Source organism: Schistocerca americana, chromosome 8 (genome assembly GCF_021461395.2).
Source record: "Schistocerca americana isolate TAMUIC-IGC-003095 chromosome 8, iqSchAmer2.1, whole genome shotgun sequence".
In the NCBI taxonomy this organism is placed as follows: domain Eukaryota; kingdom Metazoa; phylum Arthropoda; class Insecta; order Orthoptera; family Acrididae; genus Schistocerca; species Schistocerca americana.
The window spans coordinates 227,899,759-228,043,937 of record NC_060126.1 but is presented as its reverse complement, the minus strand read 5'-3'; the positions used below and the strand labels follow the sequence as shown (position 1 = coordinate 228,043,937).

Here is a 144,179-nt window from a genome sequence, read left to right as displayed (position 1 = left end):
CATTTTGGTCACAAGAGTGTCTGGACATTTTGTTTTATTCCACCGACTGCTTAAGTTCAAGGAACAAATAGGGTCTGATTTTTCTCAGAGGAGAAATAACATAGCTCAACTAGCCAAGCACATGAACAAAGAGTTAATAAATGTCCAGGTGCAGGGGAGGGGAGGGGAGGAGGGTAGTGCAGGGTTGACAAGCGCGGACACTGAGACAAGCAGGCACGGCTTGGACGTAGAGTTCTAACTGAAATTCCACCAAGACATAGACTCTTCAGTTTAAAAAAATCCACTTTACCCACTCCGAAACGGGGATGTTGTTGTCCATGCACCTCGAATTTCTCACACAGAACGTAGATTCCTTCCTTTTATATGAATTATTTTCGAAGAGAGAGGAAATTAGGGCACACACTTGCTTTGTCACATCACTAATCGTCACTTGTGATAATCCTCTACAACAGTATACTCTCAACCTCGCTGCCACCTGCCCAACAACACATCATTGATATCAAAATGATTGACGAATTAATTAAACTAACCACGAGAGTTCCTTTGCATGCTGAGTAACTTTTTCCTGCAGTCAGATTACACTCAACAGATAGCTCAAATGAGAATCCCTAGGTGATGTTCTTTTCGAGGAACGCCATTGAGAAAATTTAGAGAACATCAGAAGCATATTGCAGAACATTTCCACTGCCGCCAACATATATTTCGCATAAGGATCACGAGGAATTAGCGCTCATGTGGAGGCATATAGACAGTCTTTTCCCTCGGTCAGTTTGTCAGTGGAATAGCGAAGGAAGTGGCTAGTAGTGGTACAGTGTACCCTTCGCCACTAACAGTACTATGGCTTGCGAAGTGAGCATGTACATGTAAATGTTAATTTAGTTTACTTATTATGTCACTCCATCCATTTATAGGTACTCAAAACTCATGGAAGAATATTGTCTCTTATTTCTCGAGGAAACAAAAGATGAAACTTCTGCTGATGAGAGTGTGTCGGTAAAAATCTTCATATTAGCCCCTAATTTTCTCAATCTGCCTAGACTGTTGTTAAGAGCTCAACTACTGTAATGTCAGCTCATTTATTTTTTTTAAAAAAGTGACTGAATAAACACGAATACTCATTTGCTGCCTTAAGTATTACGACTTTGTATTCTTCAGGTGTGATTCTTACGCTTGCTACAACGAATATTGTAACGACAGACCTCACCTCACATCGTGTAAAGGATGAAGTCTCCCTCTTTTAAAATGAATACTGCGACGGCAACAGCGCAAAGAGCGGACTTACCAAAAATGTGCGACCCAAATTACAGAACATATTCCTCACATGTAGAAAAATCAATTATGTTATATGAGTGGGGATCTGCAAGCGCTTTGTTTCCACGCCTCAACTTATTTTCTCCAACTCAATCATGCGAAACGCACAAGAACAGAACGTTAGAATCATGGGCAACATGCACTCTTGCTGATGTCTGGTTACGTTGTGTGCAGCCGGTGTTTTGTTTTACATGTCCATGTTGCCATGCGACGTACGTCATTGCTTGTTAACAGATAACGTCAACCGTCCAGCGATTAGTACAGCCGTTGCAAGCGCACGGGTTCCTACATGGAGGTAAAAAACCCCCATGGGTTCCGATGTAGAGATAATCGCAGACTTGGCTCGCGCCTTGGCGGTGTATGCAAATGCAAAGATGGCAGATGTCCATGTGATGTACATATTACCTGACGGCAACGGCGCTCGCGCTCAACGTTTGCACTGGGAGAGATTTTCAGGACGAAGATGCCTCGCTAGGAAAACGTTTGAAGCAATTGATCGTCGTCTTAGGGAATATGGGGCTTTAGCCTGATACTCGCGACCAAATGGCTCGATGCACTATGAGACTTAACATCAGAGGTCAGCGGTCCCCTAGACGTAGAACTACTTAAACCTAACTAACCTATGACCGTAGCAGCAGCGTGGTTCCAGACTGAAGCGCCTAGGACTGCTCGGTCACAGCGGCCGACTACTCGCGACCAATGGAGGCCTAGAAGGATGAGGACACCGCAACGGGAGGTGGCAATTCTTCATGCTGTTGAGAACGACCCTATAAGTACATGAATTCAGTAAGAATGTTGTAATCACCAGTGTCAAAAGATGAATGTCAGCTGAGTGGATCGTCTGTAATTTTGCTCATTATCTATGATCTTTGTTTCGATAGGGTACAGGAGAAACTATTTGGATGACTGTGGGTATCCCTGTGTTTGGTCTGTGTTTGATGAGATGTATTAGTTTTAATGAAAATAAGAGGTTGGCATCGTTGAAAGCACCCCACCTTTTCCTTTGATTTACTCTAATTTTTGACGCCATACTTACATACTAGACTGTTCAGATTTTTCTCTGTGTTAATGACACATTAACACAATCTAAGTGAGTCATTCTGTGTGAGCAAACCTATCGTGAATGGGGGTATTTTCATATAGTGCCCTTTTGGGGGATGACGACAGGAAGGGATTTGATTACTCTTTTCTTGATGAGTCTTATTCCATTTGGTATATTTCCCAACATGTATTGGTCGACTCTGTGTGGGAGAGGCGCATTGGGAAGGGGAGCTGTGTGTCGCTATGTCCGCCAGGCTCCAGGAAGGTCGGGCCCAGGTTGCAATAACTGTGGTTTGCGGTGCTCTCTTCCAAAGCTGCGCTCAGCTTTCTTTCGGCCAGAGGGCAGGCAACGAGGATTCCCGGCAGCCTGCCAGTGTGACGCTGTGACACCCGTGCCAGGGCGCTCAGGCTACGTGTCATTGCTTTCTTAGAATCGCAGCTCGGTGACAGCAGGGTGTCAGCCAAGCCGGCACAGTATTTTGCCACATCGGTTACTCTTCCCACATCTCCATCTTCCCACGTGCGCATCAAAAGAGCAAGTTGATTCGCAGACAGCTGGTGACGCTTGCTGACGTAACAAGACACTGCTAGTTTTTGACGTCATCCTCTCAACTGGAGTAAGATTTTTCATGGTGTTTAGGAAGGGCTGTGTGCGGCGATTTGTACACTTGTGATTGGCACTAAGAATCGCGACCAACCACTTCTGGTAGCCATGTGGCTTGGCGGTGACGGAGCAGCATATTAATTACTTCAGGGTTGGCGTAAAGAAGCGTAGGGAGGGGGGGAATGACTGTTACCGAACCGCTGGAGAGAGAAGACGTGAATTAGAGACCCGAGATCAGTCGCGTTAAGAGTACTCAGGGTCTCGGTACTCGGGACAGAATTTTTGTAAGCACTGATCTGGACCGCCGGTAAGCATAACTCGGGTTCGAAATCGCAAATTATCGGAATATCGTTCACGGCTGCAGCCTGTCAGTGGGGTCTGAAGTCCTGATTGCAGCCTGCAGTGTAGCCCACCGCCAGTAGCTGACTCCACGCGAATCGAGCTGGGCGTTTCGTAAAGTATTCTGAAGCTGCGGCAAAGCAGGGACTCAGTCAGTTATTTTGACGCCTCCAGTAGCGTGCCTGCCCACTCAGTGCCCACAGCAAATTTGATTTACATGAGCGATTCTATAGACGAGTTGTGTTACTCGATCACTATACCAAAATTTATCTAACTGTCAATCTTTTAGGATAAACAGCCCACTCACCGCAGAGGAAAGGGAACTATGGTCAATTGATAGCTTCCTCCCCCCCCCCCCCCCACAGTTCTACTTTATTAATGGAAACTTGTTGTACTTATCATGTGTTGGAATAGCCACGTATTGTCATAATATTTGAAGATTGGACTCATCCGTGATTTAAATCAATAAATCTCATTGTGGTACTACACTGAAAAGCCAAAGAAACTGGTACACCTGCCTAATATCATGCAGGGACCCCGCAAGCAGGAAGAAGTGCCGCAACACGACGTGGCTCGACTAATATCTGAAGTAGTGCTGGAGGGAACTGATATCATGAATCCTGCAGGGCTGTCCATAAATCCGTAAGAGTACGACGGGGTGGAGATCTCTTCTGAACAGCACGTTGCAAGGCACCCCAGATATACTCAATAATGTTCATGTCTTGGGAGTTTGGTGGTTAGCGGAAGTGTTTAAACTCATAAAGAGTGTACCTGAAGCCACTCTGCAGCAATTGTGAACGGGGGGGTGTCGCATTGTCCTGATAGAATTACCCAAGTCCGTCAGAATGCACAATGTACATGATTGGGTGCTGGTGATCAGACAGGATGCTTACATACGTGTCATCTGTCAGAGTCGTGTCTGGACATATCAGGAGTCCCATATCAATCCAACTGCTCACGCCTCACACTATTACAGAGCCTCCACCAACTCGAACAGTCTCCTGCTGACATGCAGGGTCCATGGACTCATGAGGTTGTCTCCATACCCGTACACGTCCATCCGCTAGATACAATTTGAAACGAGACTCGTCCGATGAGGCAACATGCCTTCGACTTCGAAAGCCGATATCGATGATGTTTCGTTGAATGGTTCGTACACTGACACTTGTTAATGGCCCAGCATTTTGCGGAGGAGTTGAATTTCTTTCACGTTGAACGGTTCTCTTCAGTCGTCGTTGGTACTGTTCTTGCAAGATCTTTTTCCGGCCGCAGCGATGTCGGATATTTGATGTTTTACCGGATTCCTGATATTCACGGTACACTCGTGAATTGGTCGTACGGGAAAATCTCCACTTCATCGCTACCTCGAAGATCTGTGTCCCATCGCTCGTGCGCCGACTATAACACCACGTACAAATTCACTTAAATCTTAATAACCTGCCACTGTAGCAGCAGTAACCGATCTAACAACTGCGCCAGATACGATATATGCGTAGGCATTGCCGACCGCAGCGCCATATTCTTCCTGTTTACATATCATTGTATTTGAATACGTATGCGCATACCAGTTTCTTTGGCGCTTCAGTGCAAATCGATCCACCACTTCAGTAATTATAGATCCTAATTAAAATATTCTGCACTTGCGGGGGGAGATTATTCAGTATACTGTAAATTGTGTAAAGTGGTTCACCCACGAATCGTCACTAAAACAGGTCCAAATAGACTCTTTCGCATTCAGACATTCGTGTGCAGGATAGGGAGAATAACGGTTCCTGGGGGACGTGTGTACCCTCACTACATTGAGATACTGTTCTTACTCAAACCAAGACACTAGTTTTACCTCGCCAGCAGACACCCTTTGAAAATCATCCAATATTTCTAAAATTGTAATCATTTGTCTGTCTGTAGATGTATATCACCTACCGGTTTCCGTCCCATTCGGATAATTCCTTCGTGGAGCGTGGTATTTTTTTGCCCTTAGCGTGTACATTCCCTGTGTTTTCCACAGCGTTGTTATGCGTCACTGCTTATGTCTCAGCTTTCTTAAAAATCATTCAAAAGCCAAGGTCGCATAAAAATTGTTGTATTTAAGACGACCGGTTTCAACAGTCGTTGCTGTCATCTTCAGGTCTTGAACATCTTTTTGCTGTAAAGCATGTTCATTTTTCGCTGAACCTCAAGCACAAGATGTCAGGTGGATAAAAACTCAACATACTATAAACGTTTGTTATCGCTAAAATATTTAAAAAACGTAGTGATGACAAATGTTTATAACATGCTGAGTTCTATCCACTTGACATCTTATGTGTGAGGTTCAGCGTAAAATGAACATGTTTACAAGAAAGAGATGTTAAAGACCTGAAGATGACAGCAGTCACAATTGAAACCGGTCGTCTTACTTAAAGAAATTTTTATGCGATATTGGCTTTTGAATGGTTTGTAACAATTAAAACCGACCGCCCTTCAATACGCTGAAAATGAGAAAATTCAATTATATCCCAGCATTTTGGAATTAGTTACCTATCTAAAAATTATTGGTCTAACGTCGTAGTGATGCTGAATTTTTAAAAATTTAGTTTCGTGAGTAGTCTGTATTCGAAACCATCCTCTTTCTACCTCCCCAGAAAAATATATTTTATTCCTTAAGAGGTAATCGCCCAAGGTTTAGAACCACTGGCGCAGAATGTTCTAGTGAGATTTGTATTACGTGCAGGGATCATGGTCTTTAAGGAAATTAATAACTGTCACAATGGATATCTTGTGGAAAAGGAGACTGAAATACGAGTTTGTCGGCTCCTCCTCCTCTTATTTTCCTCTCTCTGCGTAAACTTCTAATCATTTTCCTAACTTTCGGGCCCCATAGGTAGCTAATCGACGAACCATAGATGTATGGTAGGACTCTAGTTTGCCAAGTTCAAGGTAGGTCTGTGGTGCCGCAGGTTCGGAAGAAGTCGTCAGATATGAAACAGAGACTACATTTTTCTCAACGGTTCCCTCTTATTTATTCAAAGCACGCACTGTGACAGGCATTAGTATCTTTAAACATATGCCATTAAGTACCAAACAACAACTCTCTCTCACCAACATTCCAAACCAACACTCGCTACACTTTGTTGCGCACCAAACAAGACCTATTGTTGAAGGCAGAGTATACTAGTAATGTATTCTTGAAATTACAGGGCGTGGACAAAAATTATGGAAACACCAAAAAAACGCAACACGTTATCATGCCTTATATGGTGTTGGAAAACCGCTGGAATTCAAAACAACTTCCAGCCGTCTGAAAATGGATAAATAGAGGTCCTGTGTGGTTTTCCTGTACCTTTTTACTCGGCAAATAACGGAAAATACAGGTAATGATGATTGAGATAGGTAGCGATCACGAAACGTTCTCTCCCAAGTACACCAAAAGGCTCAATAATATTGCGATCTGGTGACTGTGGTGGCCAGGGCTATGCAACAATTCGCCCTCGTGCTCATACGAGGGTCACACAACTTTTTTAAAATCCATCTTTTATTCTACATGTTTGAAAGTTTTACAGTGTGTAGATACACCCTTTAGGAACAATAATCTCATTTCTCCACATAATTTCCATCCCTCTCAACTTCCTTGCGCCACCTTGGAACCGGCGCCTGCATACCCGCACGGTAAAATTCTGGACCAACCTGTTGGAGCCACTGTTTGGCACTGTAAGGCAGGTGTTTCAGTGTTGGCCATCCGAGTTTTGTGATCGCTTCCATGGTTTTTTGACTGACATGTGGCCGTGCATTGTCGTGCAACAGCAAAACAACCTGCTTTTGCCGATGTGGTCGAACACGACTCAGTCGAGCTTGAAGTTTCTTCAGTGTCGTCACATATGCATCAATTACTTTTCCAGCAGAAGGTGGTGTTTTGAATTTTTTTTCTTCGGTGAACTTGCATGATGCCACTCCATTGATTGCCTCTTCGTCTCTGGTGAAACATGATGGAGCCATGTTTCATCACCTGTCACAATTCTTCCAAGAGATTCATCCCCACCATTCTCGTACTCTTCCAAGAGTTCGCTGCATATCGTTTTTCTTGTTTGTTTGTGAGCCACTGTCAACATCCCGGGAACCCACCTGGCACAAACCTTTTTTAACGCCAACACTTTCAGTATTCTGCAAACACTTCCTTCCCATATCCCAACATAGCGTGACAATTCGTTCACTGTGATGCGTCTGTCAGCAGTCACCAATTAGTTAGCTCTCTCCACAGTGTCTGGAGTGTGTGCAGCACGAGGCCTGCCGCTGCGAGGACAATCCTCAATATTGCCTGCTTGCCCACCGACTAACTGTACTGCGATCGACAGCAGCATCTCCATACACCTTTTTCAACCTTTTGTGGATGTTTTCCACTGTCTCGTTTTCACAGCACAGGAATTCTATGACAGCACGTTGCTTCTGACGAACGTCAAGTGTAGCAGCTATCTTGAAGACATGCTGTGACGGCGCCACTCACGGAAAGGTTGAACTAAGTCTGAAAACAAGCGAGAAGGATGATAGGGTTTGCGAGTGCAACAATCAGTTCTGCAGTGACTTGTGACTTTTGCAACTGTCGTCCTCTTATTTTTCGTCAGAATCCTGTACAATGACCATCCGTCACGATTACTCAACTCTCTTGAAACACCAAACACTTCTGCTTCCTTAGTTATGCAAGTACTCACCATTATTTACGGGCATTATCAATGTACACACGTTCAAATTCACTTAGCTACAGCATAATTCGCTCACAATTACACGGAATGCTGTTGTGACCAAGACTGGAACTTGCAATTTGCTGACATCATTGCAGAGGTGCCGTTTGTGGTTGAATACATCAGTACCATCTGCAGCCAGCTAGCATCTGATATTTTTGATGAAGCATACATTCCTCTCGGTGTTTCCATACTCTTGTCCAGCCCTGTACGTAACAATACATAAACAGGAAACTAATATAAATTTTATATTAAGTTTTCTAATTTTGCGAGAATTGAAGGGCAATAAGTTTAATTGTTAAAAGCCATTCAACAGGCAAGATCGCATAAAATATTTTTTAAATTTAAGACAACCGGTTTCAACAGACTGCTGTCATTTTCAGGTCTTAAAATCCTTTGTTGCAAAAATGTTCATTTTAAGATGACCTCAGACGCTAGATGTCAAGTGGATAAAAATAGAAGCTTATAAAAGGCTTGTCATCGCTAAAATATTTAAAATCATAAAGCTCCTTGTGCAACATCTGAACTGCCTGGGCTAGCAGGACAGAGCTGATTAGGTTGTGGAGAGGGGCCAAAATACGTTGCTGTCAGTTGACTCAGCATACAAACTTTATTTATCAACACACAATATTACAAGCATGCAAAACACCCAAAACTCTAACCAGTCTCCTTTGATTAACTTTAGATCGGCTGAAGGCCACACTCAAAATCCAAGACACAAGGCCTAAGCAAGAAATTTAAATACAAGGTTCTTCTGGAGGTTTCACCCAAGAATATTTTCTAAATCTTCAATGTAAACAGGCTGAATGCCTTAGCAATTTTATTTAAATGGAACTTGGCTGGAGGCCGCATATTAAGCAATAAGAAGAGTTTCAATCAAAAGGCAGAAGACCTTATCTTAAAATATTTCATGCAAAATTCGGCTGAAGGTCCCATACAAAAGCATAACAATCCCATGCCTTAAGGGCAAGACAAGAACATTAATTTAAGAGGTATTAAAACTCGGCTGAAGGTCGCACATCAGCCAATAATTTAACGTCTTTAGCCCTAGAAAAAGAGTTACAATTTTAAAAGGGAGAAAGCCATATCTTAAAACATTTCATATAAAATTCGGCTGAAGGCACCTACGAAGAATAACATTCTCATGCCTTAAGAGCAAGACAAGAACATTACTTTAAGAAATGTTGATACTCGGCTGAAGGCCACACGTCAACCAAATAACTAAAACCCAAACAAGGAAATTACTATGTAACACACAGGGAACGGCACTCAGAATTTTTCCAATGGTCGGCCTGGGATTATAACAGTAATGCCTGGTTAGGTGAAATAGGGAGCTGGGCCAACGACTTCTTAATCTGAAGGCAACCCAACCGACAGACTGCTGACCAATCAACAAATCAGTTCTGCTCCATGCAACCAGCTAAACGACAACAAGATTTCAATACGACACACAGAATATTGGCGCTCACAACGACCATCACCACCTTAGGTGTCTAACTACACGCCGCGATGGACAACAACAACATAATGAGGAAAATACACTCCCGAAAATTACGTCAACGACCAGGGCAGGTAACTGGAACGTCAACGGCTATAGGGCAGAAGATACCGCTGGTCAACTCAATAACAGGGATTAAAGTAAGTAAGTTAAACTCCACAGGAAGACGGCTGGAATCTTAGCCAACTTGAATACATACACGTTGTTGCTTGCGGTCGTGTCTCAAAAGCGACAACCAGGATCAAACGAAGAAATGTAATCAGTTGAGGCTCGACAGTAGGTTAAGTGTGGACTCAATTTTCATGTCCAAAATCGGTGGGCGACAAACTTCATAGCACTCGCAAGCAGCACCTCACCTCCTACCTCGCGTGCACACCACCAGCGGCCCCGGCCAGAGTACGCGCGACGGAGACTTCCTCGCTGCTCCACGCCAAACGACCGACTAGTCAGACACCGCCAAGCATGAAACTATATCCCCCCCCCCCCACCAAAGATAGTACGCAGTACTAGTATCGATACACGCTGCTGCTGTCACTCACAGAGAGGGGAGCAACATTATCGCGATAACCGCAGGAGAAATAAAACCAGAGGACTGCAACGAAGGTTTAACCCAAGACAAGCATGACTCGAGCCAGCCACAGCTGAACCTCCCCCCGTCACACTGAATGCCGGGGGGGGGGGGGGGGGCGACTCAACCCCCGGACTACGTGAACTTAACTTGGCTAAGGTGAACCTGGTACTGCTTACCATAGCAGTTATCCTTCACCAACAGATTTACTGGGCCTAAAATACGCACGATGGTGCAAGGCCACAGAAAACGAGGAGTAAATTTACTCAGATTCTCAACACGCAACTGCCTACCGTTGAAATTACGGACATAGACCTGATCTCCTGTCCTCCTCCTAAAGGTTCCCCGATTACGATTGTAACGCTCAACTTGTTTATTATGGGCCCTGAGTATTTACCTCTGGCCCGGTTCCAGTTTTCCTTGATGACTTGAGTACTAATATCTGCCGGAATTATATCTTGAATTCTCCACAAGTTCGAAAGAGGGGAATTAACCGGGTAGGAAACGATCAAGGAGGCGGGCGTAGTTCTCAAAACTTCATGACTGGCGGTATTAAAGGCGAACTTAAGCCAAGGAAGACTAGAGTCCGATTTACTAGACGTTTTCTGTTAATAAATAATCAACGCTAATTTAATATTTCGGTTAATTCCCTCCGCAAAGGATCCTTGCAGGTAATACGGCGTAATCGTGATATGCTTGACACCGTTCTGAAAACAGAACTCTTTGAAAGGAGCCGAAAGAAAGGCTGGAGCATTATCACTAACAAGTTGCTTAGGTGGGCCAAAAACACTGAACACATTAGTTATATGAGAAACAGTGGTGGTAGCGGCGATATTATGGCTCGGAAGGAGCCAAGTAAATCTGGAGAACGCATCGATAATGACGGCACATATGATGACCTTTCTTAGTACGAGGCAATACAGAGTTTGTGCATAGGACAGGACTCACGCTCATAACTCAACAAACACTGTTTAAGAGCATTCTTGTGTTTGGCTATATTACACAAGCGACATTGGGATACCATATCTCTCACATCCCGGTCCTTGGAGGGCCAAGTTAAATGCTCCTTGATTTTTTGGAGAGTCTTATAAGTTCCTACATGGCCACCCACCAACGAATCATGAAAGTAACGAAAGACTGGGCGCACCAAAGCTACTGGCAAACGGATTTTGCACTCCTTAGCATCCCCACCTTCTTACAGAGAATTCCTCTCTTAACGACATACTCGTCCTGTAAGGTGTCAGGCAAATCCAACACCTTCCATGAAAACCCTGACATGATAAGCAAATCCAGTAGTATGTCACATAGCTCCGAATAAATCGTGACATTCAATTAACCAAAGTAATACGAGTAACGAGTGAGCAAATGGAATACCACAGCCTAACACAAGAATGCCTAAATGCATGTCATACCTTCAAATCGTGAGACAGACGCAGTTCCGAGGGGAGAAACGAGAACAGAACCCGAGAGCAGAACCGTGTTAAGCTGGAAGGCCCTACGATAAGGGACGGACACCCACGTCGCCAGCTAACCGCTAGGACCACGCCCCAGCCGCAGGTTTTAGCGTGAGACTTTTTCGCGTCTCTGTTACGTTGCAAACTTTAAAAACATTGCCCCACCACGAAAAGTATAACGTGTCTCATTGGTAGACAGAATTTTTGTAGGTGGAGCTTAAGGTTAACATTGAGACCCTGATTGGTCAGATGAAAACACAGCCAGATAGTTTTTTAAACCAACTTCAGTAAATTGTAGTAAGGAGAAGTTAGGGGAGAGTTGCTTCCGAGACGGCGAGGTGAGCGGAGCTGTGCTGTCCGCTGCCCCCTGACGAACACCGACAAGGTAATGAACGCACGCGATGCCGCATAACAGCGCATAAAGCTTCACTCAGAACTGCAGAAGTCTCATCTGTTACACCCCCTTTTTGCGTAATACTAGTGTCGATCGTCAATTAAAGCTCATGGTGTTCACATTTGCCACTTGGAGTAAAAATCTGAAACGCGATGATTTTTCTGTTACGTAATTATTGAGAAGCCACATCAGCCACTGTAATTTACGACAAGTTAGGTAAGTAATTAAAGATAATGGGGGTCACTGTAGACCATTTTGATAGTTTTCTCTTTTGTGAAACTTAATTTAAACCTAGATTATAGATGTGATATGGCATAGGTCATCCTTCGATCCATTGTAGAACTTGGAAACCCATTCAGGGAATATTCGTTCACATTTTTGTTGAACGCAGTTGGTTTTTACCATCCTGTATTAAAAAATTTCCTTTTATCAATAGTGCAATTTATAAACAATGTTTTGTGAGTAGAATAAAATTTCCAATGGTAAACTTAACTGCTTTTTCGACGTTGTTTTACCAGCTAACTAAAAGGAAAGCCTTGAACCCCTTCCACTAAATTTAGTTAGTATTAAGATTCTTTTACAGGGAGTGCAGTGGAGCTGACGCTGAAATCATTAAGTATTTGGTTATATCATCGCTAGTCTCACTGAACTCTTCTGAACTGTACATGTCATGTGTGGTCTGGCGTCTCCTTACTAGCAACAGGTCCCAGGTTCAAACTAGTCAATTCCCTAAAAAACACGCTCTGAGCGTCGTTGCGCGAAAGTGGTAGGGAGACACGACTTAGAACAAACAGACACCACGCAGAATGTTAGAATCCGACAGCTCTTCCGCCAACGGGTGTTGCTTAATCGGGCTCCAAATAGGGTCGTGATACTGATGCTGAGCGAAATCATCGAACAAGAGGGGAATTTCACCCAACTCCATACAATTAACACTGTCTCCCGGGTTCCCTCACTTCTCACGTGTTTGACTTCAAATTGAAATACCGAAACGCGTACCGCTCACCTGGCAATACGGCCAGTTTTACGCGGCCTAGCCAACACCCAGCTCAAAGCCTGACTGTCGGTTTCTAGCTGGAAAAGCTGATGTTCAGAGTAGAAGCTGTACTTCGCCATTGCGAACAAAACGGTCAACGCCTCGCACTCGTGCTTAAGTTCGGTACCAGTTAACCGACGAGACGCGTAAGCTAATGGCTGCCTCTGCCCTTCGACCTCCGTGAGGAGAACAGCTGAAATACCAGCATTAGATGAGTCAGTTTGGATAATAAAGCTTTTATTAAAGTCTGGTACTCCGAGAACCGGTGGACTGGTTATGGCTGCCTTAATGTTCTCGAACGCAGCCTTCTGGGCGGGTCCCCATTCGAAACGCATGCTCTTCCGGCGCAGTTCGTTCAAGGGTGCTGCCAGCTGAGTAAAATTTGGGACAAAACGCCTAAAATAGTTCGCCATGCCTATGAACCAAGCAATTCCGCGCTTTTTAGTAGGTAGGCGCAAAGCCTGTAAGACCGTAATTCGCTCTTGGTTGATGCGAATACTCTGATCCGACACTGTGTGACCTAAGAAGGACACCTGCTGCTTGGCTAACGTCATCTTACTGGGTTTAACAGTCAACCCGGTTCAAAAGAACTTGCTGGATATGTTTTGCAAAAACAGACATAATGTCTTATAACAGCAATCAGTGATTTTATAATGTTACTTTAAAATCCGTCTTGATTGCAATTTTTTTTATTATTATTCATATGACCGGTTTCGGTTCATTCAGAACCATCTTCAGATGTGAAAGTTGCTGGATTTGGACGGGTTACTCCTGTAACTGAAATATCAGATCTGAAGATGGTTCTGAATGAACCGAAACCGGTCATATGAATAATAAAAAAAAAATTGCAATCAAGACGGATTTTAAAGTAACATTGCTGGATATGATCCAAATGGCCCTGAAATGAACGTCTATAGATAGCTAAGATGTCCAAATAATTATACACTCAGACTAACTTCAATTCGCCAAGGGTATTATCCTGCAAACGAGTGAGAACAGCCGCACCGGTCGCTAGACCAAAGGGAACTCTATTAAACTCAGACAAATCCCAATCAGTACAAAATGCGGTAACATGTTTACACTCTTCAGCTAATAGAATCTGATAATAGGCCTGGTTCAAATTAAGAACAGTAAACCAATTAGCGCCGACAAACCAAGTAAAAGAATTATGCAGATCAGGCAGGGGTACCGATTCGAGGACAACCTTAGCGTTAAAACGGCGGTAGTCAACCAAAGGTCAGAAATCGCGCCTGTTCCTTAGGAACAATGTATATAGGGGAAGCATAAGCAGATGTAGAAGGCCTAATCACTCCTTGTTGGAGCATTTGAGATATTTTAGCCTTGAGTATCTTCACCGGCTTATGGGGTGAGAGGCGATATGGGGACTGCCTGACCGGAATACCGTCGGATAGGCGGATATGATAATTAAGAACATTAGTAACTCCCAAGTTATTACTAAGAAGCTGAGGAAAACTGAGTAACAAATCCGGTAATTGAGAAGCCTGATACGGCGAGAAATGGGTAAGATCAAACTCATTAGGCACCGCCTCAACGGCCAACGCGCCGACATTTCGTTGCACAATTCGTTTAGCGTACTCACATAAATCAAACTTCTCTACACGAGCGACCTTAAAGAAACAGGTGCGCCCAGAATAATCCAAGACTAGCCCAGTCTTACTGATGAAATTAGATCAGCCAGCAATTCCTTAACCAAAGTTAATGACATAGGCCACGAAAAATCCCCCACCGATATACTCCCTCGGACCCAACCGTGCAGAGGCAACACTTGGCCATTGGCCACCCGACATCTCTGCACTGGAGAAGGGACCGACCGAAGTTTCGTAAGATGCCCAAATTCCAAAAACCACTCGAAGCTCAATAATGCAAAGGAGCTACCAGAATCCAAATGAGCACAACTCGGTTCGCTACCCACTCGGGAACAATCGTAAGGCAAGGGCGGTGATGAGGGAGCGACATCACGGGTACGCCAGGGTCTAAAGGTTCGTTCCCGAGGTCGCTGCCCAGCCCGGTGTCATTTATTGGCTCTGGGTGCACGAGACCGATCGCAAGAGCGCACCAAATGAGCCGTTCTGCCGCACCTGAAACAACGCCGGGGTTCCCTTCTAATGACTTGAGCGGATGTAGAGACTTGGGAACCAGCACCAACGGCCTGCCCCTTAACCTCGTGGCATACATCGTTCCCAAGTGGCAATGCCAATACTGCTACAACCGCGTCACGGAGCTCTTCCCAGGTTGAAGGCTGCTTATGAAAGACAAAATGCGACTTATCCGCCACGCACACTCCCCTAAGAACAGTATACATCAATTCTTGTTCAGGCAAATCAGTTAAAAAATCAAACGGTTCAAATGGCTCTAAGCACTAAGGGACTTAACATCAGAGGTCATCAGCCCCCTGGACTTAGAACTACTTAAACCTAACTAACCTAAGGACATCACACACATCCATGCCCGAGGCAGGATTCGAATCTGTGACCGTAGCACCCGCGTGGTTCCGGACTGAAGCCCGCATCTCGTGGTCGTGCGGTAGCGTTCTCGCTTCCCACGCCCGGGTTCCCGGGTTCGATTCCCGGCGGGGTCAGGGATTTTCTCTGCCTCGTGATGGCTGGGTGTTGTGTGCTGTCCTTAGGTTAGTTAGGTTTAATTAGTTCTTAGTTCTAGGGGACTGATGACCATAGATGTTAAGTCCCATAGTGCTCAGAGCCATTTCATTTTTCCGGACTGAAGCTCCTAGCACCGCTGGGCGACAGCGCCCGACCCAAATCAATTAACAAGGCCAAGGAGGCCGTCTGAACTCTATCAACATACTGATGTAACTGCTCCTTATCGCGCTGCACTTCCCAAATGTGGCGACACTCTAGCTGTTTTCGAACTCCGTTGGTCAACCTCTGCCTAATCAAGAGCTCCCTCAATAGCTGTAAGGAGATCCCTTCTGCCAACTCACCTCTAGCCAGTGGGTGCAACAGTGACAAAATTACTTGGGGCGGAACGTGAAAGGCAGTCGCGTGTTGTTCAAGGCCAACCAACAACCATGATAATTTCTCGACCTGTTCAAGTCGCTCCACAACTAATTCAGTAATATCCCAGAAGAAATACGACAGAGTATTTGGCAACGTGGCAAATATTGCGTCTCGCTTGACAGAGGATGTAGCAGTACTAACCCCAGGCAGGGTCTCGCCCTCTCCGCGAAACAGCAAGTCTCGCTCTTCAATCCTCTTCCCATCCAACTCTAAACACGTAAGCTTAAACTGTAATGCGCTAACCAAAGCTCCCAATTCAACTGTTAGTTTTTTATGAAGATCTTCCAAGGCTAACATGCCCAAATCCACTATCCGATTAATTAAATGCATTAACTGCACCCACAACCTATCCAGCTGACTGTCACTAGGTTGGGTTCCTTCCAGAACGCAAACAGGCCTCTAACAGACTTAAACAAAAATTCGGTGGCCGCTCCCGGCAGTCGGCCGCTGTGGCCGAGGTCCTAGGCGCTTCAGTCTGGAAAAGCGCTGCTGCTAAGGTCGCAGGTTCGAATCCTGCCTCGGGCATGGAAGTGTGTGATGTCCTTAGGTTACTTAGGTTCAAGTAGTTCTCAGTCTAGGGAACTAATGACCTCAGATGTTAAGTCCCATAATGTTTAGAGCCATTTGAACCATATGAACCGCTCCTGTCTCACCCACCACCGCCGGCGTGACGTAAACCGGATGAAAAACGGCAGCGCGCAAACGTGCCACTAAATCAGGAACACTGCCCTCAATATGTTGGCGCCTTATTGCCAACTCGTCAACGAGATGGTCCTTCCTGAGCAGGCGATCCCTGGACACAGTCTGACAACCGTTAGAATACACCCAAACAATCAACAACCAAAACAATATGGTGCCACAGAACAGAAACAAGGGTGAAACTGACAGTAACGGGAATGGCAAGCACAAACGTATCCACGCTCTGCTTCCAGTGAAATGCCTAGGCTAGCAGGACAGAGCTGATGAGGTTGTGGAAAGCGGCCAAAATAAGTTGCTCTCAGTTGCACCCAACATACAAATTTTATTTATCAACACAATTTAAAAGAATACAAAACACCAAAAACTTTAATCGGACTCCTTTGATTAACGTTAGATCGGCTGAGGGCCACACTCAAAATTCAAGACACAAGGCCTAAGCAAGAAATTTAAATACAAGGTTTTTCTGCAGGTTTCACCCAAGAATATTTTGTGAATCTTCAACGTAAACAGGCTGAATTCCTTAGCAATTTCATTTAAATGGAACTTGGCTGGAGGCCGCATATTAAGCAATAAGAAGAGTTTCAATCAAAAGGCAGAAGGCCTTATCTTAAAATATTTCATGCAAAATTCGGCTGAAGCCCCCATACGAAAGCATAACAATCCCATGCCTTAAGGGCAAGACAAGAACATTAATTCAAGAGATATTAATACTCGGCTGAAGGCCACATATCAACAAAATATATTTAACGGCTTAGGGCCTAGAAAAAGAGTTTCAATTTAAAAGGCAGAAGACCTTATCTTAAACATCTCATCTAAAATTCGGCCGAAGGCCCCATATAAAAGAATAACAATCCCATGCCTTAAGGGCAAGACAAGAACATTACTTTAAGAAATGTTGATACTCGGCTGAAGGCCACACATCAACCAAATAACTAAAACACAAACAAGGAAATTACTATGTAACACACAGGGAACGGCACTCAGAATTTTTCCAATGGTCGGCCTGGGATTGTAACAGTAATGCTTGTTCAGGTGAAATAGGAAGCTGGTCCAACGACTTCTTAATCTGAAGGCAACCCAACCGACAGACAGCTGACCAATCAACAAATCAATTCTGCTCCATGCAACCAGCTAAACGACCACAAGATTTCAATACAACGACACACATAATATTGGCGCCCACAACGACCAACACCACCTTAGGTGTCTAACTACACGCCGCGATGGACAGCAACAACATAATGAGGAAAATACACTCCCGAAAATTACGTCACGGCAGGTAACCGGAAAGTCAACGGCCACAGGGCAGAAGATACCGATGGTCAACTCAATAACAGGGGATAAATTAAGTTAAACTCCACAGGAAGACGGCTGGAATCTTAGCTGACTTGAATACACACACTTCGTTCCTTGCTGGAATGTCCCAAAAGCGACAACCAGGATCAAACAAAGAAAAGTAATCAGTTGAAACTCGATAGTAGGTTAAATGTGGACTCAACTTTCATGTCCAAAATCGGTGGGCGACGAACTTCATAGCACCCGCAAACAGCACCTCACCTCCAACCTCGCGTGCACACCGTCAGCGGCCCCGGCCAGAGTACGCGCGACGGAGACTTCCTCGCTGCTCCACGTCAAACGACCGACTGGTCAGACACCGCCAAGCATGAAACTATATCCGCCCCACCAAAGATAGTACAGCAGTACTAGTATCGATACACGTTGCTGCTGTCGCTCACAGAGAGGACAGCAACATTCTCGGGATAACCGCAGGAGAAATAAAACCACAGAACTGCAACGAAAGTTTAACCCAAGACAAGCATGACTCGAGCCAGCCACGGCTCAACATCAACAGAAAATCTGTTTCCCACGACATTCTAAAAACGTTGTTTGTTTGCACCTGTAGTCTAGCGGTGGTGTCTTAGATTAGTAATCAAAAGTCTTCAGTCCTGCTTTGGAACCACACTACCGCTTAAATTTTGAATAATAATCAGTATTGGCAGCCGAAGACTTCCGGTATAAAAAGTCTCTCTCATTATGCCAACGTCCTTATAAAAGAGGGTAGAGGAAAGGACACAGGTTCAGGAGACTCTCTTGCCCTTTGTATGGGAAACTGTCCCTAAAGGCCGAAGAATCAGCAGTGATCAACGGCTTCAGGATGCAGAAGGCAATGGAAACCACTGCATTAAAGACACATAATGTATATCCACAGGACATGTGGCCTGTAACTGAAAGAGTGTCATGATGATCTTTCCATTTGCGAAAGATTCCGGAATTGCCTCGCATCCGGATCTCCGGGAGGGGGCTGATAAGAGGGAGGTGACCATAAGGAAAAGCTTGAATGACCAACCAGAGGATAACGTTCTACGAGTCGTGGCGATGAATGTCAGAAACTTGAACTTGGCAGGGAAGCTAGAAAATCTGAAAAGGGAAATTCGAAGGCTCAATCTAGATATAGTGGGGGTTAGTGAAGTGAAATGAAAAAAAGGCATGGATTTCTGGTCAGATGAGTATAGGGTAAAATGAACGGAAGAAGAAAATGATATAATGGAAACAGGATTCGTTATGAATAGGAAGGTAGAGCAGAGAATGTGTTACTGTGAACAATTCAGTGATCGGATTATTCTTATTAGAATGGACAGCAAACCAACGCAGATAATGATAATTCAGATATACATGCCTACGGCGCTAGCTGAAAATGAAGAGATAGAGAAAGTGTTTGAGGATATTGAACGAATAAAGTAGCACATAAAGGGAGATGAAAATCTAATAGTCATGGGCGACTGGAATGCGGCTGTAGGAGAAGGAGTAGCAGAAAATTTACGGGAGAATAGGGACTTGGTACCAGAAATGAGAGAGGAGGAAGAACACTTAAGTTCTCCAATAAATTTCAGCTAGTAATGGGGAAACCTCTGTCCAAGAATCACAAGAGGAGGAGGTATACTTGCAAAACGCCAGGAGGTATGAGAAGATTTCAGATAGATTACATCATGGTCAGACAGAGATACCGAACTCAGATACTGGATTGTAAGCAGATATAGACTCAGATCACAATTTGGTGGCAATGAAGAGTAGGCTAAACTTCGTGAGACTAGTCAGGAAGAGTCAATATGCTAAGAAGTGGGATACAGAAGTAGTAAGGAATGAAGAGACATGCTTGAAGTTCTCTAAAGCTACTCAATTAAGGAATGACTCAGTAGGCAGTGTAGTTGAAGAGGAATGGACAACTCTAAAAAGGGCAATCACTGAAGTTTGAAAGAAAAACGTAGGTATAAAAAAGGTATTTGCGAAGAAACCATCGCCAACAGAAGAAATACTTTAGTTGATCGACGTAGTACAAAAATATTCAGGGAAATTCAGTAATATAGAAATACAAATAGCTTAGGAATGAAATAAATAGGAAGTGCAGAGAAGCTAAGACGGAGTGATTGTATGAAAAATCTGTAGAAATCGAAAAAGAAATGATTGCCAGAAGGACTGACTCACTATGCAGGAAAGTCAAAACAACCTTTGCTGACATTAAAAGCAAGGGTGGTAACAATAAGAGTGGAACGGGAATTCCACAGTCAAATGCAGAGGAGAGAATCAGGATTTAAAGAGCTTTGGAAACCTTAAGATCAAATAAGGCCGAAGGGGTAGATAACATCCCATTCGAATTTCTAAAATCAAGGGGGAACTGGCAACAAAACGGCTATTTACGTTGTTGTGTAAAATGTATAAGTCTGGTGATACACCATCTGACTTTCGGAATACATCATCCACATAGTTCCGAAGACTGCAAAAGATGACGAATGCGGATGCACAGGAATGGAAAATAAAACTGAGGAAGTGTTAGATGACGATCAGTTTGGCTTTAGGAAAGATGAAGACACCAGAGAGCCAATTCTGAGGCTGAGGTTGGTAACGGAAGCAAGACTAAAGAAAAATCATAACACGTTCATAGGATCTGTCGACATGGAAGAAGCGTTCGACAATGACAAATGGTGCAAGTTCTTCGAAATGAGGAAAATAGGGGATAACCCATACGGAGAAATGGATAATATACAACATGAACAAGAGCCAAGAGGGAATGATAAGAATGGAAGACCAAGAACGAAGCGTTCTGATTAAAAAGAGTGTAAGACAGGGATGTAGTCTTTCGCGTCTACGGTTTAATCTGTTCATCGAAGAAGCCGTGATGGAAATAAGAGAAAGGGTCAGGAGTCGAAATAAAATTCAAGGTTAAAGAATATCAGTGATAAGATTCGCTGATGGCATTGCTATCCTCAGTGAAAGTGTAGAAGAAATACATGATGTGCTGAATGGAATGAACAATCTAGTGAGTCCAGAACATGGACTGAGAATAAATCGAAGAAAGACGAAAGTAATGAGAAGTAGTAGCAGAAATGATAACAACGAGAAACTTTATATCAGATTTGGCGTAGATAAAGTTAAGGAATTCTACTACCTAAGCAGCAAAATAATCAATGACGGATAGAGCAAGGAGGATATCAAAAGCAGACTAGCACTGGAAAAAGGCCATTCTTGACCAAGAGAAACCTACTAGTATCAAACATAGGCCTTATTTTGAAGAAATAATTTCTGATAATTTACGTTTGGAGCACAGTATCGTATGGTACTGAAACATGAACTGTGGTAAAAGTGGAACAGCAGAGAATCGAAGCATTTGAGATGTAGTGCTACAGACGAATGTTGAAAATTTGGTGGACTGATGAGATAAGGAAAGAGGAGGTTCCGTGCAGAATCAGAGACATATATGGAAAAATGGGATATGTGAAAAATACTGGCAAGAAGAAGGAATAGGATGACAGGAGATCTGTTAAGACATCATGGAATGATTTCCATGGTACTAGAGGGATCTGTAGAGAGTAAAAACTGTAGAGGAAGACAGAGATTGGAATACACCCAGCAAATAATTGAGGACGTACGTTGAAAGTGCTACTTTGAGATGAAGAGGTAGTCACAGGAGAGGAACAACTTGTTCTTCTAAAGTATCAGTAAACCACAAAAATTTAACCAACTCCTGCTGAGTACCGACAGCAAGGCCCCTATCCCGGTAATTTAGCAAAACTGGATTGCTGGTTCTCTATATCGTCACTTCTGAGCCCCAGAGAAACGATTCCATTTTCGGTAACAGCGAGATTTTGTAATTTAATAAGCGCCTGATCACTCTCCCACTCTAAGGCACTCTAATTCGCAAATTTACCCCTATTATGTAGTTGATCAACCTCAGGTCTGAACTGGAAATTCATGACCAACGAAGCCAAATCTTCTGCTCTCTGTAATCAAATTATTTGCGCTTGCATACAGTACAGCTTGGTGTGCGATGGGGCATTAAACTCAAGAAACTTTAAGGTCTATGTCTGAGAGGGAAGCGACACAGTGCTCGATGGCCAAGCTCACCTGACCAACACGTTCTGCCGTCGCCTGCACAGGAGGTCCCGTAACTGCGCGAAGACGCGCCGAAAGCTCTGTGACGTCCCCATCCTCTGCCAATCCTCGATTTTATTCTCATGTCTCAGCTGGTTCTTGCGTAGACAGCCCATTCCCCGCCATGACTCGAGGCTCCCTAACAGACGAATCAAACCCAAAGCCAAAAAAAACAACAGGTTGTACCTAGCCACACGTAATAGAAGTATGAAGATTATATACATACGGATTATGTTCAGTATTAATCAGTCCTTCAACTTATAGAAACTACCACGTTTAAAGGTTGCCTGGGAGTGGAAGGACCGGGTAAAATAGGGACTGAACATCATTCGTATCCAAATTTTTATTAACACTCCTCAGTGAAAGTAACTTTACTAATTAGATCAACAGGACCTTAAAATATTAAGACAAAACCATCCAATCAGATAAGACAATTTAAGAACAGTTACCGGTAATCGATGAAACAATCTCTTCAAAGGTTCTTCTCCTTTGTTAAAAGGATAAACGATGTAACACCCAAAATATGGAACGCCTAATGAAAGCCCTTTGGTAGCAAAAGAAATAACAACATTAGTTATCCTGACATTGACGGTAGCTACTGACAACAAAATTAACACTACTGAAAGTTTGACTAACAGGAATACTATGTAACTGATAACGTTTGTTATAAGGAAGGGACTGAATGAAAGACTATCAGATGATAGCCTGAACTCAAAATAAATAATTCGGAACCTATTCTTTACGAAGGTTAAAGCCCTGACCATAAATAGATCAGAGATAATATTTATCCAAGAAGAGAGTTGTAGCCGCATCGAGCTGTAAGTTCGCTGCGACTACCATGTAATACTGCAATGGAGATGAGAATTCAGTCTCTCTTGTAGACGTCGCGATAGTAGTAAGGCTATTGAACGATACTAGATTGTTTCGAGCCGATCTGAAATATTAAAAGTTTTCCAGTATCGACTTGACGTAATAGTCAGATTTTCTAACTGAAGTAAAATAACATTTAAGGTTTAGCCAGACAACGGAGCAGTTATTATATGTGAAAGAAAAGTAAATCACGTGATACCTGATTAATGCTGGAACTTAGGCTTCGTGATCAGTGATTGTCACGAACACCAAAGGACACAGCAATATACCAACCGCCATCATGAACTCTATTGTTAGCCTTCAGTTGGAAACAGCTACACGCGATCACGAAGAACTTACAGTTACGCCGTGTTGTCGGAAGCTGTAGTCAATGTCAGAATCGCTGATGCAAATAGATTCAAGACAGATCGGCATGTTTTCAGTGCAGGTTTAAATAATTACGAAGTTCAATAAACTCCAATATAACCTTAATGCTTCGCGTCGGCTACGTCATTTAATGGACACTTACTGTGTAATTGTGAAATTAACTATTTCTTGAAAGAACGCAGAACTCAAAGGTGATTTAGTGATTTTATTAACAGTGAACAGCAAGTTTACGCAGAAATACGGCGCTTTTTGTACGTCGTCAGAGGAGTATTTTATCTCTGGAATTACGTCGTGCCCGCATCTCGTGGTTGTGCGGTAGCGTTCTCGCTTCCCACGCCCGGGTTCCCGGGTTCGATTCCCGGCGGGGTAAGGGATTTTCCCTGCCTCGTGATGGCTGGGTGTTGTGTGATGTCCTTAGGTTAGTTAGGTTTAAGTAGTTCTAAGTTGTAGGGGACTGATGACCATAGATGTTAAGTCCCATAGTGCTCAGAGCCATTTGAATTACGTCGTATTAGTTGTTGAATTAACACCGTAGCGACGCCTTGACGACGCTATATTAATTAATAAATCAACATCCTCGCAAAACTATGATGTGGCATCGGCTTGAGTGGTGGACTTTACAATTCAAGATATCCTATTATCTGCGTTTGAACATTGCATTCGCAATCCGAGCATAAGAACTACAGTTATCAAGTTCGCGTAAGCTTATCAGCCTGTCGCGAACACGCGAGGCATATTTAGTTAATTGTTTCAGATCAAGGGAGTTGTTGCGGTACCGAGTGGTGCAGTCCATGTGGGTTCGAAGTAAAGAAGACCGACAGACTTCGAACACCAGTGCTTCAGTTTTAAACAAGGGCTGCTTGCACATTCCGGCGTGCTGCTACACCGATACGCTGATATCAGTCTAAGGGAGATAGTGTCTGAAACTAATCAGCCAAGCGAGGAGTTTGTTTTTAACAGTTACAGATCGGAGTCATCGCAATCGACGGACGCTATTCCATGTCAACCAGACTGAGACAACGATCATTATCGAGCCGACACAAATAAAACGCCACAACGAGTAAGTACAAAACTCAAGAATGTTCGAAATAACAGTCTTTTACAAGAAGTATAACATGTTAGGAAGACAGTCTTCAAAACATGTGGACCACAAACTTTCTTTTACTTTGTGAAAAGAATAAACGGTTAATTACGAAACTCAAGTATGCTCCAAATAACAGTGTTTTATAACAAGTATAACATGACAGGAAAACAGTACTCACAAGAGGCAGGCAATAAACGTCTTTAGAAGAAGTTTGACCAAAATGCAACAAATAATTCAGGTTTACCCAAAAAGGAGTTCATTAAAAGGAAAAAGAAGCTGCTTGATATGAAACCACCAGGCTTCAGGCAATGTGGTCCTGATGAACGGCCCCGAAATGAGTTAGGGCAAGCCTATTGCTCTGCTCCCCACATTTCTCCTTTTCTAAGCAGCCAGTGGGTACACGTCCCAACGCACAACATACAATTATAGCCTGATGAACAGAGAAGTAACTTTTAAGTAAGATGAGTAAATCTTTAGTCATCAGATTACGCGCTGGCAGCGTAGAACAAAACTGATATAGGAAGTCTCTAAAAGATAATAAGGTAAATGGCCAAGGCAACCACTCCCACTTACAGCTGAATGTAAAGAATGTCAGCGGCCAACAGAGATTTAGCTTCAAATCACGCCACGAGGCGAAAACGATAAATACTTAACCGTCGCGCGGGACGGAAAACATAGTTGGAAGGAGACACGAACGGTTGGCTGGTGGACCTCACCTATGTTAAACACAAGATTGGCCTGCAAGTATAACTCACCAAAATACATGCACGAGATTTGCTTCCGTAATATGTTCAAGGTTGCGGGTTCCAAATAACTTAACAAAGCAACTTGGCCATTTAGTGTACAACTTACGAGGCAAAAAAAGGATTCTGAACGTCACAAATTATGCCACATTAAACGCAAGAAATGTAAACACAAGCAGTCAAAAACCAAATAATTTAAAACACACAACCAAATCACAGCTCTATGATAAATCTATCACTAACGTCGATTTGCAGTGGGGCTTTGGAACATATACTGTGTTCGAACATCTCGAATTATCTCGAAGAAAACGATTCATTGACACATAGTCAGCACGGATTCAGAACATATCGTTCTCGTCATACACAGCTAGCTCTTTATACTCATGAAGTAATGAGTGCTATCGACAGGGAATGTCAAATTGATTCCATGTTTTTAGATTTCCAGAAGGCTTTTGACACCGTTCCTCACAAGCGTCTTCTAACCAAATTCCAGTATGGAATGTCGCCTCAGTTGTGCGACTGGATTCGTGATATCCTGTCAGAAAGGTCCCAGTTCGTATTAATAGACGGAAAGTCATCGAGTAAAACAGAAGTAATATCCGGCGTTCCCCAAGGAAGTGTTATAGGCCCTTTATTGTTCCTGATCTATATTAACGATATAGGAGACAATCTTAGTAGCCGTCTTAGATTGTTTGCAGATGTTGCTGTCATTTACCGTCTTGTAAAGTCACCAGATGACCAAAACGAATTGCAAAATGATTTAGGTAAGCTACCTGTATGGTGCGAAAACTGGCAGTTGACTTTGAATAAAGAAAAGTGTGCAGTTATTCTCATGAGTAGTAAAAGAAATCCGCTAAATTTCGATTACGCGATAAGTCACACAAATCTGAAGGCTGTAAATTCAACTAAATACTTAGGGATTACAATTGCAAATAACCTAAATTGGAACGATCAGATAGATAATATTGTGGGTGGAGCAAATAAAAGACTGCGATTCATTCCGTAAGAAACCTGGACCTCTTTTCTAGAGTCTCTCAATGCAAGCAGATAAGTTGGAATGACGTTTTCTTCTGTTTTCTATCGCGGCTACTATTTAGTATTCACGTCATTGCGGTTAATGTGGCATACACGTAATACGCAACGCTAATAATTCATCTTGATAGTTCATTATTAATAATTTCTCAACAGTAGTTCTGGCTTTATACGGTACATATATTCCACTGTCAGAGGTGTCAGAGAGATTTTCGACTCTGTTGTTTGCGGACTAAGGTCTCTTACAACGAGTTCACACATTTCCAATTCCCCATCATTCCTGAAATTTTGCAAGATTGTCACGGAATCATCCTGTATAATATCTCACAGGGTACCGGGAAGGTAGGGAACAACTGGCCCAGCCACAATGCACGTGGTGTTGACCCAATGAACTGTTCGCCTTTGAGAAGAGAAGCTGACTCACACAGAGGCACGTGACAAGTTATCTCACAGCCGGGGAACAGCGGGGAGTACCCTGAAGCGTTACATGGACCCTCACATGTTACTTTTATGTAAATTTAACGTCGCTAAAAAGACTGAAAGCGCAAAAATGTAAGCTTACCTGTTTATTTACTGATAAATTCAAATCTACACGAAGAGCCAAAGAAACTGGTACACCTGCCTAATATCGTATGAGGCCCCCACCAGCATGCAGAAGTGCTGCAACACGATGTGACATGGACTCGACTAATGTCTGAAGTAATGCTGGAGGGAATTGACACCACGAATCCTACAGGGCTGTCCATAAATCCGTAAGAGTACGAGAGGGTGGAGATCTCTTGTGAACAGCACGTTGTAAGGCATCCCAGATACGCCCAGTAATGTTCATGTCTGTTTCAGTAGAGTGTTCCTGGAGCCACCCTGAAACATTTATGTTTAGGGTGTGGAATTGTCCTGCTGGAATTGTCCAAGTCCGTCGGAATGCGGGGACATAAATGGATGCAGCTGATCAGACAGTATGCTTACGTACGTGTCACCTATCGGAGTCGTATCTAGAGCTGTCAGGGCTCCCATATCACTCCAACTGCACACGCCCCACACCATTACAGAGCCTCCACCAGCTTGAACAGTCCGCTGCTGACACGCGGGGTCCATGGATTCATGTGATTATCTCCATACCCGTACACGTCCATCCGCTCGATACAATTTGAAACGACACTCGTCCGACCAGACAACATGTTTCCAGTCATCAATAGTCCAATGTCGGTGTTGACGGGCCCAGGAGAGGCGTAAAGCTTTGTGTCATGCAGTCATCAAGGATACACGAATCGGCCTTCGGTTCCGAAAGCCCATTTCGATGATGTTTCATTGAATGGTTCGCAAAATGACACTTGTGGATTGCCCAGAATTGAAATCTACAGCAATTTTCGGAAGGGTTGCACTTCTGTCACGCTGAACGATTCTCTTCAGTCGTCGTTGATCCCGTTCTTGCAGGATCATTTTGCGACCGCAGCGATGTCGGAGATTTGATGTTTTACCGGATTCCTGATATTCACGTTACACTTGTGAAATGGTCGTACGGGAAGATCCCCCTTCATCGCTCTCTCTGTGTCTCACTGCTCCCGCCTCGAGTATAACACCTGGCTCAGACTCACTTAAATCTTGTTAACCTGCCATTGTAGCAGCAGTAACGGATCTAACAACTGCGCCAGACACTTGTTATCTTATATACGTAGGCGTTGCCGACCGCTGCGCCGTATTCTGCCTGTTTACATAACTCTGTATTTCAATATGCATGCCTGTATCAGTTTCTTTGGCGCTTCAGTGTAAATAACTATGTAAATTAGTTTTGCGAAATGTAACGAAATGCGATTATTATTCGATAAATAAAATTTAAAAGTTATATCAGCAGTACGTGAAGAGCTTCGATCTCTCTAAACTGTCTAGCCTGATAGGACACACTGCAGTTGCGTTCCTTGCGGATCATTAATTGAACTTACTTTTGTCATGTATCAGCTTTGGAACAATTTACAATTAAACTAATGTAAATTTAGCAGTTCCCCCAATAGATTTACGATAAATAAAATGTTTTAATGCTTTATTGTTAAGGCCAACGACCAACAGAAGCTTAACGGATCGTGGCGTGGAGACGCAATGGCCAGAAACAATTAGTATTCTGCCATTTATTCATTCGCAACTTGCTACAGCGTCCCTGAGAATAATTCCCGATCGTCACGAAGCGTTTGAAAACTTGAATGGAAGCACGGAACCATAAATGATCTGGCCACAGTCTCCAAGTTATAATTCCGTTTTGCCCTTAAATAAGAGATATCGGCCACGGTATTGTTAAAAGATGTAATCTATCCTAAATTTTGCAGTGAACACATGGTGTCTCATGGGGCGATCACTCTGTTTTTAAAATAATTGAAAAGACACGATCGCTTCAATATCGTTTACTAGATGACCGGTTTCAGCACTCTGAAGGTGCCATCATCGGATCTGTGAAGGTATAACATAACAGGTTTGAGGGAGGGCTTACATGAGTTTATATACAATTATTACAGAACCACATACAGGGTGTTTCAAAAATGACCGGTATATTTGAAACGGCAATAAAAACTAAACGAGCAGCGACAGAAATACACCGTTTGTTGCAATATGCTTGGGACAACAGTACATTTTCAGGCGGACAAACTTTCGAAATTACAGTAGTTACAATTTTCAACAACAGATGGCGCTGCAAGTGATGTGAAAGATATAGAAGACAACGCAGTCTGTGGGTGCGCCATTCTGTACGTCGTCTTTCTGCTTTAAGCTGTGCTGTTCACAACGTGCAAGTGTGCTGTAGACAACATGGTTTATTCCTTAGAACAGAGGATTTTTCTGGTGTTGGAATTCCACCGCCTAGAACACAGTGTTGTTGCAACAAGACGAAGTTTTCAACGGAGGTTTAATGTAACCAAAGGACCGAAAAGCGATACAATAAAGGATCTGTTTGAAAAATTTCAACGGACTGGGAACGTGACGGATGAACGTGCTGGAAAGGTCGGGCGACCGCGTACGGCAACCACAGAGGGCAACGCGCACCTAGTGCAGCAGGTGATCCAACAGCGGCCTCGGGTTTCCGTTCGCCGTGTTGCAGCTGCGGTCCAAATGACGCCAACGTCCACGTATCGTCTCATGTGCCAGAGTTTACACCTCTATCCATACAAAATTCAAACGTGGCAACCCCTCAGCGCCGCTACCATTGCTGCACGAGAGACATTCGCTAACGATATAGTGCACAGGATTGATGACGGCGATATGCATGTGGGCAGCATTTGGTTTACTGACGAAGCTTATTTTTTAACTGGACGGCTTCGTCAATAAACAGAACTGGCGCATATGGGGAACCGAAAAGCCCCATGTTGCAGTCCCATCGTCCCTGCGTCCTCAAAAAGTACTGGTCTGGGCCGCCATTTCTTCCAAAGGAATCATTGGCCCATTTTTCAGATCCGAAACGATTACTGCATCACGCTATCTGGACATTCTTCGTGAATTTGTGGCGGTACAAACTGCCTTAGACGACACTGCGAATACCTCGTGGTTTGTGCAAGATGGTGTCCGGCCACATCGCACGGCCGACGTCTTTAATTTCCTGAATGAATATTTCGATGATCGTGTGATTGCTTTGGGCTATCCGAAACATACAGGAGGCGGCGTGGATTGGCCTCCCTATTCGCCAGACATGAACCCCTGTGACTTCTTTCTGTGGGGACACTTGAAAGACCAGGTGTACCGCCAGAATCCAGAAACAATTGAACAGCTGAAGCAGTACATCTCATCTGCATGTGAAGCCATTCCGCCAGACACGTTGTCAAAGGTTTCGGGTAATTTCATTCAGAGACTACGCCATATTATTGCTACGCATGGTGGATATATGGAAAATATCGTACTATAGAGTTTCCCAGACCGCAGCGCCATCTGTTGTTGAAAATTGTAACTACTGTAATTTCGAAAGTTTGTCTGCCTGAAAATGTACTGTTGTCCCAAGCATATTGCAACAAACGGTGTATTTCTATCGCTGCTCGTTTAGTTTTTATTGCCGTTTCAAATATACCGGTCATTTTTGAAACACCCTGTACTTGGAACGTGGATTAACATTTATAAAACCATATGGACATCGTGGCACATGAGGCAGACCATTTGATAAACATCATTGTCACAACCAATAAAAAATAATAAAAAATTGCTCTCATGGCCGTTCTTTCCATAAAATATAAAACTGAAGTCACCATATGAAACTACCACTGCTCGCCTAACACCGGTCGGCATCGTCACTGCCCTATTCCGCGCAGGCCTACCTGCTGTGATTCTAGCGGTTCACAACCGGCCACCAGATAGCGCTGTCCAAGCAGCGCATACACGGTCCCACGGCATAACCACTCATTACTACTAAAACACAACTTTACTAAAACTGTTTGTCGCATACCCATGCAAAGCCCACATTTGCGCATACATCTCCTGTACATACTATAATCACTATAAAGTACGTCAATTACAAAGTAAAAGCATCTGAGGAGCAGACATTATTCATTAGCGCTTTACGAAACTACATATTATAATTTACTTTATTCATATAAGGGCGTCAGGAATATGCACACAGAAAGCTGTTCATAACACGACTTAGGTAGAATGTGACGAGCGATTAAAACCTGTATGCTGGGCTTTACCTGTCTTAGATATTGTAAGAGCTAAAAAAATGTATTAACTTGCTATAAAGTCTTTCACCATCTACAGATTCGTTATGAGCAAGATACGAATCAACTACGAAAACCTGCGTAGGCACATGGAATTAAGGAATGCCAGGTCAGAAGCAAACCGAAGGGCACAGGAACAGGGGGGAAAATGACATGCGGACCAAGATGCACAGTGACTCCACGTACGCTCCCATCGGCATGGCACTCGTTTCGTCCATGGGCCTCACCGAATGGGGAATAATGAAAAACCATATTACTATGATACCAAAATCACAAGCGTTCTGGCTTCATACACAAAATATATGTTTGTAACATATAAAAATGATTGGCGTCTCCATGGAGTGTTCTGTGCATCACGACCAGATAATGGATATAACTGGAAGGAGAAACAGCATTGGTGGTATTTTTTTGTTTTATTATCCGCAAAATCGATTTACGGTCACTTAGTGACCATCCTCAGTGCTGTAATATACAATTTAAATTGGTAGGCACTGGTATCAGAGTTTATGTGATCGCTCTAAGCTTGTGGTTATAGTTTGATACCAGTGCCTACCAATTTAAATTGTATATTACAGCACTGAGGATGGTCACTAAGTGACCGTAAATCGATTTTGCGGATAATAAAACCTAAAAAATACGACCAATGCTGATTCTCCTTCCAATTATATAAAAATGAATAAAATAAGAACGTTACGAAGCCACGCTTGGCGGGCAATGGTATTGATCGAGTAAAGTTTTACTAGCGGAGCTGGCCAACTACACTTCAAGCCTTATAACAAGTATTTACTTTACCAAGGTAGGCCCTCCTAAAAAGCGTATAAATAACATTAGCAGTATTCTAAAGGTGGCTTTCCGAGCATAATAGATACACAGCACCCATCACAATGTGTGAATAGGTCGCACAGTGTCTCTAGAGCATCGCATCAAATATGTCAAAGAAATTATGATCCGCCGATTCTAACTGGTCGTTCAAGAATTTTCTTGGAAACCTCTTTCTGTTTTTGTAAATTTCGATGTTTTCCAAAACGTCGAGTTTGCTTCCTTTCGGTGCTAACTGGTCGTTCAAGAATTTTCTTGGAAACCTCTTTCTGTTTTTGTAAATTTCGATGTTTTCCAAAACGTCGAGTTTGCTTCCTTTCGGTGCTTTATGCAAGATTTTCATACCCTGATGCATATCAGTAATTTTATGGTTCGAATCCCGCAGATGATTACCCAAAGCGAATTTATTGTGGGCACTCGTGTGCTCACGAAAACGCGTAAAAAACGATCTCCCTGTCTGCCTTTTCTAAATTTTATAGCATTTTTCTGGAAGTCAATTTGGCCACTAACAAAGATGCATCCACCGTCAACAATAGCTGTTTTTTTTCAATTAATTTTAAGTTTTTTCCCAATAATTGACTTCAATTTCTGTTTAAAGTCAAATTCTCATTCATTTTAGTAGTCTTGCGAGAGCAGTCGCGTCGGCTCGCGTCGACCTCGGCTTCACCTTGCCCTCCCAGCCAGCTGGCCGCTAGCTGTGAGATAGGGCGACCCGCGAGAGGTGATAAGTGCCGCACGGCGTGCCCCCAGATGGCGCTCGCCAGTCCGCCATGGCGCCGCAGCTGGGCTTAGCGCTCGTTACCGTGGCGGCAGCCTCCGCAGCCCTGGGGCTCAGCCTGCAGCGCGCAGACTCGTCCGAGGCGGCGGCCCTCGCCCTCCACAGACCACCGCCGGTCGGCAACGCCGTCCACCTGCGCTTCCGCGAGACGCCCGTCTGGCTCGCCTGCCAGATGCGGGACTCCCCCGCCGACAGGTTCGTCCACCACGCGGCCGCTGCCGACGACGACAACGACACCTCCTCGGACGTCGTTTTCAGAGCCTTCGATACTGGCACCAGGTACGTAGGCACAGGCGCGAGTCCAGGTTGCGGCTCTGATGGAGGGGAGTGGGAGGGGAAGGTGGAGACCGTTTGCTATTGTCTGTCTCTCCTACCCCCCCCCCCCCCTTCCCCGCTCTCCCTTCAACTACTTGGCGTCAACCCCTCTTTTAATCACAGATCTGCGTGAATTTAATGATTAATAAATTATACAAACAATCCGAAACACTTGGCAAAACGAAAAAACCGCGTGGTTGGAAGACGCGTCTTTCCTGCGTGACTCGCAGTCTTCTTCAGGTGCTGTCCGATACTGATTCCAGTGTGGAACGAGTCCGGTATTTGTGCCCACGTTGTGCCAGGCGTTCCCTCTGCGGTCCGCGCCGCGTCTGGGCGCTCTGTCAGTGGAGTGCGCCCCCCAATAGCAACTATTGATTGACAACGGATAACGACGAGAAAGTACTCGCACAGCCACAGAATTCGGAACAGACGCGGCTAGAAGAAAATGCTACAGCCGTTGCTATTGGTCGGCGCACACCACGGACAGAGCTCCAGACGCGGCGCGGACCGCGGAGGGAACGTCTGGTGCAACGTGGTCATAAATACCGGACTGATTCCACACTGGAATCAGTATCGGACGGCACCTGAAGAAGACTGCGAGTCACGCAGTTGAAATATCGTGCAGGAAAGACGCGAATAACCGGCAGAAACCCGATTAATCAACATGACAACGCCTCGCCGGGACAGCCTGAAGAAATAACTATGACTCATACCGGCCACCTACAAAATCAAATCAGCTTGTCACTTGATTAGAGCACAAAAGCTATTATAACCCAAATTAACAGCTTATCAAGTAGGATTTAGACCGTATGGATCATCTCCAGAACAATTTCTTAATCTCAAAACCACACTCAAAATACGAGCCCTCAGAGATAAAACTTCTCATATACGCCTCCGCAAATTTGAGAAAGGCTCACGACTCGATAGCAGATGCTCACTATTCCAAATTTTAGAAGAGAGGGGACTAGATCACAAAACACGAGATCTCATAAAACAAACACTAGTTGGCACGAAATCTAAATTAAAATTTATGGGAGAAATCTCACAACCCTCTGACATTCAGAAAGGTGTGAGACAAGGAGATCTCTCCTGTTCTGTTCAATGTCGTCCTAGGCAAGGTTACGGAATACTGGGAGAAAGAATTGAAGAAAAGTGGATTTTGGAAGCCAATCCCACTGGGCATTCCCAAAGACAACCTCTACGTACCATACCTCGCGTTTGCGGGCGGACGACCTGATGATACTTACCGAGGGCGAATAAACTGCCGTCAAATACCTCGAGATACTTAAAGAATGTCCTGGAAAAGTAGGGTTACAGCTCCATTCGAGAAAACTGAATTATCGTATTCAGACAGAAATAGCGAGCCTGCAATGGAAATACGGTAAATTCAACAGCGTCCCGTACTTTAAAGACCTCGGCGATTTCATCCAATCGACACGCCTTGAAAAACTCTCTCAACAAAATCGGCTCCGAAAAGTCAGAAAAGCATTATAGTTAGTCCAAAACCCAAAATCCATGCCAAGACAGACAAAAATTCGGCCCTGCAACACAGTCATGAAACCAAGTGAAACACTAACACCTAACGGAAGAAACGAACATGAAAATTTTAGGACCAAGACGTACCTGAGACGGTTACAGGTTACAATATATCAAAACAACAGAAAAGCCGGCCGGAGTGGCCGAGCGGTTCTGGGCGTTACAGTCTGGAACCGCGCGACCGCTACGGTCCTGCCTCGGGCATGGATGTGTGTGATTGTCCTTAGGTTAGTTAGGTTTAAGTACTCTAAGTTCTGGGGGACTGATGACCTGAGAAGTTAAGTCCCATAGTGCTCAGAGCCATTTGAACCATTTGAACCAACAGAAAAGTTTTCAAATATCGAAAGCGACGTTAAGAAAACGTGAATGAAATTCTTTATTCATCTCAACAGGCCACCAGAAAAGCGATTGACAGAAAGGATAGATACGCTATGTAACACCACTTAAGAACTCAATACCTTGGCTGAACGGAATTCGAAATGACCTCAAAAACCGCAGATGTTTAACCAACCGACATTTTAGAAAGAGACACCTTTAGCCCAAAGTAGACAAATGAGAAATCACATCAGAGCAACCAAAACAAAAAAATCCAACATCGACAAAATGACATTAAAAAACAATACAGACTAAAGTGTTCAGGAGAATGTAAACAACTCTTCTCAGAGGGAATAAAAGCCTACTGGGGGAACAAGAAGAACCCAGAGAAAAGTTCATTGAGTTGTTTCTTTAAGGACTTCCATTTATTGGGAGAATTCGCTAATAATAATAATAATAATAATAATCACAAACTGATTATTCATCATTTGTCGATTTAGTCACTGCTAACTGTCGTGACCTCATTTCTCCATTAATTTCTTAAGTAACTGAATCTTCGACTGCATGTCACCATCCACAGCGATCACCGTGAAGAGGCAGGTCGGTAATTTTCTTCGCTTCATCGAACCATCTACACCCATCAACGAAAGTTTTTTATAACTTCCGAAAACAAAACTTGGCTCTGAGGCATGCGTTTATGCTCACTTGCAATGTGTCCCGATCACCAAAAGAAAAAACCAAACATTTGTGTAACTACAAAACCGTCTGTTTAGCATGGGGAGTTTCTCCAGCTCTTCTGAGTAACATCAGCAAGTGGTGGAACGTCCCCTCCCTCGGATGCAGGCTTGGATGCGTCATGGTGTAACATCGATGAGAACATCAGGTCAGCCCTGGTCCAAACTGCCCCCTCTCTTCATTGGCGATTGTGTAAGTCGCGCGCAGGTTGTCGTCGACGTCCAAAAACAGCTCTATTCAATCGATCCCACTCATGTTCGATTGGAGTAATATCCAGGGAATATGCGGGTTATTCCAATCTGGTGGTCCAAGCACACTGAAGGAACGTGTTCACGAGAAGAGGACGATCAGCACGCGAGTTATTATCCATCGAGGTGACATTGCCACCAAAATGTTGACGGTACGGTCCCATTATCGGCTGCAGAACCTCAGCCCTGTACCACAGAGCAATGAGAATCCCCTCAACAATCGTGAGGAGTCTACGGTGGCCCCATGCCACCCCAAAACTTCAGTCCACCACCACTTTGTTACTCATGTGCGATATAGCGTTAGAGGCGTTCGACACTATCGGGTTATCTGCAGATGCATTCGCTGGGTTTATCAGGGCGCAAATAGATCCGTTTCGTTCATAAATGCTAGTACTGGGGACGTCCATTCTGCATGACCTCTTGCCCATCTGCAACGGAGTCCACGATGTTGTGGTGTTCAACGTAGTGTCTCTATTGCCGTCGGAAAGGGAATAAGTGCGGCGTCAGTTGTTTAAGTTGTGATTTTAACAGCCGACACTACCATTTTCTGTTAGTACTCTATCATTTCTGTGCACGCTCACTCCTCAAAGAATTATGGATTTTAGAACTACACTCGCCACAATCAAATGCTTATGACGCTACCAGTCCACTCGCGACGGGGTTGGTGGCAGATTTACACGCTGCAATGCGACGCCCCTCCACATTAGTCGATTTAGACCAGAAATTCGCTTGTTTAAAACAGGTATTACGGTACGAATCTCTCACTCTGTAGTGGAGTATGTGCCGTTCTGAAACTTTCTGGAAAATTAAAACTGTGTGCCAGACCACAGACCAAGACACGAACCAGGAACAGAGCTCTTACCAACTGAGTTATTTATTTCTTTTTTGAACTCCTTATATCATCAGATATAGACATAAGAGATTTATTTTAAAGCAGCTGAAAAAGGTACGTTTCGCTTGGTCTTAAATTTATTGCACTTTCTATCACTTCCACTTCTTCTTCATCTGCTCCAGCCGATTCCCGACAGTGTACTGATGCATGCCTCTCATCATCGCGTATACCCTTTTGAGCTGGAACGTATCCTCACTGCCACCGGACTATAGAACATTCGAGGAAGTTATCGAACATCCTGGAACCTTCTAGAACGTTCTCGAATATTTACGAGAATTGTAGAACATTCTGGAATATTCTGGAACGTTATCAAGCCTAGTGGAAGATTGTATAACGTTCTACAGCATACTACAACGTTCTAGAAGGCACATTCTAGAAGGGAGATTCTAGCCCGTGTCGGTCACATCGGCACTTGATTTCCAGGTGATTCACTGACTCCTTGTAAGAATTGCAAGTCTTGACACTCATTCATCCGATAAACCGTGAGTCATGTTTCTATAGGCATTACAACTTTGAAATAAAATGGATAGATCAGCAAATTGGAAATATTGTCAAAGCTGTACCACTACGTAAAGTAAGTTATTGCCAATGAGAAGATACACACATGTGTGACATGTCTGTAAAAGCGTATAAATAGTAAGGTTTACTAAATAAATATAAATTACAGATTTAAGAAGTAGATGTGGCTGTAAACATACAGACCGCATATACTCCAGTACATTCAGATTCTCAGAATAAGATTTGGTTAACTTCCAAAGCACTATCTTAAAGATGCGATACGACTTACAATATCATTTAGTGTAAGGTTAACGTAAAAAGTACACCACGAATTACTTCACATTATGTCGCATTCTTTTTGAATTGACCAGTCAGGGCCGCGTGGAGTAGCCGCGCGGTTTGAGGCTTCATGTCACGGACTGCGCGGCCACTCCCGTTCGAGTCCTCCCTCGGGCATGGGTGTTCGTGTGATTCTTAGCATAAGTTCTTTTAAGTTAGTTTAAGTAGTGTGTAAGTCAGGGGACTGATGACCTACGCAGTTTGGTGAATGATGAATTTTTCGAGCGAGTCCATTCGACCTCTCCCGCAAGGGGTGTTGTACAGGCAACATGAGCATCATAATCATGAGGACATGAGACAGGAATCGTCAACGCTGCCTCAACGTCGTCATTGGGCCCCTTGATGCCACAGTACTTGAAATCTGTCTGTATACTGTCCGACGAATTTGAATGTCTTTGTCATCTTCGAATTTGAAACGAAAAATTAAAAAAATATGGTCAAGCGCGAGTAATATTCGCGCAATGAGGGTACAAACTTAAATACGTATGTACACAGTTTATCGAACCCGGGAATTGAGGATATTGACAATATCTGCCAGTTATCGACAGTGATACTGGCAAGATATTGGTCCCAGGGATTCCCGGGCTTTCGACAATGTTTTAATTTCAGTTTGAATTCCGATAACAAGTGGCCGGCGATGACATGGTATGTGGGACATGGTGTTCCTCATCGTCCTGTTCTAAGAAATGTCATGGACTCTCTATTGAAGATTGGGAACTGATATCTCAGGGTGGACCCTTCCATGTAGCTGTCAGGCAGTGATAAACGCTCACGGAGGGCATACACGTTATTGAAGCTGTGAAAGTCCAATGAAAAACGCCCAGGATGGTGGGGAGAATGATGGTTTCCTCTTTGTTTTCGTCACCTGTCGGACATTTCAGTTCTTTTTATGGTTGAAATGGCTCTGAGCACTATGGTCCCCTAGAAGTTAGAACTACTTGAACCTAACTAACCTAAGGACATCACACACATTCATGCCCGAGGCAGGATTTGAACCTGCGACCGTAGCGGTCGCGCGGTTCCAGACTGAAGCGCCTAGAACCGCTCGGCCACACCGGCCTGCGTTCTTTTTATGCAAACAATGTAGGATGTAATGATGTTTCGTTGTATACTTCATTTGCGAAAGATAAAGGTATAATTTCGTAATAACTGCCATCAGCAGTGTATAACATTAGAAATTTAATCTCTTATCTCATCCTCAAATTGGACTCGCATTCGGGAGGACAACGGTGCAAACACGCGTCCGATCATCCTGGTTTAGGTTTTCCGTGTTTTCCCTAAATCGCTTCAGGAAAATGCCGGCTGTTTCCTTTGAAAGGGCACGGACGACTTTCTTTCCCCATCCTTCCCTAAGCCGATAGGACCGATGACCTCGCTGTTTGGTCCCCTCCCTCCAGATCAACCAACCAACCATCCTCTCATTTGCATCGTTTAACATAAAAACGACAATAAAGATGCCCATATAAAGTTATTATTTACATTTTGAACAAATTTCCTCAATATCCCATAGATGTGTGTCGGTTGAGAAAAGCCCCTTTAAAAATATATGATTCAGTTTTAATCTGCCAGGACGTTTCGGGCGTCGCAGTGACGCAGCGGATGTGTGCTCGCAACAGGTACGAGTGCCGGTTCGAGGCGAGCGAGGCGCAGCGGGCGGAGCTGCGGCAGCGTGAGATGCTGCGCATCGGCGTGGGCATCGTGATGATGAAGTACGAGGACCAGAAGTGGTTCTCGGGCGACCTGCCGCCGTTCGACTGCACGACGCGGCGCAGCGCGCTGCCGCGCTGGCTGTTCGACCTCGAGGTGCGCCGGCCGCCCGCCGCCGAGGCGGAGGCGGCGCTCTGCGCCTGGAAGCGCCACTACCCGCGCGGCTGGCGCGGCCTCGACGCGCTCGCGCCGCTCGCCTTCGACTTCCCGGACCTGCCGACCGTCGCCTGCGCCATGGCTCCGCCCGGCGACTTCTCGGCCGGCACCGTCGCCTTCACTCTGCCCGGCTTCGCAGACCCGCCCTTCGTCTGCGTCTTCCGGACCTACCGGGACTTCCCCGGGCTCGTCGAGACGCAGCTGCAGCGACAACTGGACGACCTGCAGCGGCGGCTGCGCGTCTCTCAGGTAGGGCCTTCCAATACTAGATTCTACACAATATTCGGCGTCGATACCTATACCTAAGAACGTACCAAGACCTTCATAATATCGAAACAAAAATATCGATACTGGGCACATCGCAACGTTTCGATTGGCTTTTTTACACAACTGGCCATTAAAATTGCTACACCACGAAGATGACGTGCTACAGACGTGAAATTTAGCCGACAGGAAGAAGATCCTGTGATATGCAAATGATTAGCTTTTCAGAGCATTCACACAAGGTTGGCGCCGGTGGCGACACCTACGACGTGCTGACATGACGAAAGTTTCCAACAGATTTCTCATACACAAACAGCAGTTGACCGGCGTTTCCTGGTGAAACGTTGTTGTGATGCCTCGTGTAAGGAGGAGAAATGCGTACCATCACATTTCTGACTTTGAAAAGGTCGGATTATAGCTGTTGTGTACATAGTTCCGCGTAGTCAGCGCGTACACAACTTTCCCACTAGAGCGCGCCCCGCTAAGCACAACAGCGCAGGCGCAGCGCTCGTCCGTCTCCGCACTACGAGATGGCGCTGCCTTAGAGACGGACCGAATTCTGCTTCCGCCGATCCGCGTGTTAATATGTAACGCAGCCAATGAGATTGTTGCTAACGTAGAACCTTTTCTCCTCACGGATCACACACGCGCAGAGATACCTGAACGTGTGAGGTATTATAACGAGTGTACAGACCTCCGATTAGTCAGTCTGCACCAGTCTGTACCAGTCTGCATTAGTCTGCATTTGTCTGCATTTGTCTGCATCAGTCTGCATTAGTCTGTAGTCAAGTTTCAGTCTGTACCTAATAAGATTATCATATTCCTGTACATAGCCATGAAGAGAAGTGTATAGACACTTTGTCAAGTATCAGAGATATGTGAGAATAAGATTAACGTACCAAGACCAAAGGAATTTCTGCTTGTCAATTGTAAATAGCATCGAGAATCAAGTTAAGTAAGGTTTATGATTTTTATTATTTTAATAAATGTGTGTGAAAATTAATCAAGTTCTGTTTAAAGTTGGTCACTGTCAAACTGCTACTCTAAGCGTGCAAATGGCATTTCTATCGTCTGACCTAACGGCAGAAGATAAACACGCCACGACAAGACCACGAAACATATTGCTGACACTCGCCTACTTCATTATAGCGACAAGTCAAATAATCTGATGGTGTGTGTACCGAAGGTCTTACAGTACGCACACCACAGTAGCCTATCGCGTTTGCTGTTTATCGTATCGCAACATTGCTGCTCGCGTTGGTCGAGATCCAATATGGAATCGGTGGGTTCAGGAGGGTAATACGGAACGCCGTGCTGGATCCCAACGACCTCCTATCATTAGCAGTCGAGATGACAGGCATCTTATCCGCATGGCTGTAACAGATCGCCCAGCCACATCTCGATCCTTGAGTCAACAGATGGGGACATTTGCAAGACAACAACCAGTTTGACGACATTTGCAGCGGCATGGACTATCAGCTTGGAGACAATGGCTGCGGTTACCCTTAACGCTGCATCACAGACAGGAGTGCCTGTGATAGTGTACGTCATTTTTCGGATGAATCCAGGTTCTGTTTGCAGCATCACGATGGTCGCATCCGTGTTTGGCGACATCGCGGTGAACGCACATTGGAAGCGTGTATTCGTCATCGCCATATTGGCGTATCACCCGGCGTGATGGTATGGGGTGCCATTGGTTACACGTCTCGGTCACCTCTTGTTCGCATTGACGGCACTTTGAACAGTGGACGTTACATTTCAGATGTATTACGACCCGTGGCTCTACCCTTCATTCGATCCCTGCAAAACCCAACATTTCAGCAGGATAATGCACGACCGCATGTTGCAGGTCCTGTACGGGCCTATCTGGATACAGAAAATGTTCGACTGCTGTCCTGGCCAGCACATTCTCCAGATCTCTCACCAGTTGATGAACTGTGGTATCGTGTTGAAGCTGCATGGGCAGCTGTACCTGTACTCGCCACCAAGCTCTGTTTGACTCAATGCCCAGGCGTATCAAGGCCGTTATTTCGGCCATAGGTGATTGTTCTGGGTACTGATTTCTCAGGATCTGTGCACCCAAATTGCTAGAAAATGTAATCACATGTCAGTTCGAGTATAATATATTTGTCCAATGAATACCCGTTTATCACCTGCATTTTTTCTTGGTGTAGCAATTTTAATGGCTAGTAGTGTATGTCAAAACTGAAGACAAGTTTTTGCCAGTCCAGCTTCTATGAACGGTTTTTTTTTTTGGTGTCCATTCCTATTCCTTGACATGCCTTTGCCTGTCCAACTTTAATGATTGTTCGGTTTAGGACTGTCCGCTCCCGTCCAAGTGAACAGCCTTCTTTGGAATTCATTATCGTATTACCTACAACCTTAAATAAATTAAAATACGTCTTATAATTCTATAGTAACATCCCGCTTTTTCCCGCTAGTTTCTTCAGGACAATTCTCTTCATCTACAGCTATTACTAAATTCTGATCCGAGAGTATGTCTGCTCCTGGGTACGTCTTACAATCTAGTACTTGATTTTGAAATCTCCTTCTAACCATGACGTAATTAAGCTGAAATCTTCGTGTGTTTACGAACAGCAAACTTTAATTTTAAGACAGTGGAAGGCCCATGACTTAAAACACCACTAAAAACAATTCAACTTTAATTCAAGACCATCGACTATGAGCCATACAAATACACTCAACAGAACATAAGAAAGGCAGTGCAGCTAACGGGGCTCAGAAGTTTCGGGGGGCGGCCAACACTTGAAATACTAACGATCACTTGGGTGAGATAGGCAGTCGGCCCAACCATTCTCCATCCGACGACAACCCAACCAATAGTCAATGGACCCACCGACAAGGTAACTTGCGCTCCACTCGACCAGCACACAGCCGGGAGTTCAAAGCAAAACGTAAATGGCATGGACACCCACACCCATGCATGCATTAAGCTGTCAAACTACACACCATGCTGGACAGCGACAACACGGTGAGGAAAGAACACTGCCTGAATTTAGGTCAACGGCCAGGGCAGGTAACTGGAATGTTAACGGCCACAAGGTTTAAAATTTCACTGGTGCACTTCAATTGCAAACAACCAAATACAGTTAGACTCCACCGGACGGTGGCTAAACCTTCGCCAACTCTCACACACACGTTGTTGCTCACGGGAATGCCCTGACAGCCAAAAACGAGAACCAGTCGGCACAGTGTGAACAGTCTTGACTTGCTGCAAAATAAATCCAAACTCAACTTTCGTGTCCAGGGTCGGTGAGCCACAGACCTCGAAGCAATGGGAACAGCCCCACAGACTCCACCACTGCGTAGAGACCGCCAGCGGGCCCGGCCAAACTACGACCCGTGGAGATTTCTTCGCTGCTCCACGCCAATCTACCGACTGCCACACATCATTATGGAGACAGCACTAAAATAACTGAGCAGTCGACATCACAAGCTACACACAGTTTCACGAACACTTGCATGAAGGACTAGACAATACTAATGGCAGCAACTGTGCAATAACAAGGAGGAATCACGAGTCGGCAACCTATAAGCGATCACCGGCCAACATATACGTCCGACAAGACGACCGACCTACGATGAACCAAGGTGGTCCGCACTCAAGTGATATGTATCGGCAACCGTCGGCCGAGTCATGGCTGTCCAGACCTCACTGCAGCCGCGCCCCGACTGCACTTCTGTCGCGTCCTAAGTCAAACACTGCCAGGTCCGAACTGCACTGCTAGCGCCTCCCAACTCACTGGCAGTTCCGAACTAACTCCGAACACAAGGCAATTGAGAAGTAATAGCAGTCAGCAAAGATAATACGCCAGATAAGCGCCGCTGCTTTCGCTCACGGGCAGGCAAGGCGGCAACTCAGTGACACCAGTAATTGAAATTAACATAACGAGGTGGTAGTACAGTAAAAACAGGTTGTCAAATGAGGTATGGCACGAACACGAGCCACGCACGGCTCACTTTTCCTCCTATTATGATTTTTGGCTTGTATATTCGCTATTTGGACCCGTCGTCTAGAGGTAGCCACTTTGATTAGTGACTAAAATGTCATTTGTCCAGGATTCGCTCCCGCCACCACATAAATTTCGAAAAAAGACATTAGCATTGGCGGCCGAAGACTTCTGGCACAATAAGTCACATCATTCTGCCAACGGCCTTGTTAAAGAGAGCGGAGGATCAGACAGAGGTTCAGGGCATTGTGTTGCCCTTGCAGTGGGACACTGCCCATAAAGGCGAAAGAATCACCAATGAACAACGGTATGAGTATGCAGAGGGCACTGGAAACCACTGCCATTAAAGGCACCAATATGTATCCACACATGTGGCCTGTAATTGAAAAAGTGCCATGATGATCTCACCAATGGCAAAAGGTTCCGGAATAGCCCCCCTTTGGATCTCCGTTAGGACCTGCCAAGGGACAGGTGACCGTGAGAGAAAGACTGAATAACCAACGAAAGGATAAAGTTCTAGGAGCCTGGAAGGTCAAAAGTTTTAACGCGTTAGGGAACACAGAAAATCTGAAAAGGGAAATGAAAAAGCTCAATTTAGATACAGTTGGGGGGCAGTGAAGTGAAATGGAAAGAAGACAAGGATTTATGGTCATATGAATATCGGAAGTAGTAGAAACTGGTATAACGGCTGTAGAATTCGTTGTGAATAGGACGGTAGGGTAGAGAGTGATTTACTGTGATAGCGTTGTTCTCATCAAAGTCGACAGCGAACCAACACCGACAACGATAGTTCAAGTATACATCTCAACGTCGGAAACTGGACCTGAAGAGACGCAGAAAGAATATGAGGATACTGAACGGGTACTTCAGTACGAAAAGGGAGACGAAAATCTGATGGTCATGGGGGACTGGAATGCGGTTGTAGGAGAAGGAGTAGAAGAAAGGGTTACGGGAGACTATGGGCTTTATGCTATGAATGGGAGAGGAGAAAGATTAATCGAGTTTGTACTGTGGCGGTCTGTAAAAAAGTGCTTTCTACTGCCAACAGCGTGCGCCAATGTACGAAACGTCACTCCATTCTTGTAAGACCAACTGTTGCGCTGTTGCTCCAGTACAGGTACCGCATAGCACATTGGAAGTTATACAGCAATTTCTAGTTATTTCTTCCTAGAAACAACATCTGCATTCACAAAACATTCTAGTGGAATGGAAAAAAGTCAGTGTGAAAGTAGAAGGATAAGTTGGACGCGAGACGTCAGTTAAATATTTTGTGCATAATCACTTAAGACACAGTGTTTGCACAAATAAGCAAAGTGGTTACGTATGGTGTGCGTAAGTATTTCAGTCAACGTCAGCGCAAGTACATGTAGGTTATCCGCATCTCATACAAGCTCTTATATTGGCCTGTATTGTAATCCCTTTAACAATAGGCAGAAGAGGGATAAGCGTTCAGGTTAGCGATAAGAAACCAACGTTAAACATCCAACTTGTAAAAGAATTCCGTAAATGATATAGACAAGTCGTTCAACTGTTTAACTTCCTAAGTTTGTCGACTGTTAACGGAATCTCTGTAGCTGTGTCACCGATCATAAGCGTATGCTGTATTGAAAGTATAATTACTTCTTTCGTATAGTTCTCTTAAGGTAAACTTAATTCTCTACAAATATATATATCACAAATTCTCTTTTCAAGGAGAAACACAGTAATATCGTTTAACCAGATTGACTACCCTCAGTTAATTATCAAACGAAATCATCTTTGTCTTCAAAATATAAACTCTTTCTTTAAATTTTCCTACTTATCCGTAAAAAAAGAGTTATATTATTTCATGCCAAACTGAATAATACATATCACTATCACATAATACTGCACGCTTATAAGGCAGGTTTAATTATCTTTCGGTCAGCGTATCAGCCCTTTTATTCTGTTAACTCAAACTACTACAGATTTTCGTAGATTGTAAACTGCGAGTGCTGTGATCAAAGCTAAACATCCTTTCCCGCTGTACGGCAAGAGCATAACCACAAAAACAAAATAAAAATCCGAAATGTCACAGCCGCTTTGGTCGATAACCTTTCATTGACATCAATTCAAAAATTACGAAACTAAACCTCTTCAGGCGTCGGCGATACACGTCTTGGGCGAAACATTTAAACAGCAACTCGACTTGTATTATCTTCCATGTCTCAGTATTGCTACGCGCCTAATATTGATGGTTGCTTGAGTTCTATCAACTTTCAAACAATCAAAACTGGCTAAAGTGAGATTTCAATTACTTTTGGGCAACAGCTTGAACACAAGCCAAGAAAAATCTGTGAATATTTCTGTTTGTGTCACATACATGCATCAGTCTACCACACTATTCAATAACATGAACTTGAAACCATCCAATTACCTCTGGGAGTGCGAAACAGCGAAGTAACAATTCATCATAGAAAATCGGATGATTCTGATACCATAAAATACCACTCCAATGTCAAACACTAACGATTGCACTTCCTATTTCATACGCGTGACCCTTCGTATCTATAAAAATTATGTCCCCTCTTACAAATCGCCCTTGTCACAACCAAGATATTTCGTAGGAGCGGTACTCTATTTCTCGAACCTAATGATACAAAAATTTTCGCAGGTCTTCATGGAATATCATTCGAAGTCAGTGAGATCTGTTGTAGCCATCTGTATTCCGACTGACCACACAGTAAATTTGCACCATAACTTGTCTGTCCCAACAGACGTCAACTCCAGATCTCTGCTGAACTCTCTCCTGTGATCAGGGATACAAGCAATTCTTCTACGAAATTACGCTAAGTACTTCTCTCTTGTAGCTCTAGCGGACAACTGCCTAGCCTCCATGCAAAATACAATAGGGGACCATCAAAGTTGACAAATGCGTAGCGCAACTTCGACTTCTGACAATTCATTTAGAATCGCCCGTCGGTGATGTCGTGTAGTGGCCAGCTGCAACGCAGCGTCGTATCATCTCTGGGAGTCTGCACTGTCCACTGCCTGATTTCTTCTATCTCCTGCTTTCTCACAATGAACATTATCCATGTATGGTGGATCTAGAACATGTTCACATACATATGATTAACAACCTACACACATGATTACAATCATACCGCAGCGACCTTTCGCACGCTAGTGACGGCAAGTGTCTCAGACATGTTTGACATAGCACAGAGCCTTCTCACCGTAACTCACCAGCGAATAACCGGTGCCCTGTTAACTTGATTTATTATTATATTGCGATTATTTCTGGTTCTGACACCATTCATTACTTGCACCTGAAAGCTTGAAAATGAGGCGAGAGAGAAAGATAGGTCTAATTTGCCTCCTTATCATTCTTAGGCTTAGCTAAATTGCTCGATTAAACATTTTTTATATGTCATTATACAGAAAACTCTAACTTCATTATATGGCTCAGCCTGCCAACATGTATCTTCCATTTCTATCATTGTGAGGCTAATTAGATCTTCTTCTTCTTTCTTTTTTTTTAAAGGTATCACTTAAAATCTTTATCTACAGCTCATGCTATCCCGCTATTAACGGCTTTATCCCAAAACTCTCTACTCAAAAGTAACAGACACTCCAATAACGCTCGTAAGGATCTCTCTACACAATGACATCAGTAACCCTATCTAATAACATCTGTTTATCAGTCACATTATTGAAATACCCAGAGATAAAAAGAAAAACTAAGTTCTAGAACTACCTATCCCTGCTGCCTTCTCCAAAGCCCAGCCATCCCTTTATTACCAAAGATACATGAGTAACACACTAACCTAATATACTTCAAACTAGAGCTATGAAACGTCCCCTTAGAAAAATTAATTAATTACTGTGCTGATAAACCTCTTACATTATTTGATTTTCAAACAGCTGAGCAGAACTGAACGCACTCAGACATTCCGCTCTTTACCTATTCTGATCAACACTAAACTGACACACAATATTTTTAGCGCAACACAATCTGACTTTCAAAAATCCCTACAAAAGAATGGCCCTGACTAACATTAACCCATACCTTTCACAAATCACTTACCTCACCAAAATTCTTCGTTACTCGAACTACAGCAATACAGCGAGCGCCACTACTGCCAGCTAAATAAAAGATTCAAACTACTGAAGGCACTAACTACTGATAGGCATAGTTAGCAAATGAAAGATTTTGATAGAGAACAAACAATGTATTTACCTTAATAGTGTTGAAAAGTCATAATATATATAGCAGTTCATGACATCCAGTCTTACAAATTTCAAAACTCCGCCATTTCTCTCCCCACATCCACCACTGCTGGCGGCTCACCTCCAACTGCCCTACGCTACGCGCTGTTAATAGCCAACTGCCCAACGCTACAATAGAGAGTATTACAACAAAGCCAACCAGCCACAGACTGCACACAGCACAGCCAGTGATTTTCATACAGAGCTCTATGTGGTGTTACAAATAAGAAAACCTAAACAGCCTACTTACATAGCCCCCATGTTCCCCACAAAAAATTTTACAAAATGTTTTGGGCACTGGCCAGTACAAATTTGTTAAAAGTTTTTCATAATTACAATAACAAAGAAATCAAATGCACACACTTTATGATACAATGTTGGTCAAAAGCTAAAATTTTCTCACAGTCCATAAAGACATTCCTGATTATTCATCACAGTAAAATTGCAGTGTTTTTCTCAAAGTCTGAGCAGTAAAAGAAAATGGACATGGTAGTAGTGGATTTCCATGCAGCCTTGAAGAAGTAGTGTTGTCCTTCCAACGGAAAGACAGTGCTGACTCTTGACATGCAGACAGGTAATGGGCCACAACAGAGCAAACCCACCGCAGAGTCAGTCGAAGTTTTGAAGAATATTGGTAGGTAGGTCATCACAGAGCAGACCCACTGTAGTCCTGGTAGAGAGTATGGTATTGGGGGGCCACCAGAGATGTAGACCCACTGCAGTCCTTGTAAAATAATGGCACTGGTGGGTCATCAAAGGTGCAGACCCACTGTAGTCCTTGTAGAGGCGGCCAGCAGTCATCTGTTTCGACTGTGGAGGTGCACATTCACCAGCGAAGAGTCTTGTGGAGAATATAGCAAGTCCATAAACCACCACTTGTGCACTCACAAAGTTTTTGGAATTGTCCTTAGAAACAGCCCCTTGCTGAATTATTAACACACATCCAACCACTAACAGTCCCAACTTCTCACATATTGTGCATTACTATGACCAACAGAAACGTGTGCAGTGTAATGTAACTTAATTTGAAGAACTGGTGTCTATACAATTATAAATTTACAACATAAGAATACAATTACAGAGGCACAAAATACATCATTAAAGAACATAATAGTACAGACAACTTTTGTAGCAATACAGGCTTTACAAAAGAATAGAAATACACATATACATCAGTGTTACAGGAATTACGACACAAGTAAATATATAAAATAATGAGAATAGTTTTCGAAACATTAATTTCACACCTGAGAATTGAAACAGAACATAATTAATAATGTGTAAACAGCTTTACAAAGAAAACGACGTATTATTAATTCCAATTTATATTTGAGGGTAACAGTGTTCCTCATCATAGTGAATGAAGCTTAGCACTAGAAAAATTCTAAAACATAAATCGTATTAGCTAAACACATAAAGACAGGAAAAACACAAATACACAAGAGTACACAAACACATAGCAGAATAACACAGGAGGAAAGGACAGGGTATGTTTTCAGTGTAACATTTGGTACTGCAGTCCAACCCAAAACTTCATTCCACAGATCTTTCGTCTTATTTCAGCATTTGTTTCCACCAAAAAAATCCTATCCAAGCATGCTTTCTGTATTTATATGTTCACATATTTCTTACCTCATTATTTACTATCCATTATCTTACCTCATCATTTATTTCCGAGAAAATCCTACCTAAACCTGTTGTCCCTAAACCCTAATTTTTGTTCATATCCTCTTTCAAAATACTTTTTCTTTTTGGGCAAACCATTTTCTTATAGCTTCTCAATGCATTTCTTCCAATTCATCACAACTCGTCCTCTCATATAGCCTACCCCATCTTAAAATAACTTAAATCTACTGAGCTCAGATATATATACTAAGGGACAAGGCAATGCAGCAGTACAAAACAATTAACACAAACAGCAATGACAAAAAAACTGCAAATTGGCAAAGCTAGCAGCAGTAAATGTAATAACTTATATCTAAACATGACAAACCCACAAGCAGAAAAAATAGTACACTAAAGACAACAATGCAGATAAGGGAAATGTATATTCACATCTTAATGTCTATGTAATTAAATTCGTGCACCACAAAAACTTATTCTATGAAATAAATTACCAAGTACTTGAAAAGAAAATTATGTATGCAGTTCCTGTGAAGGGAAATGTCTTTTTGTGCTCCTTCATTTTTTTTTTAAGTAGATCATACAGTTATTATTAACTGGATCTGTAGCCATAAAATATCTACATTAGTACATCTGTAAAATTTTATTTTAACCAATGCTGCAGTAAGCTAGAAACTAGATATTAAACAAAATGAGCAAACTCTCAACTAGAAACACAATAGATGTAAAATGTTTCTCATCATTTCATTAGGCATTTTAGTAAATATCATAAATTACGAGCTCCACAGTGTAAATCGTATGTTTTCAAGTTAGAGCGTGTTGTAGCGATGCTGTATACAAAGCAATGTCAATAGCGAGGATAATGGCCTCTTTCTTCTCCACCTAATGGCTCTTTCTCAAGGCAGCTGGCACAACTGGCCGCTCACAACGCATTATGTCACGGTCACTTACCTTTCTTACCGAAATACTTACGACAGCAGTTTCCGCTGCAGTGACAGTCTCATATAAAAATTTCACAGGTCGAAAAATTGCGTTACAAATGTGTAGAAACACAATCCTGTAAATATAACAGTGTCCAAAAAATTTTCGGCGGCATTGTGATACATTCACGCATATGCACACATTTCATAACTCTTAAAGCACGATTCTTGGATTCCAACATCCTTTTCATAAATAAGAGTCCCTAACCACTACTCCTTATTCCTTACTTTATTACACATGTACATATTCGTCTACACGTCAATCTTGCGGCGACACTTCAATATTTCATCATAATAAATACATAGCATAATCAAATTCCTCATATAGCATCAGCTTATTGATCATAAACATACCTCAAAAGCATAATACACATCGTCGTCGTAATAATAACACCATAACACCTCAGCCAAATCTCAAAAACGTCGTAGCTTTCTGCAATAATTTCAAAACCTAAAAAAATTCTCTGCTCATTTCAGTAGTGTCATCTACCTCAATCGTACTTTAAAAATCGTGAACCTATACCAAATATATCATTCAAAGCTCTCATAGTATCACAATGGTTCCGAAAAAATATGAATAGTTCACAAAGTACAGACAAAATACAGTTTCATAAGTGTGAAGTTATCCAACTGTGTAATTGTGTAAACATGTGTCACTGATGTAGTAAAAAAAATGTTTGTTTCTCTGTTAAATAATCAGATAGCTGTGTAATTCTGTGTTAGAGAAATATGGTACCGATGTGTAAAGTTGTATAAGCAAATACCATATTAGCTAGGGCTCCTTGTGCTTGCCAAACACATGGTACACAAAGTAGGCGTGTACCCCCTGAGGATTACCGTAATTATACCCTCAGGTGTTAGAGACTACAGAAATGGAATGAAATGTATCACGGAAAACTTTCTTTGTAATTCAAAAATCTTAAAAAATAAATGTTTTAAGTACAAAATTAATAACTCAAATACGTGTACTGCGGCGCTAAATTGTGCATCTTGTTGTAACATAATCTCTGTCATTACTTGGGGGTAAAAAATGTGCCACGTGTCGCAATTATCGTCGTCCGTAAGCAAAGTTCTGTAGAAGTCAATGTACTTACCTCCTAATAAACGAAGTAAATTGCTATGCGTATAGATATCGTAGTTGTTACGCTTGTTGCCGTGATGAAGTAAGTACTGTACTGTAACGTATTGTTGTGCTACAAAAAAGGCTGTCTCATTGTAGCTATACCACAAAAGTTACTACTAAAATATGTTTTGCTTTCCAGAAGAATTCAGAAAAACTGTGCAGATACAAAACAGATACAGCGCAAAAGCAATAATATTAATTGTGTCACTCATTAGTAGTGTCGTGATATAATCGTGTAGCTGTCAAATAAACTAACCACTGTGTCATCTGATATATCTCAGAAAGTACTTTAAATCCAGAATGTATTTTCAAGTGAACCAAAATGTTGCATTAAAATCTCATTAGCAGTACCGGTACATGTTCTGAGTATGTGAGCCTTATGGTCGTTACGTAATCGTGAAACTAACAAGCAAGAATGTACACACATAATAACACTGTGTCGTCTGTTCACTATAACAATGCATTCATAATTTCTGTTTAAATACGTTCTCTTGGTTCTTGACTGGATGTTTAACTTCAAACATTGTTGCATGTTAACAGTTTCTAAGTCTGACAAAGCATACTAGTAACGTGAAGTGATAAGTTGTATGGCAAGGACAAAGTTAAAAAGCAGATTATCTCTCAATAAACGGTTTTACATGCGAAATGTGGTGCAATGCTTTACTCTTCCTAGTACGCAGAGTTTCAACTTCAACGCAATTATCATGTGGTATACGTCGGATTCTGTAAGGTCCATTGTAAATCAGAAAGAATTTGTGACTCAAGTGTTTCTTCTTATGTGACAATGAATGAGCTTTAAAGAGAACTTTCTGACCGATATATAATTTCTTTGCATTTGCTTTACCGTGTAGTTTTCTCCTTTTGTCTGCTGCAGAATTTATATTTTTAATAGCCAAATCAATTATGTCTCTGTGTCGAAGTTTACGTGTATTCGGAAAAGGTACAAGCTCTCTGATTCTGTTCAGTGGTTCTTCATTCTTCAGTACAAGAATAGGTGGTAAAGCAGTGGAGTCATGAGGCTTTTCATTCAGTACGTTTTGAAATAAGTGTAAATATCTGTCCCAATGCTGATGCTTTCTGTGACAATAAAGTCTGCAAAGCTTATTGATTTCTTTAATAATATGTTCAGACGGGTTACAATGTGGTGAGTACAATGAAATAAAAACAGGTTTGATTTTATGATTAACGAAGCATGCGTGACCAAACGGCAGATCTGAATTGCGGCCCGTTATCTGAAATGACTTTAGCAAAGTGGCCAACTTCACTAAGAAATTTTTAACAAAGGCGTTGGATACAGACCGTCCAGTGGCTTTACGCAACGGAGTGAAAGAAACAAATGTTGAAGTAAGTTCAACAGCGACTAGAACATACGAAAATCCATTCGATGTTCTGACAAGGGGTCCCAAGAGATCAACAGCAGCAAATTCTTTTAATTTAGAAGGAATGATAGGAAACAACGGAGCACGATGTGAGATAGTAGATGGTTTCGCCTTTTGACAAAGTTTACAAATAGACAAGACTCTTCGAATTCTCTTTTCCATATTGTTAAAATAACAAGTCGTCCGAAGATTATGATAACATTTTCGTGGGCAAAAATGTGCATAGCTGAAATGAATGTACCAAATGAGCTTATTAACAAAATCGCCAGGAATGCAAAGTATCCATAGCTTGTCATCAACAGTGCAGCGTTTGAACAGTACGTTGTTTCTAACCAGATAATAATGCCGAATCTGTGTGTGTGTCTTTTCATGCCATTTGCTTTTGATGTCTTTCCAAATCGGATCTTTATCTTGTTCATGAGCAATGTCCTTTAAAGATGTGGAGATGAAGTTTTCAAAGGCGACTTTCTGAATGTAAAGAATACTGAAATTTTTCTCAGGTTGCCTTCTGTGTTACTTTTCTCAAGCCCAGCCGGTGCGCGTGACAGTGCGTCCGCAACAACGTTCTCCTTGCCCGGAATGTAGACTGTTGTGAAGTGGAATTCTTGCAGAAACAATGCCCAACGTTTTAACCTGTCATGATTTAATTTTGAAGACATAAGAAATTGTAATGCACGATGATCACTGTATACTTATAGATGCTTACCAGAAAGAAAGAAATGGAATTTGTTAAATGCCCAAACGATAGCTAAAGCTTCTAATTCAGTAACAGAATAATTTTTTTCAGATTTTGTTAGCACTCGACTAGCGAAAGCAATGGTTTTCTGAACAGTAGTGTCATTTTCTGTGGCTTCTTGAAATAAATGGGCACCAAGACCGACTTTAGAAGAATCCGTGCTAAGGCAGAAATCTTGTGACAGATCTGGATGAGCTAGTATTGGCGCGTTAAGTAGCGATTCTTTCAAAGAATTGAATTCCAACTGTGCTTCGTCCCAGTTCCAAATAGTATTTTTTCCAGTGAGAGAACATAGTTTTGGTGTAACTAGAATTTGCATATTCAGAAAACGAAGGTAAAAATTTACGGGACCTAGAAAACTGCGGACTTGTTTTTTTGTGGATGGAACTGGAATGGCTCTGATTGCTTCTAACTTTTCAGGATCCGGCTGAATGCCTTCAGAAGAAATAATATGTCCCAAAAACTTCACCTTTGTCCTACCGAATTCAGACTTTTCCAAGTTAACTGTAATTCCAGATTCTGCAAAAATATGTAACACGCTGTTGAGGATGCGATTGTGTTGTTCCCATGAGGCTTCTGCTATCAGAATATCGTCCACATATAATGTGATGTGACGTTTTAAGAACTCAGGTAATATGGAATTTAGCCCGCGAATGAATGCTGCCGAAGAAATGTTCAAACCAAAAGGAAGTTTCCGAAACTGATAACAAACGCCGAAACAAAGGAAAGCTGTGTATTTTCTACATTCTGGATGAAGTTCGATCTGATAAAAGCTGGATCTGAGATCTTTAGAAGACAACACTTTTACACCATTAAAATTTTGAAGAAGTTTCTTCTAACGTTTGCGGCCTGTCTGTTTCGGGAATGATGATAGTATTGATTTGTCTCGAATCTAAGACAAGCCTGATCGATCCATTTTTCTTCTCAACAACATGTAATGGATTGTTGTATGAGCTTACTGCAGACCCAATAATGCCCTCGTCAAGCATAGATTGTATTTCTGTTCTAACACGGTCTCTATAATGCGCCGGAATTACGTATCGTCTAACACAAAATTTAATATGCTGACGAACACGAAATTGGTATTGAAATCCCTTGATTGTTCCTGTTTTGTGAGTAAAAACTGTGGAATGTGCTTGTAAAATCTCAAAAAGGTCTTGCCCATCACTGTCATTACAATTCTCAATTGTTTGAATTTTATTCTGAATTAACTCAGTATCAAATGCGCCGTCGATATCATCCCTGTCAGTACTTGGAGAGTGATTGTTAGTGTCAAGTTCCGTCGAAAATTCCGAACTGTTGTCTAACAGGAGGTATTGTTGATGTTGTTGTGGTCTTCAGTCCTGAGACTGGTTTGATGCAGCTCTCCATGCTACTCTATCCTGTGCAAGCTTCTTCATCTCCCAGTACCTACTGCAATCTACATCCTTCTGAATCTGCTTAGTGTATTCATCTCTTGGTCTCCCTCTACGATTTTTACCCTCCACGCTGCCCTCCAATGCTAAATTTGTGACCCCTTGATGCCTCAAAACATGTCCTACCAACCGATCCTTTCTTCTAGTCAAGTTGTGCCACAAACTTCTCTTCTCCCCAATCCTATTCAATACCTCCTCATTAGTTACATGATCTACCCACCTTATCTTCAGCATTCTTCTGAAGCACCACATTTCGAAAGCTTCTATTCTCTTCTTGTCCAAACTGGTTATCGTCCATGTTTCACTTCCATACATGGCTACACTCCATACAAATACTTTCAGAAACGACTTCCTGACACTTAAATCTATACTCGATGTTAACAAATTTCTCTTCTTCAGAAACGATTTCCTTGCCATTGCCAGTCTACATTTTATATCCTCTCTACTTCGACCATCATCAGTTATTTTACTCCCTAAATAGCAAAACTCCTTTACTACTTTAAGTGTCTCATTTCCTAATCTAATCCCCTCAGCATCAGCCGATTTAATTTGACTACATTCCATTATCCTCGTTTTGCTTCTGTTGATGTTCATCTTATATCCTCCTTTCAAGACACTGTCCATTCCGTTCAACTGCTCTTCCAAGTCCTTTGCTGTCTCTGACAGAATTACAATGTCATCGGCGAACCTCCAAGTTTTTACTTCTTCTCCATGAATTTTAATACCTACTCCGAATTTTTCTTTTGTTTCCTTTACTGCTTGCTCAATATACAGATTGAATAACATCTGGGAGAGGCTACAACCCTGTCTCACTCCTTTCCCAACCACTGCTTCCCTTCATGCCCCTCGACTCTTATAACTGCCATCTGGTTTCTGTACAAATTGTAAATAGCCTTTCGCTCCCTGTATTTTACCCCTGCCACCTTCAGAATTTGAAAGAGAGTATTCCAGTTAACGTTGTCAAAAGCTTTCTCCAAGTCTACAAATGCTAGAAACGTAGGTTTGCCTTTTTTTAATCTTTCTTCTAAGATAAGTCGTAAGGTTAATATTGCCTCACGTGTTCCAACATTTCTACGGAATCCAAACTGATCTTCCCCGAGGTCCGCTTCTACCAGTTTTTCCATTCGTCTGTAAAGAATTCGCGTTAGTATTTTGCAGCTGTGACTTATTAAACTGATAGTTCGGTAATTTTCACATCTGTCAACACCTGCTTTCTTTGGGATTGGAATTATTATATTCTTCTTGAAGTCTGTGGGTATTTCGCCTGTCTCATACATCTTGCTCACCAGATGGTAGAGTTTTGTCATGACTGGCTCTCCCAAGGCCATCAGTAGTTCTAATGGAATGTTGTCTACTTCCGGGGCCTTGTTTCGACTCAGGTCTTTCAGTGCTCTGTCAAACTCTTCACGCAGTATCTTATCTCCCATTTCATCTTCATCTACATCCTCTTCCATTTCCATAATATTGTCCTCAAGTACATCGCCCTTGTATAAACCCTCTATATACTCCTTCCATCTTTCTGCCTTCCCTTCTTTGCTTAGAACTGGGTTGCCATCTGAGCTCTTGATATTCATACAAGTGTTTCTCTTCTCTCCAAAGGTCTCTTTAATTTCCCTGTAGGCAGTATCTATCTTACCCCTAGTGAGATAAGCCTCTACATCCTTACATTTGTCCTCTAGCCATCCCTGCTTAGCCATTTTGCATTTCCTGTCGATCTCATTTTTGAGACGTTTGTATTCCTTTTTGCCTGCTTCATTTAATGCATTTTTATGTTTTCTCCTTTCATCAATTAAATTCAATATTTCTTCTGTTACCCAAGGATTTCTATTAGCCCTCGTCTTTTTACCTACTTCATCCTCTGCTGCCTTCACTACTTCATCCCTCAGAGCTACCCATTCTTCTTCTACTGTATTTCTTTCCCCCATTCCTGTCAATTGTTCCCTTATGCTCTCCCTGAAACTCTGTACAACCTCTGGTTCTTTCAGTTTATCCAGGTCCCATCTCCTTAAATTCCTGCCTTTTTGCAGTTTCTTTAGTTTCAATCTGCAGTTCATAACCAATAGATTGTGGTCAGAATCCACATCTGCCCCTGGAAATGTCTTACAATTTAAAACCTGGTTCCTAAATCTCTGTCTTACCATTATGTAATCTATCTGATACCTTTTAGTATCTCCAGGATTCTTCCAGGTATACAACCTTCTTTCATGATTCTTGAACCAAGTGTTAGCTATGATTAAGTTATGCTCTGTGCAAAATTCTACAAGGCGGCTTCCTCTTTAATTTCTCCCCCCCCCCCCCGCCCCCCCCAATCCATATTCACCTACTATGTTTCCTTCTCTCCCTTTTCCTACTGACGAATTCCAGTCACCCATGACTATTAAATTTTCGTCTTCCTTCACTACCTGAATAATTTCTTGTATCTCGTCATACATTTCATCAATTTCTTCATCATGTGCAGAGCTAGTTGGCATATAAACTTGTACTACTGTAGTAGGCATGGGCTTTGTGTCTATCTTGGCCACAATAATGCGTTCACTATGCTGTTTGTAGTAGCTAACCCGCACTCCTATTTTTTTATTCATTATTAAACATACTCCTGCATTACCCCTATTTGATTTTGTATTTATAACCCAGTAATCACCTGACCAAAAGTCATGTTCCTCCTGCCACCGAACTTCACTAATTCCCACTATATCTAACTTTAACCTATCCATTTCCCTTTTTAAATTTTCTAACCTACCTGCCCGATTAAGGGATCTGACATTCCACGCTCCAATCCGTAGAATGCCGGTTTTCTTTCTCCTGACGTCCTCTTGAGTAGTCCTCCCCGCCCGGAGATCCGAATGGGGGACTATTTTACCTCCGGAATATTTTACCCAAGAGGACGCCATCATCATTTAATCATACAGTAAAGCTGTATGTCCTCGGGAGAAATTACGGCTGTAGTTTCCCCTTGCTTTCAGCCGTTCGCAGTACCAGCACAGCAAGGCCGTTTTGGTTAATGTTACAAGGCCAGATCAGTCAATCATCCAGACTGTTGCCCCTGCAACTACTGAAAAGGCTGCTGCCCCTCTTCAGGAACCACATGTTTGTCTGGCCTCTCAACAGATAACCCTCCGTTGTGGTTGCACCTACGGTGCGGCCATCTGTATCGCTGAGGCATGCAAGCTTCCCCACCAACGGCAAGGTCCATGGTTCATGGGGGGAACAGGAGGTAAAGCCGATTAATTTCTTCGTCATGGTTTGAGAGCCAATCTTCAAATTTCAGAGCTATTGACTTACCTTCTTTCTCTAAACTTATTTCAGCATCATGAAAGTTTAAGATTGCTTTGCATTCATTCAAAAAGTCTACTCCCAATATAATTTCCATCGACAATAATGGAACAATAAGAAAGTTCATAGAGAAGCTGTGGCTTTCACAGAAGAATTCTAAGTTGGTTTGTTGGCGTACATCTACACTTTTTCCAACGATTGCACCTTGTAATTTAATCTTACGTAACGGAAGTGTGGGGCAATCGTTTGATTTGTTGCATTTGCTAAAGGCTGTTTCACTAATTACTGAAATGGGATTGCCAGAGTCAAGTACTGCCATAAATTTTACGTCATTTACTGTAATGTGAATCACAGGATATGCAATGTTGTTATGTTTTACGTCGTGTTCCTGGAGTAAGATCTCCCTAATGTCTTCCATTTTTACGTAATTACTAGCTACGGCAGCTGCGTCGTCAGTTTCAGAAGTACGTTTTGTGGCTGCCAGCGGTATGAGTCATTGCCTATTGTCTCTTTGTTGGCGCGCATCGTTATTGGGATTAGGAGACCTAATTTCTACAAATTCACCTTGTCGAGAGGGCCCCGCCCTGTTTGAATTCCGCCAGTTCTGATGCAATTCAGGTCTGTCGTTACGATCATATCGTCTGTCGTCATGTCGGTAGATTCCATAGCTTCTTTCTCGTCGGTCACGTGGTGGAGAATTTCTCCCTGAATCGTAACTGCGCGCTGGACCGTTGCGTCTGAAGTTATTCTGTCTCCCTTGATAATAATAATTTTGGTTCCCATATTGTCTGTTTCTCTGATGGTCTATGTGATAGTCACTACCGCGGAGAGGTGATCTTTCCCTGTAATTATTACTACTCTGCCAACGGTTGTCATACAGGTGGTGTCTGTTTTGGTCACGATTTGTGTTGTGAGAATAGCCTTGTCGTGTCCAGTTATTATTTCTTTCATCGCGCAATTGTGACGGATGTGACCTGTAATTGTTGTGTTCCTGTTTTCGCGTTCCGCGATTGTTAGTGTCAATTTCCAATACTTGTAACAGTCCCTGAAAAGCTTCAATGTCGTCTTTGCAACGTCCTGCCAAAATAATATGTCGTAAATGTTCAGGTAGTTTGATTAAGAAAATGATGAGTTCTGAGGGGCTGTATGGGTTTGACAGGTAGTGATTCTTGTGCAACATGTCTTCAAAATATTTCACAAGACCGGAAAATTCAGATTGTTCGAAATGTTTCATCATTATGATGCTATGTTTTACTCGGTCTTGTGTAGCTTGAGACCAACATGCTGAGAGGAAGGCATGATAAAATTCTCCTTCACTGTGACAATCGTGAATGACCGATCGCATTCTTTCAGCTGGTTCATTCTCTAAGTAGCCATACATAAATTCTAATCTGTGCTCTAATGACCAGTTGGGAGGAAAACAATGAGAGAATTGATGGAGCCACGCTTGTGGATGAATGTCGTTGCCAGAATTCTTAAATGTTTTGAATTTACGTGTAGTAATGAACAGCTTCTAGTCAAAATCATCGTGTCGGCGAGTAGCATATCGGTCATTGTTACGTCGTGTCGGCGGTTCCATCGCAAAATTCGGTGCACCTTGCCAATTTCTTTCATAATTTCCGAAATACCCTGTGTTATTATTTTGTGGCTTTTCCGTACTTCTAAGTACGGTATGCTTCTGTGTGGGCTCTAATCTCTCTGATTTTATCCTCGCAGCATGTCATTCTCAATGGAGAGAAGTTTTCCGAAGTAAGAGTGATTTCAGGTGTGCCGCAGGGGAGTGTCATAGGACCTTTGCTATTCACGATATACATAAATGACCTGGTGGATGACTCAGAAGTTCACTGAGGCTTTTTGCAGATGATGTTGTGGTGTATCGAGAGGTTGTAACAATGGAAAATTGTACTGAAATGCAGGAGGATCCGCAGCGAATTGACGCATGGTGCAGGGAATGGCAATTGAGTCTCAATGTAGACAAGTGTAATGTGCTGCGAATACATAGAAATATAGATCCCTTATCATTTAGCTACAAAATAGCAGGTCAGCAACTGGAAGCAGTTAATTCCATAAATTATCTGGGAGTACGCATTAGGAGTAATTTAAAATGGAATGATCATATAAAGTTGATTGTCGGTAAAGCAGATGCCAGACAGAGATTCATTGGAAGAATCCTAAGGAAATACAATCCGAAAGCAAAGGAAGTAGGTTACAGTACGCTTGTTCGCCCACTGCTTCAATACTGCTCAGCAGTGTGGGATCCGTACCAGGTAGGGTTGATAGAAGAGTTAGAGAGGATCCAATGGAGAGCAGCGCGCTTCGTTACAGGATCATTTAGTAATCGCGAAAGCGTTACGGACATGATAGATAAACTCCAGTGGAAGACTGCAGGAGAGACGCTCAGTAGCTCGGTACGGGCTTTTGTTAAAGTTTCGAGAACATACCTTCACCAAAGAGTCAAGCAGTACATTGCTCCCTCCTACGTATATCTCGCGAAGACACCATGAGGATAAAATCAGAGAGATTAGAGCCCACACAGAAGCATACCGACAATCCTTCTTTCCACGAACAATACGAGACTGGAATAGAAGGGAGAACCGATAAAGGTACTCAGGGTACCCTCCGCCACACACCGTCAGGTGCTTGCGGAGTATGGATGTAGATGTAGATGTAAGTTCCTCTTCCCGTGTTGGAGCGCGAGTGTCCTCTGAAATATGTAATTTTTGTATTACTTGTGCCAACTGATCTTGTACTTCCCGGATTTCTCTTTTGTGTTGCGTATTAATTAGATTCTGATTTTGTTTGAATTTCTTAATTTGTTCATACTCTTCTGTGTCTGTGATGGCTACAGGTCTTGTGGCATTCAGATCATCATCTACCTTTGCAGATAAGTTAGTGAACTGATTCGAAAGTTCGGCTACTTTCTCCGATAGTGTACTTATTTCCTCAGTGTGTTTTTCTGAACCAAGTTTCAGAGTGTCCATTTGTGTTGAAATCGTATCTACTGTGTTCTTTAAGTTTTCCTGAGTTTTTGCAAGTAGCATAACCGAATCGGTAGATGCAACTGAGTCAATTTTAGCACACAAGGTCTCATGATTTTCATGAACAATGATTTGCGGTTCTTTTGTGGCTGCTTCGTGATTCTGTAATGCATTTTCATGCCGCGAAAAAATAGGTTGAAAATGCTCACAAATTTGTGTTTTTACGTCATTACAGACTTTTTGACATTTCCATTCAACGTTATGTAACTCAGTAGTTAAATCTTCACGTGTTTGTTCAAGTGTGGTGTCTAACTTTTGAAGCTTTTGCTGTGTTTGTCTCTGATTTTGTTCCATTGTGTCTAACTGTTGCTGTGTTTGTCTCTGGTGTTGTTCCATTGTGTCTAACTTTTAAAGATTTTGTTCCATTGTGTCTAACTTTTGAAGCTTTTGTCCTATTTGTTGCATTAATTATAATAAAAATGCACTGGTGTCTGAAACATGTTCCTCAGAGCTATTCGGCAATGCATTTGAACCGGCAATATTCGCATTTTGAAAAGCAGAAAATGTGTCTTGACTTATTTGAGAAAACGACGAGGACGCAAAACCTGAATCTGCAGTATTTGTAAGATTGTGTCCTGTCATTTCGGATTCCTGAGGCAAGCTGCTGCCGACCGATCGATCGATAATGCTTCCCTATTCACTAATTGTTTCACTTATTTGCAGCCCGCTCCATTTCCCTATGCACAATTACGAAATTACTACTTTGAGCATTAGTTAATTCATTACACGGTGGCGCTAATGCACTGCTTTCGTCTTCACTGTCATTTCTCAGTTTACTTTGGAGCCTAGTATTACGTTTTTCACACGCCATTATTGTCACAATATTTCACACGACAACACAGAAAAGCACAATTTGAAGAGCAAAATAAGAAAACACATTAACATAGCACTGAAAATAATATCTACTTAATTGCAAGCGCAGCTGCGAAATAATTGGTGCAAATCTACATGCATGCCACAACTGTTTTACTGTACAACAATGAAAGACTGCAACTACAAAGGAAATTCTCTCTACAATTACGCGCTAGCAATAAACAAAGGCTGCAGTAATTGCACAAACTACAAGAAAAAATCAGAAGATTCCAGTGAGGTATCCTCAACTAAGGGTCGACATATGAAACGTCCCCTTAGAAGAATTAATTAATTACTGTGCTGATAAACCTCTTACATTATTTGATTTTCAAACAGCTGAGCAGAACTGAACGCACTCAGACATTTCGCTCTTTACCTATTCTGATCAACACTAAACTGACACATAATATTTTTAGCGCAACGCAATCTGACTTACAAAAATCCCTACAAAAGAATGGCCCTGATTAACATTAACGTACACCTTTCACAAATCACTTACCTCACCAAAATTCTTCGTTACTCGAACTACTGCAATACAGCGAGCGCCACTACTGCCAGCTAAATAAAAGATTCAAACTACTGAAGGCACTAACTACTGATAGGCATAGTTAGCAAATGAAAGATTTTGATAGAGAACAAACAATGTATTTACCTTAATAGTGTTCAAAAGTCATAATATATATAGCAGTTCATGACATCCAGTCTTATAAATTTCAAAACTCCACCATTTCTCTCCCCACATCCACCGCTGCTGGCGGCTCACCTCCAACTGCCCTACGCTACGCGCTGTTAACAGCCAACTGCCCAACGCTACAATAGCGAGTATTACAACAATGCCAACCAGCCACAGACTGCACACAGCACAGCCAGTGATTTTCATACAGAGCGCTATGTGGCGTTACCAATAAGAAAACCTAAACAGCCTACTTACAGCAGGACACTAACTAAAAGAAATGTGCAGTACTCAGCTACTCGCGAACTTGGCATCATTAAATACGAAACATGTTTAACGACCCACTAAAACTGTTTCCCTTTGATAATCTCGAGGCCTAGCTCCTACTTCAAAAATCATCAAACTTACATTTCTGTGCCCTACACCCATAAACTTTTCGTTGACAGTTCTTGTACAATTGTCTCCTCCCAACTTAAAGCTTCTTAAATTTATATGTCTTAAGATTTGGCATGCCCCTTCACGTTTCTTGGAGGTGCAGCAATACATCTTTGGTCTTAATCGCGTCGGGTTTATTGCCTTTATAAAAAATACCTGACAATCTGCTTTCACTCTTACAATCGGCCTCTTAACTCCCGAAACTTTCTCATCTCTGTCAGTCTCGTCTCCTCGCCAGAAGTCTTAAACATATCGCTAATTCTCAGCTCCTTTGTTTCCTTTATATAATACCCACTTTTCACGCCATCTCTTAAACATGCTGCAATAAATTCCAGCTACTAACAGCGAATACTCTGTTCAAGAATCACAAGAGAAGGAGGTATGCTTGGAAATGGCCGGGATGTACGGGAAGATTTCAGTTAGTTTACATCATGATCAGGCAGAAATTCCGAAATCAGGTACTGGATTGTAAGGCGTACTCAAGAGCAGATTTAGACACAGATTACTATGTAGTAGTGACGAAGAACAGGCTGAAGTTTAAGAGACTAGTCTGCAAAAATCAATACGCAAGTAATGAAGTTGTCTAAGGCTATCGATATTGAGATAAGGAATAGTTCATTACGAAGTTCATCTGGAGAGGAATGGACATCTCTAAAAAGGGCAGTCACAGATGTCAGTCATGGGTTAGAGAAAGCGTACTTTAGTTGATTGGTGAGAGAAGGAACAGAAATGTTCAAGGAAATGCAGGAATAGAGAAATATGAGCAGCTTAAGAATGAAATAAATGTGATGTGCAGAGAAGGTCAGGCGAAATGGCTGAACGAAAAATGTGAAGAAATAGAACAGGAACTGATTGTCCGAAGACTGACTCACCACGTAGAGAAACGAAAACAGTTTTCGGTGAAATTAAATGCAGGGGTGGTAACATTCGGAGCGCAATGGGTTCAAAAATGGAAATTAGTAACTTAGTAACAGAGAGAAACTTAACGTCAGCATTGATAGTCACGAAGTAGGTTAAGGAATTCTGCTACGAGGTATCAAAATAATCGATGTCGGACAGAGTAAAGAGGACATCAAAAGCAGCCTAGCACTGGCAAAAAGGGCATTCCTGGCGAAGCGAATTCTGCTAGTATTAAACATAGACCTTATTTAGAGTAGAATGTAGTTTGGAGCGCAACGTTGTGTGGTAGTGAAATATGGACTGTGAGAAAACCAGAACAGTAGATGTGCTCCTTTGAACGAATGTTGCTAATTAGGTAGACTGATAAGGCGAGGAATGAGGACGTTCTGCGCAGAATCGGAAAGGAATATGTCAAAAACACTGACAAGAAGAAAGGACAGGTTGATAGGAAAGCTGTGAAGATACCAGGGGATAACTTCCATGGTACTAGAGGGGGCCGTAGAGGGTAAAAAATGTAGGGAAAGAGAGAGATTGGAATACATCCAGCAACAAACTGAAGATGCAAGTGCTACTCTGAGATGAAGAGGTTGACACAGGAGAGAAATTCGTGGCGGGCCGCATCAAACCAGTCAGAAGACTGATGACACACACACAAAAAAGAAACCCTCTCGTACTCCTAATACCAAACTCATATTTTCCTCTGAGAAAGCTTTTGACAACGTTAACTGGAATACTCTCTTTCAAATTCTGAAGGTGGCAGGGGTGAAATACAGGGAGCGAAAGGCTATTTACAATTTGTACAGAAACCAGATGGCAGTTATAAGAGTCGAGGGGCATGAAAGGGAAGCAGTGGTTGGGAAAGGAGTGAGACAGGGTTGTAGCCTCCCCCCGATGTTATTCAATCTGTATATTGAGCAAGCAGTAAAGGAAACAAAAGAAAAATTCGGAGTAGGTATTAAAATTCATGGAGAAGAAGTAAAAACTTTGAGGTTCGCCGATGATATTGTAATTCTGTCAGAGACACCAAAGGACTTGGAAGAGCAGTTGAATGGAATGGATAGTGTCTTGAAAGGAGGGTATAAGATGAACATCAACAAAAGCAAAACGAGGATAATGGAATGTAGTCAAATTAAATCGGCTGATGCTGAGGGAATTAGATTAGGAAATGAGACACTTAAAGTAGTAAAGGAGTTTTGCTATTTAGGTAGTAAAATAACTGATGATGGTCGAAGTAGAGAGGATATAAAATGTAGACTGGCAATGACAAGGATATCGTTTCTGAAGAAGAGAAATTTGTTAACATCGAGTATAGATTTAAGTGTCAGGAAGTCGTTTCTGAAAGTATTTGTATGGAGTGTAGCCATGTATGGAAGTGAAACGTGGACGATAACCAGTTTGGGCAGGAAGAGAATAGAAGCTTTCGAAATGTGGTGCTACAGAAGAATGCTGAAGATAAGGTGGGTAGATCACGTAACTAATGAGGAGGTATTGAATAGGATTGGGGAGAAGAGAAGTTTGTGGCACAACTTGACTAGAAGAAGGGATCGGTTGGTAGGACATGTTTTGAGGCATCAAGGGATCACAAATTTAGCATTGGAGGGCAGCGTGGAGGGTAAAAATCGTAGAGGGAGACCAAGAGATGAATACACTAAGCAGATTCAGAAGGATGTAGATTGCAGTAGGTACTGGGAGATGAAGAAGCTTGCACAGGATAGAGTAGCATGGAGAGCTGCATCAAACCAGTCTCAGGACTGAAGACCACAACACCAACAACATTTTCCTCTGAAACCCTGTCTTCTATTCCTACCCCTACAACAGGTTATTAGTTTTCCGTCTCCCTTTACATACTGAATTACACGTTTAATGTCTTCAAACAACTCTCTCTCTCTCTTCATAGTTGTAAACATGAGCTAATATTGTTGGCGTTGGTTTACTGTCGACTAAGGTGAGAAAGATCCTATCATTGACCTTTTCACGTAACTCAAGATCGGTCCTACGTTCCTATTCAAAACGAATCCAACTCCCATTGTACATAATTTTTTCTGATTTTGAGATTGCTCTATATCCGTGTGATCAGAAATCCGCTTCAATTCAGTGTTTTCCCCCTCCCCGTTGTATCTAGATTGAGCCTTTGGATTCCCGTTTTCAGGCTTTTTCTTAGACACTTTCAAACTTCTGACGTTACACGCTCAGACTCACTTTTTTTTCTCGTGGTCACCTCGCCCTTGGCAGTCATCTCCTCGAGAACCGAATGAGGGTCTAATCCGGCATATTTCACGAATGGGAAGATTAACATGACAGTATTTGAATTGGTGGCTACATGTCATGTGGATACACATTATATGTCTCTAATCTAGTGGTTTCTATTGCCCTCTGCATCCTCACGACGCTGATCATTGCTGATTCTTCGGTCTTTTAGAGGCAGTTTTGCAACGCAAGGGCAAAAGGGTGCCCTGAACCTTTGTCAGCTCCTCCGCCCTCTTTGAGAAGGCTGTTGGCTGAACGAGGATGACTGTTCATGCCGGAATCTTCGGGCGCCATGCTGATGAACTTTAGTCAAAATTTAAGCAGGGGCTGCGAGATTTTGATTAGTACCCAAAGATAATACCCTGAGACCACGGATACAGGCGTTAACATATGTTAAAACACAATCCTTTTGCTAATATTGGAAGCTCGTGTATGCCTTTTCCATTGTTAGCTAACTAAATTTGATTTTTAAATCTCCATCGTTTGCAGCACGCTATTTTATCCATTTTTTTTTTTTACTTCTTTAACCAAATGTGTTTTGACACATCCCTGTTTCATTTGTCTGAAATGGTACCCAAAACCAATAAATCGTTCAGTAAAGGAACATACCTTGCCGACTACTTTGCAGCTGTAAAACGCATTAAAGCACTTGCAATTTCATTTTGAGACCAATGAAGTTTGGGTGAGCAAGCTCAACAAAAATAAAATGCACGTGTGTTAGACATCCATACACATTAGAAACTGATGAATCAAGACATTATGACCACTGCCCACCGCGAGGCTGAATATCTCCTGGTGATGCCGAGAGCACGTGAGGCCGTGAGGAAAGAATGTAAGCGGAAGAGGGACGAATGGCAGTTATTATAGCGAAAATACGGACAGTAAATTCGGAAATCCACAGATGTAAACGGTTTTGCCAAAGGACACATTTTTAGTTCAAAATGGTTCAAATGGCTCTAAGCACTATGGGACTTAACGTCTGAGGTCATCAGTCCCTTAGACTTCGAACTACTTAAACCTAACCAACCCAACGACATCACACACATCCATGCCCGAGGCAGGATTCGAACCTGCGACCGTAGCAGCAGCGCGGTTCCGGACTGAAGCGCCTAGAACCGCTCGGCCACAACGACCGGCTCACATTTCTGGGACGCTGCGGCTGGAAACGACAATCTCTGAAACGGCGAAGTTGGTAGCCTGTTGGCGTAACCTGTCGTGAGCCCTTGCGGAAAGTGGTTGAAGGATGGCGAAACAACGAGTAGGCCGTATGGTATTGGACGACCACGTCTCATCACAAAACGTAGTCGACGGGTCTCCTATGTGTAATCCAGGATAGGCAGCGATCTGAAGTAGATCTGATGACAGGGTACTATGCTGGTGCAGACACAAATGTTTCGGAGCACAGCGTTCAATGGTCATTGTGGAGCATGGAACTCCACATCACATGACCCCTATGTATTGCTGTGTTGATCCAAAGACATCGTCAGTGATGACTGGAGTGGGCACAGCATCACTGAGTTTTCGCCGAGGATAGATGGAAACGTGTCGCCTGTCGAATGAATCGCCTTTCTTGTTACACCAGATCGATGGTTGGGTCCTTACATGCCGTCATCCAGACGAATCACTGCACGAAACATGAACGGCGCCACAAAATGATTCAAATGTCTCTGAGCACTATGGGACTTAACATCTGAGGTCATCAGTCCCCTAGACTTAGAACTTCTTAAACCTAACTAACCTAAGGACATCACACACATCGATGCCCTATGCGGGATTCGAGCCTGCGACCGTAGCAGTCGCGCGGTTCCGGATTGAAGCGCCTAGAACCGATCGGTCACCGCGGCCGGCAACCGTGCCACAGATGCAGGCTGGGGAGGTAAGGACTATGCTACGGAATACAATGAATTGGGTTTCCAAGGGATCTCTGGTGGTAATCCGTGAACATTGCTGCGGATCACCTGCATCGTTTCATGTTTGAAGTCTCCCCCTAGGGCGATGACATCTTCCAGCACGATAACTGTCCGTCCTGCAATGTCAGAATCGCGCTACGGTGGTTTGAAGGGCATTAAAGGGAACTCATATTGAAATCTTGGCCAAAAAATGTGTCTGATCTGTTTCCTCTGGAGCACGTGTCGGGTGCCAGCTGCGTGTCCATAAAACACCATCCTGTGATTTGCGGGAATTGCTTGACCTGTTCGCAGACGTCTGATGCCACATACTTCTGGAATCTTGTCAAGGGCTTGTAGAACCCATGCAAAGTAGAATCTTTGCTGAACTGTGTTTGAAAAGTGGAACAACATACTATTAAGCAGGTGGACATAATGTTTCGGCTCATACTTTGTATGTATGTATGTATGTTCCACATCTTCTAAACCACTGGACCGTTTTCAACCAAACTTTGTACACATATCACTTATTGTCTGCAGAGAATCGCTGTGGCGGTAAGAAGTACCTGCATATCAAAGAGACGGAGTCTGGGGATGAAAAAGGTAGTGTAACCCACGACGCGCAGTTTTCCAGACTTTATTCATACAGTATTTGAAAATGAGAGCACTTAATGACTAGCAACAAGCTTTACACATAATCTCAATCCTTTTCAAGCTTTTTCTCGCTGACAGCCCCAAAAAATGATGAGAGGAAAACAGTTTATCGCGTGCTACATTTTCTCTGTTCATACAATAACATTGCCGCATCAGGCATGGCGTTTTAATTTATTACTTCTTTATTACTAACTGAATTAGTGACATATTTTTCAGACAGTATTCACATACAGCAGTGATTGTACCTGCAGAATTATATCATTATACGACCCATAGTTCAGGAGATATGACGTCATAAACACTGAGATGCGTGAAAAATTTCCGCATCATGCGTTACGTTTAAATTTGTTACTTCTCTGCCACTAATCCTATTCACAACCAAATTCGAAGGTGGTACCCACATATGCCGCTGAATAATATACCTACAGAATTAAATCATTGTACAATTGCTTAAGACGGTATGACGTCATAAACACTTCTGAGTCGGACTGAAAGTTTTTGTAGAGGGATGCAACCGTTATGAATATAATTATTGGAAAGCGTCTAAAAAGGCTGTGTGATTGCTTAAAAATAGTCGGTAGTTTTCTCTGAATTTGTTTGTTAACTGTTATCACGCGTTTCGGGTTTAAGCCACCATCTGATGACCTATTATAAATAGACAAAAGTAATAGATGCTATGTTATAAATTTTACCGAACCTCATTTCTAATAAAAGTCAGTACTAAAACAACAATAGTCAAGGACAAAACAAAAATGCATATCATTTTAGATACAAATACATGAGACTGCGCAGACTTCAAATACTGTCATTACAAATATGTAGAAGAACAGGTAGCACTATTAGTTGCACAGTTCGGCCCGAACTGTTGAACTACGTTGGTGCTGGCCTTTCTAGTATGGCACTTCAACAGTTATGGTCGCACTGTGTAAAGAGAGGAATGTATGGCGAGCTGCTGCTAATCAACCTTATCGCTAAGGATCTAAGAAGAAGATGGATGAAATTCTGATCAGCATCTCGCACAGGCATGAAAACACTGAAGTACCAATTTGGTGGTATGCGGCCAAGTTGTTGTTGGTGTGACACTTTTTCCGTCAGTGAACTTAATATTGCAGGCACATGTTGCTGAAATCTGATATGTTCATCGCCTGCTGCACATGTTACGCACATGGCATATAATTTTCACTATTGCACTTCTGTTTCCTGTTTGCTGCACAGATACTGCACAAAATTTAATTTTCATTAAACTAAGGTGGAAGACTATTTTCACAAGCACTATTTCATACTTTGGATACCAGTAGTGATATTTCTTAAAATACCATGAAATTGCTGAATAGTCAGTTACACTGCTTGACAACAGATAAGGAACGGAGTCATTGTTGGACAAAACTAATCAAAGGCAATGATGGCAACATGAATCACAGTACACACATAACAGAGGTAAAGTGTTGTATTTGTAACGAAAAATAGTACAGATTTCACCACCTAGGAAATCAGGATAATTGACATAAATAACGTTTATGTGTGACACAGTTCACACTCCCAATATTGCACTCTTAGTGAGGAATATGTCCTCCTCCGGCACTAATTCAAATTTTGCATCCGTTATTAATGCTGGCTACCGAACTGTTGATGAGTTCTTGGGCATTGTCCCTCACTTCTCTCAAGACGGTTTTCAGTTCTTGCGCGGTTCGGGGAGAGGGTGTTAGTTGAGAAACACATCTGAAAGGAACATCCCAGGCAAGCTGTATAGGGTTTAGACCCGGACAATAGGCAGGCACTTACTTACGTTCAATATCTTCACTTTCCTATGTGTTCTTCACTTTTCTATGTGTCCGACACCTCACCAGACGGCCATTTTCGTCTATAAACAGAAAGTCGGGATCTACCGCTCCCATAAATAGATGGAGATGAGCCAGAATAATCTCCCAGCAATATCGCTTTGCTGTAACGGTACCTTGCACAAAGATATGCAGCGGTGTTCGGACATTGTGCGTAATATCTACCCAGACAATAACGCCTAGGCCATACCGATGAATATCGTGCTCATTCTGTGGTGTATAGCGTGATCCCCTCTCTCCACGATAACTGGTGGCCAGGTGCATACAGAGCGTTCGTGCAGAGGCATGGCTACATTTAATACGTCCTTCCCTCTGTATTGTCTTCCGATGTCATCGGTCGGGTTTTCCATTGCAATTGTCCGTTGTTCCGTAGCAATTGGCAGTTGTTTCTTAGCAAATGTCAGTTACTCCATAGTCATTGTCAAGCAGAGTGGGTATCCGTACTGATACCGTAGGAGGTAAACAAAAGTACCGACAGCTACTCATGTAATTGATATGAGAACGCCCTTACTTCCAGGAGCCTCAGGGAAACCACGCGGTCCGCTGCGAGCGGGCAGGCAATGGCGAGCCGTCCTCTCTCTCCAGCAAGGCCAAGAGGGTGACTTTTGTGGTACGGGCCGCCGGTGGCTACACCGCTCGATGCAGGTTCCGGGTGTCAAAGGTGAGCTCTCGCATCTCCAGTACAGTGTGCTACAATGTGGTGGCCTATAGCCTTTTGACTTACAATGGTAGTAATCGTTATTAAACTGAATGAATTAATTTTACATATAGAAATCTAGCTATTTAAATTTTAAAATTTTATGTAGGGCTGTGTTTGAACACGACTCGAACTGTTCGAACAGCTTACGTTACAGTTCGGGAAATCTCGCATTCTGTTCGACCTTTTCATCGGCCTGCAATCTAGCGATTTTTGTTGGAACTATCACAACGACATGCCTTATATTTTAATAATAAATTGATTTTAATAACAAAAATAACTGTGAAACACGGACTGAAATATCTTCTAGGGTGCGGTTCATGCGTAACTACGAGAAATAATAAATAAATAAAATTCAGTCATAGCTTTCGCTCGTCCCGCGGTCTAGTGAGATCTGATGGTACTATCTCCAATATGGGTGTTGATCCAATAATTCATTCTCGCGATAAAAATTACAGTCACTTTATTACGATACATTTCATTTGTTTGCCATTTAATTCTTGATTTTTTTGTCTGTACGTTGCCGTCTTGTCTTCGAACTGATTAAAATCTGGTAAAGTTTTTATCCGCTATTCTAACAACCCGTTTACATGGGTCTCACAAAAGCGGATTTCGTAAATCGATTTCCCAATACCGCTTCTGGGCGGTCATGTAAGTTAAAATCGGTTCATGCTGGGGGTATGAATATTGATCGACATTGCCTCTTATTTTAGTGTTTATTTTATTTTTTAAAAGTAATTCTTTCATTAACGTAAAAATTTGAAGAATAGTTGGATAGTGATCGAGTTTGTATCAGCTTTTGTATAAAATTGTAATTCATTGTGTTTTAATACAATAAAAGGTTTTTGGAAAAAATGGGCGACTGGCAATTTGTGGACCCTTGTTCTTGAAGAACATATTCACTATGAAGATGTGTTTATGACTACGGTGCTTTAAAAATTCCTCATGCTCTACTCTTGTGTAACATTCTACACACAATTTTTAACACAATAATCTCTGCCAAATGATTGACTTCAGATGAAATATTGGTTCAGAACATGATATGTCTTTCCTAAAACAACCTAGATATTCACCTAAATTACTCTCCAGCGCTGTTTCCGTTTAACATAGACTTGGAAAATACGTTACAAGGAAGTGATTGTAAAGAAATTCCTCTGTTGTTAACATCTTGTTTATTGCCTCCCTTTACCGGTAGATATGTCAAGGTCACCTTCCACTCTCCTGGGAGCTTTTGTCGTGTCTAAGATTTCCCAAAGATTAATTTTACCTCATTTTTCTTATTTTTGGTACAGACCATTTCAAAGGTTCTGCTGTAATAGAGTCTCCGCCAAGTACCTTTATAAGGTTTAAATAACTTCTTCAGCTTCTTCGCTAGTTGGGGCTAAATCTTCTTCTAGATTTTCATGAATGTCTGAGTATTAGAGCTTATCGATAGGAACAGAAATCCACTGCTGTATAGCTACGCTATTGGTGACAAACCGCTGTAAAAAGGAGTAACTATCTCAAGCGACCTTAAGCGGAATGACCACATAAAACAATTATTGGGAAAAGCAGATGCCAGATTCGGATTCATAGGAAGAATCTTAAGGAAATGTAACTCACCCACGAAGGAAGTGGCTTATACGGAGCTTGTTCGACCCATTTTTGAGTATTGTTCATCTATTTGGTGTCCCTACCAGACAAGTCTGATAGAAGAGATAGAGCAGATGCAACGAAGAGCGAGACGTTTCGTCATGGGATCGTTTAGTTAGCACCACAGCGTTACGGAGAGGCTCAACAAACTCCATTGGCTGATGTTACAAGTTAGGCGTTGTACATCACGGAGAGATTTACTACCGAAATTTCGAGAGAGCACTTTCCTGGAAGAGTCGGACAATATACTACTTACCCCTACATACCTCTCGCGTAATGGCCATGAAGAGAAAATTAGAGAAATTAAGCCAATACAGGGGCTTACCGACAACCATTCTTCCCGCGCGACATTCGCAAGTGAAACAGGGTTGGAAGTCTCAGTTACTGGTACAAAAGTACTCTCCGTCACACACCATTACGTCGCAAGCAGAGTATGATGTAGATGGATTGCTTCTGGACAGTTAAGCAGCCGATAAAAATATTTTACGAGTATTTCGATATTTTCAGTGTGAGATAGGCCAAAGGAGAGCCTCGTCCAGTGTTTCTCTGCTGTTAGACTTACATTTGTAGTACATCCACCTAACTCTTTAAATCGCACTTTCTCCTCCAAAGATCTGCTGGAAAAGAGGCCGATTAGTAGGTCGTCTCCAGAAAACACTTCCCTACTAGATTTCCTTGTGTAATCGCTTGTTTTACCACCATCTAACCTATGGCCTTTTTACTGCAAGGGTAGTAATCGCAAGTAAATTGAAAATATAAATTTTACGTAGATAAACTGAACTGTTATTTTTAAATTTTATGATTAATAATCTAAGATTAAGAGAAATAAAATAAAACACAGATCTGAAAATTAGTAGTCTGCGCTTTACACCACTCATTCACAGTGCCGTCAAGTCAACTAATCTTTAAAAAAAGTACTCATACATTATATCTGCACAGGACGCTACAAGCAATCTCAAAGAAAAATGCTGACCTTGGACTGTGAGCAACGTAGCGCTCTTAGCTCCGAAAGGGGCGTCAGATCGTAACATGCGCAGTAGGAAAGAGACGGCTACGTCTTTTCTCTGGGATTACAATTACAAATAACCTAAACTGGAACTATCACATAGATAATATTGTGGGTAGAGCAAACCAAAGACTGCGATTCATTGGCAGAACACTTAAAAGGTGCAACAGGTCTACTAAAGAGACTGCTTACACTACGCTTCTCCGCCCTATTCTGGAGTATTGCTTTGCGGTGTGGGATCCGCATTAGGTGGGACTGACAGATGACATCGAAAAAGAACAAAGAAGGGCAGCTCGTTTTGTATTATCGCGAAATAGGGGAGATAGTGTCACAGACATGATACGTGAATTGGAGTGGGAACCATTTAAACAATGGCGTTTTTCGTAGCGACGGGATCTTCTCATGAAATTTCAATCACCAATTTTCTTCTCCGATTGCGAAAACATTCTGTTGGCTCCTACCTACATAGGGAGAAATAATCACTACAAAATAAGAGAAATCAGGGCTCGTACAGAAAAATTTAAGTGCTCGTTTTTCCCGCGTGCCGTTAGAGAGTGGAAGGGTAGAGGGACAGCTTGAAGGTGGTTCATTGAACCTTCTGCCAGGCACTTTATTGTGAGTAGCAGAGTAATGACGTAGAATGGATCGTAGCGTTTCTAGTTATCGCGTAGAGAGCGCTACAACAAATGTTTTGGTCCGTTTTATTTGCGAACTATCATTCATTCGAAGAAAATGGTGTAATTTTATTGTGAGTTACAGCTCACATTCAAAGAGAAATGGTGTAATTTTAGTGCCATTCCCAACTTGAATTCGAAGGTAAATAATTTTTGTGTGATATTTACAGTGGTCCATACCACATGATAACTGGCCGCCACTGCAGTGATACATGATCTGATATTTTGCGGGGTAGCGGCGCCGTCTTTCTACGAGAGCCTGAAAACTATTTTTGTGGTCAGCCAGAAAGCGATGGAGAACATACTGACCATAGTTTCCAATCTGCAACTACACATTCTTCCTCTGTTCACTGACAGAAATGTTTCTACTCTCTGTTTACTCTGCGGGATCAGGAACTATAATTATAAATATTTAAGAAAAGTACACACGCAAAAAAAAAAAATTTCCTGATAATCATGGGAGGTGGCAAGGGGGAGGGGGGCTAAGGGGCTATAGCCCCCCCCCCCCCCACTCCGAAATGGAGTATCATATTACACTGTATAAAATGACTTCAGAAACCAGCGCATATATTTCTCCAACAGATTCAATCAGTTTTTAAAAATAATTATGTAGCAATATAGGTTGCAATGTATTTCAGACACATTTTAAGGACGGAAAATAGCTTACTATCTAAACCAATAAACATCATTTAACTTAAAATGGACGTCTTATTATTTATTAATACAGATTTTTCACCCTGAACTCCAAAACAGTTGTTAAAAACTACTTTAAGCAACACCAAATTTTACCAATTTGTCGGTGGAGGACGCCAACTCTCCTTTTGTTAAGCGATATTCCATTCCCCCAAATTCCCCGCCCCCTCCCATTAGCCCCCCCCCTCTTGACCGACTTCTAGAATCCCCCCTGCTGATAATAATAACAATGATGTCTCTATCATAAGATGAGCAGTTCAGAGGCGACTTTTACGGAAAGTACCCATTAAATGCTCTTTCGCCCTGACCTTTAATAATCATAGTTAACAGCTCGCCACAAAAGTGGAAAATAATCTCACCACTTACCACCCGATTCTGTTAACATTACGGGCGGCACACCTCAGCGTAATCTAAGCGATCCAGGTCGGTGTAAAGTCCTCGCAAGTGCACTTCCTATTTGTGCCAAAAACGTGCGTCTAGCAGCACCATACTGTGACGTCATTCGAGGTAGGGCGTAAGCCGGCGTCTGACTGACGCGGACCGCGTGGTAGGTGGATGCGAAGTAAAGATTCATTACCTTTCACGCCGTATTTATATACGGACGCAGCGGACGGCCGAAGGGAACACCTGCAGTCATCCACTCCATGCCCCGGTAGCAACCTCTAAATGGGTGCTTTCTCGGATACGTATTATTTAGTAACTCGGTCATGAATCAATTAACAATCCTCGTAATTTTTGTATGAATGGAATTAAGTTGGCTTTAATCACAGAAAAAAGTTTTAGCTCCCATGGATTTAAACTTTTCCGGCTAGAATTTTTAGAACGGAACTAACAGTAGAATATGACCTCTGAACTACATCTTTAGGAGACCTTGTATTGATTTGTATTTGCATCAAAGTCTTGAAACTTATTATATCTTAATTAACCAAGTTCTGTAGTCAGAACTATCATTAATACGAGGGTGAGTCAAATGAAAACCTTAAATATGTTTTAAATATTATTTATTGTGCAGAAGTGGTACAAAGCTGTATCACTTTACAACATTATCTCCCCCACGCTCAATGCAAGTCCTCCAGAGGTTACAAAGTGCATAAATTCCTTTAGAAAAAAATTCTTTTGGTAGTCCGCTCAACCATTCATGCACCGCCTGGCGTACCTCTTCATCAGAACGGAACTTCTTTCCTCCCATTGCGTCCAGTGGTCCAAAAATATGGAAATCACTTGGGGCAAGGTCTGGTGAGTATGGTGAATGAGGAAGCCACTCAAAATGCAGATCTGTGATTGTTGCAACTGTTGTACGGTCAGTGTGGGGTCTTGCATTGTCAATTTGCAAAACGACACCTGCTGACAGCAATCCACGTCGCTCTGATTTGATTGCAGGCCACAGATTTTTTAGGAGATCTGTATATGATGCACTGGTGACAGTGGTCCCTCTAGGCATGTAATGCTCCAAAATAACCTTCCCTGCTGATGGTTCTGTTCGATACTTCTTTTGTTTCGGTGATGAGAAATGGCGCCATTCCTTGCTCGCTCTCTTCGTTTCCAGTTGGTTTAAGTGAACCCAGTTTTCGTCCCCAGTAACGATTCTTGCAAGGAAGCCATCACTTTCTCGTTCAAAGCGCCGGAGAAATTCTTCACAAGCATCAACACGTCGTTCTCTCATTTCAGGAGTCAGGTGCTGTGGCACCCATCTTGCAGGCACTTTGTGAAACTGGAGCACATCATGCACAATGTGGTGTGCTGACCCATGACTAATCTGTAAACATGCTGCAGTGTCATTCATTGTCACTCGGCGGTTTTCCTTCACTATCGCTTCAACTGCTGCAATGTTCTGTGGAGTCACAACTCGTTGTGCCTGACCTGAACGAGGAGCATCTTCCACTGAAGTCACACCATTTGCGAACTCCCTACTCCATTCGTAGACTTGCTGCTGTGACAAACATGCACCACCGTACTGAACCTTCTTTCGTGGATGAATTTCAATAGGTTTCACACCTTCACTACGCGAAAACCGAAAAACAGAACGCTGTTGTTCCCTGGTGCAAGTCGCAAGTGGGGCGGTCATCTTTATACTGATATTGCGACGGTATGTGTGCATCTGCACTATGCTGCCACCTACAGGCCATTCTACACGATGTTTGTAGCACGCTTACCAACTTACAGGATAACGGCGCGAAATTTCGATTTGTTATTACAAATTTACGGTTTTCATTTGACTCAACCTCATATAACTGATACTTAATCTACTACAAATGAAGACGTTTTTGTTCCAAATTTAGTTCTCAGTGAATTACTCGAAAACTATTAGAGGTAGCTTACTGGGGCTCTGTAGTTAATGTTTTCATATTAAACTGACGCTTCATATCAATTTTCTTTTTTCTAAGTCTAATATTTAGCGCCTTCAATTTTTCGTAAAAACTTGGATTTCGACCAAAACACTGCTCCAATCACGTTGAGGCTGGTAACACTTGATTTTGACGTACATTTGCACATTCTGAACAATTTTTGTCTTTTTAGCTTCGTTATTTAGCGCCGCTTATTTTTTATTTAAAACGATGTATGTAGGGAAACATATTTATCTGATCAGTCTGAGATTTAACAATTTGAACATTAATATACTGGAGCATATGTTGACAAATTTCGGAAAAGCAACTTTAATTTTTAAATTTATCCTTAGATTATGGCGCAATACTTTGTATGCTACGCACAGGCACGTTATGATGACGTGGCCGTAGTAGCAGTGAACTGGGATAAGTCCCGGCGCACTCTCTTGCCTCTGTACCTCTCAAACCAAACAGCGCTTGTTTCGTCACAATATGAATTTTAATTCCAGTTTTTTTTATTGTGTTTATTCCACCAAAATGGTCTGATTTGGAAATGCGTATCATTATTTTATACTTGTTTTGTTGTTTTTTGCCGAATGTGCATCGTTCCGGCTGTCTGAATTCACGCGCCCGCCCGCCCGATGGCGGACTCTGGTGGCGCTGGCCTGCAACTGGCCTGCACGTTATCGGCGGAGCGCCCTGTGTGAGGAGCGTGGGGTGCTTCCGGAAAGCTCTGCCTGACACATCCTGTTAGTGAGACGCCGATGTGGTGTACCGTAATACAGCGTCGTAGCATGGAGTGTTAAATGTTTATGTTTTGGGAACACAGCGTTGGCCGCCAATAGTGAATTGGGCATTACGCTTACTTTTTTGAATTATCCGTCTAAAGGTATCGTTTTATTTTGCCCGTTGTACTAGTAATGCAAAAGCGGACATTATGTATTAAAAGATTCTTGTCCATGGGGCCAAAGTAATTAAACCCAGATTTTACTTGTGGTCACTTTCTTTAATGTTTTATCGAGTAAAACTTTTATTAATGAATGGATATACTTTAAAGATAGCAATTTCAGTCAGTCTGTCAGGATATACGTCTAAATTTTTTTTGTCTGAGTTACTGAGAGCTTAAATGAAATGAAATTGCTTTGATTATTTGAATTCAAGTTAAAATATCCGCAGTATTTTCATTGTCTGTATCGCTGTTGTGCTTAAAGGCTCTGGTAACATTGTAAGTGAACCGCTTACCTGTTTTAGACGAAGGTTGAGATCGGTGCCTATGACTGGAGAAACGGTGGCGCTCAGGATGTCCCACAGAGCTGATGGCCCTGCAACCGCGAGGGCGGGAGCCCTGTAGCCAGCCAAGAGTACTAGCTTCATCTGAGGGATATTTTTGTTAATAAATGGTATTCAGCTCGGTCCCATCAGTTAATTACCCCAGCCCCCCATTCCCAACGGCACAGGTGCCTATACAGTCTCCATTGAGGCAGTTGCCTGAAATCTTTTCATTTTATATTTATTGTCATGCGAGGAGAACTTATAAGTCAGTAATAAAAAACCAAATTCATGCAGCTGTTTTGATGGCGACTTTAATTCATCGCCGGCCGCTGTGGTCGAGCGGTTCTAGCCGCTTCAGTCCGGCGCCGGGTGGCTGCTACGGTCGCAGGTTCGAATCCTGCCTCGGGCATAGATGTGTGTGATGTCCTTAGGTTAGTTAGGTTTAAGCAGTTCTAAGTCTAGGGGACTGACGACCTCAGATATTAAGTCCCATAGGGCTTAGAGCCATTTGATTTATAATTCATCCTGACATTCATTCCCTCAGACCTGTTATTTATTTGGTAGTGGTAAGTTCCTATGGGATCAAACTGCTGAGGTCATCAGTCCCTAGGCTTACACACTACTTAATTTAACTTACACTAACTTACGCTAAGAACGACACACACAACCGTGCCCGAGGGAGGACTCGGAAACTCCGACGAGGCGGCCGCACAGTCCGTCGCAAGGCGCCTGTTATTTATTCCAAGAAAAGAACAAAAAGGTGCAAAATAATTATATGCATCACCAAATAATACCATTACTGTGGAACAAACAGGGATTAAAATCCAAATTTCGTATACACGTCAATCAACAAAAAAGAGAGAATTACTATGTGAGCCGGTGAGTAAAAAGCTGAGAAGAAGATTGGCCAAATGCTACATATGGGGAAATTTTTCGTAAACTGCGGAAACTCGAATTTTCTCTGAAAAGATGAGGAAAGAAGGCTGCAAGTGCTGGAAATATACGGAGGAAACTAGAGGACGTGAGTGGGAGGGAAAGGGCGAGGAATGAGGAGGTGCTGAGTTTATAAGAACAGAAACTTATTGGACACCATAAGGGGAAGAATGAAATTGGCTAGGCCACATCTTGAGGTGCCAGGTTCGAAGATGATACCAACCAGCAGTCTCAGGGAGGAAGCGATAGCCACGTGGAACTAGAGAGGGAGGCGTAAGACGGAGAAAGATGGTCAAGTACGACGCGTGTACTTGCCAGAGGGCAGAACAATTACTGATGATCACGGTGGTGCTGGTGACTGACTTGTAACTGATACACTGGAGTTATACGAAAAACCTAAGAGTTATTTTTAATGATCTTTCAGAAAACAATCGTTTTATAGTATGCACAGGTCAACTCTGCATTTTAAACACATTGTGCATTTCTTCGCATTCTCTGCTTCAATCTACTAGGATATATGACTCACATTATCATATGTAACGCCATCAGCAGGCTTAGATACCACTTTCCTAGTGTTTCTTCATTTCAGGCTATCCCTTATTCCTCGATTTTGATAAATGTTATTTTTCTCGAAAACTAATGTCAGTAACTAGATCCAAAAAGTGATTAAAATTTGCCACTTTCCGCTTTATCATACGTACATTGCACGTATAAAATGGCATTTACTAGTCACAAAAATATCTTCTTCCTGTTACCTCAGCCAGGCGTTTTATATTCATTTTCCCCGTTCTTCTTGCAGCCACACAGCCTGTGAACCACTACAGTCATAAGAGAGCAAAGATAAAATATATTTCTAGTCTTTCCACTTATCAACTGAAACTTGATAGCCTTCTCCAACTTTCTCATTCCACTCAGATGCCGCGCGGGGTAGCGGCGCCGTCTTACCTAGCCTTGCCACAGTTCGCGCGGCTCCCCCAGTCGGAAGTTCGAGTCCTCCCTCGGGCATGTGTGTGTGTATGTGTGTGTGTGTGTGTGTGTTGTTCTTAGCGTAAGTTAATTTAAGTGGTTGTGTGTAAGCCTAGGGACCGATGACCCCCGCAGTTTGGGCCCATAGAAGCTTACCACAAATTTCCAAAGTTCCACTCAGCTCTTCCATCTACTTGTCAGTTTTCACTAGAGTTTTGATAATGCGGAAACTCAGAGCTGAGGACCAGACACAAAGGCCTACACAGTGTCTACATGTCTTTACAAATTCTAAGTTGATGCGGATACCTTGTTTGAAGCTACAGTAACATATATAAATACTTCCAGCTGCTGGACAGCTAAGTTAACATGCACAAATACACTTACGTTTCGAGGTGTAACGAGCAACCGCCGCGTCTCACGGCATCTGAGAAATGTGTGCCGAATACCGCACAGGTGGCGCCATTGCACTGCAACTAACGTCTAAAGACACGAAACAGCACTAGAAGACGTGGGCTATACGTCCCTACTGCAATATTATGGCTAGGAGGCAGTGTCGTCAGCTCGTAATCACAGCTGTTATCCTCACTTTCTCTGTCTTATGAATGCCAATGTAAAAAAGAGAATACTATTCAGGTCTTTGACGAAAAGTGCGTATCACGTAACGCATACAAGAGAGAGCATTTTAGCCTGTCGACATTGACGTACAATACAACGTGACAAGCGGTCGTAAACTGGACTGTCGCAGGAAGATAATAGAGATCTCTAAAATTCGAGAATTATCGTAAAATTGACCATAGACAAATTAATTTGTAATTTTTTTTGGAAGTCTGTAATGTCAGGTATTTTGTTTCATAGAATTTCGTTTGTAAGCATAACTCTTCCCAATGCAATAAAAAAGCAACATAAACCTGCAAATGATGTCTCCATTTGTCCTGACCAAATGCAACAGTTTCTTTTTAGAATAAGCTAACACAAAAATACTCTTGTAATTAGATGTAGCAATCTAGCTCTGAATAGAAGCAAAACCCTTATATCATTTCTTAAAATTTTAAGTGAGTTGCTTGAGTGTATGGGTTGTATTGTTTAATTATTCTGGTGCAAGTGCGTTGGGCAATCTTATTACAATTTGAATTTTTGAACAGCGCTGGCAATTCGTGTGTCGAGGTTCATTTCGCAGTCTTTTTCTGAGATATTTGTTGTGTTTGCAAAGAAATCGTAATGAAATAAAATATGTTTCTGATAAGCGCATGACCCGATTCGGCCTCTACACAGATAAGTGGCGCTCTTTGTCCATGTCGAGCTCTAAAGAATCTTTCGATCTTTGTGTCCTATATCAAATTTTTCTCTGAATAGTTTAAAATGCTACCAAGAGGTTGCCCGTTGTGAAGCCGAAATACAACTGTCTCATGAATCAGCACTGAAAATGTTAGCCACCAGTTGTTAATTTTTATCACAACTTTTGACAACTGGTGCGTAACATTATCAACACAGCTACGAATAGCTCTGAACATTTTCATCTGATATCTTGGGAATTTCAAAATAAAATTATTACTAAGTAATCAATGTTTATATCATATCACCCTTGTGTTGACGGGCAGTGTTATTAACCGAATAACTGATTATCTTACAACTGTCTGCCAAAAAACTGAATATTTATTACGAGTGCATTTCCTTAGTAGATAAATTTACTTTTTTCTTGAAAACAAATTGGCATGGATTTGATGACTTCCAGATATAGACATCTCTAACGAACAACGTGGACATAAATAATACTTCAGACGAAAGAGGGATTAGTTGGTAGTAAAATAGTTATACTACGCTGAATAGTAACTTGACATGTAAGAAGCAAGAAATGTCCTTGCATAATAGTAGCTTAGATTGTTCATTTATTACCATAACCAAAAGCAATTATTTTCTTTCCAGGATGCATTTTCTAAATGATTCTACGAAGCTGTCATCATCGTAGTGTCAGCAGGAATGGACTGACAGATGAAAACACACCGAAGAGGACAACTAGGATTCTGTGTCATGAATTCGCTCTTCTGCTGGAGTGCGTAGCGTTCCTAAAATGAAAAATATACTTTTCCCGTCTACCACAGTTGTGTCTCTTATATTTATAGCCCTACTGGGATCTAACAGCGTTCTTTGGTTCCAGTCATCAGAGGAATATACCATAAAGATGACAGAGAAAGGAAGGAAAATGAAATCTGAGTTCCCAGTCTAGCAACATGGCATGGGCCTGGAAATTAAATGCATTTTAGAATTTATAACGTTTTTTTCTGTAAGAGATATCTTTCCGCGCCCGCTGCTGTAGCTGCAAAAATAATTGCCTTCTGTTCATAGAAATGCTTGTTGCTTCAATAAAGGAATTGGAATAATTAATGAACTTACTGTGTACTGTCGTTTTTGCGGACCAGAACAGCCTAAATTCACCTGGGAATACGTATGAAATGAATGTTAGACGTATCCAGTGGTGTGGCTGTGAGCATTATCATCTTGGAAGATGCAATCTCACACATACAGTCTGGGTTTTAGACATCTGACTTTATCCATGCATGAAGGTTCTTAAGTAACTATGAAAATGTAGAATCGTCACTTGTTAATACTGATTAATAGTCCATATTTAGTGTTCCAGGCTTCTTGCACTTGCGCACACAGTACAAAAAACCAGTGTGTTTTCCACCATAAATGTATTATTTTAAATTTTCCACCACACTCATCTAGGGAACCCTATGGATGCTAGGCCCTTTTAAGCGATTTTAGGGAGTGGTCTTGTTATTAGAAATAGCAGTCCTATTTAACCTTTGTGTCTTTATCTGTAAGTTCAGTTTGTCTTCCACTATTCTAATATCCCACGGAATAAGCACACCGTAAAGACAGCAAGTACAGTAGCTTTAGGCACACCTAGCAGATCGACCTTCGTCTTAATGGATGCGCATTCATTAATTCAGCAGGGACAGAGAACGTGTCCTATATTTCAGTCGGTTAAGCACAATGTGATGATAGGTCAGCGTAACACCAACATGGTTACGGAGATACATGTCATATTCGATGGTTCCCATGGAGAGGCGTTTCTGGAATGTAGGAATAGTTAGTTACATGTGCCATACACCATTCGAACTATTATTTTGTCGAAGTGATGTGGAACGACTCAGTTTACAGGATACACGTACATGTTTAATGGTGAAACTAGTGAAAACGTTTATTTTTAGTCCTATTCATGCAACCAAACTTAAAAGCTATTTTTTTTTCAGGCTACCAGTTTTTAAATAGAGATTTGTTCATGGAATAGAAGGAGCTGTTAATCAGTAATGATGTCAGATCAAATTTAAAACCTGCTTTGCTAATACGTAGAGCAAAAGTAACTGAAGGTAATTCCTTGAGAAGCTATGCCAGACATGTGCATTTTATTTATGTAGATGACAACGAAATTCTTCCATTAAAAAAGTCACGTGTCTTCTCAGTACACACTGCCTCGTAGACAGGAGTGCCCTGATGCTTCTGTCTTTCTTCTGCCATCACGGACTCATTATTCAGACGTTCCAGCAGGACAAGGTCAAGTGTATCTATGATCACGCAGTCACAGCTGGGTTATATGTAAATAATTCGGGTATGCGGCGTATACTGTCAGATAGCGCACAAGGTCAGAGCTTGATTGAATGTGGACCATCTAGTATCTCTCCCTGACATTTGAGAACAATATGTCCGCTTTGTTTATGAATACAAGAAGAAATATGTTCGCTTTTAATGGCAGACGAGGCTCATATCTCCTTCTACAAATCCATTATACACTCTGTGATGAGGTAGAATTTACTTCACGAGTTCTCAGTATGTAATATAATGTATGCAGCATGTTTTTCTTCATCCAGTAGACGGCACCTCTTTTTCTGACATCGCAGATGTAGAGCCCGGACCCCAAATACTACTAGCAAAGAGCCAGCTGGTGTTGTGGCAAATGCATTATATTTTAGAATACTGTCCCACATCAGTAACAATAATATCCTCAGTAAATCTCAGTTTGAATTCCAGAAGAAATCCTTTACCGAGAACGTCATTTACACATTAACTCACCATATTTTATAAGCACTGAGTAATGTAACAGCGCCAGTTGGTATTTTCTCGGCCTCTCTAAGGCATTTGACTGTGTGAATCATAATATTCTACTGGAAAAACTGACATTTTATGGAAATTATGCTACAGTAAACCAATAGTTGACGTCACATCTAAGTAAAAGACTGCAGGAAGATGTACTTAGTGAAACGTCCAGTGTAAGTAGCGGAAATTCTTCTGACTGGGGAGAAAATCAAATCGCTCTGAGCACTATGGGACTTAACTTCTAGGGTCATCAGTCTCCCAGAACTTAGAACTACTTAAACCTAACTACCCTAAGGACATCACACATATCTATTCTCGAGGCAGAATTCGAACGTGCGACCGTAGCGGTCGCGCGGTTCCAGACTGTAGCGCCTAGAACCGCTCGGTCACCCCGGCCGGCGAAAAAATCACTAATGGGGATTCCACAAGACTCATCTTGGGTTCACTATTGCTTCTCAAGTTATAAACAACGTTGCTTCTATCATAGGACAAGCAAAATTAGTTCTTTTTGCGGGAGTCAGTAGTATCGTAATTAACCTAAACATACATACAGCAACAGAAGAAATAGTAAATAATGTTTTTAAAAGTATTATTGAGTGGTTTTCAGCGGATAGTCTCATTCTCAATTTCAAAAGGACACAACATATTCAGTGCTCCGCATAAAACGCGTTTTGGAACACCTAAGACGACTTGGTTCAGTCACATTTGCACTGAAAATCATTGCAAACCTTGGGGAGAGAAAAATAAAAAACCTGATATATTTTGTGTATTTTCATTCAATAATGTCATATGAAACAGCGCCAGGTTGCTGAGAGCGCTAATGCGACTCCTGGACTCGGGTAGGCGCGCCGGCCCCAGATCGAATTCGCCAAGCGGATTAATGGGAAGGGTCGGTGTGCCGGCCAGCCTGGATATGGTTTTTAGGTGGTTTTCCACATCCCACAATGTGAATACCGGGCTGGTCCCCATGTCCCGCCTCAGTTTCACGAATTGCAGACATTTGAAAACGTTCACACTATTGCATGGCTTACACTACGTGCAGACATCTGGAGCACACTAATTCCGTCCCGGGGGAGGGAGGGGGGGAGTACGGGGTGCTAACAGGAAGGGCATCCTGCCACCCCTGACACAAACATTGCCAAATTCGTAGTAATAGGGGTGACCCTACATTGAAGTGGGACAAAGGCCCAAGGAAATGATGAATGTCATATGGAATAATGTTCTGGAGTAACTCAACTTTAGGAAAGGAAGTGTTCATTGCTCAAAAACATGCTGTAAGTGTAATACATGTTGCTCAACCACGATGATCTTGTAGCCTTCTATTTAAGGGGTTACGCAATTTGACTACTGTTTCAGAGCATATTTATTCTGCATGAGGTTTGCTGTAAATAATCCACTCCAGTTCAGAAGGAAAAATGATGTGCATAATTACAACACCAGGAAAAAATTTATGTTCCTTAATCCACGTTTTCCATCAAAATTTTTGATCTCTTACCCAATGAAATAAAATGACTGGCAGACAAACTAAAAATGCTTCTCCTTTACGGCTTATTCTATTAAATAAAATAATTTCTAACTCTGAAATGTGTAAAAGATGATGGGTAGGAATTATTAACTCATAACAGTACTGGTATTAAAATTAAAAAAGAAAGTGACCAGTATGTAGCAATATTTATATACGAACGTGTGATATAAATGTAAAATGACTCGTTCCACGTAACTACGATTGATCTCACAAGTGATCGACGGCTCATGAAACTCGAGCAACACAGCGGAGCTGCACGCTGCAGCCGCGCCACAGGCACTTTCTCTGTCACCAGCCTCATACTGTACTCGATTGTACGCGATTGTACGCTCGCACCGTAACCCAGCATGCTCGCTAATATCGCCCGATGGTTGTTAAATCCTGTCCTGTCTCATTAGCTGTCTCCCGCGTTGCATTATTGTTGTCTTCATCTGCGGTAGAAAACAGGGTCATCTCCACTTGGGGAAGGCTCGCAGATGGCGTCATTGACCTGAGAGTGATGTCTCCTATGCCTCGGGGCAGATTGGCTTATCTTGCACAGCTACAGTACACAGTGCTCATCTTACGTGTAAGACACAACAGTCGAGAAATAAAAGTCTGCATAGTGTCGTACACACAATAGCTTCATTTACCTATTTCACACCTCGTTTATCTCAAAGTGATTGTGAGTTACATTTAACGGCAACACTGATAATTACTTCCTAACCGTGCATTTTCTACTGCGTTCATTATATTGCCTTACAAACACGAAGCATAATGATGTCTTGGACATACACAATAATACGAATATCAAAAACCCTGACAATATATCAGAATTATGCAGATGTGATTTGGAAACTACAACTTATTTATGGTGACCTGTGTTGTTCCAAAATCTTAAGACAGTTAATTCAAAAACCTTTTAATATTATGTCACCTTCGACACTTTATGCACTTAGGGAAAATGTGTCGTTGTACAAAGAGAACAAAAAGAAGTACAACAACAGACAGAACGTCAGATAAATTAAGTCTATATATACAATGGCGTCCAAAATTGAAGCAACCAACGGAAATTTGGCAAGTTTGCGTTTATTTTACCACAAAATAGTATAAACAGGTGACAGCAAAGTAGAAACAATGTAAGGAATACAGAATGTAAACAACTGCAACATGCAGAACAGCAAACGAAAGTTTTCTTCGTTTTTTCCAACTTAACAGATTTGCACACACCTTCCGACAATTGGTTAATGTGCTCACTATGGGGTGTAACCACATCTGGTAGAAATAGACGCCTGACGGCGACGAAGCATTCTTTGAATAACGTCATCAATGTCATGTTGAGGCAATAACACCCATTCTTCCTGTGGAGTCTACTTCCATTACAAAGGGGATCACCATTTGGTTTACATTGGACTGCATCACATGCCGTAATAAGGACACCGCGCAGTGGTTTTAGGGCTTTGACATGGGACATATACCTGCTGGGATATTTTTATACTCGCTATCTCATCTACACATCGCTGCCAAATGTCAGCCAATCCCCAGATTCCTAAATAAAGGTGAATCGCGTCCTTTGGGAAGTAATAAAAAACTTTAACACTGCAACCGAGACTGTTCGTTTGTTCATAAAAATGATAAGTTCTTTCGATAATTTCATCACATAAAAATGCCTCTTTGCTCTCGCGATGTGGTTTCGCATTATTTATGTTGTATTATGTTAACCGGGGACCTAGAAACGACGGAGAGGCTCCACCCTCGCCGCAGCCGCAGTGGTCCACAACCCCACGACTACTACCGCAGTCCACTTCACCCCTCTGTCGCCCCACACCGAACCCAGGGGTATTGCGCGGTTCGGCCCCCGGTGGGACCCCCAGGGAACGTCTCACACCAGACAAGTGTAACCCCTTATGTTTGCGTGGTAGAGTAATGGTGGTGTACGCGTGCGTGGAGAACTTGTTTGCGCAGCAATCGCCGACATAGTGCAGCTAATAATAATGTCGTGTGACGAGGGCCTCCCGTCGGGTAGACCGCTCGCCTGGTTCAAGTCTTTCGACTTGACGCCACTTCGGCGGCTTGCGCGTCGATGGGGATGAAATGATGATGATTAGGGCAACACAACACCCAGCCCCGGAGCGAAGAAAATCTCCAACCCAGCCGGGAATCGAACCCGGGCTCTTAGAATTGACAGTTGTCGCGCTGACCACTTTTTTTTCCTCATTTTGTTCGTTTTCGTTCGTTGTATCTGCTCGGTGCGGACGTCGCAAGACACCCGTTTCAGTTCGTCGTTGATCCATTAACTCAGTTTTTTATTACAGCTAGCCCTCTGACCGAACGCGCTGAGTTACCGTGCCGGCGACCACTCAGTGTAGCTGAGGCGGATTAAGGGGAGCCAGCTCGCATTCGCCGAGGCGGGTGGAAAACCGCCTAAAAACCATCCACAGGCTGGCCGGCTCATAGGACCTCGACACAAATCCGCCGGGCGGATTCGTGCCGGGCACCGGCGCTCCTTCCCACTCTGGAAAGCCATGCGTTAGACCGCACGGCCAACCAGGCGGGCTTCGCATTATTTACTCACACTAACTCCTGATCGGCCATTTTTTTAGCAATCAGGCTTCTGATTTGTTTGATGCGGCCCGCCATAAATTCCTCTTTTGTGTCAACCTCTTCGTCTCATAATAGCACTTGCAAACAACGTCCTGTATTATTTGTTCGATTTATTCCTTTGTCTAGCTTCCCCCATGGTTTGAATCTTCTAAAGCTCTCTGAACTACCAAGGAAGTTATTCCTTGATGTCTTAACACATGTCAAATCATCTTGTCCCTTCATCCTTCCAAAATTTTCCAAATGTTCCTCTCCCATGTGATTCTGCGAATATCGTCCTTATATCTTATGTTACCAGCTTATATACTTTTCAGTTTTCTTCTCCAGCACCGCATCACAAATGTTTCGACTCTCTTCTTCTCCGTTTATCACACAGTTCATGATTCATGTCCATATGATGCTGTGCTCCAAACGCACTTGCTCAGAATTATATTCCTCAAATTAAGGTCGATGGTTGATACTAGCAGACTGATTTTGACAAGGAGTACCATCTTCACCTGTGCTAGTCCACTTTTTATGTAGTAATTCCTTTCTCTGTCGCGTATTATTTTGCTTCCAAGGCAGCAGAATTTCTCCACTTCGTCTACTCTTTGGTCTTCTGTTTTGATGTTAAGTTTATTACTAATGTCATTCCTGCCACTCTTCATTACTTTCGTCTTTCTTTGGCTTACTTTCAATGCGTAGTGTTACCTCTTTGGACCGTTCATTCCATTTAAGAGGATCTGCAGTTCTTCCCCGTATTCACTGAAGACAGCGATCTCATTAGCGAGTGTTATCGTTGATATCCTTTCAACCTGAATTTAAACCTCACAACTGAACCTTGCTTTTATTCCTAACAATGCTCCTTCGATATATGGACTGAACGGTAGGACCAAAAGAGTGCATTTATTTTATGTATTGCTCCCTTTCTAATCCGACAACTTCATTCTTAGCCTTCCATTCTTATCCTTCCTCCTTCGTTATTGTACATACTGCATATTACCTGCCTTTCGCTACAGCTTACACCTATTTTCTTTATAATTTGCAAATCTTTCTGGTGTGCTCGGAGGGTAAAATTATTTTCGTTTGTTAAATTTTGGTTTCTTAAGTTGAAATGTTTGGTAGTCTTGTGCTATTTTTGAAAACCACAGCCTTGTACAAGGACCTGAAAGTTATTTGCGGAAACAACCGGAAAGCGACGGAGAACACACCGTTCATAGTCTTCAGTCCACAAGTACCTTATTCAGGTCACCGTAACGGAAATAAAGTATTCTAGCTTTATAAGAATAGTGCAGAGGAGTTAGGAACCACGACGTTAATTAATAAGAGTCTACTGCCTTTTAACTGAGCAGTATATTTTGGCAAAATCTCCTAGCACAAGAAATAGTTTCGAAAATTCTTGAAGTTTTTTTCTAACGTACTCAGCACTTGACACAGTTCAGTGAAGATCTCTGCTCTTTATTCCTAATTATGTAAAGTTAACTACTCGCCTTAAAAGTGTAGAATAATCTCAGACACTTGCTATGTGGTTTTCTAAAATGTAGCGGGCGGCTCATGAAACATAACATCGCAAACGAAACATGGGTGTGCCAATAAATAATTAATCAAATTAGGTTCACTTTTACACAGTTTTACAATATATACTCAATGTATCATTCGATCAAAGAACCAATAACGTCTGTCGTCATTAGCGCCATCCCAAGCTTAAGTGAGTTGTCACGGACAGAATCACGGCACATTCTGCAGCGAAGCGTGAGTCATTTCTTATGACTGATGCAGACACTTCGATGTTTATATATTCTAGGTGCGGACGGCGAAGAAACCGCTCGCTCCAAAACTGCTTCCAGCGAAGGCAGCAGTGTACACACAGCGCCACTTTTCACCACAAAATTATTTATATCGTTGTCACTTGAAGACCAACAACGATCCCAATATTTCTCTAAGTAATTATATAATCTGTTTATGTTATATAAAATTCTCAACACGATAACTTTTAAACTTTAACCTCTAGAATTTTTCAAACGGAACCAAGGTTAGATAGTGGCCTCCGAACTGTCTCTTTGGTTATTTTTGTACCTTTGTGAAATTAGAATATATAGCCAAAGATGGTACACTTTTATTATTACTTAAGGCAAATACGGTACTGTCACTTTAGCTTTGTTTCTTATATACCAAGGTAATTTAATCCAACTCTTTTTATAGAGTGAAAATCGATTTTAACTTAATAATTCGAAAAGTAAAGGAGGTAGCTTCGTGAAAACATCTACTGTATCTTATTGATGATAAACCGAATCAAATTCCAAAGGTAGAACTCTCTAGCTTCAGTATTACGTGCTTTTAAAACTGCGAAAAAGTGCATGCTATGGACTTTCCGTACTTCAGCTTACAATCTGATTTATAACTCACTTACACACAACAAAATACATCACATTCCCTTCATTAGATTACTAATTAGTAAAATATTCAATTCTGTTTTTAATAGAACTATCCTTCTCGTCAAAAAAATGCTCTCATGCTCAGAAATAATCCTCATAATTCTTGTTCTGGAGACTGTATTTTGTATCATGGCTTCTACTAATTGATACGCATAAAACGATACAAGTTTTTTTTGCGATTTATAAACCAATATATAAATGCAACAGATTTGTTGTTTCGTTTGTTCTTCGACCGATAGTAGATTTAAAATATTATTTAACATAGGAAGTTAATTTATGTATAGTAAATTCATTAGTGATCAAGAAAATTACTGTACAGCTTGGCATTTGCAACCAATATTAAACTACAAAAATCAGGTACGCCATTTGCGGGAATGTAACAAAATTATTTTATAGGGGACAGATGGTTGGTATGGGAGAGTGGATAGATTGGGTTTACGTTGTACAGCGGATGCATGCAGTGCTTGGAATAAATGGAAGACATCACTCTGCCATTTGCCAGAACGTGAGCGATGTAGTTACTGAGTTTGTATCACAATTAAATTTGTCTTGTTTTTGAGTGTCGAAGTTGGTGAACGGTGTAAGTTTCGTCATCCCTTTGCGCTTTTAAAGGTAAGAAGTGATAGCATCATACTAATGTTAATCATACTAGTATTACTAACATCCGCTCACAACCATGCCAACGCTGCGCCGATGCGGGACAAAGACACAAGCAAGAGAAGTTGTGTCTGATTTGGCAGCATGGATTCTTCATTCTACTAATTATTATATTTTTTAACAAGCTTCACTGGTGTTACATAATGCTCTCCCATCTTTCACTGGCGAGTCCCTGTACCTCGTGTTGGTTTAATAACAGATTTAATAACAGATTGTGAGGTTGTTGAATACGTGTACATCAGTGTATCTGCTCTTGAAATCTGTTTACATTATTATTTTCTCCAGTATGATACTCATGCCTTACTAGTTTTATTAGAAAAAAAGAACTATTTTGACAGCAAATAATACTAATAAATGCACTTCTATAGCTATGATTACATCGTTTCGTCGACGTTTCGAGTACCAACAACAGATATTCTTCTGCGTTATGAAAAAGTTACCTCTGTAAATCAGATTAGCTGAAATAGTGATTTTGTAACAGACTGATTAACAGAAATATGCAGAAAAAGCAATTTATTTATAACATTAGGTACAGCAAATGTCATTGCCCTAAGGCATTTGTTAATTTTTAGTTTTTAGTGTGGATGTCCGGTACAGATTGTTTTCCATTGGTACTCTCAAAAATTAAAAATATCTGCTTTTTGTATTTCACTGTTTAAATAGCTAAGTGATACATGATGTGCTGTTCTGCAAGAAACTATATATCTTATGGCAGCGACATCCAATACTAGATAATGACTTTCTCTTTCCACACAATTGACGCCTCGCTAGGGCATAGCTTTTTCTATACTGAATTTTGTGTCATGAGTTTGGGATCTGATGCTGGCAGTAGCTGTAACGTGTTACTAATGTAGTAAATGAAAAAAAAAACACAAAGTAATCTAGCTGTTATTATTCGTAAAACGAGCACAGTTTTTGAAGTCACGCACCACATAGAAAGACTTGTTACATTGCGAATCTTCCACTCACAGGTATCTCGGTAGCCAGAACTTGTCAATTCCGCTATTACTAAGAATGTTATGAGCGTCCCAAGGCGCTCAGTTGTACGAGTGGATGAATCCGTCCGGCGAATACTGCAGGTAAGCGGCTTCCAATAGTTGTGACCGTTGGCTGAGCTGCAGCTTGGGGAAAAATATGAAAACGCATGTTTGAACATAAATGCAGGCGCTAGAGAAGCCTGCAGGTTGCGCTGTTGTATTTGACGACGTACGATAGTTGTGCAAGTGTTGAAAGTTTCAGTTGTGCCTAGAACAGTGTCCTTTTGTAGTTGTGAGTACATTATGTCGGAACTGAGTGAATCTGAGAGTGGGTGCATTGTAGGTGCTCGTATTGTAAGGTTCTCATATGTTTTCTGCTGCTTTAAATAATTCACTTTTACTGTACTGGGGCGCAGATGAATGATCTCACTGCATGAGTGGTGAATAAGATCCTTGACTCTTAGTTTTTATCTGTGGCTGACTTGCTACTCAGTCAGATGTGTAGCAATGGGACATTGTTATTTGAGGCGTACTAGCGAAGAGCCGAGTTATTCAGTAAATGAGAACTGTTACTTGTGAATCTGGGAGAAACTATATGGAATACTTTATTGTGGAGATGAAAACTCTTTTATTGTACTTCATTGTTCTTTTTATTGATGGAGAAGATTTTGGAGGAATTGATAGGTATGTCTGTAGTTTCTTTGTAATGAGAGAATTTTGTAATTGTTAGAGTCTTCTCATGTTGTGCAGTCTTTGTCAATAATAAGAGTCCGATTTCCCAAAAACTATTTTCTTTAGAGTACAGCTCACATCCATGACTCATAGTAAAGTTTTAAATACTCTGTGTGTCGTATGTGCATTGGACCTTACGCCACACACAGCAACAGATCGCTTCTGAAAACAATAAATTTAGACTAGGTTACTTATCTTTAGCTGCTGCATCTGCTGATGTTTGCTCTCGAGAGCGTCAGTACTCCAGACACAAAACAGCATGCTGAGCAAGAGGTAAGGTACTTTTATTTCTGCACAGATCACACCTTCCATTCTTCCGTAAACAGCGTGTATTCAGGATAGTCATGTGTCATGCTTGCAAAAGTAAATTAATTTACAATGAACAGTGCTGGTAATTTCAAAATGTTATTTTTTTCTGTGTATTTTGTGGCTATTCCAAGTCAAACATTGTACCTCATCACGCAGCTTTCATAATGTACATCGGTACTGAGTTTTAATTATATAGTTTTCATTGAGTACCTAATTATTCTCCTTTGACATTTAATTAGATTCATTTTCCTTGTTTCAAATTTCGCGTTTCATGAAGTTTAAAGTTTTATTTCATGACACTGTTCACATGCGCAACCCAAAGCCAACTAACAGTCAGTTTTTGCTCAGCTGTTGGGTGCGATACTTAAAGCAGACGCTACATGAGGTTGCAAAACTGGTATCCACATTCATGATCGTTACCAATTCTTGCCACTGCTTTACAGAAAGAAGTTATAAGATGCCCTTGAAAACCACACAGACCAGTATTTATCCATTACGAGACGACTGGGAGCTGCTTTGAATGCCAACAGTTTTCCCACGCCACATTAAGTGTGGTAATGTGTTATGTTTTTCGTGTTTCTATATTTTTGTCCGCCCTCTGAATGTGCAGCGCCGCTCTCTTTGACACACACACACACACACACACACGCACACACATACATTAACAAGTGCACGCACGCACCACGTGATCAGTGTGGGTTGGGAACAAGTGCCGCAGTTCGTTGCGCTGACCTATGGTGAGTCAACGCCCCCGTCCTTGTGAGGCAAATTGAGGAGCTACTTCCCGCCCTTGTGAGGCAAACTGAGGAGCTACTTGACTGAGAAGTAGCGGCTCCGGTCACGAAAACTGACAACGATCGGGAGAGGGGTGTATTGACCACCCGCCCGTCCTTATCCTCATCCAGTGACGCCTCTGGGCTGATGATACGGCTATTGGCAAGTACCGTTTGTGTTTCCGAGACCTGTTCGGACGCAGTTTAGTTTTAGTTTAGATATCCACCTGAAACTAACTTCATGCTATCAAGATATGGTCTCCCTCTACAATTTTTACCACTTGCATTTCCCTCCAAAATGACAAATCGTCGATGCCTCAGGATGTATCCTAACAACTATTATTTCTTTTAATCAAAATTTGCCACAAATTTCTTTTCACGTCGATTCGATTCAGCACATATTCATTAATTACCCGACGTAAACATTTGTTCTGCAAAATACCACATTACGAAAACTTCTATTCCCTTCTTGTTTGGACTGCTTATCCGCTGCGTCTCACATCTGCACGAGGACGCACAGCAGACTAATACCTTGACAAAAGAGTACCTAACACTTTAATTTATATTCCAAATTAATAAATTTATCTTTTTCAGAAATACGTTTCTGGCTATTGGCAGTCTGTACGTAATATCCTTTCTACTTCGGCCATGATTGCTTTCCGAATAGCACAACTTCATCAACTCATATTTATGTTTCGGAATCTAATCTAATTCCCTCGGCGTTACCTGACTTAATTAGAGTACATTCCGTTAGTCCGTACTTTACTTTTGCTAATAATCGTCTTATGATGTCTTCTGAGAGAATTTGTGTTCCGTTCAACTCATCTTCCAAGTCCTTTGCTCTCTCAGAGAGAATTAATATCGTCGACAAACCTCAACGTTTCTACTTGTTCGCCCTGAAATTTGATTCTCTTTCCTAATTTGAAACAAAAAGGCGGTAAATTAACGTCAATGTGCTTTCCAAGCTCACTGTTTCTCGTTCTTAACACACATCTGTACAAAACTTAAGGACGGAGGCGGCCTTCGCATGATCTGAGACACCCAAGTAACATAGCTCGAGGACGCAGACAGGAAGAACTACTAGAGTATAATGCAGAAGACAGCTGTAAGTAGCACGCAATGAGGCGAACTGAAATGACACTTTTATTCACAGACATTAATTACACTCAAGTCACCGCGATTTGTGATGGGCCCCTTCACTTTATAAAAGGATGGAACACGATTCTTAATAGGGTGTTTGATCACCACGGACGGCAACGTGCTCCCGTGCTGGCCACTAGGTTGCCAAAGAGTTCTTCTGATAGGATGTTCTACTCCTCCACGAGCGCCATTAACAACTGACTGCTGGATGGTCTTTGGTGCATGTGGGCAGGGTGCAATACTTTTCTCCAAGACATGCCATACATGATGGATGCTATTTCACTCGGGGGAACAGGCAGGTTAGTCCATTAGCCGGACATCCTCTCATTTCAAGATAACCTCCACCTGCGTAGTTCGATGCGGCCACGTACTGGCATCGGCAGACTATTTTTCCTTCTTTTTTAGATGTGGACCACAAGAGATTTCTCGTGATAGATGATGTAACGCTACAAAAGAAACGCAGGAAGCCACAGTTTCCTGTAAGAATGATATGAACGCCTTGGCGCTCTCGGCTTACATGGGCGTTGCCGTCGCAGTTTGATGCTGTGTTCCTTCGCACAGTGAAACGCCTTGAGCCATGAAGAGAGAGTGTACCGTTGCAATACTGTTGGTGTGTGCGTTGGCGATGGCCCAAACCTTTCAGGATGGCGCCAGGCTGCGCAGGTTAGTCAGTCACCTCCAAGCTTCTTACGCAGCTAACTTCTACACACACACACACACACACACACACACACACACACCCAGGCGCGCGCACACACACACACGTGCTCACGTGCTTGCAAGGGAACCTTCCCATCGCACCCCCTCAGATTTAGTTATGAGTTGGCACAGTGGATAGGCCTTGAAAAACTGAACACAGATCAATCGAGAAAACAGGAAGAAGTTGTGTGGAACTATGAAAAAAATAAGCAAAATATACAAACTGAGTAGCCCATGGGAAAGATAGGCAACATCAATGAGAGTGTGAGCTCAGGAGCGCCGTGGTCACGTGGTTAGCGTGAGCATCTGCGGAACGAGAGGTTTTTGGTTCGAGTCTCTCCCCGAGTGAAATGTTTAATTTTTTGTTTTCAGACAATTATCAAAGTTCAGGCACTCACACATAATCAGCTTCGCTCTCCAAAATTCCAGGACATGTTCAGACTTGCTTGGACATATGCAGGATTTGACGGTCTACACACGGAAAAATTAGAAAACGTTAAAAACATATGTTTTGACAGAGCGACCGTGAAACTGTAGCATTCATTTGTTGCAGTTATGTGACAAACTCTTATGTTTTCATCACTTTTTTGGGAGTGATTATCACATCCACAAGAAAACTTAAATCGGGCAAGGTAGGAGAGTCTTTTTACCCATTCGCCAAGTGTACAAGTTAGGTGGGTCGACAACATATTCCTGTCATGTGACGCACATGCCGTCACCAGAGTCGTATAGAATATATCAGATGTGTTTTCCTGTGGAGGACTCTGTTGACCTGTGACCTTTCGATCAAATGTTTTCGGTTCCCATTGGAGAGGCACGTCCTTTCGTCTACAAATCGCATGGTTTTGCGGTGCGGTCGCAAAACACAGACACTAAACTTATTACAGTGAACAGAGACGTCAATGAAAGAACGGACAGATCATAACTTTGCGAAAATAAAGAAAGTAAACTTTTCACTCGAGGGAAGACTTGAACCAAGGACTTCTTGTTGCACAGCTGCTCACGCTAACCACGGGACCACGGCGCTCATGAGCTCACCCTAACGTTGATGTTGCTTATCTTGCGCATGGACTACTCAGTTTGTATATTTTGCTTATTTTTTTCATAGTTCCACACAACTTCTTCCTGTTTTCTCAATTGATCTGTGTTCAGTTTTTCAAGGCCTATCCACTGAGCCAACTTATAACTAAATCTGAGGGGGGTGCGATGGGGAGGTTCCCTTGTTAGGCATTTGACAACACCACACACGTACACATACATGGGTATACGACCGATATAGGCAACAAGCGCTTGTATCTTAGGACGATATCAACCAACATGTCTTAGAACAGCGGTCGTCAAACTGCGCCCCTCGGGCCGCATGCGGCCCGAATCAAGTATTATGGCCCGCGATTCTCAGTCGTATTTTATAACAATATGCATCTGACAACTAACTGCCGAATCCAAAACGTCAGCTAACGTTAATAGCTGTACTTTTCCTGCTTAATAACAAAAAAATACAAATTGGTTCAAATGGTTCTGAGCACTATGGGAGGTCATCAGTCCCTAGAACTTAGAACTCCTTAAACCTAACTAACTTAAGGACATCACACACATCCATGTCCGAGGCAGGATTCGAACCTGCGACCGTAGCGGTCGCGCGGCTCCATACTGTAGCGCCTAAAACCGCTCGGCCAAACCGGTCGGCCAAATACTTACACAGCCAGTACGATTTTAGGATGTGCTTAATTTTAATCGATGTTGATGAATTCGTCCATGAGCTAAGTAAAGTTGGTAGCTTACCTCAGGGGTATAGCGGTCAAGTAGCGCGGCCACTACTGTGTTACAGCGGGAAACTTATTGTTTTGTCTTCCAGTACCGACAACTCACGTGTGCGAGCGTCTCGTAGCGAGTGTACGGCATGAATTCTGAGACGAAAGCAACATGGATTTGTGAATGCACGTTACAGAGACTGTCATCTTCAAATGCGATACTTGCTTGCAACAAGGAATATTACATTAAAGATCTTATCATACAGTGCAATGAGTAGAAGTTCAAAATGTTCAAATGCATGTGAAATCTTATGAGACTTAACTGGTAAGGTCATCAGTCCCTAAGCTTACACATTACTTAACCTAAATTATCCTAAGGATAAACACAAACACCCATTCCCGAGGGAGGACTCGAACCTCCGCCGGGACCAGCCGCACAGCCCATGACTGCAGCGCCTATGACCGCTCGGCTAATGAGTAGAAGAAAACTGACATTCAAATCATATGTCACAGTGTCTCGTATTGAATAATGCTTTAAAACATAAGTACAGTTACTTTTATTAACCAATTAACCATCCGTTCACACATATAACACAAAACTTAGTTACGCAAAGCTGTGCCATGACTTTAGGGTTGCTGAGAGTGCAACAGTCTGAAATTGAGAACAGCTGACACGAAGTGGTTTGAATGGTGCCGATTTTTTAATGATCACTACATGGGGGACGGCTGCCAACTTCTCGCGCCCCTACCACAACTGGTCTACTGGACGCTTGCAACTTACCAATTTGTATGTCTTACCAATTAATAATAAGTTTGGTATATATGCGGCCCGAGATGTCATCCCTATGTTAATACTGGGTCTTGAGCAAAAAGCTTTGACGACCACTGTCTTAGAGGGAGGGCTGGGGAAAACTGCTGAAGAAAACTGCTGAACATTATTTGATGCCAAGTACTCTTTAAGACACTTTATTTACCAATAATAACGCATTTTCCTGAACAGCAACGTTGATACCACGCTCAGCTTACGAAACACATTAAAGATTAAACTTGAGGTTTCACCCTTAAGGAAAGGCATTAAACGTGAAATACAAGGTGCGAAACAGTTTAGATTTTCTTTAAATTTTTTAAAAATTAAGCTTCATCAAAACATTAAATATTAATAATTTACAATGAAGGTCATGCCGAGTTACAATATATCCTGGAGTAATACACCGGTCTCACGTGAGGTCAGGACACAGACCTGAAGACGACACAACAGACCCCAGACGTAGACTTCGGGACCTACCCGCCCCCGTGACAACAAACCGACGGAGTATGGGTACAATGTATAGAACATAGCTCACTTCAGCAGTGAACAGGTTAAGAAAAACCAAAGCCTCTGCCACGACTCTAAAAGAAATCCAGTAATTAATATTAAGATTAAAACACCACTGAATGTTAACTCGCCTAGCGGTGCTAGATGAAGTTAACAGGTTTGAGCGAGGTATACACTTAAAACCGGAATTTTTACCTGTCAAGGATCAAAGTTATTATTATGTTAAGTGTAGAACAAACATCACGACAATCTTAATAAACACAGAAGTAGCCTTCAAACTAGCATCTACAACCCAAGGTATACCAAATGACTTTTATCACCTTAATGATCATTTCAGAGATTCTCAGGAACTTCAGTTGTCCCCAGGGAATTGGTTTTAGAGTTTCACATGTAATTTATTAGAGGCAAGCCACATATAAATTACTCCATTTATTTCTCCTAAAGGTTGTTGTGGTATCTAAGAGGCAAAAACAACTTACTGGCTGCAAGAAACAAGTCACTGCCACTAAAAAAAAAACGGTTCTTGTTTCTTAACATCAACATTGTGACAAAAAATAACTTAGAATTGGGCACAGGCTTCTACGCTTTAAAATTAAATCGCCAAAACAATAGTCTGCACCTTACTTAAGATAGAGTGCCGAAAGGTTTCTTAAAAACATTTACTCCAGACATAAGCCAATTAAGCAAATTTTCCAATTTGAGCACGTGCCACAAGCCCTTTCAGAAACAAATTAAATTGAAAATGGGGAAGCGCAGCCCAAAAAGTTTGAAAGTCCAAGCGGAAAGCCAGCGCCAAGCTGCTTCAAGCACAAGGAGCAGAAGGTAATGGAGACAAGTCTCTGGTAAACATACAAGTGACGCTCATCATAAACATAAGGAAGTGGAACCGGGCTCTTTCCTCGACCAAGGAACCCGAAGAAGGGTTTCACTGGGTGCCCACAGAGCGAGATGGCGCGGTGGTCAGCACACTGAACTCGCATTCTGGAGAACGACGGTTCAAACCCGCCTCTAGTCATCCAAATTTAGGTTTTCCGTGATTTCCCTAATTCGCACCATGGAAATGCCGGCGTGGTTCCTTTGAAAGGACACGGGCGATTTCCTTCCCCATCCTTGACACAATCTGAGCTTGTGCTCCGTCTGTAATGACCTTGATGTCGACGGGACGTTAAACCCAATTTTCCTTCCTTTCTTGAATCGGTGTCCGGCAAAATCCTGTGGTGAAGGTGTTCCGGTCTCTTAGTGCAGGAGGGGACAAGACCGGTGGCTTTCGCCGATTCGCGCCCTGTTCGGAAAAACGCCGACCGTCAACGCTCACATCAGAACAATGTTGCCCCGGCAATGCTGTCTAATTACTCTCCAGGAAGCTCCTACGTTTCATCGGACACACCATTCACCAATTTTGCAAAGTCCCAACCGCCCCCCTGCCTTTCTGCACAACACACTTCCTCTCTTCAGTAATTGAGGAAACCAAAGACTCTCTAACTGGCAAAGAGCGTACTCAACTCGCCGTGCGCGAGCTATCGAACTTGGCGCACGGCTTAACGACTTTGACACAAACGACGCGAGATTGCTAGCCTTACTGAATCCATTCTGGTCCAGCTCACGGAGGATATCGTGTGATCTCCACGTCTTGCCACTTGCAGTCACGGCTACAGCCTCTCTCACTAAGATACTCGTCTTCTGCAGAGCCTTTCTTACTCCACCAGTAATCCCTTCCATCAATCGCAATTATTTAAAGAAACACCCATTGTACAAAACAGCTTTAAACGTCTGATTATGATTACTTTACAAATGAGTTAATTTTTCATTCGTCCCTGTGTTTACGACGTCGTATCTCCCGAACTGCGTGTCGTACAATGACGTAATTTGTCAGGTACAGGCAGTGGTACATACGAGTGTACACACTGTTCGCAATATTTGTTTGCAAATATATTAGCAAAGACGTAATAAATTAGAATGTCGTAGTTGATGCTGGGGCTATACGGAGTGAACAACGAAAATGAAGTAGCGATAAACTTTTTTCCTGCCATTATTTCTACATCTACATCTACATTTATACTCCGCAAGCCACCCAGCTGTGTGTGGCGGAGGGCACTTTACGTGCCACTGTCATTACCTCCCTTTCCTGTTCCACTCGCGTATGGTTCGCGAGAAGAACGACTGCCATAAAGCCTCCGTGCGCGCTCGAATCTCTCTAATTTTACATTCGTGATCTCCTCGGGAGGTATAAGTAGGGGGTAGCAATATATTCGATACCTCATCCAGAAACGCACCATAATCAGCGTGGTTGCCCCAAACAACAGCCAAGGGCAGCCATGTTGAGCCTCCAAACACAGCTTGTACTTCACAAGTGAAGTTCAGACGCAGTCCACGCAACTCATTGGGACCTCCATTTAATTGCTGTTTATTAAACTGCCGAGCCAAGTCAATATCAATTGCTTTTAAGCTCCGATACACAGGTACACTACGCCGCCAGCGACGACGGTAACCTAGACGTCGCAGAGGCATTGCTGAGGCACGTTCATACAAGTTCACCTTCAGGTCTGTGAAACACGTCTCTCTTGATTTAAATAATGAAAACTGCACCAGTTACTTATTTTCCCACGCTTAGCACAACGTGTTTCGAGAATTTATACTCATTTACAACTACATATTTCTAGAATGAAATATTCACTCTGCAGAGGAGTGTGCGCTGATATGAAACTTCCTGGCAGATTAAAACTGTGTGCCGGACCGAGACTCGAACTCGGGATTTGATTTTGGCGATGGTGGTGTGCCTCTTTTGTGTCTTTTTGAGATGGTAAGGTATAGTGCCTACTCTGACATACAGGACATCATGCGCACGCAGATCATTACTTACACTATTTTTTAATATTCAAATGATCACTACACTAAAAGTAAACAACGTATCCAGCAAACGTGTACAGGAAAAAATATCACTTGCTCGAGTACTCTTACGAAAGAAAAAACATGTGTGTGAATTCCTAACGGACCAAAATGCTGTCATCGGCCCCTAGACTTACACACTACATAAACAAACTTAAACTAACTTATGCTAAGAACAACATACACACCCATGCCCGAGGAAGGACTCGAACCCCCGGCGCGAAGGGCCGCGCAATTCGTAAAATGGCGCCCTAGACCGCGCGGGCCCTCCGCGCGTCTACAAATGAAAGGTGATGCTTTTACACTTTAGAATATTACTGGACAGCTTAGTAAATTTTTGATCAAAACACTTGCACCACAAGCTAATGCTTGGGCAACGAACATGGCAGGTGCCGGCTTCACGTTTGTGACGTCATAATATCTCTGCTTATTGTACTTCCATTGCTGGGATATAAGCTGCTAAGGATTTCTTAACCGGTTGTCATATTTCATCTCAGCGTGGAGCTCAACCGTGTGCGAACGAAGTAAAAACATTGGTCAGCTGGTACAACGCAGTCCTTCAGATAGAACAGAATATTTCAACGTATCAATGTTCAACTTAAAGGGTCCTTTAAAAAGTGTGCAGTTTTGATATATCAAATTATGAACTTTGTTTAATCAAATCTCATTAACAAAATGCATACGTAAACAAGACCATCGTAGGTTCTACCTTGAACTGACACTGCAAGAACTCTTAGAGTGTTTTGTATAACAAGGCCGTCGTGAAAGACTTCGTTCTCATGTTCATCGCACCTTCCCATTTCAAGTAGGGAAAATGAGATCTGGCACATGGTCTCCTCTCTGCACTGCAATGCCAGACATTTGTTTGTGAAATTCGCAATAGCTGTATGACAAGGCTCCTCTTGGATTACGCCCCACAACTCGTCGAGTTTCCTCATTTCAGTCGCTGATGTTTCGGAGTTTATTGACACGCGCCAATGATTTAACAGTACACGAAAGAAAAAAATCTCAAGAGGTAAAAGTCACATGATCTTGGTGCCCATTGTTGGTCATCATTATGCGAAGTGAGGCGATCCGGAATCCGCTCGTGGAGTAACTCAATTGTTTCGCGTGAAGTGTAATAAGTGGCACAATCTTGGTGAAACCACAACTCTTGAACGTCCCTCCCACTGAAACGAGGCCACGAAAACTCTCTTATTATCGCCTGGTGTGAGTCTCTGTTAACTGTCATAACTTCTCCTGTTTCAACTTCAAAAAATAAGGGTCGGTGATACAACTCATCCAAAAGCCACACCAAACCGTCAGTCGCTGTGGATACATTTCCTTCGCTTGAATCAGTTCTGTTTATTCAAAAATCCCCTTTAGTGGATGTGCACCTTGTCACATGAGATGATATTCCTCGCAAAACCTGTCCGCAGCTCGTGGTCTAGTGGCTAGAGTAGCTGTCTTTGGATCACGGGGTCCCGGGTTCGATTCCCGGCCGGGTTGGGGATTTTATCTACCCGAGGGTTGTCTTGTCGTAATCATTTCATCATCATTCGTGGAAGTGACTAGATTGGACTGTGTGAAGATTGGGACTTTGTATGGGCGCTGATGACCGCGCAGTTGAGCGCCCCGTAAACCAAACGTCATCATCCTCGCAAAACCGTCGTCTTCGTGTCGTCGTCTCTGAAACCAGTCAACAAAACGTCATCTTTTCTCAAGTTCGGCTTGTTTCAGCTGTTATGTTAATAAATCTTTGTAAGGGTGGCATTGGAGATCATACTAGAGAATTCGCCGTACTGAAGAATATTCTATGGACAATTCCTGGAAACAGCAAAGTAGTGGGAAAAAAGGATGTGGCGCCGCTCTTGTGTTCAGTCTTGTTGTCGAGTGTACCTCGGTCTGCGAGTCTGTCTCTGTAAGGGAAAGAACAACAATGTTCGCAGTGCTAACAATCCATGATGCTCCGGCCGTCGTCGGCCTGTCCTTGCTGACACGCGTGAAACTGCAAACAAGCCCATTTCCTACTGAGGGTACGGCAGTGATTGTTCGATTCTGCGTGACCTAACTATTAATACATGCTCTGATCAGAAGTATCCGGACACCCCTATGTATTGCGCATTTAACCACTAGATGTCATGTGAGGCAGATCATTCAGTACAACAGTATTGGGAGAATATCGTGCTCTCTGTAGAGGAAGATTAACTGTAGAATGAGTTGTTCAGGAGAGATCGGTGGGTTCGAGCGTGGACTAACCATTGGATGTCGTCTGAATAACAATTCCATTAGGGACATTTGAACCCATCTGTATCCGCTGTTGGTGATATGATTGTGAAGTGGAAAGGTGAAGGAACAACCACTGGTAAACCAAGGCCAGACAGACCTCATGTACTGACGAAAAGGGACCGTCGAGCATCACAGAATGCGATTAAAAAAAATCGAATGAAATTAGTTGAAGGAATCACTCTTGAATTCCAAATTGCTACCAGCAGTTCAGCTAGCTCAATGACCGTGTGTAGGGAGTTAAAAAAAGGGGGTACAATGTCTAGTAGCTCTTCGTGAGTCACACAGTTTTGTGACCAACACTAAGCGAGGGTTGAGGTGGCCAGAGGATGACTGGACACGTGTGATTTAGAGAGTGATGAATCATGCTGGACCTTATGTTAATCCGATGGAAGGGTTAGGGTTTGGAGAATGCCTGGAGAACGTTACCTGCCAACAGTGAAGAAAAGATGAGTTGGTATTATGGTATGGTGGTGTTTCTTGTGGTTAGGGCGTGGTCCCCCTACTGCGCTTAAGTAATGTTATTAGAAGAGAGACAGGAAAAGTGGCCACTGGGGTAGGTAGTATTCCTATTAAAGGAATGAGACCATCTTAACCAACAGTGCACAAGTAGCTAATGTATTTAACAACCATTTCTTAAGTTTAGGTGAAAAAATTGATGAGAAGGGTTCAAAAGAAAAAGCCAAGCAGTACATGGAAGGGTCAGTTTTGAGAAATCCTAGTCAGACTAATGTTCAGCTAACAACCTCTTGTGAATTAAGTAAAATCTTTAAATCTTTGAAAAATAAGTATTCTGTTGGAGTACAAGACATCTCTAACAAGATATTAGGACAATGTGGAGCAGTTACAGTTGGTGTTCTGAGTCACATCTGTAATGCATCGCAAACTGAAGGTATTTTCCCAGACAGGTTAAAATATGCCATTTTCAAGTCTCTCTGCAAAAAAGGGGACACCACAGATCTCAATAATTACTGGCCAGCATCCTTGCTCACAGCGTTTTCAAAAATTGTCGAGAAAGTAATGTACTCAAGTGTGGTTGCCACCTTAGCAGTAATGGGTTACTTTGTAAATCACAGTTTGGATTTTAAAAATGCTGTTCCACTGAGACAGCAATATACAGTTTCACTGCCCACGTAATAGAGCCTTTAAATAGTAAAATGTCACCAATAGGAACTTTCTGTGGCTTATCCAATTGTGTGAAAGTTATTATGTTACAGAAATTACAATTCTATGGTATAAATGGAACAGCATATGAGTTCCCACTTCATCTAACGGGTGAAACAATATTGGGTATTCCACAGGGTTCGATCATGGGTCCTCTTCTGTTCTTGATATATGTGAATGACCTCCCTTCTTATCTAGAACAAGAAGCTAAACTGACACTGTTTGTTGATGATACAAGCATCATTATTAATCCTGTTAAAGAAAATCCAATAGAAAATGACACAAATAATGTGTTTGCAAAAGTTATTGATTGGTTTTCTGCGAAAGGGCTTGCTCTCAACTTTGAAAAAACACAGTACATTCAATTTGCTACTGCAAGGAGTACAGTTCCTTCAATGAATATAACACATTAACAGAAATCAGTAGCCAGGGTAGAGCATACTAAGTTTTTGGGTGTACATTTAGATCAGAATCTTAATTGGAAAGTTCGTATTTTGGATCTCCTAAAGCGACTAGGTTCAGCAACTTTTGCAATCAGAATAACTGCTAATTTTGAGGATATAAAAATCAGAAAGCTACATATTTTGCATACTTTCATTCTCTGATGTCATACGGAATAATATTTTGGGGTAACTCAACACTTAGGCAAAAGTATTCACTGCTCAAAAGAAAATGGTTAGAATAATGTGTGGGGCTCACATTGGCACATCTTGTAGGCATCTCTTCAAAACGTTAGGAATTCTTACAACAGCCTCACAGTACATTCACTCGATAATGAAATTTGTTCTCAACAACGTGGGCCAGTTTAAAAACAACAGCGACATTTATGTTTATAGTACCAGAAGAAAAAAAAAGACTTACACTATCCTCTACTTAACCTATCTTTGGCACAGAAAGGGGTAAAATATACTGCTGTAAAACTTTCCGATAAACCAGATAAAATAAAACCCACAGCAGTAACAATTTTAAAACTAAACTGAAATCATATCTCCTTGACAACTCCTTCTATACCACAAACGAATCCTTGAACAGGAATAAATAAATCTGTATTTATAATACACGCATTTTGTGCAATTTAAGAGAATAGGGTAGGTAATAAAAATTAAAAAAACCTTCATTCATGTGTCCATTTCTTATGCACTTGACACGTTACACATCATAACGGATACCATGAGATTGATCAATGGAACACTTAACTAACTAACTAAGCGCTAATTACGTGAGAATATGAACACATTTCACCGCACTGTGTTCTTCGTATAGTAGAGCAACATTTCGGAGACGATAAGTGTTTGCATCAGTGTGGCAATGGACCATGTCGTAGTGCAGCATCGGTACGGCAGTGGTTTTTGGGCAATAACGTTTCTGAAATGAAGTGCCCTACTCGGTGTCCCGACCTGAGCCTAATGGCAGACAGATAAGAGTCGTCTTCGCTCCAGGCACAGCGTCCAACATCCTCTGGTTTCGGTACTTGAGAAAGAATGGTCTACCTTTCCTCCACAGACGTCCAGACACCTCGTTGGAGGTCTCACCAACAGAATGAATCGCCATAAAGGGTCAACACCCTTCATATAAATGTCCGTTAACAGATGTATGGATACTTTTGATTGGATCAGTTTATATTCGCCCTTTAGGGCATTTTTCGAGTGGAGCCGCTGAGATGCTGTATGGACCTGCTGAACGATCGACTCCACATTCACTTGGTCGTCATGGAGTCCCGACCATAGCGAGCAGCTGTGTCGCAGAATGATAAACCGGAGTCTCCATAGGTCACGATCCTGCCCTCTCGATTTTCGGCACACTGTGGTAACACGTTTCTCCTTCCTATACCAGGCATAACGCGATTTTCTTACAAGAGACCAATATTCAAATACGATTTCTGAGTGAAAGGCTCACCACGTAATCATTTCTTATATAAGCAATGTAGATGGCATTACTCATTCGTATGGCATGCGTTTGCACTGAAGTGCTAATCTTGACGTTCATTGAAAGTCTTCTTCGCGATTTTGCAATTTTAGCGGCCATTGTTATACAGGATATGTACAACGTATAACAATTTGATATATGACATCTGTGATCTATCGAGTGGGGAAACCAACACAAATTGATCTATAAAAAACACCTGAGTTACAGCGCATGCACGGTGCGCAAGGTTTTCAGTATTATCTCGTTCTCAGCGCCCAAGCTATTGGTCGCAGAGGGAAAAAAAATAGCACCTCTTTTGTAGGAAATGCTGGGATACATTTGCGTTAGAAATCGCGGTTTTTGAGTTATTCAAGAAACACGTGCCAAAGTGGCTTTCAATCGCACCGCCAGATTCACACTCACCCCCACCTGTCAGGATTTTTAGTAAGTTGTTCATGACGCTCACTCCTACCATTGCATAAACATTTGCGTCCACACGAATTATTTCTCATATTCGACCTTTTTTGCTGTATACTTTCTGTATATTGTCTGTTCGTCCACTTATACGAGGTGCGGCTAGAAAAAAACCGGACTGATGCTGGAAAAAAACATTTATTTACAATTATTTACAATTTCATGTTATCTCCTTCAATGTACTCTCCTCCTCGGTCTCTACACCGCTCCATACGAATTTTCCACTGTTCATAGCAATGCTGCAGATCATTTTCGGTAAGTCCATACATTACTTCCGTCGCTTTTTCTTTTACTGCTTCAACAGTCTCAAATCTAGTTCCTTTCGATGCTGACTTGAGGGAAAAGAAAAAAGTCACAGGGGGCCAAATAAGTGAGCAGGGTGGATGATCTAAGATGGGAATGTTGTGTTTTGCCGAAAACGTCTTCACTGACAACGCACTGTGAGCTGGGACATTGTCTTGGTGAAGGATCCATGACTTTTTTCTCCACAAATGGTTCCGTTTTCTCCGTACTCGCTCACGTAGGGTAGCCAGGACACTAATGTAGTAATGCTGATTCACTGTTTGTCCCTCTGGTACCCAATCAATGTGCACAATCCCTTTGATGTCAAAAAAAAACAATCATCATTGCCTTGAATTTCGATTTTGACATTCGTGCTTTTTTTCGTCGTGGAGAACCAGGAGTTTTCCAATGCATCGATTGGCGTTTAGTTTCGGGATCGTAAGTAAAAAACCACGATTCATCGCAAGTAATAACATTTTGTAAGAAGGTGGGATCACTTTCAATGTCTTCCAGGATGTCAGAACAAATCATTCTTCGGCGTTCCTTCTGTTCAATTGTGAGACACTTTGGAACCATTTTTGAACACACTTTGTTCATGTTGAAACTTTCATGAAGAATCTGACTAACACTTTCCTTGTCAACTCCTGTTAACTCAGACACTGCTCTGGTTGTTAAACGGCGATCTTCTCGAACAAGTTTACCGATTTTTTCAATGTTTGCATCAGTTTTTGCTGACAATGGTCTGCCAGTGCGAGTGTCATCACTGGTGTCTTCGCGGCCATCTTTAAATCGTTTAAACCACTCAAACACTTGTGTTCGCGATAAACAATCATCGCCGTACACTTGTTGTAACATTACAAACGTTTCACTTGCAGATTTTCCTAGTTTGAAACAAAATTTGATGTTAACACGCTGTTCTTTCTGTACACTCAACATTTTCCACGCTACTTTCAGCCTTATTGCATTCGTTTTATTGTTTCACCAGTACTAGTCCGGTTTTTTTCTAGCCACACCTCGTAGACTGTAAAACTGACGTATGTGTAAATTTTACTTCACGAAATAGCCGGTGTCCTGATAGCCCAGTCAGTGAAGACCAACACTTTGAATACGGAAAATAATTTGTGTAGTAGCATGTTTTAGTACAGTGAATGGAGTACCACGAACAACATACTAGGAATCCTGCTCGGGTGAGGTGGCGCTGCGGTGTGGGGGGGGGGGGGGGGGGGGGGAGTCCGGGGGAAGGGGGGGAGGCGCGAAAAGGGTGTGTGAGGACATGGGTGCTTTGAAGGCCACGTTATCACGTTTTTCTTGAGTAGATCGGAAACCGCGGCATCTAGCAAAACGTGTCCCAGTACGAAATTAAACTGCATTAAATTTCCTACAAAAAAAGTCCATTTCGTTTTTTCTCTAGGGCCAATGGTTTCCGTGCAGACAGCGAGAGAATACTGAAAATCACGTATGCCGCTTATGCACCGTTGCTTAGGTCGTCTTTGTTAGCCCTTTTGTGGCAGTTCCCCGAATTAATGGTACACAAGTGTCCTTTATTAACTGGTTCGTTTCCACTTCCTCTATACCACTGTAGCCGGCCACTGTGGCCGAGCGGTTCTAGACGTTTTAGTCTGGAACCGCGCGACCGCTACGGTCGCTGGTTCGAATCCTGCCTCTGCCATAGTGTCCTTAGGTTAGTTAGGTTTAAGTTCTAGGGGACTGATGAGCTCAGCTGTTAAGTCCCATAGTGCTCAGAGCCATTTGAACCATATACCACTGCAGTACATTTCAAACAATTATTGCTTACGCTTTGAATAAAGATGAAAGCGGCTACTGTTATATAAATGAGTAAGCCGCTGCCATAGTGTCTGTCGACGTATAAATGGACATTTTTGGCTAATATTTTCGAACATTAATACTAACCAGCATAACATCACGTACACCGCATTTTGCGAAGTGAAAAGGCGTTTTCAAAACCGAAAGTACACGAAGTACATTTAATACGTGTGTACAGTGCCCTCAGTACGCGAAAAAAGAAGGATCAGTCACAACAAAACACGACACGCTATCAGTGCAGGACACCATACAGATGCTTCTGCAAAACTGCATAATGTAAAATCAAGTTCTTCAATAAACGAAATCCACAGATGATGGCACAGGGGTGCCTAAACATGTTTGGGTAACAAGAAAAAACAATGCTCTGCATAAAAGTCGGAACCTATATTCAGTAACAGATCTACGTTAACTGAAAGTTGCACTAGAGGAGTATTGCGAAACATCCATTCATGTTTTCAGTTTTGGAAGACGGTATCAGAAACGAATTTGTTCTTAGTTATTGGTACACATTATACACTGTGTTTTTTAAATGAATATCAGGGTTTTAACGCTTTATAATATTTATTATATTAAACTTACAGTTATAAATGATATGTCAAGCCGGCCGAAGTGGCCGTGCGGTTAAAGGCGCTGCAGTCTGGAACCGCAAGACCGCTACGGTCGCAGGTTCGAATCCTGCCTCGGGCATGGATGTTTGTGATGTCCTTGGGTTAGTTAGGTTTAACTAGTTCTAAGTTCTAAGGGACTCAAGACCTCTGCAGTTGAGTCCCATAGTGCTCAGAGCCATTTGAACATTTGATATGTCAAACGAAAGAGCAACTCAAACAGTTTTACCAAGAACCTTAGAAATGTTCTGTGTAAGCACCATTTGTCACACGGCACACATCAAGTCTATAGCCGAGTTCTTCCCAAACGTTGATAAGTGTGTCTTCAGTTATTGTAGCAACAGCTGCTTCAATCCGGTTCCTTGATTCAGGGAGGTCTGCTGGTAGCGGAGACACGTACACACGATCCTTGATGAAACCTCAAAGGAAAATACCGCATAGCGTTAGGTCGGGTGAACGTAGAGCTCATGCAAAGCAAGCCCTGTCATTGGGCCCCTTGCGGCCTATCCAGTGCTTGGATACAGTGAAGTAACTGAAGTAAGCGCGGAAACATTGCGCGCTCCACATGCGCACTGGTGCCAAACACAACTGTTTGATTAACTTCTCATGGTTGGGATTCACAGACATATAATATTTCTTAAAACACATGATAGTCACCGTTGACTGTATAAAATATTTATTATTACTATTGCAATTTCAGCCTTATGGCCATTTTCAAGTAACACTGCAAAAGTTACCTTCTGTCAGAATATAAAACTATCTGACATGATTTCCAGAATGAGATTTTCACTCTGCAGCGGAGTGTGCGCTGATATGAAACTTCCTGGCAGATTAAAACTGTGTGCCCGACCGAGACTCGAACTCGGGACCTTTGACTTTCGCGGGCAAGTGCTCTACCAACCGAGCTACCGAAGCACGACTCACGCCCGGTACTCACAGTTTGGAAGGTAGGAGACGAGGTACTGGCAGAAGTACAGCTGTGAGTACCGGCCGTGAGTCGTGCTTCGGTAGCTCAGTTGGTAGAGCATTTGCCCACGAAAGGCAAAGGTCCCGAATTCGAGTCTCGGTCGGGCACACAGTTTTAATCTGCCAGGAAGTTTCATATCTGACATGAGTACATGTCATCGTCAAAAGGCTGCATTTTGATGACGACATGTACTCATGTCAGATAGTTTTATATTCTGACAGAATGTAACTTTTGCATAAGGCCGAAATTGCAATAGAAACCATGAGTTTTTTATACAGTCAACGGCGACTATGATGTCTTTTAAGAAACAACTGTTCGAGTTGCTCTTTCATTTGACATATCATTTCTGACTGTAAGTTTAATGTAATAAATATTATAAAGCGTTAAAACCCCGATATTCATTTATGAACACCCTGTGCGGTATTGCTATTAACACCTTTTTTTCTGTTCTGCTTGTCTGTTAGAGAACAGGTTGCTGCAGAAGTCCCAGCTGAGCAAGTGATCCTCGTGGATGATACAGATCCAGTGCTGAACGCGCCCATAGCGGCGCAGGACGTGGCTGCCAGCGAAGTCTCCCTCAGTGAGACAGCCGACCAGAGCAAGGGACGTAGAATGCGTGCCGGCCGCCCCTTCAACAGGCCGCGTAGTGCCGGCTACAAGAGGTCACGCCGCGGTTGTGGACTTTCCCACTAAAACATTCGGTGCTGTTCCTCAGGTCTGTATCCTTAGTGTATTGTATTTACTACTTATTTCTAAAGTAAGAAAGAACTGCTAGGTAGTACGGTAGAGCTGCTGTCAACGAAAGGTTGTTTGCAATACACCGCAGTGCTGTACTAGGCTTGTTGTTGTTGGAGATGGTGTGGTGTGCGTACTGTAAGACCTTCGGTACACACACCATCAGATTATTTGACTTGTCGCTCTAACGAAATAGGCGAGTGTCAGCAATATGTCTCGTGGTCTTATCGTAGCGTGTTTATCTTCTGCCGTTAGGTCAGACGATAGAAATGCCACTTGCATGCCTAGAGTAGCAGATTGACGGTGACCAACTTTAAACAGAACTTGATTAATTTTCACACACATTTATTAAAATAACAAGCATAAAAATTACTTAACTTGGTTCTGGATGCTATTTACAATTGACAATCTGAAGTTCCTTTGGTCTTGGTACGTTGATCTTATTCTGACATATCTCTGATATTTGACAAAGTGTCTATACATTTCTCTTCATGGCTGTGTACAGGAATATGATAATCTTATTAGACACAGACTGAAACTTGACTATAGATTGCTACAGACAAATGCAGACTAATGCGGACTGATGCACACTAACTAATCGGAGGTGTGTACACTCGTTGTAATACATCGCGCGTTCAGGTATCACTGCGCGAGTGTGACCCGCGAGGAGAAAAGGTTCTACGTTAGCAGCAATCTCATTGGCTGCGTTACATATTAATACGCGGATCGGCGGAAGCAGAATTTGGTCCGTCTCTAAGACAGCGCCATCTCGTAGTGCGGAGATGGACGAGCGCTGCGCCTGCGCTGTTGTGCTTAGCGGGGCGCGCTCTAGTGGGAAAGTTGTGTACGCGCTGACTACGCGGAACTATGCACACAACAGATGGTTTGTCCTTGCTTTCATCCGACGTCTGAACTCACTTTTCCAGATGGTAAAAAGGTGGACCTGTAGTTCAGCTTGGACTCTGAACAAATTTTGCTAAATAGTAAAGAAATTGTATCTAAAGAGTAACTTGTGCTACAGCGCTATGAAAGCTGTCCACCTAGACGTAGCAAATATCCGTCCCTGGAAAACAACAGTGACAGGGAGGAACACTTGCACGTGATTGATTGTGAACTGAGTTATAGTAGAAAAAAATTTAGTCGCTATCAGACGCACTTGATAACCAAATATGAAAATTATGATCGTTATGTTTCTGTGGAATTTTTTTTTTTTTTTGGCGGATGCAGGGTCACTAGTGCAAGCCTTGAGTTTTTAATGGCATTCTCCAATGGCTACAAAATGCGCAACTGACGAAAAATGAGAATATGCTATGGGAAAAGAAGAAAATGGATGGAGAAAATGAACACAGATCTCAGTCCGGATAGAGCAGGGGTATTCGTCCTTTTAGCTTACCTGGGCCACACTGGGAGAAGACGAATATTTTTGGGCAGTACATAACATACCGGGTGATCAGAAAGTCAGTATAAATTTGAAAACTGAATAAATCACGGAATAATGTATATAGAGAGGTACAAATTGACACACATGCTTGGAATGACATGAAGTTTTATTAGAATAAAAAAAAAAAATACAAAAGTTCAAAAGATGTCCGACACATGGCGCTTCATCTGATCAGAATGACAATAATTAGCATAACAAAGTAAGACAAAGCAAAGATGATGTAACTCTTCAGGCTTTCCCGGCGAGATCTTGACATGTGGAATAATCGGGTCTGCTGCCGGATGTTTGTGTCGCTCTGGCACAATATTTCGGCCACGTAACTCGTTGCCTTCTTCAGGTGCTCCCTGAGACTGCCATGTTGGAGGATCTTGTCCAGTATTATGCCCAGAGGGCGCTGGGTGCTCTCTCTACCGTCCGCGCCCGCCTGGCACTGCCTGTAATGTGTTGTCTCTTCCCCGGTGCTCCCTCTGGACAAGATCCTCCAATTCGGCAGTCTCAGGTAGCACCTGAAAAAGGCAACGACTTACGTGGCCGAAATATTGTGCCAGAGCGACACAAACACCCGGCAGCAGACCCGATTATTCTACATGTAAAGATGATGTTCTTTACAGGAAATCCTCAGTATGTCCACCATCATTCCTCAACAATAGCTGTAGTCGAGGAATAATGTTGTGAACAGCACTGTAAAGCATGTCCGGAGTTATGGTGAGGCATTGGCGTCGGATGTTGTCTTTCAGCATCCCTAGAGATGTCGGTCGATCACAGTACACTTGCGACTTCAGGTAACCCCAAAGCCAATAATCGCACGGACTGAGGCCTGGGGACCTGGGAGGCCAAGGATGACGAAAGTGGCGGCTGAGCACACGATCATCACCAAACGACGCACGCAGGAGATCTTTCACGCGTCTAGCAATATGGGGTGGAGCGCCATCCTGCATTTTGGTTCTAATAAAAAAAAAAAATGTCATTCCAAGCATGTGTGTCAATTTTTACCTCTCTATCTACATTATTCCGTGGTTTATTAAGTTTTCAAATTTGTACTGACTTTTTGATCACCCGGTACTTAAGGCAACAGTAACCGCTGGGGGAAAAAAGAGAGGGGGAGGGCAAAGGGCGACGGTCGGAAATATAGAGTTAACCCACTGAAGTAATTTAAAATTCATTAACTTATAATTCTTTATTCTAAAAAAAGATAAGATTGAATTAATTTGACATTTTATATATGGCATTTCATTAATAATTCTATATAAAACTATTTACAAATCACAAAATTAATTTGACATTAGACTTCGAATTTGGGAAACTAATGTTTCAATATCATGTTGATGGAAGTGGTTGCAAATTCTCAGGTTGTTTTCAAGGTGTACATCTAAGATTTTGGCTCAATTTTTACTCTTTGTGTGGTTTACTCTTGAAAATAATTGTTCATAAACGTACTTGTTTCCGAACAAATATGATACATATAAGAAACATTTGTCTCTGGACAGGTATAATTTGTAAGAGTCCAACAAAGGTAAATTATAAGGATGTCACATTGCAACTCTATGCATTCTATCTGAAAATATTCTGACAACGTATCTATATTGTTTGTAAAATGTATCGTATAAATACAAATATTTTGATTATTTTACCTAAAATCCGACATCAGTTTTCAAATTCTTGCATCAAATCGAAAAGTATGGTTATGTATTTCATCTCGTATTTAGATTTGTGTTGCAATTTACAGCACTGTCACACACAGTGTGGTCATACTTGTTTTTTTCATGTTGATCACTTGTTTTTGCGAGTATTTCTTTTTCGGTATCCTAGTGATAAACTACTGAATTTTTATGTCCATATTTGTCGAATTAGTAATCATACTGACACATCTCGTTAGTAAAATCATTTCCAGACTTGCTAGTCGTAGCTTACAAGCTATGTGAGATCTGTACGAGGACTGCCCCTTTATGAAGGTGGGATCTCCGCGAAATTGAAACGACAGTGGAAATAATATTTACTGTATTTGCAACAGTTAGCTACACCTTTCAGCTACATCCCTACATAGCCACCACTCCGATTTAGACAATTGTCGTAACGTCGTACCAACTTTCCAATACGCTCATCATAGAAGGCAGCCATTGGTGCCTTCAGCCAATTATCTACGCTGGTCTGCAGCTCGATGTCAGTGCCAAAATGTCGTCTTCATAGCCAGCGGTTTATGCGAGCAGAGATGAAACTCAGAGGTAGCTAATTTCGGGCTGCATGGTGGGTAATCAAACACTTCCCTTCAAAAACTTTGCAGAAGTGTCTTTATTGCCCCTGCAGAAGAAGGAAATGCATGGCAGTTACGTTATATGGGCTGCATCAAATTAGGCGAATTCTCTCAATGTGCAATCATACTTGGCAGGAGAAACTATTTTCAACGCATTTTTAAGTGCTCACTGTGCGCTCACAACTGAAAAGACTGACGTGACAATATCGATGGGCTTCTTAGATGTTGCCCAACACATATCTGCAAAACTTCACCGGATTTACACTGTGGTTCTCGCTTCACGACCGATCGGACCTTAATAAACGAATAGCTCTCGATTTCGTACATAGGCTTCAAGTGTCGAACTACACATCCCCTACTGCTTGGTGGTCGCTCCGAAGGAAGCGCTCACCACTACTGTTGCTCCTCCATGAGCAAGTATGGGCATACATTAGCTGGTTCTGGCAGATGGCATTGCCTGCCTTAGGAGACGGTTGTTCTGTGCATTTCTTAATCCTCGTCCTATCGTAGACAAGAACTTGAAATCACACACAGCACGTGTCTCTATCGTAATTTTGGCAAAGCAGCTGAGCAGCCCATTGAATATTTTTAATCTCAGTCAACCACTGGAATGTAAAGACTTTTTTCACGATGTATTCGATTATTTGCAGTAGATGCGCTTACCAACGGTAAGATTTCAATGCGTGATAACGGATATTTATGTATTACATTACTGTCATCTCTCATTCAGAACTGTATCCACACTGTAGCATTTTTTAATTAGCATGCAGTAAATAGTGTCGCATCCAGCTCAATTAATTAATTGAACACCTTAGGCATTAATTAATTCCATAAAAACTGAACGTCCTAAAATTACAGTGAGAGTGTATATTTTGTTAAATCGGACTTAACTTTGAAGTCCTAAACATGGGCTGCGATATCACAGTCTGTGCAGAGCGACAGCACTAAAAAACCAGACTCCTATCGTCATTCCCTCTCGAATATTAATATTTCTTTCTTTTTGCTTTCAGGAACTGAACGGAATCTGTGGACAAACTTGGTGAAGAAGTGTAATAACTGCGGTAATATTTTTGTTGCGATAAACATACTGACAAGTCGTCGTGCTATTTAAATGATGTAACGTCCTGGCAAACTAATACTTTGTGTTGGATCAGAATATGAACGCACACTCTTCCTATTACTGTTCATAGTTGCGTCATCCATGCTCAAAGCTTCTGCTTATCATTAACCTTGTTGAGTATGCAAAGCATGTTCGCAAACAAAGGGTATGTTTCGTCGCTGACTAACCTTCATCAGGGTTCTGGCAGCAATAACAGAACAGATTCTTTCCAGATTTTCGTTTACTCTTGTAGCTGGAGGGATAAATCCAAACCTTCCCTCCAGTCTGGGAATGTGGCATTAATTGTCTACATTTTGTTATGACATATGTTTCACTTTTAATCTCTCTCGAGCAACTGTTTTCCCTAAACACATGTTAAAGTCTGAAATAAAATGTTAGAAATTATTACGCATTAGATCATGTTATTTCATCCCATTCTACCCGTTTACAACTGCAATGAGCAGCAACAGTGCAAAAGTGCTGCTTTTTCTTACGTATTCTTGGCGTCCTGTATATCACAAGCTAGTGTTAAGATCTAAAACCTGAGTGAAATTAATGTTGTTTGAGTGCTAGAACCTACACTAACGTAACTACAGATTTACTAATATGTGACAACATATCAACACAACGTTTCTGAGGTTGTTGAGAATATATACGACTGTTACTCGACGGAACGATTTATAGTGCTAACTGCAGAAGAAATTAACATTATCATGTGACTAGATATTATCAGTAGGATAGCAGGGTGAGTTCAAGCTAAGATAACGACCGTATCTCAGCGTCACTTCCAATCTCAGGTTACACAGATGGGCGACTTATGTTCATGGTCAACCCCATTAATCTCCTTCCCCTCCTCCAGGGAATCACGGCACTTCTATGTGCTATATACACTACTGGCCATTAAAATTGCTACACCAAGAAGAAATGCAGATGATAAACGAGCATTCATTGGAGAAAGATATTGTACTAGAACTGACATGTGATTACATTTTCACGCACTTTTGGTGCATACATCCTCAGAAATCAGTACCCAGAACAACCACCACTGGCCGTAATAACGGCCTTGATACGCCTGGGCATTGAGTCAAACAGAGCTTGGATGGCGTGTACAGGTACAGCTCCCCATGCAGCTTCAACCCTATACCACAGTTCATCAAGAGTAGTGACTGGCGTATTGTGACGAGCCAGTTGCTCGCCAGGGCAGCAGTCGAACATTTTCTGTATCTAGAAAGGCCCGTACAGGACCTGCAACATGCGGTCGTGCATTATCCTGCTGAAATGTAGGGTTTCGCAGGGATCGAATGAAGGGTAGAGCCACGGGTCGTAAGACATCTGAAAAGTAACGTCCACTCTTCAAAGTGCCGTCAATGCGAACAAGAGGTGACCGAGTCGTGTAATCAATGGCACCCCATACCATCACGCTTTCAATGTGCGTTCACCACGATGTCGCCAAACACGGATGCGATCATCATGATGCTGTAAATAGAACCTGGATTCATCCGAAAAAGTGACATTTTGCCATTCGTGCACCCGGTTCGTTGTTGAGTACACCATCGCAGGCGCTCCTGTCTTTGATGCGGCGTCAAGGGTAACCGCAGCCATGGTCTCCGAGCTGATAGTCCATGCTGTTGCAAACGTCGTCGAACTCTCCGTGCAGATGGTTGTAGTCTTGCAAACGTCCCCATCTGTTGACTCAGGGATCGAGACGTGGCTGCACGATCCGTTACAGCCATGCGGATAAGATGCCTGTCATCTCGACTGCTAGTGATACGAGGCCGTTGGGATCCAGCACGGCGTTCCGTATTACCCTCCTGAACACACCGATTCCATATTCTGCTAACAGTCATTGGTTCTCGGCCAATGCGAGCACCAATGTCGCGATACGAAAAACCGCAATCGCGATAGGCTACAGTTCGACCTTTATCAAAGTCGGATACGTGATGGTACGCATTTCTCCTACTTACACGAGGCATCACAACAACGTTTCACCAGGCAACGCTGGTCAACTGCTGTTTGTGTATGAGAAATCGGTTGGACACTTTCCTCATGTCAGCACGTTGTAGGTGTCGCCACCGGCGCCAACCTTGTGTGAATGCTCTGAACAGCTAATCATTTGCATATCACAGCATCTTCTTCCTGTTGGTTAAATTTCGCGTCTGTAGCACGTCATCTTCGTGGTGTAGCAATTGTAATGGCCAGTAGTGTACAAAGTAAATCAGGGGAATCCTACGCGTCTTAATTAGGCAATTGTGCGATATTATATTCATGTAGGTTGAAATGAGGTTTGTAATATTTTCTGTTTCATAGTTTCGGCTACTTTCCAAGACTACAGAACTATACACTACTCCCATCTGAAAGACATACACGTAGATCATCTTAAATAGGAAAATTCTTATGAATCCTTGGTAGGATAGCGAATGTGACAAGTGAATATTCTTCCTTGTACAAAATCTTTATTAATTCCTACATACACATTCACATTCAGAAAATAACCCTTTATTTATGTTTATTTGGTGTATTTTTAATAACACCCAACCTGATTGTAACTTATTATTTAAATCTACATTGGAATCTTCTTTCTCCATAAGTAACTCGACAGGTACAACGAAAGTATTTTCTTGAATACCAATATGTTTTTAATTTTTTTCCTGTGTGATATCTATTTTATGTCTCTAACAGTTAGTTCCGTTCCTTCCTGCCAATCTTCTAGCCGAGAGCATTCAGAGAGTTTAATTTTACCGTTTATATCCAGCGTAAAGCCGTTGTTATAACACTCCACATGTTCCTGGGTGTACACAACCAACGCTTCTGCTGCTCGTCCTTGTGGAATTTCCGTATAGAACTACCATTAAATGTTATTATTTTGTTGCTTTTAAGCTCTGCCAGTAGTTGTTCTGTTGGTAGGTGCACAGCATCCAGTCCAGAACATTTAGATACAATGTAACAATCCTTTTTAAGCAGATCCAGGTGGAACTGGGTTTTATAAACAGATTTTTCTTGTGTCTTTTAATGTCGTTAACATACTCCGATCCATCAGTTTTGGCCAGGACTCCTACATACGATCACTCACCACTACCATTAACAATAAATGCAGATATTTTGTAGTTCCCAATTGCAGCCAAATTTTGCAAGACACCGTGTGTTTTGGTGGTTTTTGCACTGTGTGGCGGCGAGCTGTCTCTCGTACTCTCCAAACAGTGTTGGCTTCATTTCTGAGTCGCTCTCCATAACGTTCCTGGCGGGCGAAACAGTGCAGTAGCAGAGCTCGCGTGTTTGCTTCAAACTGAGACAAGGTCAAGAAGCCGCACTACTTACACGTATCCATGCAACGGTTGGATCGTGGCATCATCAAACTGCTGCCTACATGGCCCCACTCGGGAACGACGGAGCACAGAGATCTGCCACATGTGATATTGCTGCAATTGGCCGCTTGCCTCATCCCGCCGCACACGAGCGATTTGCCCAGCAATATCAACCAGTATTACCAGTGCCGCTGGGTCAAGAAGCTCTGCTATTAACGATGAACTGCTATGTGCGTCACCACTCGCAGTTGACCTCCGTATCCCCGGGGATACGTGCAAAAGGTAAATTAAAAAAAAAAGGGAATTATGATTTATTTAACTTGTTTTGACGTGCTTTCCTTGAGAAATGTAGGTTACTTTACAAAACGTAGGCTGTGCCAATACGATTAGTTTTTCGTTTATTAGTCCTCTGTTCCTTTTTCATTCATTTGTCTTACAGTATTTACACAATTTATTTTGTAATCTTGATGTGTCCATAGTGTTACGGTGTAAAGTCAAGCGCCGGCGGGAACGATAGAGAATAGATGGCTGTGAGAAGATGTCAGCCAATCGCACGCTGACCGACCCCTCTCCAGGACGACAACGCGACAGCAGTGGCCCCTACGTGAAGAGGACATAAGCACCGCGACCGACTGGTGGCAGCCCAGTTCAGTGGCATCTTCAGGATTAGCGACTTCGATAGCAGCGTAGCTCTAGTCACCTCGCTTGTACTCTCTATGTAGCACAGACTTGGAATTGTTTAATACTGAAGAAGCTTGCTTATTTTGTATGTCGCCCTTTGCTTGCGACACATCTGTGTAATTGCCAAAGTATTGTCGTTTACTTTTTGTAATAAAATTCAATAATACGACTTGTTTGATTTGATTATCTAGTGAACCGAGTACGAAGGATTCCTAGGCACTCCCTACTTGACGACGAGTCTGGACTTAATACATAGAACTGTAGGTCTTACAATTAAATGTTTCCCTGAGACATTTAAATCTCTTTTTATTATTTACGATAATGATCGAAGCAGACGAAATGTATTAAAATTTGTGCTGCCGCCGGGACTCGAACCCGTGTCTTCTTGCTTGCAAGGGAGAAATGGTAACCATTACACCATTTTTTTTTTTTTGAATCTCATTTTGTTCTATCTTGCTCGTTTAATTTGTTCGTGGCTGACGTCCGACGACACCCATTCAGGTTGTTCGTTGATCTGTTCACTCAGTTTTTTTTATTACAGAGGGTAGCTAAACTCTCTGCCCGAACACACTGAACTACCATGGCGGCTATCCGTAGTACGATGGTTAACATTGCTGCTGCTTTGTTCATTATCGTAGATAATCAAAAGAGACTTAAATGTCTCAGGGAAACATTTAATTATAATATCTATAAGTTGACCAAAGGTACAAGGACGTCCCATTACGTCCAATGCTGTGGTGCTTGCCAGTATCGGAGAGCCTTGGCAGAAGTGACAATATTTAAGGGAAAAATGAAATGAAGTTTGTGTTGGAGAGAGTACTCAGCTAAGGAGTTCGTGCAGCGATGTTCACCATCGCACTGCGGTGGTGTAATGGATAGCATTTGTGCCTAGCAAGCTAGCACAAATTTTAATTCACTTCATCTGCTTCGATCATTATCGTACATTGAACTGTTTTCAATAGCAGCACTATTGATTACTGTAACTCTTGTTGTAAACTGTATGAGGGAGAGTTAGATGGTACGAAATTTTAAGAGAGTATACCTATACAATAGTCTTGCCCCGAACATTTAAATTAAAATGTCTACTTACGTCATAGTCCGTCATTCTGTTTAGAAGTTAAAAACTATAACATTTTGTGTTACTGTTTCATAAGTAACTCGAAATTATCAGATGGAGCCCAGTGTATCACGACTATTCGTATGAACTTCCCATCACTTCTACTACGTTTACAGCACGAGCCTCTAAATGCTAATTCCTGCAAAATCGGAGGGAGTATTTTGTATTACTTCTTAATACAGGTTGTTTCAAAAAGAATGACCTCATTTCAAATTATTGATAAAAACAAAGGATGAATTGCAAAACACTCACAAAACCTTAAAGTTGTATGTGTACTATATCAAATGCTCCATGTATCCACGACTAGCAGAACGAACAACATCTAGACGATAGCTACATTCGACATAAACTGTATCGCAATGTGTCTGCTTTTACAGAAGTTATGGCGGCTGTTATTCTATTCTTCACTTCTTCTATGTCACAAGGTAAAGGGGAGATGAACACACTTTCCTTCACATATCCCCACAAGAAAGAATCGCGTGGTGTTATCTCGGAGGCCAAGAATGCCAGGAATGTCTCGGGGACCCATGCGCCCTACCCATCACTGAGGCGGAGAAACTGACGCACGTTTTTGTCCCAGTGTGGTGGAGCTGGATCCTGTTGGAAAATAAAGTCAGTGGAGTCCTCCTGAAGTTGTGGAAAAATCCAGTTGTGCATCTTTTGAAGATAGCTCGACGCTGGATACGGCGCACGGGACACCGTCACACAGTCCTGCATTCTTGGACTTTAAGATCGCCAGACATATAGAGCATTTATAACAGCATAGCTAAGACTTTAAGATTTTGTGAGTATTTTGCAGTTCATCGCCCGTTTCTTGTATGTTTTTGTGAACAAATATGGAGTTTTGAAGACATATTTTTCTTGAAATACTCTGCATATACGGCAACTCCGGCCACCACTTCTTTGAGTAGTTCGCTGTCCTTGAATAACTATAAATTCTAACGTGAAGTTCAGACTCTACATGCGGGAAGCCAAAGGATACCAAAGTGCACAACCACACATGATAACTAGAGAAACTAGTCGCAGCCGTATTGCCACACACCGTTGCTAAGCCGTTAGGCAGCCATATTGCGCACGAATTGCTCGCGATCCATCAGATTGCCAGGGACTTTCATGCTGTCAGCGATCGATAGCATTATATATATATATATATATATATATATATATATATATATATATATATATATATATATATATATGATGGGAGAACGTATTAGTAGACACTTGTTACATCCTCGCGACTTAGACTGTATGTCTGTGCATACACAGCATTCCGAAAAACACACCGATCGAAGAACGCAATGGTACAACACTGGCCTCATGATTAAAATTTTCCGTGGTTTCCCTAAACTGCCTGAGACAAATGCCAGCATGTTAACTTCAATAGGGCCTGCCCGATTTCTCTTCCAATATTTTCCCAACATGAGCTTGTCCTCAGGCTCTAATGACCTCGTCGTCGACGGGTAGTTAAGAACTTCTCTCTTCTGTCCAGGAAACGCATGTTCTTTGATGTAACATGGAATGCATCACCAAGTAGTTAACACGCATCAAAATATTACGAAGGCTCTCACACAAACTGATTGCGTCATCGCCCCTCTAGGTTTTAATATAATATTCCCTTTTTTACATAATTGGCTTAGAGAATTTTAAAAATTAGGAAAATTGCTGTAATTCTGCTTCAAAAGATAAGCTAGATATCTATCCGTTAATTTACGTTAGACAGAAAGATAAATGAAATGTCTGCAACACAACGTCCAACAGAGCTCTCTGCATTTTTCTTGACAAAAACTTTTAATTTCATAGGCGTATCTGCCTCTTAACATTCTAACACTACGACACAGTGCTTAATACATTAATCCTGTAATCATAATGTAACTGTGATATAATTTCTTGTATATGTACGTTTCATTACTTTGTTAATGTTTTCATATAATTAAATGCCAAACAATTAATTCAAACGAACTAATTAAAGAAGAATATTCTAATTATTATGTAGTAAAAACGCTAGCCTAGTCAGGGAAGTTTGCCAAAGAATACGTTTGAAGGAAATATTGCCGTGTCATCAAGGGAAATTAATGTTCAAGAAGAGTACTTTGGGTCCAAACTTGTTGGTGGAGTTGCGAAAAAGAAGTGTCTGCTGCCATACGTTGTCGACGAATAATGCCTTGCATCGCACCAACAACAATTCATCAAAGTAATATCCGACCAGTTTCATCTTTCAGATTTTACAAGGCTAGCCAGCGTAGTAGCTTTTCTGAAATGAATAGCAAAATGTTTTATGCAGCAACTGTTAGTGTAAGTGAACTTCACGTCAATCATTTACCTAATCATTTACCTAACAGGCTCCTATCCTACCAAAATTATTGATTCCGAGAATACCACCAATGAAAGAACAGGAAGCCGTTGAAAGTGATGAGCTTATTTAATTTTGGTAACTAAGATAAAGAAGAGCAATTTACAAAGCTGTGTAGTACTGTCACTTAACAGTAGTAAACTTTGTTGTTTGGTAGTACAATGCCCAACAGTAAAAGAGTAAAAGCATAACTTAAATTAATAGTGACAAAATATTACTTCAGAGTAATACATTTTGTGCCTTTTGTGTGCCCTGTAAACTCTGCACACGTCTGCAAATCACATAACAGTGTAGTGTAAAGTGAAACGTTATGAACTCTCCAGAAATAACTTACTATAATAGAAAACAACGATTTATGAACATTTGCATTTCTAAAATCAATAACAGTTATGATTACAGTGAGTAACGCAAAGCTATTCATTACAGAAGCTATTTTGCAAACAATTAACTTTAACATGCATGTGCTCAGTACAAATGATTCTGCTGGTTTTCTGACTGAAATTTTAATTCATGGTATTAACTGCGTTTTTACATCTGAATTCGAGTCCGTGCCTTTGGTTCCGTTCTCACCTGATTACAAATCAATGATTAGTTCTTAATTGCAGTTTATAAACAATGAATAATCATAGAGTAACTTTGGTCACACAGTGAGTTGGCGGAGGTTCTTAAGTAATTTGGAACCTTAAATTGTAACAGATTCAGTTCATTTATTCCAAATACTTCTAACTATTGCTTATTTTTACCCTTTTTGTCAAAATTTCTTTCAATTGTTGCGCGAAGGTAGTCGTGCGATAACCCTTTGGTATCTGCACTTATGCAGATTTTTATTTTTCTTCGCAATAGATGCCTTTCCCAAACAACAGGAGTATTTGTTGTGACTGCGTAGGCTTTCCCGGCGTAATAAGCCTTGAAAGTCTCTTCGGGTTTGCTGCCAGGGGGTATTTGGTGCACGTGTGATTTAAAATCCGAATTAACCGGAACTGTACGTCGGTTACTTCACCGTTATTTCATATGGTCTGCTTATTGTTGAAGTCCGCAAAAATAGGATAAAAAAATGTTTTTGAAATTAACGTATACGGATGGAAGTGAATGTACAATCATTAGTTCTATCTCCAATTTTATTGTGTAAATTCACTTTTGTTGTAAACCTTGTTATAAAATTGTATTTCTGTTTTCACATTTGTAAATATTATTTTGGTTGTGATTATAATATGGTCTGAAAATATTGCTGTGTATGGAACGTAATTCAACTGACCACTTAGGGATGTTCTCTATCTATACAGGTTGTCCTAGAAGGAATGTCCAATATTCAGGGATATGACAGAAACAATCATTCGAAGCAAAAATGTCTAGTAAACATGAGCTCTAAAATGCATACCTTAAGAGTCTCGAACACTTATTCATCTTAGATACTGTGAAACAAATTTGTCCTATTGCTAACGCTTTGCTTTCCATATTTTGAGAGATGGTAGTATAGACCAAAACAAAAAAAAAGTAATATAGACCAAAACGAAAAAAAATCAAATAAACATGGGCTCTCAATTGCTTGCCTTAGAAGAGCTATGAGCACTTGCTCATATTCGTTACTATAAAACACATCTCATCAACTGAACAAGTGCTCATAGCTGTTGAGATATACATTTTAGAGCCCACGTTTAGTACATCATTTTTCATTGTTATGACACATACTACCTCCTCCCTCATTAGGAAACGTAGTGAGTTTGTAGTAAAAGAGATGCGTTTCACAGCAGTGAAGCTGAAGTACTCATAGCTCCTAAGGTATGCATTTTACAGCCATGTTTACAAGACTTAATTCTTGCGAATGATCGTCCCTGTGATACCCCTGAATACGGGTCTTTCCGCCTGGGACACCCGGTGTAAAATGTTGTAAGGTTGGAGATATTATGTTGTTGCAGCAGAAAACTACGAATTGCCGTGTCGGAAGGAGGAAGCGAGTGAGAATGTTCCACACGCGATATGTGTACGTTTCTATTCGTTTGAGAGGCGTTGTGTTAAAAGAATTTGCATTGTACTGTCAGCATATTCGGAAGTGGTTCCACTGATAACCTTGTGGTTGTATTTCACAAAGCTACGACCATGTGGAGGGTGTGGAATATTTTCCTTGGCAGTAAGACAATGTAGGAGTTATCCCTAAATGTCTCTATTTCCAACTGGGAACATATGTCAGCTCATACCCCATCGTCCCGCAAAGGTCGAGAAGAAAAGAAAATCTCAAATTAGAACCCATGCAAGCAGCGTAACTAAATAAAGATATAAACCTAGACCCTGTCCTCCAGTTGGCAGTTGGATGAAAACAGAAAAGTACAGGATGACAATTATTGAACTATATGAAATAAAATCGTCACAACTTCTGAACGGTTTGCGTTAGGACGTTCAAACTGCACGAATCATGGGATTTAGTATGGTTTGGTTTAGCGACGAAGCCCACTTTCATTTGGATGGGTTCGTCAGTAAGCAAAACTGGCGCATTTGAGGGACTGACAATCCACATTTTGCGATCGAAAAGTATTTTCATTCCCAACGCGTGACTGTGTGCTGTGCGATGTCCAGACACGGAATAACCGGTACGATATTCCTTGACGACACGGTGACTACCGAACGGTACGTGAAGGTTTTGGAAGATGATTTCATCGCCATTATCCAAAGTGACCCTGGTTCCGACAAGATGTCCAAGCAAGACGGAGCTCGACCCCATCGAAGCAGGAGAATGTTTGGTGTACTAAAAAATGGCTCTAAGCACTATGGGACTTAACATCTGAGGTCACCAGTTCCCTAGAACTTAGAACTACTTATACCTAACTAACCTAAGGTCATCACACACATCCACGGCCGAGGCAGGATTCGAACCTGAGACCGTAGCGGTCGCACGGTTCCAGACTGAAGCGCCTAGAGCCGCTCGGGCACTGCGGACGGCGTTTGGTGTACTGGAGCTGAACTTTGGGGACCACATTCTGGCTCTGGGGTACCCAGAGGCCACTGGCATGGGCCCCGATTGGCAACCATATTCTCCGGATCTGAACATATGTGATTCCTTTTTGTGGGGCTATATTAAAGACAAGGTGTACAGCAATAATCCCAAAACCACTGCTGAGCTGAAAACAGCCATTCAGGAGGCAACGATGTTCCGAAACTTCAGCGGGACAGAATTTCACTATTCGTCTGCGGCACATCATCGCTAAAGATGGGAAGCATATCGAACATGTCATAACGTGAATCTGAATATCTGTAGTGACGTTTGCATGTGGACTCCGTAGTTTGTAACCAATTTACGTTTTTTTCTCATATACTTCAATAATTGTCATCCAGTATAAATTCTCAAGCAGCCCGCTCTATCCCTTCCGGGTGGAGCAGATTATTAAAAGATTACGCTCGTAAACATGAACGGTCTGGGAGACGCAAGTTTAACAAGTAACAATTTCTGATAAGAACTGCGAACTGTCTTGTTAGAAGCAGAAGTGTGTCGAAATGCGATTTGATCTTCAGAACTGTATTAAGCAGAGACTGAAATATTAAGCAATAGACTGAAATTTAAACATACAGAAGCTTGCTGACTGTATGGGCCATTCACGTTGTCAGTGGAACAAAATGAATGTGTAGGCTTTGATCAAATAATCTTAGAACGGGCGTGTATTGTTGATTATATTGACAGTGTTCTGCACTATTTGGACATCAGATTCATATCTTAACGTTCGATGTGAATGTTGAGACTTACAGCATGTCGCAAACTGTCGAACGGTGGATTTCCAGAGCAAAGTTCCAGTACACTGCATTTTACTCCGCTGTTTACAAATGTGAAACATCAAGATTCAACATTACCGAGATCGTCCATTTTGTCTTGTAGTAGCGGCGCTAGCAGCTTGTATTGCAGTATGAACGAGGCTACGTCATCGAAAGGTATGCCTTCTCCGACATCTCCCTAGGCTTCGACGAAACTCAACGGTTACATGAAAAAATAGCGCAACTATTGAGAACTTAGTATGTCAACGTTTATTTATGAGAATGCACTTTACAGATAATAAAGTAGAATCGTAATTAAAACTAGCTGAAAAGTAAAAGGCTTATCAGTTTCGACAAAGAACTCATTTGTAATTACTACACATTAAAAAATATATATCGTCTGATGTAGGAGGTTACGTAATGCAAACAAGAACGTACAGAGAGTGCAGTATTTGACTGATAACTTGGCTACAGTATTCGACAATCCGTTCAAACTAAATTGCATTGCCTTATCATTTATTATTTCATATAGATAAGCAGAATACAGGTAACGTTTGTCAAGTACTTTTGAAGTGCCAGATACTGAATGTTATACAGAATTACTTCTCACTGTCGCCTGCTATCATGGGTCATTACACAAGCAAGCTCACAAAAAGATTTTAGTTGCTCAATAGCTTTCATCACTAATCTTTATTCACCTGTTACTTTAAACTCAGCCATATTATTTGAATATCTGTTGTGTAGTACGATTGAGGAAGTGTGTTTGTGTTGTACGGATGTGTGCCAGTTACCAGTTACCGTCCTTTGGCAGACGGAAAGTGAACCCAACATTTTGGTAGAAAAGCTATTTAGTGGGAGTCAACGGCATTTCTGCCAGTCGATAATGTTCTGTTATGTGTGACTGTTCTACAAGAACACCTTAATTGGAATAGCCTTTACTTGAAAAATTGTTATTAAAAAAGACGGATTCTTGTAGATCCAGAATTCCCTGTTGCCCCTAGATGGGAATTGTAAATTTGACAACAGACACCACATTCAAGAAGCGTATTTTCTTTCGGAATCAGCGTCTAGATTTACACAATTTCAGGTGAAACTGAAGTCATCTGGCAAGATGTAAAATAGGATTTGAAGAACTACGTTCCGCTAGTCTAGTATAATGCATGTATTTGATCACTGTATTTATTGATCAATCGGTATCTCAACCTAAATAGGGATTTTACCAGTTCTCCCCTTACATACTATGAGATCTGTTGACAGGATCAACGTATGACCATGTGCTGTGTGTATCCAGTGTGAATTACACTCGAAATTTTAGAGGCATGAACCACAAAGGTGTTATAAAAGAAAACGATGATGTTTCAGAACGAGCCCGTACAGATTACAAGCAAAATTTGTGAAATGGAGAAGCACATCAGTTTGCACGTTTACTGTAGGGAAGAGGTAAAGACACAGAGATTTGGTGATCAACAACTCCCAGAGATCTGTAATTCTGAGTTTATTAAGTGCAAATAAAGAGAATCCAAAATTAGAGTTATATGCAAGTAGAAGGCATATGGTACGGCGATACACCTAAGCGAGGAGCAGTCTTCCGTGGGACACGCCAGTCAGTAACGTCATTCTGCCACGACTGTCTGTTCGGAGATATTTAGCTTCAACTTTTTTGTTAATTTTTGAATGGTGAAGTTACTTAGCTACTGTATTTTTCATTCTAGGCGAGGAGCAGTCTTCCGTGGGACACGCCAGTCAGTAACGTCATTCTGTCACGACTGTCTGTTCGGAGATATTTAGCTTCAACTTTTTTGTTAATTTTTGAATGGTGAAGTTACTTAGCTACTGTATTTTTCATTCTAGGCGACTTAAAACGAACATGAAAAGTAAACGTTGTAAGTACGCTGTCTAGGTTTTTATGTTGGTAACGTTATCTAGCGCTCTGTATGAAAATCACTGGCTGTCGTGTGTGCAGTCTGTGGCTGGTTGGCATTGTTGGAATATTTGCTATTGTAGTAATGGGCAGTTGGATGTTAACAGCGCGTAGTGTTGCGCAGTTGCAGGTACGCCGCCAGCAATGGTGGATGTGGGGAGAGAGATGGCGGAGTTTTGAGAGCGGATGATCTGGACGTGAGAGTAAATTTGTAAGACTGGATGTCATGAACTGATATATATATATAAATACATTGTTTGTGCTCTATCAAAATCTTTCATTTGCTAACTATGGCTATCAGTAGTTAATGCCTTCAGTAGTTACAATCTTTTATTTAACTGGCAGTATTGGCGCTTGCTGTATTGCAGTAGTTTGACTAACGAAGATTTTTGTGAGGTAAGTGATTCATGAAAGGTATAGGTTATTGTTAGTCAGGACCATTCTTTTGTAGGGATATATGAAAGTCAGATTGCGTTGCGCCAAAAATATTGTGTGTCAGTTTAAGCACAGTCATTTATAATTTTTCTAAGGGGACGTTTCAACGTGAACAAACAACAGAGATAATTTTCGAAGCATATAAATGTTCTTCAGTAGAGTCAATAGCTGGCTCAATGTAGCGTTTACCCCAGGCTTGACAGTTACCATGACAGGCAACGCTTGGAGCGTGTGGCGTGAAGCAAAGACGGAGTGTGTTGGCGACGGTGCAAGGGAATTCTCGACTCTCTCTGCGCTGAAAGCATCGAGCACGCGCCCTGTTACTAGCTCGCCACTGTTATGAATGGTAAAAGAAACGTCAGAGTTGGTGTGGGGCTGGGCTGGGTAGGGAGTGGAGGGGAGGGGGGGGGGGGGAGACCCACATATCAAAGTTTGCTTGTAGAATAGCTTTATAGGCGCTATCCAAAACATGATATCTGGTGCACAACAGTGCTATTGTTTTCGTCAAGGGAGTGGTAAGTGCAGAGACGGCGTTCAAACAGAAGTGGCTTGGAACCTGGTGCCTTTACTTTTTTTGGACGGGAATGTGCTCTTCTGGCGACCGTGGCTACTGTGACAGTTGTCTCATCAGGATTGGCTGACTCTTCTGTAGCGGTAAAGGAAACTGTAGAGGGCTGCGTCGGTGACACATCTTGACCGCACAGTGGACAGTCTCCTTGAAAACGGCACCGTTGGGCGTGTTTACCGTCGAAGTCCACGTCGAAGTCGAAAGACCTGTCGGTGCTGTCTTCGGCCGGCCAGCACTGGGAAGGGAGGAACGCGGCAGCATCTGTGTCTGACTCCTTGGTCGTCCACTTGTTGAGGATCTGCCTCTGGAAGACTAGGCCGACTGGGGGACCCTTGAGCGCCGGGAAGTCCAGGTAGGAGGCGAAGAAGCAAGAGTACGGCGCGCCCAGGAGACCGCGCAACTGCACGGCGGGCACTGCGCTGCGGCTAGCGTCGCCCATCCCGCAGATGATGGTGGGCGCGCCTCCTCGGAAAGCGACCCTGACCAGAGGGGCGCCGGCGGTGAAGGGGCTGGCGTGGTAGCCTGCGGAGACGCGGACGCACTTGTGCCACTGGCCGACCCTTCCCACCGTCCGCCGGCGGGCCCGAAGAGGGAACAGAGCGGCCGGCAGCGTGCTGGGGGCTCCCACTCCGTCGGTGACGCAGGCGAACGACGGCGTCGGAGAGGTGGTCAACTCGGGGTACTGCCTTCCTCCTCCCCTGAGGATCGAACAACTTAGGTGTAGAATTTGTTATACAGCAAAAATTATCCAGATTCGAATTAGATCAAGCTGGACAGTAAAGATTTGTGCTACATCTAAAGTGTGACCTCATACGAGGCATGTTCAAAACGAAAGTGTAGATTTACTAATTTTTTAGGAAAAACATACTTAAAAAATTAAAGAATTTTGTTGAAACACTTTTTAACTAGAATGAGATTTTCACTCTGGAGCGGAGTGTGCGCTGATATGAAACTTCCTGGCAGATTAATACTGTGTGCCGGACCGAGACTCGAACTCGGGACCTTGCCCTTTCGCGGGCACGTGCTCTACCAACTGAGCTACCCAAGCACGACTCACGCACTGTCCTCACGGATTTACTTCTGCCAGTACATCGTCTCCTACTTTCCAAACTTTACAGAAGCGAACCTTGCAGAACTAGCACTGCTGAAAGAAAGGATATTGCGGAGACATGGCTTAGCCACAGCCTGGCGGATGTTTCCAGAATGATATTCGCGGGCAAGTGCTCTACCAGGCAAAGGTCCCGATTTCGAGTCGCGGTCCGGCACACAGTTTTAATGTGCTAGGAAGTTTCATGTCAGCGCACGCTCCGGTGCAGAGTGAAAATCTCATTCTGGAAACATCCCCCAGGCTGTGGCTAAGCCATGTCTCTGCAATATCCTTCCTTTCTGTAAAGTTTGGAAAGTAGGCGACGAGGTACTGGCAAAAGTAAAGCTGTGAGGACAGCGTGTGAGTCGTGTTTGGGTAGCTCAGTTGGTAGAGCACTTTCCCGCGAAAGGCAAAGGTCCCGAGTTCGAGTCTCGGTCCGGCACACAGTTTTAATCTATTCTTCAACGTAATCGCCATCCTGTTCAGTGTATTTGGTGAGCTGTGGCTCAAGCTTCTTTATGACCTCTTCAATAATACAAATGTGAAGGCTGTCCTTCTGTACGCCAGTGAAAGCTGGAAAATAAATAAAAAGATAACATCCCAGTTACAAAGCTTCATAAATAGATTTCTTCGATGCATCTTGAATATCTGGTAGCCAGAAAAAATATGAAATGAGGAGCTCTCGCGAATAACAAACGCGGTACCTATAGAAGACCAGATACGAGAGATAAAGTGGGGTTGGTTGGGGCACACCTTGAGAAAACCAGATGGAGCCACCGAGGAAAAAGTATTGGAATGGAATCCCCAGGAAACAAGGAAGAGAGTAAGACCGCGGGGAAGATGGAAGAGGACAGTGGAAGGGGAAGCAAAAAGAGTTGGCAAGACCTGGGCAGAATTGAGGCAAATGGCCAAAGACAGAGACAGCTCCTGGATGCCCTATGCCCTCACAGGGGCCAAAGGAATTAAGTCAAGTCACGTCAAAGAACTCTACCGCCGGCACCTTCCACCACTTCATAACCTCTTTCTCCACCTGCTCGTTGCTTGAAAATTTGATTTCACTCATGTGCTCATCCAGGGAGGTGAAAAGATAACGTTCTGAAGGCGCCAAGTAAGGGGAATACCGTGGATGGTTCAAAACAACTCCAACCAAACGAGTCTAAGAGCACCTTGATGGTTAAGGCGATGTGAAGAGGGGCGTTGTCGAGCAATAAGCACAATCCTCTCGTCGTTATTGCCATTCTTTCGTTTTGAATGCTGCTTTCGAATTTTTTTAGGGTCTCACACTATCGTTGTGCATTCATGGTATCTTCCTGTGGTAGAAATTCGACCAAACCGCTAAGCATAAGATTTATTTCTTAAAGCCAGAATTTTCGTTTTGAAGCTTTGGCACATGGGAACTGGAATGATGCCACTGTCACTCGATGGTCTTCACGAACAGTTTCCTCGTTGCCAGAATGAGATTTTCACTCTGCAGTGGAGTGTGCGCTGTTATGAAACTTCCTGGCAGGTTAAAACTGTGTACCAGACCGAGACTCGAACTCGTGACCTTTGCCTATCGCGGGCAAGTGCTCCACCCGAGTTCGAGTCTCGGTCTGGCACACAGTTTTAATCTGCCAGGAAGTTTCATATCAGCGCACACTCCGCCGCAGAGTGAAAATCTCATTCTGGAAACATCCCCCAGGCTGTTGCTAGGCCTTGTCTACGCAATATCCTTTCTTTCAGGAGTGCTATTTCTGCAAGGTTCGCAGGAGAGCTTCTGTAAAGTTTGGAAAACAGGAGACGAGGTACTGGCAGAAGCTGTGAGGACGGGGGTTGAGTCGTGCTCGGATAGCTCAGTTGGTAGAGCACTTGCTCGCGAAAGGCAAAGCTCCCGAGTTCAAGTCTCGGTCCGGCACACAGTTTTAATGTGCCAGGAACTTTGATATCAGCGTACACTCCGCTGCAGAGTGAAAATCTCATACCGGAAACAACCCTCAAGCTGTGGCTAAGCCATGTCTCCGCAATATCCTTTCTTTCAGGAGTGCTAGTTCTGCAAGGTTCGCAGGAGAGCTTCTGTAAAGTTTGGAAGATAGGAGACGAGGTACTGGCAGAAGTACAGCTGTGAGCACGGGGCGTGCTTGGGTTGCTCAGTTGGTAGAGCACTTGCCCACGAAAGGCAAAGTTTCACTTTTTAACTATTTTTCAACGTAATCGCCATCCCGTTCAATGTATTTGGTGAGCCGTGGCTCAAGCTTCTTTATGACCTCCTCAATAATATAAATGTGAAGGCTGTCCTTCTGTACGCCAGTGAAAACTGGAAAATGGATAAAAAGATAACTTCCCAGTTACAAAGCTTCATAAATAGATGTCTTCGACGCGTCATGAATGTCAGGTGGCCAGAAAAAATATGAAATGAGGAGCTCTCGCGAATAACAAACCAGATACTTATAGAAGACCAGATACGAGAGAGAAAGTGGGTTTGGTTGGGGCACACCTTGAGAAAACCAGATGGAGCCATCGAGAATAAAGCATTGGAATGGAATCCTCAGGAAACAAGGAAGAGAGGAAGACCAAGGGGCACATGGAAGAGGACAGTGGAAGGGGAAGCAAAAAGAGTTGGCAAGACCTGGGAAGAATTGAGGCAAATGGCCAAAGACAGAGACGGCTCCTGGATGCCCTATGCCCTCACAGGGGCCAAAGGAATTAGGTCAAGTCACGTCAAAGAACTCTACCGCCGGCACCTTCCACCACTTCATAACCTCTTTCTGCACCTGCTCGTTGCTTGAAAATTTGATTTCACTCATGTGCTCATCCAGGGAGGTGAAAAGATAACGTTCTGAAGGCGCCAAGTAAGGGGAATACCGTGGATGGTTCAAAACAACTCCAACCAAACGAGTCCAGGAGCACCTTGATGGTTAAGGCTTTGTGAAGACGGTCGTTGTTGTGCAATAAGCACAATCCTCTCGTCGCTATTGCCATTCTTTCGTTTTGAAAGCTACTTTCGAATTTTTTTAGGGTCTCACACTATTGTTGTGCATTCATGGTATCCCCCTGTGGTAGGAATTCGACCAAACTAATGCGTTTTCAGTCCCAAATCGCTGAGCTTTCGATTTTTAATAACCCACAATTGTGGTTTTGAAACTTTGTTACATCGGAACTGGAATGATGTCACTGTCAATCGATGGTCTTCACGGACAGTTTCCTCGTTTTTTTGAACCACCTCATCAGTCAAAATGGAAAATCTTCCACTCCTTTGCTAGTCATGAACATTTGTTCTGCCTCCGCTCAACTCCCTAAACTACTAAAACACACTCGTTCTGTTCGTAACGCCTTCGTAGTGAACAGCTTTGATTCGCGAAAAAATGTCGGTAAGTGTTATTCCTACCGCAAGTAGGAAGCGGATCGCAGTACGTGGCTCGCACTTGGCTGGGTTAACTTACCTTCATCTCTCACGCAACTGGACACTACAACATGAGTTTACGTACTACTGCGTTCCTACCATGCTCTCTCTGGTCAGGGGATTCCCCCCCCCCCCCCTTCCATTCAGTGTTGCCAACTCTAAAAAAACTACAGTTCATTATGATCGCAGTCGACTTACTTTTTGAACATACCTCGTAAATTTTACTGTCCACACCAAATGTATCCACTCCTACAGGCCAGGAGTGGCCCATCGGGACCATCCGACTGCCGTGTCATCCTCAGTGGAGGATGCGGATAGGAGGGGCATGGGGTCAGCACACCGCTCTCCCAGTCGTTATGACGGTATTCTTGACCGAAGCCGCTACTATTCGGTACTAAATGTATCCCAAATATAAAATACTTGCATTGTGAAAATGGGTGTAGTCCAAAACAAGTTAGCCAATAAATTGCATATTTGGTGTAAATAACAAAACCCGTATAATCAGGTTACTTCCATTAGGAAAGTTGGTGCACTCAGCGACTGCGATATGATTTATAAATAATAGAGCGCAGCAATTATTCGTCTTTTTTTTTTGCAGATTTTATTTGGCAAATCCAGATTTCGGTTAGTGACTAGCCATTAAACAGTAGTATTCAAAGAAATGTGACTGGCGCCCGAACAACAGGGAACTGACAAGCATCGAGACTAGAAAATAGTGCATTGATAATGGCTGGGCACTAGCCGAAATATGGATTTGCCAAATAAAATCTGCAAAAAAAAGACGACTATAAGTTATGCAGCTGTTTTGCAAAATTTCATCGCTTGTTCAAACTACACTACGCAATAGAATTAAAGGATCACTTTTTTGAAGCCTCGTAAATGCCTTACATTGCGACGCATGGTTTTAAATTTGTCTCAAAGGTGACTACAATCTTCCTCTGTAATGGTGCAAAAGCATGGCCCCCCGCGACGTCTCGGGCTCGAAGACACTTCCAGCAGAAAGGTGTTAACACTAACGAAAAGTAGGCCGCACATCAGAAGTTCATGTGACGTGTGAAGTTCTTACTCTCGTGTACTAGTTGGAACCACTAGGGACGCTTCAAAATCGTTCGATTAAATGAGAACGTGATCTGTAGCAGCAAAGGGTGCTTGTGCTTTTCCAGTCCTCCCGTTTCCGCCCTCTGTGGCGTGATCAGGGAGGGGTGCGACGCTGACACATACGGGAATACAGTGGCAAGGGGTCCCTCCAAGGCCTCACAGCTGGGCAACACCAACGGTGGCACCAACCCACGTTGGTGTGCCTTTACAGAGAAAGCATCCTAGAATCCTACAAACACTTTACGACCCTCCGATGCCAGTTGTCTGCATGCAGGAGTCTAGGGTTACTTGGCGGGTTGCATCTGTAAATCGACGTTTTTAAAATTCTCGGTAAATGTCGGTCGTTGGCCACTAAGAGTATTGCCGAAGCGGGGTCGAGGGTTTTAGAGGGACCCGTTACCGCATGTGTCAATGTCGCTCTCCTACGTGATCACGCCACAGAAGGGCGTGAAAGAGGAGAGGAGGAGGGCACAGAAAACATAAGCACCATTTACTGCTTCAGATCATGTTCAAATTTCGTCGAATGATGTCAACGGTCTCCAGGGGTTCCAGTCTGAACACGGAATTGCGGTTGTGCTGCACTTCAGACGGGGGCAATCACTTTCAATGTGGATGCAGTCCCGCAATGTGCTTAGGTGAAGCGTCCGTGGATGTCAGCACCGTCAAAGTTTGTCAAGAACGCCGTCCTGTTATTCTCCACACAAAGAGCTGTCGTTTTCGGCCGCGAAATGTGCGGGAATCAGCGCCACAAGGACAGGGGTTGATTTTCATTGACGCTTCAAAAGAAAGGGTGATATGTGGATAAGACAGGATGTGACATCCTTCCCACCGTGCGGCACGTCCACGGTAACGTTGGGCAGAATTGTGGTGCAATTTGCTGACAATGCGACACCATTTTCCATGAATTCCTGAGCTGTGGTCTGTTTTTCGCAAGTGTCGACACCTTGCTATTTGAAGAGTCGACAAGCCCTAGGTTGACGTCGAAAGGCACCCCGCTTATGCACCATTACAGAGGAAGGTAGCAGAAACTTCTGAGCCAAATTTAAAATATATGCGCCGCTGTGGGAAACACGTGTTTTCGAAAAGCTCACCCTTTAATTCTGTTGCGCTGTGTAGATCAAGTGAGAGAATCTGGGTCGGACTTCCTTTGTTCTATAGAATTGCCACGTTAACAGAGCCAAGCAGTATTGTTGGCCGTATATCGCAGCCCCGTCTCCATGCTTCTTTATCTGTACAAAAGCAGTCCGTCTGTAAACTGAAGCGCAAGCGAGAGATTGACACTCTCTCTGCCTACCCACGTCGCAAGGAACACCTAAAAGCTACTCCACAAAGTTATACACATCTTTTCACCACGCGACTTTTAAACGCGTTGCGACGCTTTCTGTAGGCTTTCTGTTGGCCGCAAAATTTGTTAACTCTGTACAGAATTCAAAATTAGCAATTGATAACTGCCGGCCGGTGTGGCCGAGCGGTTCTAGGCGCTTCAGTCTGGAACCGCGCGACCGCTACGGTCGCAGGTTCAAGTCCTGCCTCGGGCATGGATGTGTGTGATGTCCTTAGGTTAGTTAGGTTTAAGTAGTTCTAAGTTCTAGGGGACTGATGACCTCAGATGTTAAGTCCAATAGTGCTGAGAGCCATTTTGAATTAATAACTGACAATGAGGAAGTAGGGAAGGGAATTTAAAATAATGGCTCTAAGTACTATGGGACTAAACTTCTGAGGTCATCAGTCCCCTAGAACTTCTATATCTACATCTACATGATTACTCTGCAATTCTCATTTAAGTGCTTGGTAGAGGGTTCATCGAACCACAATCATACTATCTCTCTACCATTCCACTCCCGAACAGCGCGCGGGAAAACGAACACCTAAACCTTTATGTTCGAGCTCTGATTTCTCTTATTTTATTTTGATGATCTTTCCTACCTATGTAGGTTGGGCTCAACAAAATATTTTCGCATTCGGAAGAGAAAGTTGGTGACTGAAATTTCGTAAATAGATCTCGCCACGACGAAAAACGTCTTTGCTTTAATGACTTCCATCCCGACTCGCGTATCGTATCTGCCACACTCTCTCCCCTATTACGTGATAATACAAAACGAGCTGTCCTTTTTTGCATCCTTTCGATGTTCTCCGTCAATCCCACCTGGTAAGGATCCCACACCGCGCAGCAATATTCTAACAGAGGACGAACGAGTGTAGTGTAAGCTGTCTCTTTAGTGGACTTGTTGCATCTTCTAAGTGTCCTGCCAATGAAACGCAACCTTTGGCTCGCCTTCCCCACAATATTATCTATGTGGTCTTTCCAACTGAAGTTGTTCGTAATTTTAACACCCAGGTACTTAGTTGAATTGACAGTCTTGAGAATTTTACTATTTATCGAGTAATCGAATTCCAACGGATTTCTTTTGGAACTCATGTGGATCACCTCACACTTTTCGTTATTTAGCGTCAAATGCCACCTGGCGCACCATACAGCAATCTTTTCTAAATCGCTTTGCAACTGATACTGGTCTTCGGATGACCTTACTAGACGGTAAATTACAGCATCATCTGTGAACAACCTAAGAGAACTGCTCAGATTGTCACCCAGGTCATTTATATAGATCAGGAACAGCAGAGGTCCCAGGACGCTTCCCTGGGGAACACCTGATATCACTTTAGTTTTACTCGATGATTTGCCGTCTATTACTACGAACTGCGACCTTCCTGACACGAAATCACGAATCCAGTCGCACAACTGAGACGATACCCCATAGGCCCGCAGCTTCATTAGAAGTCGCTTCTGAGGAACGGTGTCAAAAGCTTTCCGGAAATCTAGAAATACGTAATCAACTTGAGATCCCCTGTCGATAGCGGCCATTACTTCGTGCGGATAAAGAGCTAGCTGCGTTGTACAAGAACGATGTTTTCTGAAACCATGCTGATTACGTATCAATAGATCGTTCCCTTCGAGGTGATTCATAATGTTTGAATACAGTATATGTTCCAAAACCCTACCGCAAACCGACGTCAATGATATATGTCTGTAGTTCGATGGTTTACTCCTCCTACCCTTCTTAAACACTGGTGCAACCTGCGAAATTTTCCAATCTGTAGGTACAGAGCGAGCGGTTGTATATGATTGCTAAGTAGGGAGCTATTGTATCAGCGTAATCTGAAAGGAGCCTAATCGGTATATAATCTGGACCTGAAGACTTGCCCGTATCAAGTGATTTGAGTTGCTTCGCAACCCCTAAGGTATCTACTTCTAAGAAACTCATGCTAGCAGCTGTTCGTGTTTCAAATCCTGGAATATTCCATTCGTCTTCCCTGGTGAAGGAATTTCGGAAAACTGCGTTCAATAACTCCGCTTTAGCGGCACAGTCGTCGGTAACAGTACCATCGGCACTGCGCAGCGAAGGTATTGACTGCGTCTTGCCGCTTGTGTACTTTACATACGACCAGAATTTCTTCGGATTTTCTACCAAGTTTCGAGACAATGTTTCATTGTGGAACCTATTAAAGGCATCTCGGATTGAAGTCCGTGCCAAATTTCGCGCGTCTGTAAATTTTAGCCAATCTTCGGGATTTCTTGTTATTCTGGACTTCCCATGCTTTTTCCGTTGCCTCTGCAACCGCGTTCGGACCTGTTTTGTGTACCATGGGGGATCAGTTCCATCTCTTACCAATTTATGAGGTATGAATCTCTCAATTGCTGTTGCTACTATATCTTTGAATTTGAGTCACATTTCGTCTACATTTGTAAACTCATTTAGGAAGGAATGGAGATTGTCTCTTAGGAAGGCTTCTAGTGACACTTTATCCGCTTTTTTAAATAAAATTATTTTGCGTTTGTTTCTGGCGGATTTGGAAGAAACAGTATTGAGCCTAGCTACAACGACCTTGTGATCACTAATCCCTGTATAAGTCATGATGCTCTCTATTAGCTCTGGATTGTTTGTGGCTAACAGGTCAAGTGTGTTTTCGCAACCATTTACAATTCACGTTGGTTCGTGGACTAACTGCTCGAAAGAATTTAGGACAATCTCGGAAGATGTTTTCTGCCTGCCACCGGTTTTGAACAAGTATTTTTGCCAAGGGAAGGTTGAAGTCCCCACCAACTATAACCGTATGAGTGGGGTATTTATTTGTTACGAGACTCAAATGTTCTCTGAACTGTTCAGCAACTATATCATCGGAGTCTGGGGGTCGGTAGAAGGAGCCAATTATTAACTTAGTTTGGCTGTTAAGTATAACCTCCACCCATACCAATTCGCACGGAGTGTCTACTTCGACTTCACTACAAGATAAACCACTACTGACAGACACAAACATTCCACCACCAATTCTGCCTAATCTATCTTTCCTGAACACCGTCTGAGACCTCATAAAAATTTCTGCAGAACTTATTTCAGGCTTTAGCCAGCTTTCTGTGCCTATAACGATTTCAGCTTCTGTGCTTTCTACTAGCGCTTGAAGCTCAGGGACTTTCCCCGCACAACTACAACAATTTACAACTACAATTCCGACTGTTCCTTGATCCAAGCACGTCCTGTATTTGCCATGCACCCTTTGAGATTGCAGCCCACCCCGTACTTTCCCGAGGCCTTCTGACCTAAAAAAAACCGGCCAGTCCACGCCACACAGCCTCCGCTACCCGTGTAGCCGCCAGCTGAGTGTAATGAACTCCTGACCTATTCAGCGGAACCCGAGACCCCAACACCCTATGGCGCAAGTCAAGGAATCTGCTATATAAACCCAACTAACCTAAGGTCACCACACACATCCATGCCCGAGGCAGGATTCGAACCTGCGACCGTAGTGGTCTCGCGGTTCCAGACTGAAGCGCCTAGAACCACTCGGCCACATCGGCCGGCCCAGGGAATTAAAGTTCCATTAGGAATGGAATGGATAGTGTCCTGAAAAGAGCTGATAGAAGAAATACCAACGAAAGTAAAATAAGGGTATGTAAATCAGGTGATCCTGAGGGAACTAGATTAGAAAATCAGATGTTGGCGGAAAAAAAGAGTTTTGCTACTTAGGCAAAAAACAAATAATTACAGCAGAAGTTGGAGGAGAAAAAAGAAATATGTTAACACAGGATAGATATCAGGGTGGTAGGAAGTAGCTATTGAAAGTGTTTGTATGGTGTTTAGCCTTATATGTAAGCGAAACATGGACGGTAGACTGAGTACACAAGAAGAGAGTAGAAGAAATGTGGTATTGCAGAAGAATACTGGGGCTTGCATTGGTAGGTTGGATAACTAATATAGATATACTAGATCGAATCAGAGAGAAAATAAATTTAGGGCACAATAACGTAGAGAGATAGCTTAGGACCACATTTCCTAGTGTTTCAAAAGATTCTTAACTTAATGGTTATAGAGCGCAAAAATTGTAGGAGGAGAACCAAAGATGACTTCCGTAAGTAGCGTGAAGTGGATGTCCGATACTGTGGCTATGAACAGATGGGGAGACTTACACAGGATAGCGTGGAGAGCAGCAGCGAACCAGACGTCGAACTGAACACCATCACATCTTCAGTCAACTGACTTTTCTGCAGGACCTCTGCAGTTATGGGAGTCCTCTCCTTCCTAATCTATCTCTTTTCTGCCTTCCTGAAGGTCTCCGTGTCCACCTTCTCTGAGGTATTCTGTGACCATCAATGTCTTTCATGTGGCGTTATTGTAGACGTTTCCCCTCTATCCAGTACTGAACCTATTCACGTCGGCATTTTTTTATGTTTTCCGTATTTCGTTAGTTGCTTCTATATTCATGGGATTTGCTTCGTCTAATGCAACTAAATAAAAGGCTGTTTTTATTATTTCATCCGCGTTTCACTTCGTTTTGTTCGTGATCTGTAATGCATGTTTGTCTTCGTAGATTATAATAATTGCGTTTTAAAATAATTAAAGATCTGTTACTACTCTACAACTGTTTATTATTCTTTTGTTGTTGGGCGACAGAATACCTTTTTTGCAGCATGAACTTCAGGTTGAAGTTCTACTTGTTTCTACTTGCGAATTGTGCTCTTATTAGTGCATATGTACCATGTTGAAGATTTACCAAGAATGTCTGATTTTCGGCCTTTTAAGAACACTTTTCGACCTTTTTTTCCTGTCCGTAGTGTTGTCGACAGTAGCATTGTGTTTTTCGTTCTTCTTTTGTATGTATTGTAGTGTCTATGTTCAAATGTTTTGTTTGAAGGCTGCCGTTGCGTGTGTGTGGATTTTTGGTTATTATTTAGCATGGGTATATTCTTCATCTGTATTTGTTATTGTTTTAGTGCGTAACATGGTCAGCAGTTCACTAACAATGAAACGTGGACGTCACATCATTCTAGACGTACTTGACAATAGCTATAAATTCCAAAACAGAATAAAGATTAGTTATTATAAGCAGCTATTCTGGTGCATCTTTCTAATAATCTTCCTGTGACGTTGGGGTTTTTCTGACGTGATTGTTCATCCTAAGAACCTGCATATTCTGTACCGTGTTAGAAGCTTCATGTCCATAGTTTATTAGGTGTTCCACAAAGGTAGAATGGCTGTTGTCATATTTGAGCTTCGTATTTTTTCTTACATACACAAGATGACAAGAAAAACGGGAACATTTCCACAAATCAATAAAACTAGAAGTGATGAAGGAAAGAATTAGCATTCATAGTAATTGAAACCTAACAACTTTGCCATTTACGAAACATTAA

The 144,179-nt window shown here is 42.4% G+C and overlaps 2 protein-coding genes and 1 long non-coding RNA gene across 3 annotated transcripts in view; 2 read left to right on the top strand and 1 right to left on the bottom strand.

Annotated features, from left to right (window-relative positions):
* The first annotated feature begins 32,477 nt into the window (after positions 1 to 32,477).
* On the top strand, positions 32,478 to 83,333 carry LOC124544848. The gene is made up of 4 exons (XM_047123561.1): positions 32,478 to 32,774; positions 38,990 to 39,485; positions 71,268 to 71,411; positions 82,871 to 83,333. Exons 1-4 carry the CDS (start codon positions 32,488 to 32,490, stop codon positions 82,886 to 82,888), a joined length of 945 nt encoding a protein of 314 aa, XP_046979517.1. The 5' UTR covers positions 32,478 to 32,487; the 3' UTR covers positions 82,889 to 83,333.
* Positions 83,334 to 96,666: 13,333 nt separating this feature from the next.
* On the top strand, positions 96,667 to 118,217 carry LOC124544849. The gene is made up of 3 exons (XR_006967570.1): positions 96,667 to 96,812; positions 112,751 to 113,001; positions 117,724 to 118,217. It is a non-coding gene; the product is annotated as an uncharacterized LOC124544849 (long non-coding RNA).
* A 13,133-nt stretch (positions 118,218 to 131,350) lies between these two features.
* The window catches only part of LOC124544847, a 20,785-nt gene continuing 7,956 nt past the window's right edge, over positions 131,351 to 144,179 (bottom strand). Inside the window, exon 2 of the mRNA XM_047123559.1 lies at positions 131,351 to 132,625. Coding sequence (XP_046979515.1) covers positions 131,818 to 132,625 — 808 coding nt within the window. The 3' untranslated portion in view covers positions 131,351 to 131,817. The remainder of the gene's footprint in view (positions 132,626 to 144,179) is intronic.

Bases quoted from the DNA above. Each gene is read 5' to 3' on its own strand.
- LOC124544848 (XM_047123561.1), top strand. From the start codon at position 32,488: ATGGCGCCGCAGCTGGGCTTAGCGCTCGTTACCGTGGCGGCAGCCTCC. The intron at 32,775-38,989 runs GTACGTAGGCAC...TGCTCGCAACAG, and splicing joins GCCTTCGATACTGGCACCAG to GTACGAGTGCCGGTTCGAGG. The intron at 39,486-71,267 runs GTAGGGCCTTCC...CCTTACTTCCAG, and splicing joins GGCGGCTGCGCGTCTCTCAG to GAGCCTCAGGGAAACCACGC.